This window comes from Lygodium microphyllum, chromosome 11 (genome assembly GCF_053477565.2).
Source record: "Lygodium microphyllum isolate KBCC chromosome 11, Lygodium_microphyllum_v1.1.10, whole genome shotgun sequence".
Taxonomy (NCBI): domain Eukaryota; kingdom Viridiplantae; phylum Streptophyta; class Polypodiopsida; order Schizaeales; family Lygodiaceae; genus Lygodium; species Lygodium microphyllum.
This window is the reverse complement of record NC_141145.1, coordinates 72,950,418-73,094,596: the sequence shown is the minus strand read 5'-3', so window position 1 is coordinate 73,094,596 and position 144,179 is coordinate 72,950,418. Positions and strand designations below refer to the sequence as shown.

The following is a 144,179-nucleotide window of genomic DNA, read 5'->3' as shown; positions in this document are numbered from 1 at the left end:
CAACTATATACTCTTTAGTTTCCTAGTTCTTGTCCTTACTTTTGGTTTAGTTCAGGGGCTGTTTTGTTGTAATTATGGTAGCCATACTCTTGTACTTTGCAATTCTTATTGTAGACATAATGGCAAGTACTTCAAAATGCTTCCAATAACACTACTATTTTCAACGTCAAGAAGTTGGATGGTAATAACTTCCAGTATTGGAAAGCACAAATATGGCAGGTATGAGTGTAAAAGAAGCAAGCTAGACAATTGAAAGCCAAGGACATAAAGCAAGAAAATTGGAATAAATATGATTGGGATGAGCTTGATGAGTTATACAAGTCTATTATTATATTGTCCTTGTTCAAGTGAGTACACTTCAATGTTATTTCAATTGATTGTGGTGTATATGATTTATGAAAAACAATATGTGATCTTTATGACAAGCAGAGTCCTACATCTCAATTATATTGGTTGAAGAAGCTTGTGAACCTTCACATGAAGGAGGGCACCTCTATGTCTACTCGTTTGAATGAGTCCCACCCTATTTTTAGTCGGCTTCTCTTAAAGGGCATTTAGTTTGAAGATAATATAAAGTCTTTCTTCTTGCTTATCACACTACGAGAGTCATGGGACACATTTGGTATTGCAATAAGTGCTAATCCTCATGAAGATGGTTTTAAATGTAGTGATGTAGAGAGTGCTTTACTTATAGAAGAAGTGAATAAGCCTAAGGTAAAGATTCACAGTCCAACAGGGGTAAGTCTTAGTTTTGTAGGAAATCTCATAGTAAGTCCCTGGTCATAAGTCCTCTTTGACACATCACTATTGTGCCTAGCAAGGTCACAGTGCTGTAAAATATGCAATGATAATAAGCGCAATGAGAAAGGTAAGGGAAAAGTTCAGGAAAATGAAAGTTCACTGAGATTGTACCTAAGTCTAGCGTGAAGATAGAGGAGATAAATGCATTGGAGTATAGTTCTGACGATTATCTACTTATTGCTTCATTACTTGATGCTCCGTTTTCTTGCTCTTAGTGTTGGCTTCTTGATTCAAGGGCTTCATTCCATGTTACCCCACGTTGTCATTGGTTTCATAAGTACCATATTGCTATGGAATCTATTAGAATGGGAGAAGATACTATATTGGATATCATTGCCATAGGTGATGCTAGGCTATAGTTTGATACTAGCGCCTCTTTTGTGCTTCATGATGTACATCATATCTCAACCTTAACTAAAAGTCTTATCTCATCCGGATAATTGAATGCAAATAGGTACCATGTATCTTTTGGTGATTCTACATGGAAGATCGTCATGGTAGTCTTGTTTTTGCTAGACATGCCAAGGTTGGTAGCCTCCATCCCTTGCTTGTCTCTGGGTCTATTGACCATGTTTTGCCTGTGACTAATTTTTCATTGTATCTCTCTGGCGTCGCCATCTTGGATATATGTCTTTGAAAGGAATGAAAGTACTTACTCGTTGGTAGTACCTTTCACCTCTTGATTACTCATACTTTGATCTATGTGGTCATTGTCTATATGGTAGGTAGACATATAACTCTCGTAAAAGGTCTGGTTCTATGTAGGTGGCTATGTCATTGATTCTCGTGTATTTAGATTTTTGCGGTCCCATACCTTGTTAGTCATTAGGCATAAAGTTTGGGCCTATCCTATTATGCAAAAATCTTGGATATATGTCTTTGAAAGGAATGAAAGTGCTTTCTTGCTATGGTTGAGAATCAATCTAGGCATAGTTTGAAATGCCTACAATTTGACAATGGGGTGAATATGTCTCTAAGGCATACGAGCAACTTTGTGATAAGAGAAGTATTGAGCCTCCATTGTGACTGGCCCATGCACCCCACCCCATAATGGTGTTAGCAAGTACATCTTGGGAGAGGTAATGTTGTCTACTCTAGCATCGCCATTCTTGCTTCCATGTCATTTTTGTCATTACATTTGAGCCTATTACTACTCCATAACAACTCTAAAGGACTTGATGTCCTAATAATCTATGTTGGTTGCTACTAACTGGGTACATTGCACCATCGACAAGAAGCAATAAAAGATAATTAAAAAGTCAACCAAATTTATGAAATTGTATCTATTGGCTAGCAACAAAATTTCACAAATACATTATCAGTGCATGCGTGTAAGACAATTTAGGAAAGAGTCTGCATTCTGCATAATGAAGTAGACTTATCACATTACTTTTGGGTTGAAGTAGTTACTACTAATAGATTCCCGTGCATCACTCTTGGTGGTAGAGTTGTAGAGGAGGTATGGTCTATTAAACCTCCCTCATATGCACACTTGCAAGTCTTTAGATGCGAGGCTTTCTAGTATATTCCCAAAGACAAGCACAATAAGTTGGATGTGAAGTCGTCAAATGCATCTTTCTTGCATATGGTGATGTAAGTGAGATGGATTTTCACTTTGGGATCCACAAGCTTAGAAGGTTATCCAAAGCCATGATATTATATTCAATCAGAAAAAGATACATATAAGACTAGAGCAAGTGATTGTTGTATACATGGTGATCTTTAAGATGAGCCTCTTGTTACAATATAGCTAGCCCTAGTTAGACTGCTTGCTATAGCTGATGATGATGTAGTGGCCCAGGTTCTACATGTGCATGATCATGATGTTGGATAGAGAGGACAGGCCAACCTTGAGATGCTCCACTAGAGCCTCACATTGTCTTGATCATTTTGAGTTCTCTATGCATTACATCATGGTGCTAGATGTTGGTGAGTCTCTCACTTATGACGAGACTATGCATAAATGTGATAGTTACTCTTGGGAGAGGTCCATGTAGTTTGAGTATGATTCACTGCAGAAAAATTGTGCATGGAATTTGGTTTTTTTACCCAATGGAAAACATCCATTACCATGTAAGTGGGCATATAAGTTTAAGACTACCCTTGTTTGCCCCAAGCCAACATATAAGGCTAAATTTCCTAGATTGATTGCTAAGGGTTTTAACCAAGAGAAGGAAGTTAGCTTTGATGAGATATTCTCTCCAATGGTCAAGGACCTTATGCTTGTTATTGCCTCGGTTGTTGTGTAGATGGATCTGGGCTTATACCAAATAGATGTAAAAATTACTCTTCTACATGGGAACTTGCATGAGGACATTTATGTACACCAACCTAAGGGCTTTGAGAAAAAGGGTAGGGAACACCTAGTGGGCAAGTTGAGAAAGAGTATTTATGGACTTTCGTAAGCACATAGAAAATAGTATCATAAGTTTTATGCATTTATATATTCATAGGGTTACTCTTGTACTGATATGGATCCGTGTCTTTGTATAAACAAGACCTATAATGGCAGCCTTATCATTTTGGTGCTATATATTGATGACATGCTGATTGTTAGTGATCATGATATGCTTTGAAGACTAGGCTCAACAAGAGCTTTGAGATGAATGATATGGGGTATACCTCATATACTTGATATGCGCATTACACATAATTGCTCCAAAGGACGACTCTACCTATCTCAAAAAAAGTACATTCATAAAGTCCTTTAGCCATTTCACATGTAGGATGGTAAGCCTATTAGTTGCACATTATCTTCTCACATAAAGGTCAGTCAAGCCTCCTATCCCTAGTCGAATGATGAGAAGGCCGAGATGGACAAGGTCCTATATGCAATCCTAGTGGGTAGTTTGAAATATGCCATGATAGCCACTACACTTGACATTCCTCATTCTAATGTACTTCTATATACACTTTATACTTCATCATATTTTTCTTATTTTCTCCACACTTAGGGAACATTCGTCTTTAAAGGGGTGGTTTTTAGGGGTTAAAAACTATATATAATTGGTCGTTTACATTTATTTGTACTTACTGACTGCATTCATATACATTGAGCAACCGCCTATCATTGTCACTTTATTCTTTATTCTTTACATGACAATAGAATAAGGGAAGGAGTTTCCACACATCGGTCTCTCTTACTTGGAGCTTTCATAGCCCTTGCTTCCACTTGTGCTTCCACTCTTGCTCCATCTTTCAAAAAGTTATCCATAATGAATTAGATTCAACAACAAATGACCCATACATTCTCCATTAAACTAAAAACTTGCACTAGGAATGCAAGAAAAAGTTTCAACTTGACATACAACAAAGTATTAAAGTCAATAACATTGGCTTGGACAAATAGCAATGTATCGGTGTCGACAACATTTAACCTAAATAAATACTAAGGTATTAGAGAGAATAGTAGGTAACCCACATATTTTGAATTATGCTAACAACTTCCACAAGGAATGTAAGAAAGAAGTTTCACCTAAACAACCAATAAGGATCCTCCTATAATCGCAACTAGATATAGTCAAGATATGTTCGAGCACAATACAAACATCCTAAAGAATCTAACCTATGAAATGGACTAAATATTTAAGTCCAAACTACAAGATCCACGCCTAATGATTTGGGTAGAGTTTAAACCTCCTTCAATAGGAGCTAAATGCGAGTTCGAGAATCACCACCTATACACAATACTAAAGGTTTAAACACTCATTGAAAAGATATTGCAACAATTTGGGGTAGGAAGAGTGGTGAACAACTAGCAAATGATGCTCTATAGTCAATAGATGCCCATAAAGTCTATAGTCGTTAAGGCCCTATGAGCTAGTACACACATTCTAGTAAAGTGTAAAGAATCTAAAACATATGAACTTCCTTAAGGAATAAGTACCATAGTTGTGTAAAGCTCTCAAGACTACTAGCAAATACAAATTGACATTGCATTGTTAACAATTTAATGAACAAAAACAAAAGCCGACACTTAAAGTGTTTCTCTCTCTCTCTCTCTCTCTCTCTCTCTCTCTCTCTCTCTCTCTCTCTCTAAATTTTAATTGGAGTTATCAAGACATGACCCTAAAAAAGGTATGTAAATTAGGAAAGGACACTAATGCCAAGAGAGACTTGCAAGAAAGTTGTATTATTCTTTTACTTCTTAAAATATACTTGGTGGTTTGGGTGCATTCAATAAGGTACAACATAGGTTGATAATTTTTACTTTGGATGGTGAGCTACTTGGCTATTGTTGTTTATTACTAGGTTTTGTACTTATTCATATTCTCCTCTTCTTCTCGAGTCATTTCAAGAAATTGATAATTTTTCTTTTTGTCACTTTCTCCACCTACTACAACCACTTCTTCTTCATGACATTTAACAACTAATATTAATGGAATAGATATGAGCTTTCCATCCCTGGCCTTTTAGACCACCTCAATCATCTTAAATAGACAGTAAACTCTCCGTCCATGTCTTTTTAGACCACCTCAATCATCTCGGTAAAGCCCAACAAGTTCAAGTCTCAGATTAGTGGGGAAAAATCAATGTCATCCAATATCGCATCACTAGGAGTAAAGAAAGAACCCTATCGAAGACTTGGATGCCATATATAGATAAGACCAGTGCACTGCAAGAAGTATATGTAGAGCCTATATTCTTAAAGTGAAGTAACTATGTTCCCGGAGAGGTGTAGAGAGCAGCTAGGTGTCGTGCACCATGCGAATAAGTGCAGGTAACAAAGGAAATATGGCGAATGATTTGCGATACAATTACAGTGCATCAAGAAGTGCCCACGAGGTTCATGAACCTGAAGTTTCGAGTGCAATTAATTTAGCCCCTGTCAATCCGTATAAGACGAAACCCATCTTTGCACTGAATACATATACACGAAACGTCTTGTGATTCTGAATAATCTACAGACTACAACCCATCTCCCACCAACATTCAAAGCTACTAATCATGGCACATTTGCATTGCATTAACCACAATTATAGAAAGAAGACAACACAGACACGACGTGCACAGTGCCACTCATCAGAACAATGCAATCATAACATGACAAGTGTGCGATGTGCTTTGCATCTCAGGTGGGTGTGTGTGTGTGTGCCCGCGTGCGTCTAGCAGGAGAGGGCTGAAGCTGTGATGACTCCTCTCTCTTTCCTCGCTATCTTTACTTATCCCCCCCCCGGCGGCCCGGGGGCAGATATCCACCAAACACGCTCAGTGAGTCATATGCTTCATAGTGGAGAATCGGCCTTTCAGGGAAAGAGCAGATGACTTGAGAGTATACCACGAGAGAGATGCATAAACAACACTCTTGAACAAGGAGCTGACAATGGTTATATGATAATAGGGCAAAGACAGGTGCACCAAGAGTGTGCAAACAGAAATACACAGAGATGCAAGGGTAAGCTGGGTTGGTATTCAATAAGGATCGCTCCGAGAATTTACATGACAGAATCCAAAGAGAGTGAGGGGGAGACCAAAAACAGAGAAGACGAAAGAGAGGTGGGCTGAGGGCTTAGAAGGGGGAGTCGTAGCCGTTGCTAGCGGTGGCCAGGATGAAGAAGGCGACGGCGTGGCCGAGGGCGCCCCAGGCCAGGACGTCGATAAGGGTGAAGCCCGCGGGGTCGTTGGTCTTGAGGAGAGAGGAGACCTCGGCGGCGCGGGTGTCGCCGGCCTCGAAGTGGGTGACGCCGTTCTGGCGGGGCAGGCCGGCCTTGGCCACCTGCGCGCGCTGGAAGGGCAGGAAGACGAAGCGCCCCAGGAACAGCAGCGCCCCCGTGCTCAGGCTTATGATCACCGGCGCGCTCGCCGCATCGCACCGCACCCGGGACCCGTTCCCCTTCCGCACCGCCACCAGCCCCTTCGCGGCGCTCCCGCTGCTGCCCAGGCAGTCCACCCGCGCTGACGCCCTCCTCAGCCCCACAAAGGATTGTGACGATAGCCCGCTTGCCACCAATGCAGACGGGGCGGTAGTCGAGGCCATGGCTTCTTCCTTCCTTCCAAAGATCGTATCAGAACTATGCAGAAGAAAGACAGAGGTCAAGTATTCCGTGAGAGAGTCTGTGAGAGAGAGAGAGAGAGAGAGAAAGGGAATTAGAGATAAGAGACTACCTGACCCTCCCCTATCTCTTCCCCAGCGCCACCCGATGTAAAAGACTACCTCTCCCACCCTTCCCCATTCCCCTTGCCGATTGGATATGCCTCTCTCCCATTGGCTTAGCCCTCGTCGCCTGGTCCCCTTCTCTTTCTAAGTAGATAACTCATTTCTTGTATGTAGTGAAAATTGAAATATCCCAAAAAAAAAAATCAAATTTAAAAAAGGGAGCCTTGAATTGAGATCTAGTGCAAAATATTCACATCATGCATGGCTCGTGGTAGAATTGGTGCAACTCAAGTGAGATTTATTGATACCCTAAAACACTAACATCATGGTTCCTATAGAATTGATGGAACTTAACAATCCACACTTTCTATGTCATAGTTTTTTAATGCAATAATTTTGTATTAGGATAGTAAAGAGAGTCAGTACACAATGGTCACCTAAAGACCAAGTATATTATTATTCAAAAACACACATAATCCTTGTTTTTCTCCCTTACTCTCTCACACGAATAATCTCTTCAACTTGCATGAACCTTAGCTTACCAAAGCAAAGTTTTAGATGCATTATGTTACTTATTATAACTCATTGTGTTATGTTGAACCGCTCTTATGCTATATTTGTTATGAACCTTAGCTTGCATGAAACATGGCTTACCGCAGTAAAGTTTTAAACGCATGAACCCTACCTTACCAAAGCAAAGTTTAAGATGCATATGCTACTCATTATAAGTCACCGTGTTATATTGAACCACTCCTATGCTATCTTTGTCACATCACTCCTACCAGCTTATAGTTGATCTTACTTATGCTATCTTTGTCACATCACTCCTACCAGCTTATAGTTGATCTTACTTAGCACGATAACATATGGTTAGTCTGTAATAAGGGCTCAAACTTAGACTGCATAGCCTTGTCCCATGAGGGACTTATCATTTTTGTATATGGCCTCATCATAAGAGAGAGGCTCACTTACATCTGTCATCATAATGTAATTCATGGAGGGTCATTCCATTATCCCATGTTTATGATATTCAATTATTCTCATAGAAACTAGCAAGACATAATGTATAAATAATCCTCATAAAATTATTTAGGGTATATTAAGAACTTTGGTGAATACTAAAATTTTGACTCTTATTAAATCTTGAGAACCTTATCAACAATAGATACCAAATGACTAGGGAATTGATAGCAAATTGTAGATTGGCAAATTATGCCAAAGTTACAAGATCACCGGTGCATTTCATAACATGCATAGGTTTCATCAAACACTATGAGCCCAACAATACAACTATCATGTTCCTCTACAAGTTGGGAATTGTCCAATGATTTGAGAAGAGATCAATAAAGGTTGAGCTCACACCAAAGCTAATAGAATCACCTTAGGGATTAGAGTAGGATTTGGGGGAAGGCACATTGGACTCCCCAAGTGTCCCAGAGATGGAAAGTTGGTAAAGGAAGTGGCAAAGGACTCTTGCTAAAGGCTATACAAAAGGAGGAGCTGAGAGTCTTAGCTTAGATCTTCCATCACCTATTCTCCTATAACAATGCCACTACCTATGTAACAAGAATATTGAAGTGAATGATGAAAGACATATTAATACAAAATATATTGAATCAATATTTGTATGTATTGTGGCTATATATGTGAATCCTTTGTCCGAGCCCATAAGGTCATTTAGAGAGACCTAGGAGGAAAGTTTAACAAGTTAGAGGTGAAACAGAGCATCATCAATTATGGCACTACTTTGACAAGTACCATGGCCATAAGTTTAGGAATTTCCTTTCAAGGCATTTGTGGGAGTTCTCACTCAGCTGCCAAGACCCACGGACCGCTTATTGTTTCAAGCATTGCAAGCCAAGTGCAATGGCTACCTCTCACATATCCGTACGCTCTCCCATACCTACAAGTATAGTGAGCTTACATTCATACTAGATCAAGTTGCCTCTTTCCTCAAGCACTCTTGTAGCTCCACAATCCAAGGTGCAAGCTCGATCCTCAAGCTCCAAGCTCCATACTCCATTGCTACATGCAAGAGAAGAGAAGAAGAAGAAGAAGAAGAGAGGAGAAGATGGAGAGCTTCTCTACGAGGGTCCCTCATCCTCACACACTCACTTATTCACTCCTTCACACTTCCTCTCTCAAGCACGAGCTTAAGCAAGCAAGAACAAGAAGAAGCAGAAGAAGAGGAGAGCTAGTTTTGGCCATACATAAGAATGAGCTTCTTCATTCACTTTTGCCTTTTTATACATGCCCTACTTCCATGGGCGCCCATCCCTTTTTTACATGATCGGCTATTTTAATATAGTTTCTCTTTCCCAACTCCCTTCCTATTTATAGTGTTTCTTCACCCATGCCCATCTACATTTTCAAATTGCGCAGGAGGGAGCTTGTTGCTCTTTTACAAAGATTTAGAATGCATTTTTATATTTATAATGTGTATTTTCTATTTTGCACTTGCCCTAAAATTTTAAAGTTGCCCTTGTGCTTTTGCCTTTTTTTTCTCGTATTTCTTCAATCAGGCCACCTTTTTTTGCTTTGCCTTGCATCTTTTTAATTTTCTTTTTGCTTTCTTTGCATTGGGTTTAACATTACCCCCTCCTAGCTGAGTGTCGGTCCCATGGCACTTGCTAGCACTTATTGATGAGGACTCAAGTGGTGGAATGGTTGTTATGTGTGTCAATGATGGGGCTTTGTGGTGGTTGGACATGGAGAAGAAGCATTACAACATGGATGTGGGGTTGTGAAGGCCGAGAGTAGAATGAGTGGCTGACGGAGGCCTCCAAAGTTAGTGGTGGTTGGTCGTAGATTGTTGAATGTACTTGAAAAGAAAGAGCAAATGTAGTACTTGAGAGTGTGTCTACCTCACTTGTGCAATGCATGGTGTCTATGGTGCCAGTGAAACTGGGAGTTGGGTCGAAACCTCAGGGAAGCCTATGGTGTTCTACACTTGAGGACCCAATTTGTGTACAAGGGGAGGTGCTATGGGTGTGATTCAGGAAGATAGATCGAGCACAAACTCCCTAAGTGTATCTTGTACTTTATGTGTCCTAAGTGTGAAGTGGGGGACAGTTGAGGTCTAGGGGGTAAGGCATGGAGCTGGCCGACTGAGGCCAATAGACGTATCTAACTTAAGAACCCCTACGTGTGGTGTTTGTGGCACTCTAATGTTACATGAGAAAGCTCTTTGTTCCTTTCCTTTTGCTTCACGTGGGTCTTTTCTTCATTTTCTCTTTTTTTTTTCTTTCTCTCTCATTTTTTAAATATATTTATTTATTTTTGAGATACATTGGGAGGGAGTACACTAGACCTTATCCTAATGCTCTTCTATAGTTACATTTCAAGTAGAGAGAGAATGATGATTACATTTTGAGAACCTGCTGTCACTCATATCTTTTAAAAGGCTCATGCAAAAGGCTGGCAAGAAAACAGCCCTTAACATTAGGCGGGTCATTGCACAGCTATCTATCTCTACATTGGTATCAAAATAGAAGGGTGTCCGGCACTCTTCTTGGGCTACTAGTTTTTGTTTTAGCAGAAGTCACAAGAGGCAGAGGTAGTTACAAGTAGTAAGGAAATCAAAGTCGGGGCATGCCGTGAACTCGTCCAAAAAGTGAGTAATGGAAGATCGAAGGTATTGTGCCCCAAAGGTCATGTATTCTTCAGGAGTGGCAGCATTGACGTTGCAAATCAAAGGGAAGTCGTACCTACCATGCTTTCCCCGGTCAAAATCCACACCATGGCACCTCAAGTAAGCCATGTAGGTGGGGTCATCCCTTTCATATGGTAGTATGTTGCAAAAAGCCATCCATGCCTCAAAATTGATGTCCCATAACTTTCGATACCATTTAGGTTGGCCTTCATAGCCTTTGACCTTTCTTGGTTCTTCCATGACCTTATCCTCCCAATACTTTGTAGGCTCTCTTCTCCATAATGTGGAATCTCTAACCCTCTCATCAGGCACCACTTTGCTAGCCTGTTCGTGACTTGGATAGCTCCTTCAACCACTTAAGGGGGTAGCACTCAATTCAGGGTAGAAGGGTAAAAAAATTCAAATTCAAATGGACTACACTCATTCTCCCGCTGCTCCCAATGGTTCAATTCCAATGCCCAATTGATAGGCAATTGTTTCCCAGTTTGCAAAATCTGGACATTGGGCATTTCCTGTGGTCTGGCATTAAAAATTTATTCTCGTGAGTTTGGCCAGCTCCCTACGTTTTCTTTTGGCTTCAATGATTCTTTCTACAGTGGCGGGATCTTCTTCTTCTTGGCCTTGTACTTCTATTGATGGAGGTGGGGGAGGGCTCTATTCACTTGGTAGTGCCGCGGTGTCATCACATTTCTCAAAATCGAGCCTTTCGTCCCTTGGTGGTTCTACTTGGATCATTGTGGTTGACTGCTCTTGGTGCTCCTACTCTCCAATTTTGAGCTATTCTAACTCCTCCATTGAGAGCCCTGATTGCATCAAAAGTTGCCTCCATTGCGTCAAGCTTGGGCTAGTGCTGGTTCTTGGGATGTGCTCTTGGAGCCCATATTTTATGGCTCTCCTTGAGACCTCTAGCTTTCTCTTTAGCCCTTCCATGGAGTCATCATCTCTCACCAGAGTTACATGAAGTACTATGCTTAGGAAGGTGTTTTGCTAGACTTCTAGCCCTGCCTTTGCCATGATTCTCCTGCTTTTTGCCAGGGCAAGGGGTTCAATCAAGTCCCTAACTCTTCCAAGGTTCCTGTCTTCCCAAGCCTCAATTTTCTCCTCCATTTTGCCTTGACTCAACCTTAGCTCTTGTGATAGCATTGTCACCACCTCCTTTTGTTCTTTCCAAATTGACAACATCTTCTCCTTGTCTTGTTTGTGATGATTCAACTCTTCTTTTAGTCGTTCCTACTCTTGGAGAGTCCCAAGGAGTCGGCTCTCGACCTCTAGCAGCTTTTTAGTTGACTTGTCCTTCTGGGCTCTAATCTCTTGTAGTTCCTTCAGTAGTCATTCATTTTTCCTCCTCTCCTTATGGAATAATGTACGAGCTTGTGTCTTTACCCTTTTTAGCTCCTCAGTGAGCTCCTCTCCTAGGTTCGTTAGTTATTCAAATTGCTCCTCCATATCCTTTTGCCTCTGTATGAGGCTTGAGAAGTCCATTTCTAGCCCCATTTCTCCCTCTACCTTTTCCACTTGTAGCTCTTTTGCACTTTCTTCTTCCTTCTCTACCTCCATTTTCTTCCTTGCCTCTAATTGGTGGTGAACGCATCATTTTCAATCTCTAACTCTGCCATACCGGCCTTCCTATCTTCCTTCATCTTTTCAAGCAAAAGTAACCATCTAGCTATGCATCTTGTAGTGCAAGATTTGTTCACTAAATAAAGCAAGTCTTGATGGTTAACAAAGAAGGCAAAGGGCATAGCCAAAAGATAATGACAAAACTTCTTTACAACAAATACCATGGCTAGGCCTTCCCTCTCCGTTGTGGAGTAATTCATCTTCGTATCCATGAGTTGTCTACTAGCAAAGCTCACATGATAATCAAGATTATGTTCACCAAGTTGGCACAAAACACCTCCCACGGCGAACTTTGAGACATCGATGTACACATGGAGTGTTATGTTCCAATTTGGAGCTCATAGGATCATTGCAGTCGTGAGAGCCTTTTCTAGTTTCTCGTAGGCACATTGGCATTCCTCAGTCCACTCAAATACGATCAACAATTTGTAAAGGGGTCTAGCAATCAATGCATAATTCAAAATGAATTACCAATAATATCATGTGTCCTAGGAAGCATTGAACTCTCTTATAGTTCATGGTTGGTGGTAAATCGACAATGACTTTGACTTTGGAGAAGTCGATGGCAATGCCATTCTTAGACACCACGTGCCCTAGGATACATCGATGTTTTACCCATAACTGGCACTTCAAGGGGTTCGGGGAGAGATTATATAGCCTACACCTCTCAAGGACTATGCAAAGTTTATCTAGGTGTTCCCTCCAATTGGAGTGAATGCATAGATCGTCAACAAACACCTCCGATTCTCACCTAAGCATGTCCTTGAAGATGGGACACATGAGGCATTGAAAAGTAGCTGGTGCATTTGTCAATCCAAATGGCATGACTATGTAGGAAAACATGCCCCATTCCGTAGTAAACATTGTTTTATGCCTATCATCATCAAAGTGCACCTACATCTGGTTATAACCTAAGAAGCCATCCAAGAAACTATAGGACTTTCTTCCCTCTACTCTCGAGTATGTGCTCAATGTAGGGTAGTGGATAGTTATCTCTCTTTCTCTTAGCATTGACTTTTTTATAGTTTACGCACACTCGAATTTTTTCATTCTTCTTTAGGACGATCACTATGGGTGATACCCAGTCCATGTGCTCAATTTTGTAGATGAATCTGGTCTTTAACAGCTTATCTATCTCCTCATTTATGGTGTGTGCATGCTTTGGATTCATCGGGTATAGCCGTTGTTTAATGGGTGTTGCATCAAGAGTCATTGAGATGTTATGGGTCACGACCCTAGGATGAACTCCCTTGAGTTCATCTAAGAACCAAGCCAATACATCTATGTACTCATGTTGAAGAGCAATGAGATTAGCCTCCTCTTGCTCAATTAGGTCATCAGCCTACTATGAACACAATTCGAGGCTTTTCCTCTCCGCCCACCAAGTTGTCTTCCTTGACCTTAGCAAACCCTTATATGGGTTCATTTGTGTGTCCTTGCCTCTTATCTCCTCACAAGATCACTACCTTATTGCCCTTTTTGAACTTTGTAAAGTGCTTAGGTAAGTTTTGGGGCTTCCGTTGTTCTTCAGCTCCCAATCCCCTTGGTTGCTTCCTCTTATCCTCCTTCAACCACTTACGCTTTAGGCGGACTGGTAGGTCTCCTTTGGTGCATTTAGCCTTAGGTGGTCAGAGCATTGCTAGGCAGCTTTTAAATCTCACTTCCGACTCAGAGTTAAACTCACAACCTTCATTAGAAGTCTCCTCTTTCAATCCTAAAGATATTGGCTTTCCATGGCTTGAAGTCTACTCATATCTATTCAATCACTCGACCATCCGTGTTGTCATACTCTATTGTCTCCGCCTCTTTCTCACTTTCCTCATGTGTAGAGTAGCAGTCTCCATACTCGTTGTCCTAATCATTATTTTTTGTGACTGCTCACCATCTCCTAGGTCTCAATTCTCAACCTTCTTCTTGTCCATGATCAATGCCCAATTGTACATTTGGTTCAAGTTGTGCACTCCACTACCATTGAGGCTCATCCATGAGATCCTTGAGGGGTTTGAGATTGGCAGTTAGGTTACCTACCAGCCCTCTTGTCAACTATTCAAGGATCCCTTGGAGTTCAAGTTTGTTAGATGGAATGTGGAAAGGGATAGGTGTTGGTTGTTTGCTAGAGATCCTAATCATCACACAAAGTGGTACTAAGGGTGGGGTCTTACCCTTTGGCAGCTGAGACGTCATGGTTTCATAGGACTCAGTGGTTGTACTTACAGCTTGCTTATAATCCTCTTCATCATCTAAGAATGGTAGGTCGATAGTGGCTAGCACATGTATCCAATCTCGCTTGTCCCCCGAGGCAAGGGATGTACTTTGTTAGTGGCTCGTAAGAGTTCCTAACCTGTGGGTCTCCTTTCAAGATAGCAGAGATGGCATCTAGGTCGACCGGCATGGTCTTCCAAATATCCATCTCGACTATTACAACCTTCGATCTGTTGCACAAGAACATGAGACCATTGCCCCAATCTTCTATCACTCATGTTTTTCGCATCCAAGATCGGCCTATGAGGATATCATAGTCCACTCCCTTTATAATTATGATGTTCACTGAGAAGAATTGGACTCTGGCTATCTTCAAGGGCCAATCTTTTGGCACCCCAAATGGCCTAACTTTCATTCCATTGGCAAGTGTGACGTTAAACCTTGTGTCCTCCACAAGTGGGTTATATCAAGCCTGCAGGACTACATGGTTGAGTACACTGACTCCTATTCCTATGTCTACATTCCCCTTTCGTGTGTGGCATCTCCTAATGCTATGACAAGTAGGACTGTGTGCATTTTCATGCCTTCCCAAAAAGCTACTAAGTTTAGGATCAATCTAGGTATCTGCATGGTTGCGTTGTGGTTGAGCATGTCAGTCGCTCCAAGCTCATTTGGTCTTTCCACCCACTGCTTCACAGCACTTGCCATAAGGTTGGATTCTACCTAAGCAGTTCTCCCAAAGGTAAAGTCACAGGGGCTGATATCAATGTCGTATAAGCAAGTTGCCAACCACTTGCTTTTCGTTGGGCTCTATGCTCTTTTGCCAATGATCTTAGACATTCCGCCTACTTGTGGCATCTAAGTACTGTCTATGCGGTTCTATGTGGGGTGTAAATGTCTCTCTTGATTTAGATTGAGCGGGCGAGACTTGTGTGCTCACACTAGAGAGCTCATCAATCTCATCTTTGATAATGGGTTCCGCATCCTTTAAGTGTGCTTAGGCTTCTCTCACCCACTCCTTGACCTTATTAACCACTTCTAATTGGTGCTTCGGATCAGGATATTCTTCAATCTTACCACTCTCCTTTTCTATTGTCTTAGGAGCAGACGTCTCTGCTTCTGTGTCCGTGACTTGCTTCCCCTTTGGTAACGTGGTGGCACTATCTGTCTTAAGCATAATCTTTATCTCAGCCCTCTTTGTCCTTCTTCAGTGGCTTTTCTTACCTATTAAAGTTGTGTCAAGGTTGCTAGGTCTAGGTAATGAAACACTGGCCTTCTTTGCCTGTGCTCGGGTCATAACATTCAATTGAATTGGCATGACTTCGCCATCAAGTGTGTCAACTTCAAACAACCCCAATGGTTTAGATGTCAGGACAATCAAACTAGTGGAAGGTTTTCGCCTAGGGCAATCGGTGTACAAGTGTGCAATCCTACGCTCAGGGCATCTCAGGTCAGCCTTTTCTTGATTGGTTTGCTCCCTTATGGGGCATCAAGATGAGATGTGTCTTGGGTGACTGCAAATTTAGCATGCAATGGATTCATGGTCTGTCCTCGTAACCCTCTACCTCCTCCCTTGCCCAACGCCATCACCAGCACTGGTCTGAAATCCATAAAGATGGGATTGCCCTCTTTGTCATATGAGATGTAAGGGCTTACATATGCTCTGTCCTCGTTTGACTCCTCTTTTTATTATATTGGAGCATCACTCGGTGGATGGGTCATGATGGGTCTAGGTGGTATATATATCCCTGTGGGGTTGATGTCCATCCTAGGGATGGCTGGCTTTAAATCATTGGGTATTAGGAGAGCTAATGGAGCCCCCCTTCCAAAAGGTTGCAGTCTATTCCCTGGGAGGCTAATTGTATGGCTGTGAGTGCGGCAATCACCTCGATAGTCGACAATGCAATGCATCATGGCCAAACCTACCACAATTGGCACAGGGTCTAGATCCATATTGCAATTGGCACAGTGTCTAGATCTAGGATCCATACACTTGGCCGAAATATGGTTTCCTCCATAATGCACGCATTGCACGTGAGGTCATGTAGGCCTTCTCATCATCTCTTGAAGCCTAGCCAACTCTAGCTTTACATTTGCCAACTCATGGCTCTAATTGATACTCTTTCCCTTGTCTTGGGTGCTCTGGCTAGATCTTTCACTAACGATCGTAGCTCTTTCTAAGGTTCTAGAGGTAGTGTTGTCTTGATTTGTGGGTGTTGAGCTCCTCTCCTTGAGCAAGTCATCCACTTATATGGCTTCTTCAAAGACCTTAGCTAGCAAGATTGATTGTATGGTTGTGAGTACAGCAATCACCTCAATAGTTGGCAATGTAGTGCATCATGGCCAATCCTACCACAATTGGCACAGGGTCTAGATCTAGGATCCATACACTCGACGAAAATGTGGTTTCCTCCATAATGCACGCATTGCACGTAAGGTCATGTGGACCTTCTCATCATATCTTGAAGCCTAGCCAACTCTAGCTTCACATCCACCAACTCTTGGCTCTAATCAACACTCTTTTCCTTGTCTTGGGTGCTCTAGCTAGATCTTTCACTAACCGTCGTAGCTCTTTCTAAGGTTCTAGAGATAGTGCTATCTTGGTTTCTGGGTCTTGAGCTCCTCTCCCTAAGCAGGTCATCCACTCGTATGGCTTCTTCAAAGACCCTTGTTAGTAAGGATGATTGTGTGGCTGTGAGTATGGCAATCACCTCAGTAGTTGGCCATACAATGCATCATGGCCAAACCTACCGCAATCGTCACAGGGTCTGGATCTAGGATCCATACACTCGATCAGAAGGTGGTTGCCTCCACAATACATACATTGCACGTGAGGTTGTGTGGGCCTTGTCGTCATCTCTTAAAGCCTAGCAAACTCTAACTTCATGTCTGCCAACTCCTAGCTTTGATCAACACTCTTTCCCTTGTCTTGGATGCTCTGGCTAGATCTTTTACTAATGGTCATAGCTCTTTCTGAGGTTCTAGAGGTATTGCTATCTTGGTTTGTGGGTCTCAAGCTCCTCTCCTTGAGAAGGTCATGCACTCGTATGTTCGAAGACCCTTTTCATCATACATGGTGTAAGGGTTTACATATGATTCATCCTCATTCGGCTTCTCTATGTAGTATTGTATTGGAGCATCACTCGGTGGATGGGTCACGATGAGTCCAGGTAGTTGAGGTATCCCTATGGGATTGATGTTTATCCTAGGTACAATTGGCTTTGAATCGTTGGGTCATCCTAGGAGAGCTACTAGAGTCCCCCCTTTTGAAAGGTTGTGGTCTATTCCCTAAGTAGTAAGGCTGATTGTATGGCTATGAGTACAACAATCGCCTCGGTAGTTGACAATCCAATGCATCATGGCCAAACCTACTACAATTGGCATAGTGTCTAGATCTAGGATCCATACACTCGGCTGGAAGGTGGTTTCGTCCACAATGCATGCATTGCATGTGAGGTCGTGCAGGCCTTCTCATCATATCTTATAGCCTGGCCAACTCCAGCTTCACATCTGTCAACTTTTAGCTAATCATGACACTCTTTCCCTTGTCTTGGGTGCTCTAGCTAGATCTTTTACTAATGATCATAGCTTTTTCTGAGGTTCTAGAGGTAGTGTTGTCTTGGTATGTGAGTCTTGAGCTCCCCTCCTTAAGCAGGCCATCCACTCATATGGCTTCTTCAAAACCCTAGCTAGCACATCCCTTTGTAGGGTTGAGTTGCTCACCAAGGCCTTGTAAAGCTCTTCTCTTCGGATTACACTTATGAACACAGTGGAGACCACTCATTTGCTAGATCAATCTATGGGGTTGAGATTATCTTAAGAAGACTCCATATATGGGTGACGTAATCTTAGATATCCTCGTTGTCTTTGTGATTGATATTCATCAACCTAACGATGAGGTTGTCAAAGTATCCCGCCTCAGAGAATCTCTTGATGAAGAAACTCTTGAGGTTATTGAAGTTATTACATTTGGCATTGTCTAGACTAGTATACCGCATCCATCCTTTGTCTCCTAGGCAAAGTCCAAAAGGTTGTGCACATTGAGCAAGGTCCGTGAGGCCATTCAACATACTTGCTCAAATTGCTCCATAAATCTATATGGGTCATTGTTGGGTTGATACTTGTCTAGTTGCTTAGCAATGATAGGTATCCTAGTCTGGCTTTTAGAATTCAAGCTCATTCCCAATCCTACTTGCAACAAAGTTGTCAGGATTGATCCACTTTGTTCTGCAACAGTTGTGTCTAAGAGTCACTTCCTAGGCAACTTGCAGACTCTAATGCTCTCTCTCTCTCCACATTTGGTCTTGTCCTATTTCTGTTGGCAATCACTAACATGCATTGGACCCAACACATTTATATGGCTTGCCTCATCTTTTGAGCTCATTGCTCATGGTTGTAGGCAACTATGCCCTACAGTGTTGCAGCCTTTCCTTACCAACTTTTGCTCTTCCTCAAGATCAGCTATGATGTCCTTGACTAGTCTACCATGATGCTCCATTTTGGTTTGCACGTCATACTAGGTTATCATTTGATAGATGTCAATTGGGAATTTTTCCAAGTCAAGCTCATCATTTTTGGGGTTGGTGCTGGCCCTTGACATGTTGCTAGTTTCTTGAGCAACTAGGGTGTCGATCAAATTGATCAAGTCATGCAGAGTTGCACCCCTAATCGTGCATGCCGTTGTTGCTCCCTAGCGGCTCGACGATTCAAACCTCTCAGTATTTGTTAATTGGGATCCTTGGTCACTATTCGATGTCTGGGGATCTTCTCCTACTAGTGAATTCATTCAACTTATCTTTTATTGAGTGAATTCTTATTATTTAAAAGAATCCTCAATGTTATAAGCACTCAGATGCTAGTAGTGTATTCCTCAAAGTGTGCTATGTGAAATCAAGCTTTTAGCTTTTCTGGTGCGCATCAAATGTTCAATTGATACTGTCTAAATTCAGTAGAAATAATACAATGCAGATCACACTCTTTCCTATCAATTCCCACTAACTACGCCTTCTTTGTGTGTGGGCGATGGCCACCCTCGATGGTCAGGTTTGGTCTCTACGGGATTCTAGATGTGTGATCTGAGGGGTAGCAAGTTTGATGAGTCAGTCCGGGTCTCTATTGGGAAACACGGCTAAAGATCAATGGCCACAATCAATTTCTAGACTGTTACATAGTGATTGGTGAGTCTGGTGGCCCTATGACCCATTGTACGCATTTGGAGCTCTATTGGGGTTTCGACTAGCTTGGGCTTAGAATTTGCTTGCCTTGGGGTGAGCTAGATGCACCTGAATTGTTCTCCTATCCGAATTGCAGTCTCTGAGTTGCTTGACTTAGACTGCCCGAGTCCAAGCAATCTGAATGAATGGATGCTCGGCTGTCCAAGCTTGAATATGCATGCATCCAAGTGGACTATTTTGGGGTATCTGAATTGGGCTACTGTATGAGGCTGAGGTTAGCTATCTGAGGTTGAGTGGTTGTTCGAGGGTGAGTGGCTATCCGAGGCCAACTAATGTTGTCCGAGTTTGAGTCTAGGAATCAAACTAGTATGGTTCTTCTAAGCAGACTAGGGGCTCGGATTGTTCAAGCTATAGCAAGGCTTGGATGGCTATGGATCCGCACCTGAAAATTCTAGAATGACATAAATCTTGCCGAATCTCACATGTGCCTTGATTAATCTTTCATCTACAACCCTAGGAGAAATCATCCAATATGAAGGCACATTTAGAGCTTATTTGAGGGACTTAAAGGCACAATGGTGAAGATTGCCAAGTACAAAATGGTCTTCAGCCCTCTCTCTCCTCTCTCTCTCAAGCTCTCTCTTGACTAAATGCACACAAATGAGCTCCCTCTCTACCCTCTTGTCTTCTTAAACCCCTCTTTGCTTAGTCTTTTACCTCCCCCTTCTGTCTCTTTGCCATCTTAATGCCTTGAATTTTTCTTTTTCTTGTTTTTTTCATGTTTTGGTTCTGCTATTATAGCAGAAACCCTATTGTGTATTTCTCTATTTTCCTTGTTTTTTTCTTACCTAAATGCATCTCAATCACAAGCAACCACTCACACTACTCCAACCTAGTTACCGAAATCCCAAAAACCAAAAAAACTTACTTGCAAAGGAGATTGAATACCTCTTCAACTTCCTTGCTTCCTGCCTATCTCGAGCACTGGTTCGGAGTAAACCATACTTAAATGCTCGATTTGAAATGCGCAAGCACTCAAAGCTTAAATTTGTTGCTCCCAGCAATGGAATCAAAATGTAGGAGCTCTCGCTCAACCGCCAAGACCCATGGATTGCTTTTATTGTTTCAAGCATTTCAAGCCAAGTGCAATGGCTACCTCTCACATAGTCGTATGCTCTCCCACACCTACGAGTGTAGTGAGCTTATCTCCATGCTAGATCAGGTTGTCTTCTCTCTCAAGCACTTCGATAGCTCCATGATCCAAGGTGCAAGCTCAAGGAAGCTCGATCCTCGGGCTCCAAGCTTCATGCTCCATTGCCATGTGCAAGACAAGAGAAGAGAATATAATAGAAGAAGAAGAGAGGAAAAGATGGAGAGCTTCTCCACTATAGTCCTCACACACTCACTCCACTCACTCACACTCCCTCCCTCAAGCACAAGCTCAAACAAGCAAGAACAAGAAGAAGGAGAAGAAGAGGAGAGCTAGATTTGGCCACACATAAGAATGAGCTTCTTCATTCACTTTTGCCTTTTTATACATGCCCTACTCCGCTTGGGTGCCCATCCCTTTTTTATATGACCAACCATTTTAGCCTAGGTCCTCTTTCCCTATTCCCTTCCTATTTACATTGTTCCTTCACCCATACCCATCTACATTTACAAATTGTATAGGAGGGAGCCTAGCACTCTTTTACAAAGATTTAGAGTGTGCTTTTATATTTAAATTGCGACCTTCCTCTTTTGTGCTTGCCCTGAACTTTTAAGATTGCCCTTGCCCTTTTGGATTTTTCTCTTCCTATTTCTTTAGTCAGGTTGGCTTTTTCTACTTTGCCCTATATCTTTTTTCTTTTTTCTTTCTTTACACTGGGGTTAACAACATTGCACCATCAGAACTCCCAACCCACACCCACCACCAATGATTGAAGAAAGAAAAAAGATAGTAGATTATCCTTAGAAACCTCCAGTGCAGGGATGACTGAAGAACATAGAGCAAGTATCCATATAGCTAAGAAAAGGTCTAAAATGACCTAAAAGAACTAGAAGTCAAAATCGTGCAAGAACACAAGGAGATGCAAAAGAGCAATCCAAGAGTCTTATAAACAGAACACACAAAGAAGTGATCAATCCATTTCATAGCAAGTGGAGAAGATAATAGCCAAGAGAGGTGAGGGAAGCTCTAATAAAGAAAAAGAGAAGGTAGTTGAGATCCCATTTCTCATCAACCTAACAACCTTCCAATAACTAATCCAACCATTGAAAATATGCAAGCCCAAATCACTAAGCTAGTAAAAACAAGGGCCTCAAAGGAGGTGGCCATCACATCTCAAGGAAAGCAATGAAGGGAGAAGCCCGAGTGAGAGCATGACTGAATAAAAGCAATGGAGAAGTGAGCTATGGTAGATAGAGTAAGAGAGTAAGGGAGAGGTAAGAACTCCAACAATCACAATATATGACCCACCTTTCCTTATTCAAATATCACTAAAAGAATAAAGAATGAAGTGATAGTGATGAGTGCTTGCCACCTGCAGTGTACAAGCGTGTGGGTATTATCAGTGTAGTAATATATGGGCATCGTAGGCACATGCACCTTTACCTCCAACAACCTCCCACTTAAATGAGAATGTGCCCCTAGTGAAGAGAGAACAAGAAAAAAAAGTAACAAAATACAAGTGTACATAAAGTACAACAGGATGAGGAAAGATGTCATCTCATCCAACGCCCGTTAGGTTCTAAGGAAAAATGCTCTGCTGAGAGACTTTTAGTGAGAAAATCTGCAGGATTTGGTTAGTTGAGATCTTGACAGGCTTAATGGACTTGTCCCTCAACTAGCTCTCTGATAAAGTGGTAAAGCACATCAATGTGTTGGGGAATAGGGATCCCTTTTAACTCCCTTACCCCACAACTCGATGCAATGTGCCTCGAGTTGCTACCAGCTTAACTACTCAGTCCAACGCACAGATTAGACCCACAATGGTCACCTTTTTGCCATTCGGTCACATAGACCTCATCTGATATACAAGTCGACTCAACCAATGTCCGGGCTCACATTTGGCTTCTCCTCATAATGGGGGCCTTACAACTTTGAGCACTATGGATCATCGGTGGCACCTTATGAGGGTGGGGCATTGAGCATATTTAACAGGACTTAGGCTACTATCTACGTATCTTGCATAATTAGAGTTATTGTATCCTCGACTCCTATATCCTGGCCACCATAACATATATACATATCTGCAATACCCTAAAGGTGCCTCATAATACACTTCATGGCATCCTAATGCCACCTACTAGGTGTAGCCATATAGTGTGCCACAACTCCCACTGCAAATGCTATATCAGGACAAGTGGCTATCATGGCATACATCATACTACCCACTACAAATGCATAAGGAATCTTGGCCATTTCAACCTTTTTCTCATTAGACTATGAACAATTGACTTGAGTAACCTTCACTTGAGAGGGTAAAGGACAACAAATAGGTTTAACATCCTTCATATGAAATCGCTCAAGGACCTTCTAGATGCACTCCTTCTGTGACAAGTGACAGAGCCCCTTAGAGCAATCGCACATGATGTGCATCTCAAGAATATATGAGGCCTGCTCCATGTCCTTCATCTCAAATCTCTTCTTAAGCTAACCTTTCAAGGTATCCAGCTTGTCATGAGTACCCCCAACAATCAACATATCATCCACATAGAGTACCAAAATCATAAGGCTACCATCATGGGCCTTCTTCATGAAATAAACATGAATCAATATCACTGTGGGTATATTTCTCTGAATGTATGAAAGCATTGAACTTATGGTACTATTACCTCAATGCCTACTTAAGGCCCTAAAGACTCTTTCTCAACTTATATACTAGATGTTTCTTGCCTTTAGCCTCAAAGCCCTTAGGCCAATGTATATAAATCTCATCATACAAGTCTCCATGTAAGAAAGTTATATTGGCATCCATTTGATAGAGGTCCAAATGTAGCTACACAACCAAAGCCAATACCAAGTGTAGGATAGTCATCTTAGTGACAGAAAAGAAGAATTTATCGAAGTTAATACCATTATCTTGCTTAAAACCCTTAGTACTAATATGGCCTTGTAGGCTAGCTTGGGGCATCTAGGGGTACTTTTCAACTTATACACCCACTTGCATGGCAAAGCATACTTTCCACTAGGCAAAAGAACCAAATTCCATGTACGATTTTTCAACAATGAGTCAAGAGTCACTATTGCCTCTGCACATGGCCTCATCATAGATAAGAGACTCACTATTATTTGTCAATAGCATCTTTGCACATGGCCTCATCATATGTAAGAGACTCACCAATATTTGTCACTATAGCATAATTCATAGAGGGTACAATAGTAGACTACCAAAAAACAAGCTATGGGGTCTATAGCTCCTATTTAACATCATGGTCCTAGGCCACTAGAGTATCGATTGTTGTAGGCCATCTAGCTAGCTATACATTAATAGGAGGCTCCTCCTAAAATATCACCCTACATACCTCAATGACCTGCTCATGCTACTTATGCATTTTCTTCTCATGGAAAACAACATCAAGGCTACAAATGACCTTCCTAGACTACAGATCCCACCCATATGCGATAGTCCATATCACCTACATCCCCATAACCAAGAAAGATGTATTTCATGGTTTTAGGATCCAACAAATTATGATTGTCCTTGGAAATATGGCAGAAAATCTCATAACCAAAGACACACAAATGAGCATATGATGGAGGTTTTTCAAACCATACCTCCTCTGCAACCTGATAGTCAAGACTAGTACATAGGAATTGAGTAATCAAATGTACGATAAGTACTCAACCTAAAAGTGATGTGGTAAGTCTACCTAGCTAAGCATACTATAGACTCGCTCTTGAATCATTCTATTCATGCACTCAACCATGCCATTCTAAAATGGGGTTTACGGGGTAGCAAGTGACACTTAATATCCCTCTCATCATAAAACTTGTTGGGGGCAAAGGCACCTCCGCCGTGCCGCCCCGTGTATTATTACACTGACAGTACCCGCCACTGCACACTGCAGGTGGCGGGCGCCCGTCACGTCACTTTATTCTTTATTCTTTTAGTGACAGTTTGAATAAAGGAAGGCCCGGTCACACATTGTGACTGTTGGAGTTCCCATTTCTTGTCTCTCTCTTTCTTGCTCTTGCTCTCCCGCCATAGCTCGCGTGCAAGCTTCGATCCTTCTCACCTTTCAACTGGTATCGGAGCTTGGCATTCTCTTGCTCGAGCTCGACTCGGTGCTTCCCGACCTTCGCATCGACTCGCTTCATGCATTGGATCTCCATCCCGGCAGCCATAGCCGACCTCTTGAGCTCCCGACTCTCCCCGGCTTCCCGAGCTCCATCCTGGCCTTCTTGAGCTTCATCAGGGCCTTGCCCTTGAGGTATTGCTTCAGCATTTGTAGGCATTTGAGTGTATTCTCAGTTTGAAACAGGGCAGGAACAAAGGGCAGCCACTCTTCTTGAGCTTCATAGCTCATATCTTCCCTCCCCTTTGCATTGGGCCTTCATGGCTTGGTATGTGCCTACCTTGGGCCATCATTGAGCCCCGCCCACACTCAACATTCAGCCACGTGATTAAAGCAGCACTCCAGGCCTCAACACGCTGAATATGGCGCCCATTTTCAGACTTTGACCTCCACGTTTTACAGCTGAATGCTTTGTTGCTCATGGAGCACTCATCATTGGCCTATTTGGAGGGCATTTGAGCCATTTTTGGATGTCATTTTGATGCTTTGGCTTGACATTGAGGTTTGGAGCTGATCATTCTCAGTTTTGAAACTGTCATTCACTGCATAACAGTGCTGGAAACAGGGCAGCACCCCTGACACTGACATTTGTTGCTTATGCCTCATTCCATTGGAGCTATTTGATGCCCGTATGCGGTCTACTTCCTACCCGGATGTATTGGGGATGTATGCATTTGGTTTGACCATGATTTTGGCTTGAATTCGGGGCTGAAATCTACTGTTTAGAACAGTAAATACATGCTGGAATAACAATGGGCTGAAGGTACTTTACATGCTTTGGCACTTACCTACCGATACCGGATGTATACTTTGAGCTTTGGCATGATGTCTCTGACATTTGGGGACGACTTGGAGCATATGTATGAGATTATGGGATGCTTTTGAGCTTCGCATTAGCCCCGTCTTCACTGGCATTTGGACCGACTTGGCATGCTCGTGGACCGCCTATGCCTCATGTCTCTGCTTGACAGTTAGGCTTTTGCATTACATGCTTTGGTTCGTGACATATGCTATTTGGTTCGTGTATGCCATATCGACATTTGGAGCTTGGATTTGGATGTATTTGAGCATTCCCGGCTTACTTGATCACTGATCTTGGTTGCTATTTGGATGTCATTGAGTTGACGAGAGCTTATTTGGGCTTATGTATTGCTTCATGGTTAATACGACCGGTGCTTCATGTATGTCATGCTCTCTTGGACGCGCTTGATGCATTGACAGGGTCACTTATCACTGGTGCTTTCTCTTGGGTTGTTTGAGCTTCTGAGCTCGCTTTGTACGCCTTTTGTGCCAGTGGGAGCATTTTACATGCTTGCTTGACCTTTGACAGTTGCATGCTATTGGAGCACTTACATGTATTTGGAGCAATTTATGTCTTGAGCAGCTACATACGCATTGAGACTTTGGGATCATACTCTGATATTTATGGATATGCATTGATGTACTCTTGGTTCACAGGATGCTTATGAGCTGAGTCTCATATTTGGATCTTTCTCTTTGAGCAGATACCTATTTGTGTCAGGTTTTGGCAGTTACAGGAACACTTTGCCTAGAGTGTCTGGGGGTGTGCCTTTCACTGGCAGATGTTATTTTGCCATGCGATAAAGTGCAGGAGAAGTCCTCTGATCGCAGCATAGTACCTGCGAAGTCCAGCGTCAAGATTGAGGAAATTAATGTCACGCAGACTGAGGAGTCCGATGGTGGTGATGAGTTTATACTGGCAGCTAGTTCTTCTGATGCTTCACACTTGACTGAGACATCTAGTATGTATGCACAGTGCTGGTTATTGGATTCAGGTGCGTCCTTCCATGTGACGCCTTACCGTGAGTGGTTTCACTCTTACCGTACTGTATCTGGATCAGTCAGACTTGGAGATTACAGGTCTCTTGATATTGTGGACTGTGGAGATATTCAGTTGCAGTTTTCCACTGGCAGTTCCTTTTTGCTCAGGGATGTACGTCATGTACCTACGCTTACGTGCAGTCTTATGTCTGCAGGACAGTTGGATGATGCAGGGTTTCATGTCTGTTTTGGGGATTCTGCCTGGAAAATTACCAAAGGCAGACTTGTGCTTACTAGAGGCGCCAAGGCTGGCAGCCTCTATCCTCTTGTTGTATCTGGGTCTTCTGTAGACCATGTTTTGGCAGTGGGCTCTATCCCACATGTATCACCTTGGCATGCCCGTTTGGGGCATATGTCTTTGAAGGGAATGAAAATGTTATCTGGTTTGCAATATCTTCTGCCTTTGGACTATGCACGTTTTGACTCGTGTGATCATTGTCTTTATGGTAAGCAGAATAGGTCTACGCATAAGAAATCGGGTAGGCCACGCATGAATGAGCCCTTGGCATTGGTGCATTCCGATGTTTGTGGGACTATGCCTTGCATGTCTATGGGTGGCGCGCAGTACTTTGTTACCTTCATTGATGATTTTTCTAGGAAAGTGTGGGCTTATCCCATAAAGCAAAAGTCCGATGTTTTGGTAGTCTTTCAACGTTGGCTTGCTCTTGTTGAGAACCACACTGGGTATAGGCTGAAATGCCTTAGAACTGACAATGGGGGAGAATATGTCTCGCATGCTTTTGAGCAGTTTTGTAATGACAGGGGTATTAAGCGTCAGTTGACCGCCCCTTACACCCCACCCCAGAATGGTTTGGCTGAGCGCATGAACAGGACTATTCAGGAGCGTGTGCGCTCTATGCTTAGCCATGCAGGCCTACCCCAGAGTTTTTGGGCTGAGGCAGTTAGTACGGCAGTGCATGTCATAAACCGATCGCCTTCCAGTGGATTGGATTTCCAGGTTGCAGAGGAAGTTTGGGCTGGTAAGCCACCCTCTTATGCGCATCTCCGTGTCTTTGGATGTGAGGCATTCTGCCATGTGCCCAAGGACAAGAGGAGTAAATTGGATCCAAAGAGCATTAAATGCATATTCCTTGGCTATGGTGAGTCAGGAGAGATGGGCTATCACCTATGGGATCCGCAGGCGCGGAAAATAGTACGCAGCCATGATGTCGTCTTCCATGAAGACAAGATGCACAGGCAGCCTGAGAAGGTGGTTGAGATCCGCAGAGTGATCTTTCAAGAGGAGCCTAGAGCTCCAGCACAGCCAGTAGTACAGCCTGCAGTAGTTCCTCCACAAGGCCAGGGTGTTGGACAGGCAGTTAGATAGGCAGCAGAGCCTGCGGTGAGACGGTCTGCTAGAGACAGACGTCCACCTAACAGATTTCAGCCCTCTATGAATTATGTTTTGGTTACAGATGCAGGAGAGCCTTTCACTTATGATGAGGCTATGCGCAGGGGTGACAGTCACTCCTGGGAGAGAGCTATGCAGTCTGAGATAGACTCCCTGCATAAGAATGAGACTTGTGATTTGGTTGCCTTGCCTAAGGGCAAGAAGGCTTTGCCATGCAAGTGGGTGTACAAGCTGAAAAGTACCCCTGGACACCCCAAGCCGGCATACAAGGCTAGATTGGTACCAAAGGGTTTTAAGCAGGAACATGGTGTGGACTTTGATGAGGTCTTCTCTCCTGTGGTTAAGATGACCACCCTGTGCTTAGTCTTGGCTTTGGTTGCACAGCTTGACTTAGACCTATATCATATGGATGTCAAGACGGCTTTTCTACATGGGGACTTGCATGATGAGATCTATATGGATCAGCCTAAGGGCTTTGCAGAACCTGGCAGGGAGCACCTAGTGTGCAAGTTGAAGAAGAGCTTGTATGGCTTGAGGCAGGCACCTAGGGAATGATATCATAAGTTTGATGCCTTTATGCAGTCACAGGGCTACAGCAGGAGTGCTATGGATCCGTGTCTTTACACGAAGAAAGCCCGTGATGGCAGTTTGCTTATCTTGGTACTCTATGTTGATGATATGCTGATAGCAGGGAAAGCTCATGATGAGCTAGATGCTCTTAAATCTCAGCTGAAGAAGAGCTTTGAGATGAAGGATTTGGGACCGGCCTCACATATACTTGGGATGCGCATTAAGCGCGATAGGCATCAAGGGCTTTTGTATCTCTCACAGCGGGAGTACATTCATAAAGTCCTTGAGCGCTTTCGCATGCAGGACGTAAAGCCTATTGGCTGTCCGTTACCTTCTTATGTGAAGGTATCACAGGCCGATTGTCCGTAGACAGATGAGCAGAGGGCCGAGATGGCCAAGATCCCTTATGCTTCAGCCGTGGGCAGTTTGATGTATGCCACGATAGCCACTCGTCCAGATATTGCGCATGCAGTTGGTGTTGTGGCACGCTATATGGCTACACTTGGCAACAGACATTGGGATGCCGTGAAGGGTATCATGAGGTACCTGAAGGGCACAGCAGATATGTGTATTTGCTATGGCAGCCAGGATACAGGGGTCGTGGGGTACACTAACTCCGATTATGCAGGACATGCAGATAGTAGGAAGTCCACTTCTGGCTATGTATTCACCTATGCTGGAGGGGCTGTCTCTTGGATGTCCAGGGTTCAGAAGTGTACGGCTTTGTCTACCACTGAGGCCGAGTATGTTGCAGCCACTGAGGCTTGCAAGGAGGCCATATGGTTAGGCCGTCTAGTTGTTGACCTTGGGATTGATGCTACACCTACACTGCATTCGGATTCTATGAGTGCCATTCAGTTGGCTAAGAATCTGGTCTTCCATGCGAAGACGAAACACATTGAGGTGAGGTATCACTTCATACGTGGTGTCGTGGAGGACAGGTCTGTTGACCTTGTCAAGATCTCCACTGACGAGACCTGCAGATCTACTCACGAAGAGCCTCACTACTGAGCGCTTTGCCTTCCTCAGGAGGTTGATGGGCGTTGGATGAGATGTCGCCTTTCCTCATCCCTTGTACCTATGTACATTTGTACTGTCTTTTCTTTTTCTTTTCTCTCTCACTAGGGCAGATTCGCCTTTAAGTGGGAGGTTGTTGGGGGTAAAGGCGCCTCCGCCGTGCCGCCCCGTGTATTACTACACTGACAGTACCCGCCACTGCACACTGCAGGTGGTGGGTGCCCGTCACATCACTTTATTCTTTATTCTTTTAGTGACAGTTTGAATAAAGGAAGGCCCGGTCACACATTGTGACTGTTGGAGTTCCCATTTCTTGTCTCTCTCTTTCTTGCTCTTGCTCTCCCGCCATAGCTCGCGTGCAAGCTTCGATCCTTCTCACCTTTCAAAACTGCTCAAAGGCTTTAGATATATACTCACCCCTATTGTTGGATCATAGACATTTCAGCCTATATCCAAACTCATTCTCAACAAGAGCAAGCCAACATTGAAAGATAGCTAATACTTCCAACTTATGCTTAATAGAGCATGCACAAATCTTATATGAGAAATCATCAATAAAAGTACAGAATGAACAAGACCTAGAGACTCACCTATGCATGTAATGCCAGACTTCTTATGCAAACTACATGTCTGCCTGCCATAAAGACAATGATCACAAGAATCAAAACACTTATAGTCAAGAGGCAGAAGATACTGCAAATGGGTAAGCATTTTCATTCCCTTTAATGATATGTGCCCAAGGTGACAATGTTGTAACGATACATGTGGTACTATAGCCATTACCTAAACATGGTTAATAGACCGAGATACAAGTAAGAAATAAAGAGTGCTAGACTTGTTACCTTGTGCCAAGGCAAGATTCCCATGGGTAATCTTCCATGAGGAATCACCAAAAGAGACAACATAACCTGCATCCTCTAACTGTCCAACAGAAAGTAGGGTTCTAGTTAAAGCTGAAACATAGCATGCATCATGCAAAGTAAACATATGTCCTAAAGGAAATTGAGATGAACATCTCCAATACCAACAATATCCAATACCAACTAATCTGACAAATCCTATCATATTGTGATAGGAGTGGAACCACTCTTGATAAGGGGTAACATGAAATGAAGTCCTTGAATCAATCAACTAACATTGGCCATAGGTGGACATGGCATCATTCAATGATGAAACATCAAGAGAAGAAGCTACAAGTATGTAATCATCATTAAAATTAATCTGCATGACATTAATATCTTCAATCTTGATATTGGACTTACTGAGGACAATATTGCAATCACCATCTTTTCTTGCACTTTTCCCTTTCCCTTTTTCTTGATGCATTTTATGGCATTAGAGCCAAATATGACCCTGCTTCTAACAAAAATGACAAGTCAATGCAGACTTATGACTACGGAACTTACGGCGAGACTATCCATGTGACTAAGAACGAGACTACTAAGGGTCTCTCTCACAGCAGTGATTACTACTCTTACCACTATTGCCTCTAACTATCAAAGTATGAAAACTATGGGAAGCATCAACATTCTTTCTGTTGACCTCTGCATTTAAGAGTGCACCCTCTACATCCTGCAATTTTAGCCCATCAATAGGCATGTTGCATACACAGTAATACATAATGTATCCCATGACTTAGACAGTGTAACTAGCGAGAATAAGGGAGAAAGTGTCAAGATTGTGGGAGAGAAGGAAGGAGTCTCGCTTGAAGCTTTCTTGCTTGCACAATGGGGGAAGGCACACAAGGGTGGAGGCTGAAAACAGTTTTCCTCTTCTTAGTTGTGTAAGCCAAAAGAACTCTCATACAAAGAAATAGAAGAACCCTATATATGGGTCTCAAACCAAACTCAACTAACTAAGGTGGCATACTAACCAAGCCACGAACTAGAGTAGATAAGGATAGCTATCATGTAGCTATTATTCATGGGCGGTATACCAACCGCATCTGCAACTAACACGTCGGTGACATAAATGCACAACGGTCACCCTGGCATATCACGAGTGGAGCTCGATATCTCAACACTCCCCCTCGAGCTCAATCCCAATTCCTGCACACCAAGCAGGTCTCTGAACTTGCGCAGCTTCTCTGCGCCCAATGCCTTCGTGAATATGTCAGCTACCTGATCCTCTGTGCTGACATAAACTAGATCAATAAGACCTAGTAAAACCCTCTCTTGCACATAGTGATAATGCACCTCAATGTGCTTTGTTCTAGCATGATAGACTGGGTTATTTGCCAAGTGTATACTACTCATGTTGTCACAATAAATGACAACTGGCCCATCTGTAGACTGATGCATATCATAAAGTAGCTTATGCAACCAAGCTACCTCACATGCAGCCATTGCTGCACCCCTGTACTCAGCCTCTGTGCTCAACAAGGCAACTGTAGGCTGTTTCTTGCTGCTCCAAGTGACTGCAGCACTCCCAAAAGAGAACACATATCCACTGGTAGATCGTCTATCAGAAATACTACGAGCCCAATCAGCATCAGTGTATCCATGCAACTGTATCTGAACCCCAGTCTCATAAAATAGTCCATACTGCAATGTGGACTTCACATACCTGAGTATGCGTCTAGCCGCATCCAAATGTGGTTTCCTTGGAGCCTGCATAAACTGACTTACCAATCCAACAGCATAGCTCAAATCTGGCCTGGTAATAGTCATATAAATCAAACTTCCTACTATGCGTCTGTACATAGTAGGGTCTTCTAGAAGCTCACCTGCATCTGTCCTCAGCTTCACATTCTGCTCCAAAGGAACTGAAATAGACTTACAGCCTGTCATCCCATATTTGGACAGCATGTCCAATCCATACTGCCTCTGCAAGAGCTGTATCCCACTTGGTGATCTAATCACCTCAATGCCCAAGAAATAACGCAACTCTCCCAAATCCTTCATCTCAAACTTCTGCTTCAATAGCATTTTCACATGAAGGATATCTTCATCACTGTCACCTGTCATAATCAAATCATCAACATAAATGACAAGTAGCATAATACCTTTCTCTGTTTTCCTCACATAAAGTGAGAAATCTGCCTTGGAAATCTGAAAGCCAATAGTGACAAGATACTGTCCTATCTTGTCAGACCATGCTCTAGGTGCTTGCTTCAAGCCATACAAGGATTTCTTCAACCTGCAAACAAACTCAGGATGAACAGCATGCACATAACCTGGTGGCTGCTCCATATATACCTCTTCTTGCAAATCACCATGCAAGAAGGCATTCTTTACATCCATCTGATGTAAAGACCATCCCTTTGATGCAGCCATAGCAATGACTGCTCTTACGGTTGCCATCCTTGCAACCGGACTGAATGTTTCTTCATAGTCAATGCCATATATTTGTGCATACCCCTTGACTACTAATCTTGCCTTGTATCTGTTTACAGAACCATCTGCATTGTGCTTCACCTTATAAACCCACTTACAGCCAATTGCATTTTTACCTTTAGGCAAAGGTACCAATTCCCATATAGCATTTGCTTCCAAGGCATCCATTTCTTCATCCATGGCTTTCTTCCATTTTTCTTTTCCCATGGCTTGCTCAAAAGATGTGGGTTCTGGTTCCTGTATCACTTTGACCATATATGCATAGTGAATGGCTGTAAATCCATCATATTTCAGCCTATCCACAGGATACCTAGCTCTCGTAGACCTGCGCAAAGTAGGTTCACTCCCAGGTGCTCTCAAAACATCCCTGGTCTTCCTTACTCCAGGTGTAACAATAGAAGGAATACCCAACTCATCATCAATGCTCTGTTCTGAGCCACTGGATTCACCATCCACATAAGAGTGACCTGCATTCACATCAAACATGGGCTGATCAACCTTCTCTTTTCCTTTTCGTGATACCTGCATACCACTATCTGCATTGCTTTGAGAAGATTCTCCTGATCTCAATCTACCTGTCCATGGCGAAGAATGTGAACCACTGCTAGAGGACGCTCCAGGTCCACTAATATTTTGTGACTGCTGCTGTGAATTCTGTGCAGCATTACCATTTTGTGCATCTACATCATCAATCACATTTACTGGTTTATACCAGCTACTCATCTCATCAAAAACAACATCTCTGCTCACTGTAAACTTACGAGTAGAAGGGTTATAGCATCTATACCCTTTTTGCTGCAGAGAGTAACCAATAAAGATGCACTTCTCAGCTTTTGGATCCAACTTGGATCTCAGCTCATCTGGCACATGTACATAGGCAATGCAACCAAAAATTTTCAAATGAGAAATATCTGGTTTCCTACCAGTATACCTCTCCTCTGGAGTCATTCCATGTATTGCTGCAGTGGGAGTCCTGTTCATTATGTAGACTGCTGTAGCAACTGCTTCAGCCCAATAAAAATCTGGCAAGTCTTTTTCATTGAGCATGGCACGAGATACCTCTCCAATATGCCTGTTTTTCCTTTCTGCAATTCCATTTTGTTGTGGGGTATAACTGCATGAATATTGCTGCTTTATGCCATGCTCCTGCAAGAACTTTGCAAACTCATTTGAGAGGTACTCTCCCCCTCCATCTGACCTTAGGCATTTTATTTGCAGACCTGTTTCTTTTTCAGCCATAGCTTTAAGGGTTTTGAAATGCCCAAAAACTTCACTTTTCTTTTTCATAAAATACACCCAAACTTTTCTGCTATAGTCATCAATAAAAGTGACAAAATAATGACAGCCTCCAAGAGATGCAGCTTTAGTAGTCCACACATCAGAGTGGATTAATTCCAATGGCTTCTCACTCTCTTGAACATGTCTAGGAAATGGTTTCCTTGCCTGTTTTCCAAACTGACAGGCTTCACATACCTTATGCATTTCTGCAACCTTGAATTTTGGCAATCCTGCAACAATATTTTGGGCCTACATTGATTTAAGTCGCTGTACATTAACATGACCAATGCGTTTATGCCAGATATCAATATCTGCAACTACACCGGTCCCATGTGCAAACATTGCTGCACTCAATTCAGACATGTCTGCATCCAACGTAAACATTCTGCCCTTCTTCTTTCCTTTTGCTATCAAGCGACCTTTATTTTTCATATCCTCAACAAAGCATCCATGAGGATTAAATCTGACCTGCAAGCCCTGCTCAACCATTTGACCGACAGAAACCAGATTCTTGGTGATATTCGGGACATGAAATACATCGGACAGGTATTTCTTTTTCCCATCCTGCATAGACAAGGGAATTTTTCCAATCTGCACAATAGGATGTGCAGTATCATCACCAGTCTCCACAAATCCTGGTTTTTCCATTTTCCTTGCATCCTCCATCCATTCTGCATGACCTGTCATATGGTTTGATGCACCTGAGTCAACATACTATACATCGTTGCTTTCTTCTGCACTTGTCACAGAATTGTTCATGTGATGCACCATAAACAGATGCTCATTTCTGTCATCACCCTGTCTAGATGCATAATTTTCTTGTTGCAGTTTTCCATTCATGATGTTATTCTGCTTTTTATAGCAGTCTTTAGCCATATGACCCATTTTACCACAATAGTAGCATTCAACATTACTGTTTGTATTTTGGCCTCTTTGCCATCCACCACGACCTCTTTGGCTCCCCCTGCCTCTAGAGTTACCACGTCCTCCTCCATAGGACTGGTTTTCTTGAGTTTGTTGCATATTCTGATTTCTACCACGGCCTCCATATCGGCCTCCTCTACCTCTGCCTCTACCTCTTCCAGCATTTGAGTAGAAGACAGCTTCTTTTGAAGTTCCTCCTGAAGAAGATGCACCACCATTTCTTTGCTCCTCAGAAATTAGAAGAGCAATCAGCTCCTCAAAATCAGGAAATCTTTCACGAACTGAAATGGATGTCCGAAACTATGCATAATCCTTTCCTAGACCATTCAAGGTCACAGAAACTAAATCATCATCTTCCACTGGTGACCCAATGGAAGCAAGTGCATCTGCAATCTTCTTCACCTTCATGTGGTAGTTGTTGATGCTCATATTTTCTCTTTGCACATTGTGCAACTCTTGCTTGAGCTGCATTTTCCTGGCTTGCGTATTTGTGCTATACATTTTTGACAAAGTATCCCATGCCTCCTTTGGCGTACTTGCATCCTGAATATGCACAATCATAGAGTCTGAAATGCTGATAGACAGCCAATACATAACTTTCCTGGCTCTCTCATGCCATGCTTTAAATGCCTGCATTTGCTGTTGATTGGGAACATCAAGAAGAACTGGTTCTTCTTCATTTCCTGCAACAAATTCCCAATATCCTTTTCCCATAAGGAAATTCGTCATTCTAAACTTCCATGCTTGGAAGTTGTTCTTGTCAAGCTTTTCAGTGACAATCTGTGAAAGAGAATCAGATGCCATTACAGAAGACTGCAAAAAATTCTGTCACTGCAAAAACCACAGCTTTACTCCCACAAGGGAAAATCTGCAAAACTGGCGAAAGTGGTATTTGACCACACAGTCACTTCCTAGTGACGATTTTGCATCAACAGGCAACAGGGATGATTCTGTAACTCCCAATGTCTCTGCGCACAAGCATACAATGCAATTTTTACAGTAACTATTCACCGACCTGTAGAACAGTGGCTGCACAGCATGAAACTGGGCCTTTTCCTGAGTGCGTGCAGAAAACTTCCGCCTCCAAAACAAGCCCCGAAATGGCCTTAAATCAAAAAAACAAGGTTGCCAAGGGCTGAAGCCCTATCCCGCAGCATATACTGCCCTCTTACTTCACCGCGAAGGGCGTCTCAACCTGAGACAATGCACTCCTGCACTTTCCGACTGTGCTACCTGCAGAGATCTGCTCCCAAAACAGAAAATGAAAGCAACACTGCTCCTCTTACCAGAACACTGCGAGCTTGGCTTGCTTTCTTGAGCTCCTTACCACGAACAAGGCTCTGATACCATGTCAAGATTGTGGGAGAGAAGGAAGGAGTCTCGCTTGAAGCTTTCTTGCTTGCACAATGGGGGAAGACACACAAGGGTGGAGGCTGAAAACAGTTTTCCTCTTCTTAGTTGTGTAAGCCAAAAGAACTCTCATACAAAGAAATAGAAGAACCCTATATATGGGTCTCAAACCAAACTCAACTAACTAAGGTGGCATACCAACCAAGCCACGAACTAGAGTAGATAAGGATAGCTATCATGTAGCTATTATTCATGGGCGGTATACCAACCGCATCTGCAACTAACACGTCGGTGACATAAATGCACAACAGTCACCCTGGCATATCACGAGTGGAGCTCGATATCTCAACAGAAAGATTGTCTTTAAATTCAAAACCAAGATGGTGTTCAAACAAATGAAATTAGCAAAAACAAGATGGTGTTCAAACAAATGAAATCAGCAAAGAGGAGGGTTGTTCACTAACTACCAAAGAATGACGATCAAGTCAAAGCATCTACCCTCATAAATGATGCATAAACCTGCAAGTTCAACAAGTTGAAAATAATGGCAACAATAAATCCAAAGCCAAGTGTGAGTAATCAACTAATAGAATCCAATATGTGATTGCCAAGTATAACGTACAATAAGTATGTATAAATCACTAGCAATCACTAAGCATGCAACTAATACTGAGAACTGACAAACTCAATGTGTCAGAGAGAGATATATCCAAGAGGCATAACTATCTAGTATATAGTAGATCTCAAATATAATAGAAGAGAACTACCACATACACAACTGATTCAACAAGTGTAAAGAGGCTCAATACATAACCAAGCAAGATGAATACATCAATGACATCAACCTCATAGAGATAGATGCCAGCTCAAAGCATGAATCAAATCAGCCCACTAGGCAATAACTACATCTGAGCAGCATTTAGAGAGTATAGACATAACTCAACCAAGTCCCATGATCTCACTGAAGTAAGTTCAATTGCATAGACCCAAAGCGCCACTCAAATGCAAAATATCCAAGTAGTGCAAGTGACTCCCACTAGAACAAAACCAAATGTCCAATGAGCAATGCAAGCTCAATAGATCATTGACATGACACCCGAGCATCCAGGTTGCATGAAGCATAAGTGAGGAGCATGACACCCAATATAATCTTCAAGCCCAAAACTATATTAGTTTAAAAAGTAACTGAAGCATAAAGCAAAGTGCCAAAGCATCAAATGTAGCTCAAAATGGATCCTTAGATGTCACCATAAACATGTCCAAGCCCAAATATCAATGCCAAGTAGTCACATAAGCATATGTCATACCTGAGAAGCATGTAAGGTTAAGTCTTTCAAGTTAAATATTTGTTTCCCACTATGTATACCACAAATACCCCTACTTCAAATTAAGCAAAGAAATATCAAATCTATCCAAGAAGTGCCTCAAGTCATGTACCAAGCATACCAACATCAATGCATAGGTGTATGAGCATCAATCAAGCTCAATCAATGAAGTAATGGTTGTCTCTATTTGTATTACAGTAGATTGTCCTAAATGTGCAAATAATGGCTAAGGTATACACTTGCAAAGGATGCTCCAATAGGTCCCAAACAATGCTAGGTGAAGTTCCAAAGCTTTGTCAAAGGCCACATGAGCTACAGGAGCTGCCAATGATTGCAAGATAGGACCTGAAAACACATGTAAATCATGCTGAATATGCTGATGTGTTTGTTGGTCTTACTGCTCCTCTCATTGAGTCTTGGGCAATGGCAAACAAAGTATCTTTGACCCCTAGAGCAAGCTCAAAGGGTGGGAACAATCGAGAAAGAAGCAGAAGCAAGATTCATACCTTGGGAAGAAGAGGGCTAAACTCCCATGGAACCTTCAAGCTGAAGCTTTGTCTTGGGCTAAAGTGAATGATGAGAAATCTCCTCAAACTAATGCTTTGATACTGATTCAAGGAAAAAGCCTGAATGAGAACACAAGCAAGCGAAAGCAATGGAGGAGTCAGCTATGGCGGATGGAGCAGAGAGCAAGAGAGAGAGACTCAAGATGTGGGAACTCCAATAGTCACAATATGTGATCAGTCTTCGCTTATTCAAATGTCACTGAAAGATATAAAGAATGAAGTGATAGTGATGGGCATCTATCACCTGTAATAATGTACGTGTGTGAGTATTATCAATGTAGTAATACATGGGCGACATAGGCATAGATGTCTTTACCCCCAATAAGTAACACCTTGGAGAGTCCACCATATGCCCACATTAGCATTACTAAGTGTCAATATGAAAACAACCTAGTGCTAAGTATTGCAAGTGGCCTAAGAGCACCCTAGATATGTGTAGAGCTTCACAAAGACAAGCAAATTCTATTCAACCCAATGATAAGAGCTATATCAAAATGCCATCTTAACAACTTCCATGCCTACAATGAAGGATACAACAAAACTCAAGGCTCAATAGGGATTAGTGTTGGAAGATAGAACAAATGATGTATGCTCTAGGAGAAAGGCTCAAAATCCCATAAGCATAGTGAGGAAAGTGGACCTGCCCAAAGGCTATAAAAACATGTACTTGGCTCTCATTTCAATGCAATATATAGTACTTCTCTTTTGTGTCAACTCAAGACTACATTTATGAGTCCAAGCTAATCAATCTTGGAACCTAATTCACTTGAGTTACAATCTCTCATTCCAATCATGTATCATGTTTATGACTTATGTCTACCATAGCCAATCTAGCTCTAGATTTGTGTTTCTTAACATGGTATTAGTGCCACTTGAGCTAGGTAGCTAGTGGGCATACTATCTCAATCATTCCCTCTCTTTTCCTCTTCTCTACTCAACTCATCAAACCATCTACTCCCCATCTCAATCTCCCAAGCTATATGTGGTGATTTCTAGTTTGGTCAAGAAGCTTGGTTTGAAGCTCATATATTGGAGGTTCTATAAGCAAGGGGTATGCTTTTGTTTCTATCACACAGAGACTAAGAGAAAGAAAGAGAGTTTAAGCAACTCCAGTAGCCTCCACAAATCCATCACCTACTGCTGCTAGAGAACGTACCTACATGGATTAAGTACAATGAGTTCATATTGAGAGATGAAAATTTTCATGCCTTTCAACTCCACGAAAAGATTTAAAATCCTTTCTTTACCTAAGCTAAGGTAAAGCCTTATCTAATTGAGCCTTTCATTCAAGTCTCTTTCACACTTACTCACTTCTCAATCTAGTTTAGCTTAAACCCCATTCACACCCTCTCCCTCATGCTCAAAACCTTGTTCACATTGCTAGTTAAATTCTCTTCCTCCTTGCAAATTTGGATGTAACTGATCTTGATCCTAAAAGCGATTCACATTCTTGTGAAAAGCTATCACATCTAGAATGCTCCATTGATTAACCCTTTGTAAACTCTTAATTTTGTTGTAAAAGGATAGACACTACCCGAGTGTAGATAGACTTGCAGTAAGACCTCCTTATGCAAATATGATGGACTTTAGGCTTTAGGCAAATAGCCAAATTTAATGGTGAATGTTTCCATGCATGGAAAGAGAAAACCATGTATCATCTCATGTGCAAAGACCCACGGGATCTATTTGAAGATGATGCAAGAGATGCTGATGGTGAGAAAGGAGATACAAGAGGCAAGACCTTTGACAAAGTCCAACCAAAGACAAAAGAATGGAAGAGAATGAACAACAAGGATCCGGGCATCATTGCCTGGGGATTGACTGATGATGTGTTGCATCATCAAGGATGCCAAAGCTGTGTGGGATGAACTTGATAAATCTTTGGGACACAAGCTAAAAACTCCAAGGTAAAATTACTTATCCAATTCTGCAAATTGGATGTAAAAGATAGTTCTTCTATTACCATGCACATAAGTTTAAGAGCCTAAAAACTCAACTTGCCATTCTAAATAAAAACATTGATGAAGATGAAGCCATAGCAATATTACTAGCAAGTGTAAGTCAAGAGCTATATGAGAATCTTGTATCGACTTTAAGTAATGTTCAAAATCTCTCACTTAAGAACATTGATCACTATCTACTGGATGAAGAAAACAAACATAAAATCAAGGATGCAAAGGGAGTTGTCTCAACAGCTAGAGACAATCTTTACACTAAAGGAGCTTATGAAACAAAAGGCAAAGGATGAGGATTTAACACCCACAATAAAGATTGGATGACATGTCATTATAGTGGTAAGACTAGCCACATAGCTAGAGAATGTTTCCACCATAAAAGAGCACAACATGTGCAAAATGGCAACAATCAAAAACATTTCATGAATGGAGAAGATGAAGGAGATGCTTCCACTATTAACAACAACTCAAACAGATTGTTCTGAAGAATTTTTTATTGCATTGTATCTCCCATAGTGGATCCTTGTTTCCCATAGTGAATGTTGCTTTGTAAAGATCCTTGCCAAATATGTAAAGTTTCAAGATTTAACTTGACTATGCTACCTATGAGCTAGTCTCTTTGGGCCATGTATTCATGTAGGGGAGGAAAAAGCCATCAAGTGTAGAAACTCATCATTTGAGGGGGGTGTTGAAAGACAGAACAAATGGTGTGTGCTCTAGGAGAAAGGCTCAAAATCCCATAAGCATAGTGAGGAAAGTGGAACTACCAAAAGGCTAATAAAAACATGTACTTGGCTCTCATTTCAATCCAATATATAGTACTTCTCTTTTGTTTCAATTCAAGAAATTTTTTATGAGTCCAAGCCAATCGATCTTGGAACCTAATTCACTTGAGTTACAATCTCTCATTTCAATCATGTATCGTGTTTATGACTTGCATCCACCATAGCCAATCTAGCTTTAGGTTTGTGTTTCTTAACAATTAGCATAAAAAAACATAGACCATGGTAGAGTGCTCAATCTCTCGACCCTTGAACCAACAAAATAACCCTAATATACCATTTATGAAGTATTTGGTATGCAGACACTAAAATAAAGCCTTTTGAAGAAGCGTAACCTACACTAGTGAAGCCACTGAATGTCTTAGTTATATACACACATTATACAAATTCCCTTAAGTTTGATGAGTCTAGAGAAAGCACAAGAGAGGCATTGCAAAACTCACAACAAGCAATACATTTGGCACCAAAAGTCTAAGATCGCTATATAGAATGATCGAGGCTCCACATGCCCCTACATAAAATGTGCCTAACTATCCTCTTGGCTTCTAGGGAAATTAAGTGCAATGATAAGATCTACAAGAGCCTATGAGAAACTACTAGGAGATATGAGTGGATTTGGCCATTGCTTATGACTTCAAGATCTCTCATGCGGACAAATTCTGAAAGGCTCTCCTCTTGAGCACAATATAGAATACACTTATTAAGTTAGGAGAGAGCATACTCTAAAGAAGGAGAGACCAAAAAGATGTAGATGCCTATGAGAATCCTACCAAGCCCAAGAAGGAAATATCAAATGTTAGTTTTTGGCATTGGGGCCTTGAGAAGTGTGAATATGTCAATTAGAATGGCAACACATTATTTGAGAGGCAAACTAGCTTGCTTGCTCCACCTTTTGTTATGCACAACTACAAGAATGTGAAATTGTACTCCATTATCCATACCCCATGTGACTTTACCTCTTCTAACCAAAGGGTCTTAGGCCCTCTTGCAAACAAGTTTCTTGAGAACTTGACTAACTGCCCTGATCCTCCCTTCATCACCAGTTGCAAATACCTTCGCATTCTAGTGAAGCTTTTGTAGCAAGCTCTAATGTCATTTGAGAATGGTTTGCCATCCTTATTCATTGATATCAATATTGGAATTGATATATTTGTCATGATATAGCTAACTTGCATACCATGCTCTTCTCATCATACTAGCCTTTCCAAAAGACATGCTAGATAGCCACATCAACTTGCATGCATCCCTTCTACCTTGAGTCATCCATCTATTTGCAAGAAGTAGTAAATAACTATATGCTCAATAATAGGTTTCTAATCTGCACTCTAGGACTGCTCCTTGAACAGTAAAAGATGTATTTACTTACTTATTCAATTATTCAAAATAAAAAGAAGAAGAATAAATTTAAAAAGAGCAAAATATTTAGCCTAATTAGGTGCATTCACATGTTCATTGCACCTAGGGATCCATGGCTTCGGTTAACTAGCTCCATTTTTTACCTCCTAGCCTCACCTCCATAATACATGCTAAAGGCACATCAAGGGCATGTCATCGTGGGCTTGCTCAAATGATCTATCACCTTGAGAACTACACTGCACAATAAAACTTCATAGCAATTGGGTTCTCAAGTATGGGACAACATTCCACTCTTGCTTGGGGTTCGACCTGTCTTATAGTTGTTCTTTCACTAGACAATAAGGTATTCACCACCCCCATCCATGAGCCACCTTGTCAAGATCTATTATCTCTTCATCAAAAATGTCCACCACTCCTACATAGGATTGCTAATTCATGAGCATTCCCAACACGAAGCAATCATCCTTAGCACCGAGTGTAAAGGAATTCATAAGTGTTTAAGGCCACCAAGGACACATGAATTCTTCTATGAACACATGTAATGTTTCAAAGGACAATATTCTTTAGATGTGATTAATGAGATTCACACTCCCTCTCATGCAAATTCTAACTATTTCTATAGATATATAAGGTAAAGACAAGGCACACTAGCAAGTCACATTTTAGGGAAGAAGTTTAAAGTCTTATTAGAAGCATGAAAAGGGAAAAACTAGTCACGGAATCAAAAAAATGAAAATAAACAAAAGGGAAGAGAGGTGAAGAAACCACTAAGAGCACACACACAAAAGCAATGGAGACTTGAGCACACATAGAGATAGTGGTGAAATCTTCTTCTTCTTCCACACAAAAGAACTAAGTCTACAACATGATAAAAGAGTAATATGAAAGTACTGTATACACACATTCATCAAGTCTGAAGTTGCTAAAGGAAAGAAGAGGTGGCACAATGAATGTGCCATAACCAAGGATGGACTATGTGGGTGTAGTCCAGCTATAGAATCACTCGTGTATCCTCATGTCAGTCACCAAACATACCAATGAATAATATGTTACCACATCACCAAGGTGTATAGTGGATGTTAGCTCATGTAGAGCTCGATATCTCAACACTCCCACTCAAGCTCAACATAAGCTTGTGAACTCCAAGTATATTCCTGAAGTGTTGAAGCTTCTATGCTCCCAAGGCCTTGGTGAAAATATTAGTAGCATGATCCTCTATGTTGATATAAACCAAGTTAATATCACGTGCTAGAACCTACTCTCAAATGAAATAATAATGGACCTTTATGTGTTTAGTCTATGCATGATACATTGGATTCCTAGCAGCTTAAATGCTACTAATGTTATCACAACAAACAATAACCTTCTTGTCCACCTGCATCCCCAAATCACTAAGTGGCTTGTGTAACCAAGACACCTCACATGTTGTAATTGCAACACTTTTGTACTCTAGCTTTGTACTAGACAAGGTAGTTGTTTGCTATTTCTTACTCCTCCAAGTAATAGCAGCATTGCCAAAGGAAAACATAAACCATTGGTAGACCTCTTGTCTAAAATACTACTAGCCCAATCTACATCTATATAACCATGCAAGTCCAATAGTATGTCTACAGCATAGAATAAGGATAATCCAATGAGGACTTGGCATATCTCAATGTGCACCACACTACATCCAAATGTCACTTCTATATGGAAGTTGCATAAACTAACTCTCCAAATCAATTGTGTAGTTTAGGTCTAGCCCAATGATCATCAAATAGATAAGATTGGCCACAATCTTCCAATAAATAATGACATCCTCAATCAAGTCACCCACATGTACTAAGCTTAGCATTAACATCCAAAGGTGTAGAAATAGGCTTGCAATGAGCCGTACCATACTTCTTCAATATATCCAACACATAATGTCTCGATGACAACCATATACCCTCTAGAGTCCTTATAATCGCTATGCCAAGAAAATAGTGCAACTCTCCTAAATTCTTCATCTCAAATTCAGTCTTGAGGAGGCCCTTCATATGGTCAATCTCTATCTCACTATCACCCACAATAATCAAATCATCTACATATATAGTAATGACCACAATACCTACATCACTCTCGCATATATAGAGTGGTGATCAACCTATGCTCTATGAAATCCAATACAAACAAGGTATCCTACAATCATATCATGCCATATCCTAAGTGCTTGCTTCAACCCATACAAGGCCTTATGAAGCCTACATACATAATCTGGATGACTCGCATCCGCATAACAAGGTGGCTACTCCATATAAAGTTCCTCTTGCAACTCCCTTGTAAGAAGGCATTCTTAGCATCCATTTGATACATGATCCAACCTTTTGATGTAGTCGTTACTATAACAGGCCTTATAGTGGCCATTTTAGCTACTAGAGTAAACATCTCCTCATAATCAATATCATGAGTCTGCATATACCCTTTGGCAACCGGTCATGCCTTATAGTGCTTAGTAGATCCATCTACTTGACCTTGTAAACCCATTTGCAACCAATAGCTTTTTTGTCTTTACGTAAAGGAACAAACTCCCATATGTCATTATCCTTAAGTGCAACCATTTCTTCATCCAAATCATGATCCCAATACTCATTACCCACTGCGTTCTCAAAACAAGTGGGTTTCACATCCTACACAACCTTAGCCATGTATGCATAGTGATGGGCTACATAGCTATCATATGTCAATCACTACATTGGTTTTCTTGCTTTACTTGTCTTGTATGGGCCTGGATCACTACCAGGTGCTTTAGCATCCTCTTATGCCTTCCACACACTAAGTACTTTAATATATGGAATCCCAAATTCCACATCCAACTAATGCACCAAAATCAACATATCGTACATCATCACATGTTCCTTTTTATGTAAGATCATTCATCATATGTTGCATGCTAAACAAATGCTCATTTTTGTCATCATTCTATATTGATGATTACGCATAATTTTCTTGCTACAATTTTCCAATGTGAATGTCATCCTTCTTATCATAACCATAAACTACAATATGACCCATTGTTCCATAGAATGACCTACAATACTACAATTACTAGAATCTCTACTATATCATTCACCTCTTCCTCTAGAGCTTCCCTTGCCTTTAGAATCATCATGCCATCTCAAAATCAACATATCACCAAACTGTTAATTTAACATATTTTACCAATTACCACTAGTATGACCCATATCACAACCTCTTGAAGAGGATCTGCCAACTCTCTTTCTTCTTGAACTTGAGTAAATTGCTTGGACCTACTCAGTACTTCTTTCACATTATTCAACATGCATGTTGATCTCTTTAGTGATCCTGAGCGAGACCAACTCATCAACATCTAGAAATGGATTTCATACATACACAAAAGTAATAAAAGATTTCCAAGCCTTCTCATTATTTACCCTACATGTTAATCTCTTTAGCGATCTGAGCAAGACTAACTTATCAAAATCTAGAAATGGCTTCTATACATACACAAAAGTAACAAAAGATTTCCACGCCTTCTCATTAAGGCCACCCAACATTGACAAAACCAAATCATCATCATTAAGCATTGCATCAATAGATGCTAAGGTATCTGCAATGCGCCTCACTCATTTACAGACATCTTCCCTTCTAGAAATGGCTTCTATACTTAGAAATGGCTTGAGTTGAACATTTCGTGTCTGTATATTTAGTAAAAAAAATATTTTCAAAGGTTGTTCAAGCTACATGTAAATTTTTTACACTTTTTATATATCATAGTATAGTGTTATCAATGGTTGTAAATAATCATTGTGTGTGTGTGTGTGTGTGTGTGTGTGTGTGTGTGTGTGTGTGTGTGTAAATCTTTTGCATTCCATTATTTCCATGCCTTTAATTCTTCCGCAGTTGATTCATTAGCTCTGTTTCCTATTCTTCATCTAAACTAAACTCATAGAGACCTTTTCTAATAAGGAAGTTTGTCACATGAAACTTTCATGATGGGTAGTTATTCTTGTCTAGCTTTTCACTAATATGATTTCCAGGTTGTCTAAGCTATATGTGAATTTTTCATATTTTTATATATCCCAATATAGTTTTATCAATGATTATAGACAATCAATGCATTACTTTTTTGTATTTTACATTTCATTCTTTCCATCCCTTTAATTCTTTTGTAGTCGATCACTTGGCTCTAGTTCCTTTACTTCATTTGAAACAGACTCATAGAAGGCTTTTCCAATAAGGAAGTTTGCTACATAGAACTTCCATGATGGATAGTTATTCTTGTCTAGCCTCTTAATAATAGGATTTCCATTGTTCTCAACCAATAAGGAAGTTTCTTACATATAACCTCTTCTCAATAATAGGATTTCCATTATTCTCAACCACCATTATGATAAAATTGAGTTACCAAATAATAAGCAAGTATTTTGCAACCTTTTACATAGGATGTGCATAGCAAGAAACCAAGTAGTCTTTTTTATGAATTGCTCAACAACACATATAATCTAAAAACTATTTGTAGATAAACCTCATGCTTGCTTCTTGAAAAACACCCTTGAGATTATAGATTTAAAATATGTAACATATGCACATAGAACAATCAACACAACCAAAGTTTTACTTGAAGTCAAACATGTAGACCCATCTAACAAGGTATGTATTTGATAGTTCATGCTTATAACAACCAGACATGTTATAGAACATGATGGTTTGGAATGTTGGGATCCCCATCCTAATGCTCCTTAACACTCTACAGAGTGTAAAAAAACTCACTTGCAACAGATGTTGATCCTATGCTCTCGAGGGAGATAGATGTTTATTTTGTTTTAATCACTCAAGCACCTAACAGGGAAAAGGTCCAAGTGATAAGTGCCCCTATTATGTAGGATAGGTTGTGAGGCTTAGTGTGAGGTGCCCGCCCATCGGCTTCCCAGGCACTCTTTTAGCGGTCTATCGAGAAACAAATCTAAGCATCGCTACCCGGCACTCCCAGGGAATGTTCCGAGTTTTGTCGCCTAGGGTTTCCCGAATCCGCCTCGCAATGGAACGTTCACGACCGAACCCACTAGGATCGACCTGAAATTCGAGTTCCTAGTTGTCAAGGTCTCCTGTTAGCATTCTAGCGTCGGGTTTTGGACATCCTACTTTACGCAGAGATACCCAATCCGAAGCAAACCCATGCCGCACTTGGTTCAAAGAGAATGGGAAACGAGAGGGATGCGCTGCTCAACCTCTCTGCCCATAGGGCATAGTCCCATTCCGGTCCCCTAAAACGGCATGAATCGGGTTCTAATCTAACAATACCTAAAGGTCGAATGACGATAAAAACTTATGAGAAGCCTCCCAGTTCTCTGGGATGACCCTGCCATAGGACGGACCTGTCGGGGGTTCCGCCCATCCACTTCCCTTAATAGCTTTAGTTTTCTAATTAGATCCTACCAAATTTATGTGTAACACTTAAAATTAGCTTCATTAATTAAGCCTTTTAGGGAACAGAGTTCGTTCACATAACTTATAGCACATACACAAAAACAGAGCAAAGCAATCTATTGACAAACAAGTTCAAACAAGTTCCTTAACTTATCTTCAAGTTAATCTTTGTCTCCCGCCCATACAGGAGAAATTATGTATCACTTCTGTCCAACAGAAGTGTCCCTTCTGCCCTGCAGAAGTAACTGGTCCAATTCACATGGCAGCACAAAATCAATCCTTTATCTAGAATAGGATCTCCCAACATGCCCAGATGTTGGGGGCCACGGAGGTCTTCAACTCCATTCTAGACCTAGCAAGGGGTGTCCAGAGCTCCAACTGACCCGCAAGCTGTCTAGGAGCAAAAAATCATTCCCGTGGTTGGCCTTTTCACCACTCGACCTTCGGCCCACGAATCGAGCAATGCCCTCTCGGGTTAATACACGGTGCGACCATGGAGGTGATCCACCCATACAATATATCCTTCCTTAATTAAATCCTTTAAGAATCAAGCACAAACAAGGCATTCAGCCTGATATCATTTTCCAAGAAAACATTTCTTTATTTCCATGGCGACTTGTCATCACAGACCCTTGCCATGCATTTACCATAAATCACAAGTACTTGGAATAATCATCCAAACAACAACTAACAACCAGTTGAATATAAAAGCATTTAGGATGTTGTTCGATCAATCAACAAAACCAATTGCATTCTTTCCTACTAATGCAAGAATAGATGATATAACGTTTCCATCGTATATTTGCTCTTCCCCTTGGGATCTAAGAGCAATACTATGCGAACATGATCTTAACACTTCCTTCCTTTGGCTAGGGCATATGTTAAGGATTCAAACACTATTCATGATGTAAGTTCTATGGGTCACTTACCTTGATTGATAACCCAACCCTGGATTTGGATTGGCAAAAGTCATCGTTATCGAACGGAACTCAAGATATCTTAATTTTAACCCTTATGATTAATTTCTTGTACTAGCTCTTAGTCAAGTCATGAGGCAACTAGAAAATTATCCTCATATATCAAACATGTTATAGGCATAACGTATAAATACTTGATAAGATAAGTGCGAGATGATCTCAAGTAATTAGACTCCAACAGGCCGTGCATTGAGCTAGAATCTAGTTTTTCTTAATATTTGGGCTCTTAGCTAAGTACTTTTGAAGTATCTAAACTTTAAACTAGTACTTTCTATTCATGATTCTCAATGTCATATTCTTTTAGTAATTATGCTATTTGTAACCCTTGACTATACTTTAATCTAGCACTTGTATGCACAATCTTTTAATGTCATTCTTTTGATGACTATGCCATTCATAACGCTTGACTAATTCTTCCTTGTAATTGCTCTACTAGCAAATAAGTCATATATAACTAGGTGCAATTATCTTCCCTTGATATATGCACTTTACAAACTCCATCTTTCGAGTAGGTGAGATGAAATTTATCCTTTCCCATAACCTATACTCGTGCATCGTAGTATGGGGCCTAACGTATCTCATACGAGAATCAAAGCAAGCATCTATTAATTCGAAAATGCATTACTTATGACCGGAACCGCAGTTGGATTGACAGTGATGCCTTTGCCCGAAGCCTTGTTGCTGGTTACAGGATTGTCATCCGCACACGACATTCTTCGCTTGGAGGCCATCGTCCGCAAGTAGACTCAAGAGATTAAGAAGGTGGAATAGATTCAAGATGGGAGAGCGTAAGAGAAGATGGTTAAGTCGAGGATCGAGATAGAGGGAATTGAGCTAATTCTCTTCCTTGCAGCCTCTCGGGGTGACTCTCCTCTCTCTCTCTCTCTCTCTCTCTCTCTCTCTCTCTCTCTCTCTCTCTCTCTCTCTCTCTCTCTCTCTCTCTCTCTCTCTCTCTCTCTCTCTCTCTCTCAAGCTCTCTTTCAAGCTCTTCCTCACAATCTCTTGGAGGGGTATCCTTCTCTTTACCTCTCTCTCGCAGCCTCTCGGGGTCTCCTTATGCTTTTTATATGCCTCTCCCATGCCTCATATTTATAGTGAATTAGAGAAGAGGGCTTGTGGTTGAGAAGTGGAGCTCTTTGTGGAGGGGGATCTTGAAAAGATCAGTGATCTGATGCTCAGATCATAAATCTGATGGTTCCATTGGCTCCGAAAGGGGGGTAAAACACCAAGTCACTTGGTTAGAAAGCTCTTAGTTCACTCCTTCTTCTTTTCTCTGTTCAAAGTGCTGTCCACTGCCTGTGTACTACGATCGTGGCGCGCGCGATTTTGCCAGTCACTTTTATTTATTTTTCTTTTTATAAAATCTTCAAACTAACACATCACTTGTTTTTTCTTTTAAATGACATCCAGTTCTAAAAATCTCCATATCTTTTTTTTAGGATAATATCTAAAGTATCTAAAATATACTAGTTTTGTCCAAAATCTAATATTTTTGGACCATCCAAACTATACACATTAACCTAGTGATTAATATAACTCATAAGTCTTGTTCACGTTGCAATTTATGTGAAGGGTGGCTACGGTCCTTGCCAATCCGAGAAAAATATCAAATTTACGACTCTTGATTTTTCTAAATAAAATATTTTAAATTAAATAAAAATTATTAACAATTAATGTTAGTTAGTATTTACCTTAATTAGTCTTTAGTTAGTAAACTTACTAACTTATTAATTGACTAGCTAACTTTCGAACCAACCAACTAACTTTTATTGTGCGGAGTTATTACACTTAGGAAAGCTTAGAGGGAAAATGACCAAGTGATAAGTGCCCCTATTATGTAGGATAGGTCCTAAGGCTTAGGAAAGCTTAGAGGGGCTTTGATCTAGTAAATTTCTTATTGACCACAAATGAAATGCTTTTGCACCATATTTCAATGTTTATAACCACTCCTTTGCCTTAAGCATACATAGCAACATTTATAGCAAGATTTCTAGTATCCAAAATAAACATGTGGCCAACTCTACTTCCTTTTGCAACCAATTCGTACTTATCATTGAAGTATTCAACAAAATAGCCATTTGCATTAAATCTAACCTACATCCCTTACTCTACCATTTGACCAATGGATACCAAATTGTTTATGGTGGTATGGACGGTATATGTTAAACATCTGATAAACACTTTATCTTGACCATCATGCAAGGACAATGAAATATTTTCAATAAGTGAAATTACATTACATGAATCATCAAACATCTCTACATAACATAGACTTTGTAAATTTTACATCTCTCCAAACCATTCAATATGGTTTTTATAATTAAATACACCTGAATCAACACATCATACATCATCACATGTCCCCTTTTTTGTAAGAGTATTGATCACAAGCTACATGATAAGCAAACACTCATTTTTTTTATCGTTCTATCTTGATGACAATGCATAATCCCCTTGTTGCAACTTGTCACTCTGAATGACATCCTTCTTATCAAAACAATGGGTTGCAATATGACGTGTTTTTCCACAGTAATGGCAAACAATACCAAAATTGCTAGAACTTATGTTTTGCCATCCACCTCTTCTTCTAGAGCTTTTCCTATTGTTAACCCTCAAATAAACAAGGTGGAAAATCCAGAAAAACTAAAGCAGAAGACAAGGCAAAAGTGGCAAAAGTGAAACGGAAGATGAAGGTGCGCCAAGAAGAATCTGGAAACACAAGAAGTGTAGAAAAGTCCTAAATCAAGGAGAAATGTGCATGAGATAAAGCACAAGTCAATACTTTTGTAAGAGAGAGCAAGGCGCACCATGATTTATTTCAAAAGTGCCGAGGACTCTCACCCATGTAATTTGTAAAGGTAGACGGGTGATGGAAAAAAAGCTAGGAAGATAGGAGGACAATGGAAAAAAGGGCCTGCCATGTCGGCCATGTAAAAAAGGGGATAAGGGGATGACCACCCAAAAGGGATTTATGGTTTTGTATATAATGTTCAAAAGATGAATGAGAGCTCATTTTTGTGTGTGGCCAAAAGTGACTCTCCTCCTCCTCCTCTTCTTCTTCTTCTTCTTCTTCTTGCTTGCTTGAGCTTGTGCTTGAGAGAGGGAGTGTGAGAGTGTGAGGGAGTGAGTGTGTGAGGGTGAGGGACCATGGTGGAGAAGCTCTCTATCTTCTCATCTCTTCTTCTCTTCTCTTGTCTTGCTTGTGGGGGTGGCAATGGCGCTTGGAGCGTGGAGCTTAAGGATGGAGCTTGCTTGAGGCTTGCACTTGGATCGTGGAGCTATTGGAGTGCTCGGGAGAGGAGGCAACTCGATCGGGCATGGAGGTAAGCTCATTACAATTCGTAGAGATGAATAGTGCATCGGCTATGTGAAAGGTAGCCATTAGTGCTCAACTTGGAATGCTTGAAGCAATAAGCGGTCCGTGGGTCTCGACGGTTGATTGCCTCCACATTTTGGTTTCATTTTCGAGACCAACAGATTCAAGCCTTAAGTGCTTGCGCGCTTCGAATCGAGCATGGAAGTAGGATTTTCCCCGAACCGGTGCTTGAGGTACATAGGTAGAAAGTGAGGGAGTTTGAAGAGATATTTAATCTTCTTAGCAAGTAAGTTTTTGATTTTTTGGATTCGGAAAGGTAGGTTGGAGTAGTGTAGGTGTTTTCTTTATGATTTTTGTTTGCATTTAGATAGGATAGGAGCAAAACATTTGAGCACACAGTAGGGTTTTCTATTGCTGTATAGCAGACTAAAACAGGGAAAAGAAGGGCAAAAAATGAAATTTTGGGTTGAATGTTGGTAAGGGGAGCAAGACTAAGGTGAATGCAGACCTGGGTAGTGTAATAAGAGGCTAGGAGTGGCAAGGAAGGCCTCACTTTGCATCACAGGGATTTGAGAGAGCTAGAGAGAGAGAGAGAGAGAGAGAGCTTCATTGCATGGACTTGCTTCGATCTTGTCATCGAGGAGTTCTTCGCTCACTACAGGTAATCCCACGCCTTCCCTTGCATGTGTAGTTAGGATCTAGAGGTGCTCGCCAATGGAAAGGCCTCGATCACTCGGCGCAACGAATTTTGTGCAAGTTCGATGCATCGCGTTTGGCACGTCCAAGTGGCGATGATTCTGAGCCGATTCCCAAAATCGGTCCTCAGCCCTCTTGTATTTGGCCATTCGGCCACTATCACTCAAATGCCCACTGCTCGACATATCCAAATTGACCACTTGGACGTCGGAACTTAATATTCAACCACTTGATTTGGCTCTCAGCCCTGCCAACTCGGCCCAACCCCACTCGGACAAGCTAACATTTGGCCCGGTCGAATTCACCATTCGGACCCCACCTTGCATTCGGCCCACCTGACTTGGCCCTCGGCCTTCCCATTCAGATGAACCACTCGGCCCTCGGCCTAGTTAATTCATCCCACTAACATTCAGCCATTCGGCCCTCGGACAAACCACACTCGAAGTGGCCAAATTTAATATTCGGACCAGTTGCATTCGGCCCTCCTCTTTCGACCCTTGGCTATTTCGGACGGGCCGAATCGGGCATTTGGCCCTATGATTTAGACCTGTTGGGCCAAATTTGGATTTTTCAAAATTTTTAACTTGTAGATTCAAAAACCGACCTAGAGACCATATAGAGCCAAAAGCACATCATAGATCTATCATTAGGCTGAGGTCTAGAGCAAGTAGTTCAAAACTTGGCTACAAACAGTCCTTCCAATCACGCATGGTATTTAGCGTAACGGCCCTGCAGGCCGGGAGGGACTGCCCCTCCCCCCCCCCCCCCCCCCCCCGAGACCCCCGCAAAGGGGGCTCTACCCCCTCCGCACCTCCCCCAAGAAGGTTGGAGAGAAAACACGCGCCATGACAGGTCCTCCAAATTGGATCCTAGTGTAGTAATGGCTCTGCACAAGAATAGACTCTCACTTGCAAAACAACAACCAAAAGTCCATACCAGAACAAGGACAAATAGAGACCCTAGAACCTCAACGGGCCAATCTAGCCAACAAGGGCAGAAAGGCCACATCACATGTTGCATTTGAACTACTGCATGTAGTCAAAGCGGAGTGCAACAACATTAAGCTGCAACTGTGAGGATGGCTGAACATAACAGTCCTAACGATAGATGCACATTGAATGGCACCGCACAAACAATCCAAGACATCTGTGGAAAATCCACATCTAGTTGTACAGTGGGGGACTCAATGGCATTTATCAGAAGGCTTAAAATTATAAGCCAATACCTGAAAGATGAAGACATAGTACCGCCTGCTTATCTTAGGGTCAAACTCACCACAAAAGGGGAGCACTTTGTCGATGCTCTTATCGATGAAGGAGTTGATTTCAACATCTTGACCTATGAAATATGGACCCTACTAGGCCAACCAAAGCTCACACCAACTGGCACAACTCTTAATCCTTATGGGGGACACCCACAAGCACTTATAGGAAAGTGCAAAATCCTTGTAACTATTGAAATGGAAAGCTTTCTTGTCCTATTCCATGTTCCTCCAAATAGTGCTAATTGTGGAAAGGAAACCCTCCTAAGATGACCCTTCAAAAGGGTGACAAAGTGTGAGGCCGACTATGTAGCACAGAGGATACACTTGACACTACCGAGTGTGAGGATAATCGTAACCTTTAGTAAGGGTGACCTCATTAAACCTTGAAGGAAGAACAAGAAACATTCGGGCATACCAGGCAAGTCTATCGATGAGAAGAAGGACTTGTTGAAAGAGTTGATAGAAGCGCATGTTGAATAGAGAGAAATAGTGAGCGAGGCCATGCTTGAAATAAGAAGGTCAGGTGACAATGCCAAGGATAGGCTTTAGACTTACAAATATCATAGAAAACCACAAAAGAAGCCCAATCCTTATAGACGAAGGTGTCGATGGAGAGCCAGCACAATGCCGCGATGGATATCCAAAGTGTTACTATGTGCTCAAGGATATTATGCAGGTAACCGATGGATTTGGGTACCAAAGCCCCCTGCTAAACCACCTCTATCAGTTGAAGGCCAAATCACATCAAAGGCGAAGAAGCGCAAGAGGAAATCTAAATGAAAATCCAAGTCTCGGGTCAACAATATTGGAGTGACTGAGCCCCTCACGATTGAAATCAAAAAACCAAATAGGACTATTTGAAAGGAAGACCCTCAGCCTAGCATGCTTAAGGAGCGGATGTCAGATATAACCATGGAGTGTGCACAAAAACCACTAGCGCCCAAGGAGCCTTTGACTTCCCAAGAGGTTAATGAGCACCACAGGCACAATACTGCTTATGATAAGGCTAATTGCTCGATAAAGCAAATGGCAGAATCGTCTAATAGCCACAAGCAAATCTTTCTGCCAGTGCCTAGTCTACCTAAGGAGTCCCAAATCTCCTACATCCTCTTTCCCTAAACGGACACAAGGAGCACAATAGCAGTCATTAAATGCAGCTACTCAATTCCAAACTCTATCTCTATCGAAGCTTCCGAATGTCCAAGAGGTGGGACATGATGCCACCCTTAGTTCTCAGCCTAAGGATATTCTTGTGCAATCCATTGTGACTAGATCAACTAGTGCTCTCAACCTGCATAAGCGAATACTCAATGGGTAACAAAAGACACAACCACTTCCAATCTACCTAAGGACTTAGCACCGCAATCCACCAACGATAGAAAGTCCACTGAACTAGTGGCTACTGTTCCCAATCAAGAATCGAATGAGGAGCCAAACAAGGGAGAATTAACCAAAGAGCTAGACTCCCCAAGAGGAGAGGTAGTTGTACCCTCACAATCTCATAAGTCTGTTCAATAAGCCGCGGTTATGTCCCATAAAGACATGCCAGAAAAAGAGAATGATAAGGCCCAACCAAGCACATCAACATCTGACCTAGTTCAGGGTCCTGAGTCCTTAAAGGATACACCGCAATCGCCCAAGAAAAAGAGGAGAAAACAACAAAAACAACGACAATTGCTAGTGGGTGTGGATATCAAGAACATTGAGACCAAGAGCGCTGAAGAGCTCAGGAATAAAGCATCGAGTCCATCCACCAATGAACCCATTGCCATCTCTCCTAACAGCGGTGAAACCTCAAACACATTTGTGTGTTCTGAAAAATCAGAGCAACCAGTACCATCAATAGTTGCTTGCAACACTCAATCCACCGACAAACAGAACTCACATTGACCAATCAAGAGTGGATACAACACTGTCACAAGAAGGTGACAAGACTATACCAATCACATCCAAAGAGAACCATGACACAATAGCAGCAAAGCTTCATAAGAAACATGAAAACCTTGAGGATATAAGCAATCCTAGCATTGACCAATCTTGCTCATCTAGGACTAACCCCCTAGCTATGCTAAAGCCTAGAGAAACTCCTAGAACCTTGCATGAGATAGCAACCGAGCAAGCCATCATAGAACATAGAAGTGTCATAGAGTGCTTGACTGAGTTGGACACTAAACTCAAACTATTCATGCGTATCTACGTCCTTGCAGACATGGGCACATTCCCTAGAGAGCAGCTTGAAGAATACTTGCCATGTCCCCTATCCTGGGAAGAGCAAGAACATCTTAATGACCACTATGACACACTCCTATATAAGTGCATGCAACTCATCTATGACGAAGAGGTTGACGAACTACGCTTAACTATGACATTCAACGAAGCGCTTTGCCAACCAAATCTCTTAGAGATGGAGCAATTAAAGAAACAATCAGAGGGTCAAAGTCGATTTGAAAAACGTTGGTTTGAAAATCGTGTTACAATTGTCAAACTAGGAGCCCAAATTATGATAGTCTCAGAGGAGCAATTGGCCAAATGGCGGTCTCAAAGAGATCCAACCTATGTGGTGCCAACTTCCTTTCGAGTGCTAACTGTCATTCGAGGTATGGACTTAGCCGAAACTAGCCAAGAAAACTCTCTAGTTGATAAGGTTCTCACTGAGGAGGAGCTACATGTTGCAAGTAGACTCAATCAAGGTACCATGCTACTCGATGTTGCAAAATATATGTTGCTATTGAGTAGGCTGCCATGAGTATTGGATGCATGTGCCACACTCCAATACAATCCTAAGTTCTATAATTTGTTTTTATCCTCATGAAGTGACATGGGTTCATAAATATGTACATAAATAAACAATGAGTTTTGCAACTGTGTAAAGATAATACCAACACACACAAGCAATGATAGTCAAGCGCAGGAACAAAAGTTTGGGTTTGACAGGCTGAGCGCCTCATGTCCTCCTCTAACCACATGTCTAGAAGTCGTGTGACCATTTCCGCCTCCAGATGGAGGGCACGCAGCCCTCACTGCCACCATGGAAAGCCCTGGCCAACACCTCTAAGGGTATAGACGTGGCGCCATCCCCTTCTTTTAGGGACGAGCCCTGCTCCATTCCATCACAGCCAATCCACACAATTTGACATAAGCAAAGATCTGTGGCTGGCTGGAATCTACCACACATTTGAAGCAAAACAAATGTCATCACGGAGGCTATCCCTCTACAGTAACTATTGCATGCCTCACCTCACCCCTCCTCGTCATATGTGCTTGATAATCCATTTTTTAATCCCTTTCATACGAATAGTTCTATCCTGCCTCATGGCCTCACATTTTGCAAGTTCCTCCACAGTAGCCCATCATGGAGCACACAATGCAACTGGCGTGCAAAGAGGCTCTCCTCCATAGAAGGGAGCATACGACACAAGCTTCTCCACCAGAATGCTACGTGCCTACCCTAAAGAGGTATGCGCCGAGACGAGGCCCAAAGCGACATCGCCTAGGATGCGGGCCCAAATCTCCCCAAGACAGGAACAGGAAGGCTCAAGGAAACACATAAGGGGTAGCAACCCCTGCCATGCAGGCCCTCGCCAGACGCTCGGGCACCAGGTGCTCAAAAGAAGAAAAGGAAGCTAAAAACAAGAAGGAATTTGCTGAACTATTTTAAAGCATTCTTGATACGGTAGCAGCCAGGGACTATACCATTTGGGTCCCAACCAATATCTCCCTTGCCCGGCGGCCTGATAGGAACTCCCCATCGGCAATACCCCAATCGCCTGGTCACCCAAACCACCCACCTCGTACAAATAGAATAACCTTGTTTTGTATAAAATGCTTGCCAAGTGCTATATGGCCATAACTTTTTGTCATTAGATGGTTAAAAGGGGTAGATTCTCCAATTGTGCAAACTTTCCATATCTACTTTTAATATATTTCACACCTTTAACCAAAAAAAAAAAGATCAAGCACAGGTGATATGCATCTAAGTCAACACCATGGGATTCAGATAAGTGATGTCTCTTTGTGTTGCACCTGTTCATTATAGTTGAAACGTATGACTTGCAAGTACTCTCACAAGTGGTAAGTGGATATAGGACGACACAGGTCTCTATACGAAAGCGTTCAATGTCTAAGGTACCACAAGACCACCAATCCCACAAAGAGCCATGGCAGAAGCCTCACTACCGAAAGCGAAAATCGCCCTTGCAGCCCGCCCATACCGCATGGCCCAAAGCATAGTCAGTGGCTACTCTCACCTTCTAGGTTAAACTCTACATTGGGCTTACGGCAATTGTTACGTCAATTGTACTGACATCACACGTTACAAAGAGGTTTTCCTAAATTTCAAGTGTATCTCCCCATCTCAACAACTGTTCCCCTAGCAACGAGGCTAGTAACTCAATCATCATTGTAATATCCATTTTCACATCCTTTGAATCCCGACATTTTCCAATCCAAATGAAATGCTTATAGTCTCAACATGTTGCAATGGTTGTATTCATGTTTTTTTAAAAAACAAAAAAAAAAAGAGAAAGAAAGAAAGAACGAACAAAAAAGCACTCACAATCATAGCACGCCACCTAGGGGTCCTCAAATTAGGTACGTCCAGTGACCTTGGTCAGCTGGCTCCGTCCCTAATCCCCTAGCCCTTTACACATCCCCCACAATTGTTCAGGGCACATCAAGGGCAAGACATACCTAGGGAGCTTGTCTCGCCTATGGTTAGCGACCTGTCACCCTGACCCATTTGCACGATTCCTTTTTTGCACCCCACCTCAGTACCATTGCTGGATCGTGGTAAGCAACGCACAAAAGACCATGGAAAGTACACCGTACTCGTCAAGAAACACAAATAGCCACCATCTACCAAAAGTTAAGGTGTTGATGAGCTCAATCATACTACATTGTGTTGTCAAAGCACAAATCATATCTCATATACCTTCGTGTATACTTCTTCTGAACATTGATAACTTTTTCCACCCCACTAAACCCTTGCTTCATCCACACATTGCTATGAGGCACCAAACCAACAGTCTTCTAACTACGTAATATCTAAGTATGCACAGGCACTCACATACTATCTAAACCACACTCTATACGGACCTAGGCTACGGCCGGCCATGTAAAAAAGGGGAAAAGGGGATGACCGCCCAAAAGGAATTTAGGGTTTTGTATATAAAGTTGAAAAGTGAATGAGAAGCTCATTCTTGTGTGTGGCAAAAAGTGGCTCTCCTCTTCTTCTTCTTCTTGCTTGCTTGAGATTGTGCTTGAGAGAGGGAGTGTGAGAGTGTGAGGGAGTGAGTGTGTGAGGGTGAGGGACCCCGGGGTGGAGAAGCTCTCCATCTTCTCCTCTCTTCTTCTCTTCTCTTCTCTTCTCTTGCTCGCGGCTATGGAGCTTGGAGCGTGGAGCTTGAGGATGGAGCTTGCTTGAAGGTTGCACTTGGATCATGGAGCTACCGGAGGGTGCGGGAGAGGAGTAACTCAAATGGCATGGAGGTAAGTTCACTACACCCATAGATATGGACGGCGTGTCGGCTATGTGAGAGGTAGCCATTAGTGCTCGGCTTGGAACGCTTGAAACAATAAGCGGTCTGTGGGTCTTAGCGGTTGAGCGAAAGCTCCCACATAGATAGGGGATGGAAAGAAAGCTAGGAAGATAGGAGGACAATGGGAAAAAGGGCCTAGGCCACAGCCAGCCATGTAAAAAAGGGAATAAGGGGATGATCGCCCAAAAGGGATTTAGGGTTTTGTATATAAAGTTCAAAAGATAAATGAGAGCTCATTCTTGTGTGTGGCCAAAAGTGGCTCTCCTCCTCCTCCTCCTCCTCCTCCTCCTCCTCCTCCTCCTCCTCCTCCTCCTCCTCCTCCTCCTCCTCCTCCTCCTCTTCTTCTTCTTCTTCTTCTTCTTCTTCTTCTTCTTCTTGTTTCCTTGAGCTTGTGCTTGAGAGAGGAAGCGTGAGAGTGTAAGGGAGTGAGTGTGTGAGGGTGAGGGACCGTGGTGGGAGAAGCTCTCCATCTTCTCCTCTCTTCTTCTCCTCTCTTCTCTTCTCTTCTCTTGCTTGCAGTGATGGAGCTTGAAGCGTGGAGCTTAAGGATGGATCTTGCTTGAAGGTTGCACTTGGATCGTGGAGCTACTGGAGTGCTCGGGAGAGGAGGCAACTTGATCGAGCATGAAGGTAAGCTCACTACATTCGTAAAAATGGATAGCGCATCGACTATGTGAAAGGTAGCCATTAGTGCTTAGCTTGGAATGCTTGAAGCAATAAGCAGTCCATGGATCTCAGCAGTTGATCGCCTCCACACCTATCTCTAGAATTACCATGGCCTCTCAAAATCTACATGTCACCAAACTGTTGATTTAACCTATTTTATTGCTTACGAGTAGTATGACCTATATCACAATCTCTTGAAGAGGATTTGCTATGTCCCCTTCCTGAACTTGGGTAAAATGCTTGGACCTAACCATGCATGTTGATCTCTTTAGTGATCTTAAGAGAGACGAACCTGTCAAATTCTGGAAATAGCTTCCATACATACACAAAAGTAACCAATCATTTTCCAAGCCTTCTCACAAGGCCACCCAAAGTAAATGAGACCAAATCATCACATCAAGCATTGCATCAATAGCTAGAAGGCATTTGCAATGCTTATCACTTTCATAGTATACTCATTTACAGACATCTTCCCTTTCTTCAAGGTATTCAACTATTTCTTGAGTTGAATCTTCTGTGCCTTTGTATTTACTGAAAGCATATTCTCGAAGGTTGTCCAAGTTGCATGTGAAGTTTCTATATTTTTTATATCCCCAACATAGTGTTATAAAAAATGAGTGCAAATAACTAATATATTATCTTTTTGTCTTTTGCATTCCATTCTTCCCATGCCTTTAATTCTTCTGCAATAGTAAGATTACTTAGCTCTAGTTCCTTTTTTTCACTCGAAATGAACTCATAAAGGCCTTTTCTAATAATAAGTTTGTCACATGAAATTTCCATGATGGACCATCATTCTTATCTAGCTTCTTGATGATAGGATTTTTACTATTCGCAACCATTATGATGAAATTGAGTCTTAAACAACAAGTCTTCTACAACCTTTCATAGATTGTGTACATCAATAAATCGGATAATCTTAGCTCGCCTACTACTTAATAGTATATATAATATGCAACCTATTTGCAAATAAACATTTTATTTTCTTCTTGTGGTAAACACCTTTGAACTTATAGATTTGAAATCTATAACATGTGCACCATGTTAGGGGTTAAAGGCCGCCTATGCCTAACTACCTACATTCACTTGTATATAATATCCACCAAGCACCTATCACTATCACTTTATTCTTTCTTCTTTTAGTGGCAATAGAATAAGGGAAGTTAGGTCACACATTGTGACTGTTGGAGTTTTTACACACCGGTCTCTCTCTTCTTCCTTGAACCTCCATTGCTCTTGCTCTCTTCTTGCTTCCACTCGTGCTTTGATCTTTTGCTCCACATTTCAATTGGTATTAGAGTGGGCATTCGAGGAGCTGCTTCATCACTTGCTTCAGCCTAGGAAAAAGAGCTTCACTTCAAGCTTTCATGGCTGTCCACCCTTCATCCATCTAAGGTATGCATTAAGTCTTAGCTTGCTCCTAGGCTTTCAAGACTTGTTCCAAGCCCTCAGTGAGCTTCATTAAACATCCATCAGTGGTCATTTGAGTAAAAATTATCAAGAAAGGGCACAAGAGTAGGTAGTGCAATAATCCCTCATTTGCAACTCATACCTCAATCATTTGTGGCTCTTGGATGCTTTCACTATCACTCGGCATTGATTCTCACATTTTTTAGCTTGCTCCCAAGCACTTTTTGAAGAGTTCTTGATTAGTCATCTACTCACAGTTTGGTACAAAACTATTGTATATCATGTAGATAGCAAACAATGAGTTTCATAATACATATGTAATGCTTTGATGATATTATTTGGTGCCTAAATGTTATGGGGATGCTTTGAGATGATATTTGGATTGTTTAGAGCTTGAATATAATAGTTTGGAGAGCATGCATACAACAATGAGCTTTATGTTTTGAATGTCTACAAGTGCTTTGGGTACTCTACATGCTTATATGGATGCTTTTGGCATTAATATATGTGCCCATATATGCTTATGATGCACTTTGAGATTGATATTTGAGCTCCATTGGATGTATTTGGGCTTTAGACATTCGTTTCAATGATTATTCACTGGTGGGTTGAAGGCATATTGGATGTATATACTACCAAATGTATTTCTAATGTACTTGGGCTTCCCCAATGCTATGACACATGTTTTGAGCTTTGCTTGCTCACTTTACTCTCCACATTTTCTTCCAATGATAGACACTTGTATTTACTTTGCAAAGCTTGGTTCCTTAGAGACAATGGGAGTCTCTTGCTCATGTATGTACTCACTTGATACATGCATACGTAGTTCTTGTAGATATTGACTCTTGTGGATTGATTTGTTTTCTGAGCATTTGGATACCCCATACTTATCTTTATTAGTAGTTGTCACTAGTGAATGCTTGACACACATTGGTTATATGTATGTATGTATCTAGAACTCCATATGCTTTGAGAATTGTTGGGTACTTGGTAGCTATACTACTAGTTGCAATTCTATATATCCAAGAGTGCTACCCGGATATTCCTCGCAATGAGAGCTTACTTTGTTGGTCATTTGCCTATTGATATATGATAATTTATTGCAAATTTATGGACAACAATGTTGAATACTATTTCTGAGTAGTTTCTTTAAGTGCCTAGATGCCTTGTTTGGGCGTTGTACTACTTATTGTCTATGGATAGCTATATTCTTTTTTTCTCCCACCCTTTTGCCTTAGTTTTGGGGTCATTTTGTTGTAATTACAATAGCCCATAATCTTATACTTTGTAGTCATTTTCAATCATTATGGCAAGTACTTCTAATGCATCAGGCAAAAATGAAAAGCTTGATGGTAATAACTTTCAATATTGGAAAATGCAAATATGGCAAGTGTTGGTGGAAAAAGAAGCAGATTAGGCCATTGAAGACCAAGGGTATAAAGCCAGAAGATTGGGATAGAGATAATTGGGATGAATTGGATAAGTTATGCAAGTCTACGATCATACTCTCTTTGTCTAAGCAAGTGCATTTTAATGTTCTCTCTCCTACTCATAGTGCATATGATTTATGGAAGAAGATATGTGATCTTTATGACAAGCAAAGTTCTACATCTCAATTATATTAGTTAAAGAAGCTTATGGACCTTCATATGAAGGAGGGAACCCATATGCCTACTCATTTGAATAAGCTCCACTCTATTTTTAGCCATCTTATCTCGCAAGACATTAAGTTTGAGGATAACATAAAGTCTTTGTTCTTTCTTGTCACACTACCAGAGTCATGGGATACATTCCGTATACTGCTATCTATGCTAATCCTCTTGAGGATGGTTTTAAATATAGTGATGTAAATAGTAATTTACATACAAAAAATGTCAACATGAAGAATATTGATGTAGCCCACACTTCTCATGCACTTACTACTAGAGACAGAAAAATGATGAAAATGATAATAATAACTGTGGTAGAGACTCACAACCCAAATGGAACAAGTCTCAATCTCATGGGTATTCCCATAGTAAGTCCCGCAATCGTAAGATCTCTTTGACATGTCATTATTGTGGACACCATGGTTACATTAGGTCATAATGCCATAATATACACAACAATATGAGCAATGAGGAAGGTAAGGAAAAAGTATAAAAAATGCAAAGCCCACTAAGATTATGTCTAAGCCCAATGTGAAGATAGAGGAGATTAATGCCTTGGAGTACAATTCTGATGAGTACATTCTTGCAGTTTGACTCAATTCACCATCCACTTACTCTCAATGTTAGCTTCTTGATATGGGGGCTTTCTTCCATGTTACTCTACATCACCATTTGTTTCATAGCTATCATACTCTCATGGGTTTTGTTAGACTGGGAGATGATACAATATTGGATATCATCATCATAGGTGATATTAATTTGGTGTCAATGCTTCATGATATACATCATATCCAAGCTTTGACGAAAAGCATTATTTCAACTAGACCCTCACTCTTGTGCTTCATGATATACATCATATCCCAACTTTGACAAAAAGCATTATTTTAGCTAAACCTTCCCTCATATGCACACTTGCTGTAAGGTTTTCATTGTGAGACTTCTACCATATTCCCAAAGATAAGTGCAATAAGTTGGATTGGAAGTCTGTCAAATCCATCTTTCTTGGATATGGGGATGTAAGTGAGATGGGATCCACAAGCTCAGAAGGTTATCCATAGCCATTATGTTATTTTCCACGAGAAAAAAATGCTTATGAGGTCAAAGTAAGTGATTGAGATATGTAGGATGATCTTCCAAGAGGAGTCTTATGTTATAGTAAACCAACCCCAATGACACAACTTGTTGCTATTGCTGATGATGTAGTGGCCCAAGATCCACCTATTGTGCAAGATCATGATGTTGGATAGAGAGGACATGTCATACAAGGCCCACATCTAGTTTTGAGATTCTCCGCGAAAGCTTCACATCCTCCTAATTGCTAATGAACCCTCTATGGATTATATCATGGTGAAAAACTCTGTTGAGCCACCTACCTATGAGGAAACTATGCACATAGATGATTCTTATTCTTGGAAGAGGGCTATGTAGTCTAAGTTAGATTCATTATAGAATAACCATATATGGAACTTAGTTTCCTTTCCTGATGGAAAGTGTGAATTGCCATGCAAGTGGGTCTATAATTGAAGCGTACCCATGGTCACCCTAAGCCAGCATATAAGGCCAAATTGGTTGCTAAAGGATGTAAGCACAAAAAGGGAGTTGATTTTGATGAGATCTTCTCTCATATTGTCAAGGTACCCTATGCTTGATCTTAGCCTTGGTTGCTTAGTTGGATTTGGATCTTTATCAAATAGATGTTAAGATAGCTTCTCTACATGGGGATCTACATGAGGACATTTATAATAGTAACCTAAGGGCTTTGTGAATAAAGGTATGGAATACCTAGTATGCAAATTAAAGAAGATTCTTTATGGGCTGAAGTGGGCACCTAGGGAATGGTACCATATGTTTGATGCTTTCATGCATTCACAAGGGTGTTCCTATAGGGATATAGATCCATGTCTATACATTAAGAAGGCCCATGATGGTAGCCTTATTATCTTGGTGCTTTATGTTGATGATATACGTGATTAATAGGAGTGCTTATGTAGAGCTAGTTGCTTTAAAGACTTGGCTCACAAAGAGCTTTTAAATGAAAGACATGAGAAAAGCCTTACACATACTTCATATGCACATTACACATAATTACTCCAAGGGACTAGACTACTTGTTGCAAAAGGAGTACATTCACAAAGTACTTAAATTATGCCATATCTAGGATGATAAGCATATTTGTTGTCCTTTACCTTCTCATGTGAAGGTTAGTCATGTCAATTGTCCTTAGTCAAATGATGAGAGGGTCGAGATGGCTAGGGTTCTATATACATATACAATGGGCTATTTAATGTATGCCATGATAGTCACTTGTCCTAACAGGTCATTTACTATGGGAGTTGTAGCACACTATATGACTACACCTAGCAAACAACATCAGGGCACTGTGAAGAGTATCATGAGATATCTTAAAGGCACTATAGATATGTGCATTTGCTATGCTAGCTAGGATATTGGAGTCTTGGGTTACACTAACTCAGATTATGGTGAGATTATGTAGGATATGCAAACAGTAGGAAGTCCACCTCTAGGTATATCTTTATCTTTGCTAGAGGTTCTATCTATTGGATATCCAAGGTACATAAATACATGGCCTTATCTACTACTAAGACTAAGTATATTGCAATCAATGAGACTTGCAAGGAGGCCCTATGGTTAGGCCGTCTAGTTGCAGATCTTGGTATGACTATGACTCCTATATTGCATTTAAATTAGATGAGTGCCATTCATTTAGACTATCTTCGATCTTCCATGGAAAGACAAAGCACATTGAGGTGTGTTGTCTCTTCATCAAAGAGGTGGTAAAGGACAAGTCCATTGAGCTTGTCAAAATCTCTATAAATATGAATCCTATAGATTTTCTCATCGAAAGTCTCCCAATGGAATAATGTACCTTCCTTGGGAAGATAATGGGTGGGTGGCGATGACGTCTTTCCTCATCCAACTATACTCTATATAAATATTGTACTTTTCTCATTTTTATTTTACTCATCACTATGGCACATTTGCCTTTAAGTGGAAGATTATTGGGGGTTAAAGGTTATAAGTTCTTAGCTACCTATGTTCATTTGTATATGATACATGCGCACCTCCACATTGCAAGTAGTAGGCACCCATCACTATCACTTGATTCTTTATTCTTTTAGTGGCAACAGAATAAGGGAAAGTAGGTCACACATTATGACTATTGGAGTTCCCATACACCAGTCTCTCTCTTCTTGCTTGAGCCTCCATAGCTCTTATTCTCTTCTTGCTTCCACTCGTGCTTCCACCTTCAACTCCACCTTTCACATCGGAGAATGACTAACACAACCAAAATTACAATATGCCCAAAAACTACTATCAACAATCTTGCAGAGCTAAAACGAGGCTTAAAATGGTCCCCCCATATGGCCAAAAACATAGCAAGCAAGTCCCAAAGGGCTTATTTGTAGAATATTCATCGTTCTACTTGCACAATGAACCTCATAGAAATCTGAGAATTTTGCTCTATCTTGCTTCTGATGCCTCCACAAGCTTTATCCATGGGAGAGAGAGAGAGAGAGAGAGAGAGAGAGAGTAGAAGAGTTTATTACCAATTGCTTGCTTGCTTGAATCCTTGCTCCTTCTCCTTCACTCCAGACTTGAAAACCAGTCTCTCAATGGCACCGCTCTGATACCATGTCATGAATCACATGGTGAGGAGACTTGCTTGAGCTATTGCATCAAACACACTCAATATATACAAGACGAAGCTCGCTCAAAAGCACAAAAAGAGAGATGGAGGCCAAAGCATTTTCTTACTAGTTTTTTTTTCTTTTTCCTATCACAATGTAATATATACAAAGTATAAATAATATACAATATAAAGGGAAGTAAGTTAAATAGTGTATAACCGAATATACCAATTGACTAGTGCTATAACTATACCAGTTGTACGTAGCTATTACTAACCAAATATGATAAGTGATAAGTCAATGGTGGCCATATAAGCATCATAATAACCACTAGCATGCTAAGTGTAGACGTGTGAATCCATATAACAAAGTAGTCCATCATCAATGCCTACACATGTTGAGCTTGGCATCTCAACACATATAAATATGCTTTAAGTAGAAAACTCGTCTTAACATCAATTTGATACAAGTCCAAATCTAATTGTGCAACCAAGGCCAAAACTAAGCAAACGGTAATATTTTAACCATGGAAGAAATGATACCATCAAAGTCAACTCTCTTTTCCTATTTAAAATCCTTTGCAACCCCTACATCCCAACTTAGGGTGACCAAGGGTGCTCTTTAGCTTATACACCAATACACCAATTGCATAGCAGTATATGTTTTCCACTAAGTAGGGAAACCAAATCCACATACTATTTTTCTGCAATGAGTCAAACTCAAACTAAAGCTACTCTTAGGAAGAAGTATCACCTTTGTGCATAGCCTTGTCAAAAGTAAGAGGCTCATCAAAATATATAAACATGACCTAATCCATAGAGGGCTCACAATGATTAGAAGGACACGAGGCTCTAGTAGAGAATTGTAAAACTAGCTATGGATCCTGTGCATCGTGCCCTCTCTATCAAACATCAATATGGTACTACAAAATAGGCGGATCCTAGGCCATTGGAGCATCAACTGAAAGGGAGCGATGGATCAAAGGTTGGACTCGAGAGCTATGGCGGGAGAGCAAGAGCAAGAAAGGGAGAGACTAGAAATGGGAAATCCAACAATCACAATGTGTGACTGGGCCTTCCTTTATTCAAACTGTCACTAAAAGAATAAAGAATAAAGTGACGGTGACAGGCGTCCGCCACCTGTAGTGTGCAGTGGCGGTGACTGTTAGTGTAGTAATACACGAGCGGCTAGGCAAAGGCGCCTTTACCCCCAATAACCTTCCACTTAAAGGCAAATATGCCCTAGTGAGGAGTTTAGATGCTGCCTACCAGGTTTTACAAAGCCCTTAGGCTGCTCCATATAAATCTCATCGTGCAAGTCCCCATGTAAGAAAGCCGTCTTGACATCCATCTGGTATAAATCCAAGTCAAGCTGAGCAACCAAAGCCAACACTAAGCGTAGGGTGGTCATCTTAACCACAAAAGAAAAGATCTCATCAAAGTCCACACCATGCTCCTGCTTAAAACCCTTTGCTACCAATCTAGCCTTGTATGCTGGCTTGGGGTGTCCAGGGGTACTTTTTAGCTTGTACACCCACTTGCATGGCAAAGCCTTCTTGCCCGTAGGCAAGGAAACCAAATCCCAAGTGTCATCCTTATGCAGGGAGTCTATCTCAGACTGCATAGCCCTCTCCCAAGAGTGACTCTCACCCCTACTCATAGCCTCATCATAGGTGAAAGGCTCTCCTGCATCTGTAACCAAGACATAATGCAACGAGGGCTGAAATCTATTAGGTGGACGTTTGTCTCTAGTAGACCCTCTCACGGCAGGCTCTGCTGCCTGCCCAGCTGCCTATCCAACACCCTGACCATGAGCATCTGCTACAGCTATAGGCTATCCAATTGGCTGTGCGGGAGCTCTCGACTCCTCCTGAAATATGACCCTACGGATCTCAACAACTCTCTCAGGCTGCCTATGCATTTTGTCTTCATGGAAGACTACATCATGACTACGTATGACTTTCCGCACCTGTGGATCCCAGAGACGGTAACCCATCTTGCCTGCATCCCCATAACCAAGGAAAATGCATTTGACACTCTTGGGATCCAGCTTACTTCTCTTGTCCTTGGGCACATGGCAAAATGCCTCACATCCAAAGACACGGAGATGCGCATAAGAGGGAGGTTTTCCAGTCCATACCTCCTCTGCAACCTAGAAATCCAAACCACTAGAGGGTGATATGTTTATGACATGCACAGATGTACTAACTACCTCATCCCAAAAGCTCTGTGGAGGCCTGCATGGCTAAGCATACTGCGTACACACTCTTGGATAGTTTTATTCATCCACTCAGTCAAACCATTCTGGGGGGGTGTAGGGGGCGGTCAACTGATGCTTAATACCCCTCTCATCACATAACTGCTCAAAAGAATGTGAGACATACTCACCCCCATTATCTGTCCTTAGGCATTTTAGCCTATACCCAGACTGGTTCTCAACCAATGCAAGCCATCTCTGAAACACAGCTAAGACATTGGATTTTAGCTTAATGGGATAAGCCCAAACTTTTCGTGAAAAATCATCTATGAATGTAACAAAATACTTTGCACCACCCATAGATTGACAAGGCATGGGCCCACAGACATCCGAATGTACCAATCCAAGGGCTCACTCATGCGTGGCCTACCAGACTTCTTATGCGTAGACCTAGTCTGCCTGCCATAAAGACAATGCTCACATGAATCAAAACATACATAATCAAGGGGCGGTAAGTACTGCAAACTAGAAAGCATTTTCATTCTCTTCAAAGACAAATGGCCCAAATGAGCATGCCAAAGAGATACATGTGGGATAGAACCCACAGACAAAACATAATCAAGGGAAGAAGCACAGTGTTGGCTCTTGGACTCAAGTGCGTCCTTTCATGTGACACCTTGCCGAGAGTGGTTTCATTCATACCGTACTGTTTCAGGTTCTGTGCGCTTGGGTGATGACAACTCTCTTGATATTGTGGGCATTGGTGATGTTAAGCTGCTGTTTTCTTCTGGCAGCAGTTTTGTTATGCAGGATGTACGTCATGTACCTGCTTTGACACGCAGTCTCATGTCAGCTGGACAACTTGATGACGTAGGATATCATATATATTTTGGAGACTCTGCATGGAAGATCACTCGTGGCAGACTTGTGATTGCGAGAGGTGCCAAGACTGGTAGTCTCTATCCCTTGATTGTATAATCATCAACATTCTCAGGCTGCATAACATTGATCTCTTCAATTTTAACACTCGACTTTGCAGGTACTATGCTGCGATCAAAAGACTTATCCTGCACTTTGTCTTTCCCCTTATCTTTGTGCCTTTCATTGCGCAATTCATGGCATTGTGGCCTAATATGGCCCTTTTTCCCACAATGGTGACAAGTAACATCTGCATTCTTGCCACAGGATTTGCTACATGACTTCCCACGAGACTTGGACCGAGATTTCTGAGAATCCCGTCCACGGCCACTACCACTGCCATGCTTTCAATATCCATCATTCCTGCCTCTAACTATCATAGCATGAGACACGTGAGAGGCATTCAAATTCTTACGGTTAACCTCTTCCTGCAGAAGAGCACTCTCAATATCAGATAATTTCAAGGTAGCAGTAGAGGCACATAATGCAGTGCGGAATACATCCCATGACTCATTAAGAGTACCAAGCAAGAAAAGAGGAGTGACATCCTCTGCAAAAGTGATGTCCTGCGAAGTCAAGTTCTTGAGTATAGCATGGAACTGGCTCAAGTGAGCAGACATAGTCACATTCTCCTTCATGCGAGCAGATCCATAAGTTGCTTCAGCCAATACATCTGACTCGCTGGACTTTTCTTGTCATAGAGATTTTTTATCTTTTTCCACAACTGCCATGCACTCTGTTCTTCCTCAAAGACATTATAGTGAACCTGTTCTGTGAGAGACAATACAATAGTAGACTTGCATAACTCATCAAGCTCAAGCCATTCCTCATCTGGCATAGTTGCAGGCGGATGCCCGCTTAACCTCAAAGGTTTAATCTGCGATTTCTGCACCAACACCTGCCAAATCTGGCTCTTCCAATAAGAGTAATCCGTACCATCAAGCTTAGTGATGTTGAAAATAGCATGATCAGTGGACGAACTCGCCATAATGCAGGCTGAAAGACTGTAGACAGCTCAAAACTGCTTGCTGTTTACTGCAGAAAATGACCAAAAAATCACCAAAATCGAGGAAAAATGGCGAAGAAATTGGAATCAAAGATGTTGCCCACCAAGTACTAGTGAAAGTACATCATTTCAAAGTGTTTCAACATGAAAAATCCATGTCAGTCCATACATATATGCTTGCTGTAATAAATTTCAGATTTCAGTAAAAGAGAGCTAACATTGCCAAAATCGGATCCCAAGGCAATCAGATACTGCCAAGACCAAAGCCGGCATCATGCGGGCATAGCATAAGCATATGACGGTCGATAAGCATGAATCCAACACCCAAGTATGTTATACAAACATCTGCCAGTGAGTAGACACACCCCCCAAGCAACGGGGTAAAGTGTTCCTGCCACTACCAAAACTTGACACAAGTAGATGTCAGTTCACAAAGATACAGATCCAAAACTGAGACTTAGCTCATAAGCATACAGTGAACCAAGACATATGATGTATCATCCCAAAAGGTAAGAAGTCCCAAAGTCTCAAGTGTCTGTAACTGCTCAATAGCATGTAACGGCTCAATGCATAAAAGTACCACATGCTCAATGTCTGATAAGCATTCAAGAATGCTCCCACTAGCACAAAAGCCGTATGTACGAGCTCAAGAGCTCAAGCCAAGGCAAGACACAGTTCCAATGACATAAGTCCAAGACAATACATCAATAGTACATCCCGAACATGTAGGCGGTAGAGCATTCGTATGTAGCATCCATAAGCATGTAAGACATCAAGTACATCCCAAGATACAACTCTGGCAAGCCAATAAGTAGCTCAAGTAAGCTCCGAGAATCCAAGGTCAAGCCAAGACTGAGCTCCAGTAGCAATAGGCTCCAAACAATGTAACTAGCATGTAGTAATGGCATAGGCTAAGCATGTCAAGACCAGTCAGACATAAGCAACATACATGCCATAAGTACATCCAAGATGGAGCATCCAAATGCTTTGCAAAGTGAGCTCAAGCTCAACCAACGATCCCGAATCAAAACCAAGCTCTATGTCGAGCCCCAAGTGTCAATACATCACCATATATGTCCGAAACATAGCTCGAAAAGCATAGGCATGAGTACACATGAGTAAAATGACTTCAGCCCAACTATGTACAGTAATAATTTATTGTTCATCAAAACTGGGAATTTCAGCACCAAAATCAGCTCCAAATGGTTGCCAAACAATAGGCATACATTCCCCTAACATCCAGGACCAACCGGGCATCAAATGACAATGCTAAACAAGTTGTAGCATCAAATGTTAGTGTAACACTATCATAAACTGCATGTGGGCTGTTATGACAGTCCCAAAACACTGTTAAATTAGTCCAAAAATGATATGCCAACACATCAACCATCAAAACCAAGCATCAAAGCATGTTCATATCCCCGAAATGGAGCCTTTCCAAGTGCCAATGGAGGGGGAGAGCTGTTTTTGTGACTATCAATGCTAAAGACACATATGGGAGGGCTGCATGATTCCATCAACTGTAAATGCTGGTCCTAGGGCTGCAAAAAATGGTGGCCAAGCTTCGGACGGGTCCGATTAAAGCCAAGGAAGGCCTCAAACAAGCTCCAGCAAGTCTTGTTCAAAGGCAAGTGAGATATGAAGCAAGGGAGCTTCAATGGTGGCTGCCCCAATCTTGTTTACAGCCTGTGAGGCCTGAGAATTGAAGTAAACCCTGAAGAAAATGATCAAATACCTCTGATGTAATGCCCTGAAGGTGCCCAACAATGCCGGGAAGGTGCTAGGGAAGCCAGGGAGTGACGGGAGTTCGAAGGAGTCGAATATGGCTGCCGAGAAGGAGACCCAATGCAAGTAGGGAGTTGATGGGATGCTGAGAATGCCACGAACCAAGCCCAAGAGTCGGAAAGCAAAGCTCTGATACCAGTTGAAAGGGAGCGATGGATGAAAGGTTGGACTCGAGAGCTATGGCGGGAGAGCAAGAGCAAGAAAGGGAGAGACTAGAAATGGAAACTCCAACAGTCACAATGTGTGACCGGGCCTTCCTTTATTCAAACTGTCACTAAAAGAATAAAGAATAAAGTGACAGTGACGGGCGCCCGCCACCTGTAGTGTGCAGTGGCGACTGTCAGTGTAGTAATACACGGGCGGCTAGGCAGAGGCGCCTTTACCTCCAACATCAACAATAATTACATGTTATTTGACAAGGGTTGGTTGTATAATAACAAGAGTTTCCTTTTGAAAAATCACCCACGCACCTCAATCACCTACTCAAGTTTCTTATGCATTTTATTTGCATGTAATACAACATCACCTGAAATGGTATGGTAGGTGTAAAGCAAATTACGATATAGGTTCACATAAAAGGAAGGCCCTCAATCAAGTAGCATGACCGTCAACCAACTGTGTGGAAGCAAGTGAAGAAGTAGCTAATATATAGTCATCTAAACTATACTCTAATGCATTAGTCTCTTCAATCTTGATAGTGGATTTTGTTATGCATTGATCACCCAATGATTTTCCATTATCTTATATTTTTCATTTACCTTTGTTATGCCCATCTTTGTGTATCTTATGGCACTATGGCAATATGTGTCCCTACTACCTACAATAATAGCATATCAATGAAGACTTTAGAGCAAGGGATTTACTGTGAGCCTACCCATGAGATCTAGACTTAGACCTATTTTGTTGTGAGTCTCTACCATGACAATAATTACTACCTCTAGTATTATGTCGGCCTCGAACTACGAGAGCATGAGAGGCAAATGATGCATCAACATTCTTCTTATTAACCTCTTTAGTGAGTAAAGCTCCCTCTAAATCTGAGCATGTAAAGCCACCCTCAAGAGCATTAGTGCTTATTGTAATGCAAAATGTGCCCCATGACTTAGGGAGAGTAACAAGCAAGGATATAGATTTAATATTTTCATCAAAAATAATCTTTTATAATGTAAGCTAGCTCTAAATGGAATGGAACTCATTTAGATGAGTAGATATCAGAGTTCCTTCCTTCATACAAAGGTCCACATGCTTCTTGAGCTGGTACAATTGTGAAGCCGAGCTCTTCTTGTCATAAAGATTACATATCTTTTCCCATAACTCCCATGCATCACGAGTAGTCTCAATTACATTAATATAGATTTGCTTAGACAAAGACAATATATTTGTGGACTTATATGGCTCATCAAGTTCCTTCTAAGTGTCAATATTAAGGTCTTCTAATTATATGCCTTTATATTTTAATAGCTTAACCTACTTCTTTTAGACCAACACTTGCCATCTGTGTCTTTCACTAGTTAAAATTATTCTCATCAAACTTATCAATGTTAAAGATCGCACTATCATTAGAAGCATTATAAGCACATGCCATGATGATCATGTTGCGTAGGTCAAATGCAAGACTTGCGTTGGTGAGCCAAAGAAGCTTTCCCTTACTCTCTTTTCTTATAAAAATTGAAAGCACGACTCATAAAACTAAAAATAGACTTAAAGAAGAGTAAAGCGAAATTGAACAACACACTATTGGGTGCAATTTCTCTATGTACATGGAGGGCATCTCCTCCATGCCATATTTATAATATTAACATGAATCTTACTTTGCCCAAAGATAGGCCCTTTACAATCACACTTTTTGCAAAAGAGTTTGAGTTAACTGAATAGATGGTTACAATTAGTTGCACAACTCATCATTGCTAAGAGCCATAAAATATTTCTAAAATAGCTACAATATATATCATAAAATCTCAAATATCAATAAATATTTACAAAGAGAATGTATGCGTGCCTTAGAATAAATAACGATACATCTTATTTAAATATTTTAATGAAGAAGTCTATGGAATAAATTGCCTTGCATGTATAACCAATTCATATTGCTCTACACATCAACTATGCTGTCAAAAATTTAGAAAATCATGTTAGAAAAAAAATTTACCTAATAAATGCAACCAGCCATAATAAATCAACTAATCATTGGAATTCCATTAAATAATCAAATCATGTAGATATTAACACTTGAGATATGAATATTGTGGCATCACCCATGTATAGCTTCACCCGCTTTCACACCTGCAAGTCTCATGCACGGAAAGGATAGACGTCCCCATCAACCTTTCGCCAAAGATGAAAAGTAATTCGCTCTTAGGAACATACCCCGCGCATAATGGAGAACCATTCAAGGCACTCATCCCGTCAACGTGCACACAAGGGAGAACCATTGAAGGTGCTCATCCCCTCATGTAGGTACCACCTAGCAACATATCACAAAATAAAGAGAGTATAGGCTACTATAATTTTAGCAAAATAGCCCCAAAACTAAGCCAAAAGTGTATGCAAAAGGAGGAGCATAAAGCAATATATTACTATCCACAAAATAAGCACTAAAGTACTTGAAACAAGTGCCTTCCCTCAATAAATTAGTTCAAAGATGAAGTATAGGAGTCTGGTCCATAAAACGATAGTAAATGAAAACTCAACTATAGGCAAATGCCCAAAACAAGACACTCCCACTACTAGGAAAGTCTGGACAACAATTGAATGTAACTAGTAGGGACTAGTGAAGAGAATACAACTCCAAGTACCAAATATTATCAAAGAGCAAAAAAAGTATCAAATATATAAATAAATCCCAAACCAAGGGGTAACAAAGTACATGAGCTAATTGTGCAAAATAGATCTCCAAGCAACATAGAGATCTACCAAGCTACAATCAACACTGCTCATGAATAGTGAAGCGTAGTATATAACAAAGCATCCATAACTGATAGCATGTTTGCTATGATTGGAGGAAGTACTGGGTAACCAAAGAATCAAATGAAAATAAGCTCAAAGTGATTAATAACTACAAAGACAATGTCTACATAGAGTAATGAGCATATATGAGAGATTCCCATAGTCTTTTAAAGCTAGTTTATCTTCCTCATTTGACATTGACATCCATGGTTTAGAGGGGTTCCTACCTCTTCTCGGTATTCTATAGGTCTTAGCATTTGTCATCGACATCGAATTCCCTTTCTTGTTGTACCTTCCCTTTGTATTCATGCATGATAATATTTATAAAAGGATATTCGGGCAAACAATTAGACTTGTAATACTTTTAAACACTTAATGATTGTGCCTTTGGGGAAGTGGAACCTAGGCTGTGACTAGGCTAGACCCACACACTAACCATGAGGCTATGACCCCATGACTTGTGATACTTTTGATTGTGTTCATTGCTGATATTTTTAGAAAGAGAAAATTTGAAGTATTATCACTCTTGTATAGTTGTAGAAAACATTCATCATGCAATCATCATAAAGGAGTACAAAAAGTACAAAGAAAAACCACTACACAAAGTCCACACAACTATGGTGTAATTATTAGACTAATGAGAGACGTAGCTATAAGGTAGACATCAATGACAATGCACTTGATCATGCAAAATCAATACTATCGTTATAAGGACAAAAGAGAAGCTAATTGCAGTACTGTTCATATTAGTATCATTATATAAGTTGGAAGATCACCAACCCATATGATGAGTGGGGACAAACTCAATTGGGTAGCTAATGAAGCTGTTGTTATTGCTGCTATGTACTCAATGGCTCATATGGTTTGGGATAATGGTGGGTCTCAGGATGAAGTGGAATGGCTAAAGCTTCTTGAATGCTCATTCTAATATTTGTTGAAAGGGTGAGCAAGAATGAGAGAGAAGAGCAAGTGCAAGCGAGATAATTAAGAGCTATGGAGATTTGAACAAGAGAGAGCAAGATCGGTGTGTGGGAATTTCCAACAGTCATAGTGTGTGGCCTACCTTCCCTTTATTAGTCTATCATAGTAAAGTATAAGAAATAAAGACAACAATGGTGGGTAGCTAGCACGTGCAATGTGCAAGTGTGTGGGCATTGAGTACAAGGTAAATATATGTGACTAGACGCATGCGGCCTTTAACCCCCAATAGTTTTGTGTTCTTGCTTTCTTGGGTGGGGTAGGAGAGAAGGATGCATGGTTAGTTAAAGTGGAGTGTCGAGAAGACAAGGTGAGAGATTGTCATCAAAGCAAGGAGCAACTTTTGAAAGAATATAAGTCTGTCCAATGTCTTGATTGGTGTACATTTAGCCCAACATAACCAGTGGTAAATTTCCCTTCAAGAACATCCAAGATCCCCTAACCATTCCCATTGCTGATACGAGCATGCGAATAAAAGGGAAAAATCAATAATAAGCACTGAAGAAAAAATAACATTTCTATAAAAGAACATTTAATGGTATAAGAGTAGCTAGTGTACCGTATCTCACAATGTAGGGACTAAGACCCACAAGTCCATCTCATTAAACATGTAAAGAAAAGTAGTTCTCACAGTTTTTGCATAAATAAAATATTGATGAAATACTCAAAAAGATGAGAAAATAGCCATAGTCATGAACCATGTAATCGTAGAGAAAATACAACGGGGATGATGATGATAGCTCAAAAATATACTCACCTCTTACTATGGTTGAGCAAGACACTCACCTCTTGCAATGGTGGGAGATCCAAGATGGAGGCCTCAAAATAGTACTTGATTATTGTGCAAAAAGATGATATGCATGGTTACATTCGTTATTTATATAGTAAACTCTAATTCTAATACCTTAGGCTTATTGTGTGCACATTTTGCTTTATTACAAGCCATCTTAGCCTCAAAAGCTTTGTCCTCAAAGCTTGAAAATTTCGAGAAAATTACAATGAAAATTCCAAGGATAGCTTGTTGAGATGTGGGCCCATGCTAAAGTAGAAATCGTCATATTGAAAAAGATCCCGTCAATTACAGAAACACAAATGAAAACGTCCAACAAATTGCTGTGAAGTCTCACAACAAGGCTATCATGGGAAAAGTGCCATAACTCTTGACAGACATCTTTCATTTTCACAAATGAGGTCTCATGATAAAGTAGACAATGTGTAGTATCTCTTTCAACCATAAAAGTCCAAGTTTGACTGAGTTAGGCCAACTTAATTCATCATAGTAATTTATTACATCAAGATGTTCATTGTCCTGAAGCTTTAATAACTGCATTGTTTTGAAGGATCTTTGACTTCTTGGGAGGGATGGTTGTATGTACCTATGGATAAGTATAAAGTCTTTATCAAAAGCATGCCAAAATAGTTGTCATTGAAGCTAAGTACCTCTAGGTTCAAATGGCTAGCCATTAAAGCAATGATCGTATCCATAACATCCATGACATCCATGGGTATCCTCCATAAAAATGTTCATCCCATCAATACCTATCAGATCAAATGGAAACCATCCACCAAATCATGAATATTTGTATCAAATGGGTACATGTTATGTAATTTCTCAAGACTATGATCCCTCGACAAACCAAACCTGTCTCTCCATTAAACTCCACATAGGATTGAGCACATGGTATCCCTCATGATCTTCAAAGAACTCATCTTCGTAATCTTCTTCAAACTCCTCATTCACACGGTGTTTGCTTTGATACTCTAGGTTTTTAGGTTGATTGACATCTTGACAAGCTTCATGAAATTCATGTGATCCTTTATTTTGCTCATGATTATCCACTTCCGCTTCCTTTTCTTATTCTTCATCTTCCTCTTCTTCTTCTCACTCTTCTTCCTCCTCTTTGTCTTCCTCTTCTTGCTCTTCTTCGTCCTCTTTGTCTTTCTCTTCTTGCTCTTGATTGTCATGAAGATTTTCTTTAGTTATGAATGCTTTAAAATTATCAATACCCTAGGATTCTTTTCCCACTATGTGTATTTATGATGAAGTGACCATTACTCGCTACACTTGAAACATAACCCCTTTGAATGCATGTCCCTCATTAGATAAGTATCTCCCATGGGTAGGTACTCTTTTCTCTTGTATTTCCACTTGCATCAACCCATATTTGTGTTGGTTGTAGTAGTGCTTTGTATGCCCTATTTTTGGCTAGTAACCATCACTACTATGTAATAATCCTCATAATATTGTTGTCCATTTGAACATAGCCCAAAAGGATATGCCCTATCATTATAACTTTGCTACTCATAGGAAAATGATTCAAGAATAAACTATGCATAAGCATTAGCATATTGCCATCCATATTCACTTGCATGTAACTCACATGCACTTGCTTGCTAACTATGTACATTTGCATCTTTTGCCCATGACCATAATGTTGGTCATAACCATATTGCTCATAACTAGTCCAAACTTATGACCATAATGTTGCTCATAGGAGAATGCATGGTCTTGATTTACATGTTTCCCATAGCACACATTATGATGCCTATAAGAAGAACATAAAAAAGATATATCCTCATGCATTCAAGCTTGAAAAGAATGGGCATAAGAGGAACATCCAAAATATTACTACGAGCAAAAACAATTCCAATCTCTACCATGCATGTAAGATGAATATGCTTTACAGCCTCATAAGGATTTGGAACTTTAATGGATAGGGTTGTATGCAGTCTACCATTTCAATTATTGAATATCACTTTCAACTCTGCCATTTGAGAAGCCCATTTAGAATCCTAGTTAGATATTTTAGAGCGCTGTCCCAAATACCTACATCCAATATTTTGCCTATAACTTGAGTCTTGGGTGTCCAAATGATCCATTTTTTGATTCAAAATGAAGCTAACATTTCCCTCTACATATCAAGCATGATAAATTCTATAATAAGATCTATGTGCTTGTCCATTAATTTCTTGCAACTTATTTGTAAGTGATCCCCAACCACTTGAAACACCTGTAAAATCATGTAGCAACTTGTGAGGGACTATGGGCACTTGTAGGACACAAGGAAGACCTAAAACCACAAGGATATGATTGGAACTTTGCTCTGAATTATGGGTTGCATACCCCTTCATAGTCATAATTGATAAGGGAGGGCCACCTCTCTATTACCTTACTGACTTGCTTGGCATCCACTTCTCCTCATGGGTATAGACATGTCAAGTACATGCTAAAGCTAAGAGAACATTGAAGAGGTGCAAGGCTGAAAGGATTCTTTATGATTTTCAATGATATGCAGGGTGTGAATTGATATAAGGGCTAAATAGAATGAGATTGAATAAAAGGGCTTACCACTTACTAGTGACTCACTTCTTTACAAATATTCAACTTATCCTCATACTATATTTTTCCATCAAGACATTCAAGAATGACAAACAATCAAGCCAATGTCAGGGTTAGGTGTTCTAATGATAAAAATGGCAAATCAAATGACTAGAATCGATTGGAAATGAGAAGGCAAAAAGCTTCTAGTAATAGGCTATCACTAATGGATCAATAAACTTGAATATGAAGGGATTTACTCATATTCAATGTCTCTTGCAACAATGGATTAGGCTCATCAAGAGATTTAAGATAGACTAAGGAAGGAAAATTGGGTGGGAGATTACATTGACACATCTTCAAATAGATTAAGATTGGTCCATTGGGCAATGTAGAAGCATCAAAGACATTAAAATCCCCATCAAATTAGCTCCAAACTCGATCAAGAGTACTTTAACTTCAATGAATGAGCTTCAAGATTAACCAAATTTGATCTAGCTTCAATGATTGAGCCGCCACAAATGATTGCCCCATTTGGTTTGTTGTACATGATCACCCTTGCCTTTAAGAGCCAAAAGAACTTGGAATCTTGATGAAATTGTCTCCAATGTCAAGTTTAGAAGAATCTCTTACTAAGACTTCTAGCTAATCTTGATAAATCTTCATGAATAGAGATGCCCTAGAATACCTCATGGTGTCTATTGTGACCAAGATAAGAAAAATGCTTCAAATGATGGAGAAGTGGTTGAATCTTGGACAAAGAAAGCTTGCAACAGCTATTGGCAAGTAATAGGTACACAAATGGAAAGACATATGGTTGTTATCTTTGTTCATTATAGCTTCAAGAATGCAACCTCTTGCTCCAAGAGTGAAATGAAGTCATCGATGCTTGGAGAGACTTGTCATATCCCTTGATAATGAGTAGAAATCATACTAGGTAGATTCATGGAGTGGAGTAGTTCATTTGTTGCCAAATCTATCTTGGATTCAATGTGCCCTAGCTACGTGCAACAAACCATGACTTCAAGAATCACTAATAAGGTTATTGATATGCTCCTTGTGATGAGTTTCTTGTAAGATAAAGCGGTGAGTGAAGCTGTTAAGGCTCAGTGAAGAGATATCAACAAGATCCACCATGGAAGGATCTTGAAGAGAAGCTTGAAGGAAAATAGAAACCTTGTTCTCGAAAAGTAGCCATACTTTTAGTCTTTTCTAAACTTTGTGAACCCTATGTTGTCCAAGAACAACCAAAATGACTTGCGAAATGGCCATGATCTACCAAATTTGTCAAGAAACCTCAATTCTCTTCAAAATCTCTTTCATGAAGCTCCAAAATAGTCATGGTTTGTTGGAAATGTCCCTGACTAGTCACGATTTTGAACTAACCAAACCCTATGACCAAGACTTCAACTCTAGTTACATGTCTTTAATGTCTATGACTTGATTATAACAAGAAATGAACTTGCAATGAGATCAAAGCAAGGCTTTTACACCAATGCAAAGAAGGGCAGTTCTCACAATTTGTTCACAAATAAAATATTCACCAAATACTCAAGAAATGAGAAAATAGCCACAGCCATGAACCATGTTATCATATAGAAAATACAATGAGGATGATGATGATATTTTAGTAAGATACTCACCTCTTGTAATGGTAGGAGGTCCAAGATAGAGGCCTCAAAATAGTACTTGATTATTGTGCAAAAAGATGATGTGCATGGTTACATCCCTTCCTTATATAGTAAACCCTAATTGTAATGCCTTAGGCTTATTGTGTGCACATTTTGCTTTATTACAAAACAAATACAATCTAAAATGAGGAATTCTAGCCTCAAATAGTTTAGATTACTATGCGTTGTGTATGGCTATATACATTCAAATAATTTTATTAATGTTCAATAGAAGTTCAATTGCTTCTCTTCAATTAGCCACTTGAGGGATAGAGAGGCTATGCAACATCAAGTGGGCTAGATACATGATTGAGAGCATTCAAGAGGTGGTATCCTTAGAGTTGAGGACAAGCACATATACTTCTTAGACATGAATTGGGCTCTTTACCGGAGGGGACATTCTCTTATTAGGGATGGCTGCTAGTGGAGAGAGAGTATTTACCTTCTCAATACATGAGTGTAATTGATTTATGAGATATGATTTGGATTGGTTGAAGCTCACAAGATGCTAACAAGAAAGGATTAGGGTGTGGTTCATTGTAATAGGACTTACTATCTAGTCCATGACACTAAGACATGCACGATGGATGGTTGGAGTTATTGGGCACTTGGGAGGAGGCCTCTTCAAAGGCTAAAGTGGAACCATAGGGAGTGGGTTTGGACAAATCCATTTGGAAAGCCATGAAGGGATGTCCTCTTTTTTGGATCCATATGAATGGAATTAGAGTGATGGTAGCAATAACTCATAATTGAATTATATAGGGCATTTTAGTACCTTTCTTTATTAACTCGTGGGAGAGATTCGAGGACAATTATAGACCTAGAACTTTTTGTGGTTATTAGTGCACTATACTTTAGCAATTAGTATTTAGCTTGGTTACAATAGAGACCTTGTTCCTTATGTGAGACATAGAGATACAATATGTGGGATTTCCCTTGGGATATTTCATGGCATTATAGGGTCTATGGTTGTGACATGGGGGATGGTTGCTTAGGCCATAGATAGAGGCTTGACTAGTGGATATGTGGATGTAAAGGGGACTCATGCCTACCTTGTTTTGCAGTAGCATTGAGCAAGAATGCCACATTCGATTTCTTAGAGACAATGTGGACTCATGGCCATTGTCATAATGGGAGCTCATAGCTAGCACATTGCTTTGTGTACATGGACCACCAGATGTAGCATACAAAGGCTCTCTCCAAGATTTGGATTGAGATTGTCCATAATGTTTATGTGAGATGGGAGAGGATACAAGTTTATTCCAAGATTATGTAGAGGGGAGGTGCTTTTCTCAGGCATGGGATATTGGCACTTTCTTTCACTTTCAACCACACACAATTTGACACTTTAGACCTCTTGGCTAGTTGTTCACTCAAGATTGTAATAAGCCTCCCCTTTGTTGTATTTTTGCTTTGGAAGTCCGTTATAGGACCATTATAGTTTGCCTTGGAATATTTTGCCTTGAGGGGATTCACTAATAGAATCTTTGTTTTCATTGAAAAACAATTATAAAGATCAAGACTTATAATGTGATTTTAGTTAAGAAATTGTGAATGTAGAGGGTCAATTTGGGAATTTGGAAAATGCAATAGTCAATTTGAGAATTTTGTGATACTATCTAGTCATTTTGGTAAATTTTTTTACTAAAGAAATAAAAGATGATTGTAATCAATTTATAAATAAATAACTAAAACATGCAATCAAAAACCACAAAAGGAGGACCCAAAAATCTTAGGAAATGTAAACATTTACCTTAAAATAAATCATCAAGGTGGAAGTTGTAATGGGACCACATGTTGAGTTGGTAGTCAAAGGTTTGGATGTCCCTTGGTTAATAAAGTCAATCAATACAAAATTATTCAAAGTCAAAAAAATATTTAACAAACATTTCATAGTTTTTCGACAAGCTCTAGTAGCTATTTATAGGCTTTTTATAATGTAGACTATATTATAAAAAGTTAAAAAATATTTACAGCATCTAATGATGAATCATGGCTACTCCATAGTAGATAATCTAGTGATGCATGATGGCTACTCCATAGTAGTCAATTTCGTAAACAACTTAGAAATGGGGTGCACATATTTTATGTCGGACATTGAAATGCTTATGGACCTCGTCTCAAGGAAGGTGAAAATCGACTTACAAGGAAACAAGAATAGGTGGAGTCCTGTAGGAGGCAAGCGCACTCTCTCTTCCTACAAGCGCACTCTCTCTGGACCATATCCCTTCTGTATTTCTCAGTCAAACGATTGTTTCTATGGCCATCTTGAAGTAAGATTTGCCATGGTAGGCTTAATGTTGATTGCCTTGATGGTGGCCCTCATGCAGCTTGCGTGACAGACTGACGGAGAGTCCCCCAATGGGTTCTTTCTCTCGTTTTGGACGCTACATTAGAGAGGTGTGGAACGTGATTGTCAAGGGAGAAGACGATGATCTGAAGCGGCAAATCCGAAGCGTGGAGGAGCAAGTGGCACGAGTGAGTTCTCACCCTTTTCTACTCACGTGTGTTATCTACTGGAGTCCTGTAATCATTTGCATTAATCCGAAAGGCACAGATGTAAGATCACGTTGCTCAGGATCTGTCACCTGGTTGAAGTAGAAGCTATCATCAGCAAAGTTTGGCTACTTGTAGGCGCCATGAGACCTTGACAAGAGCCTAACCTGAAACTTGGGATTGCATGTTGATAATAGCCTAACCTGGAACTTGGGAGAGTGCATATTGGTTCATTTGGAAGCTTAAATTATAAGTCCTTATGTTGTTACCGACTCACTGCATTGTACCACCAGTCAAATTGTCGAGATCCTAACCTGAAACTTGGAATTGCATGTTGTCAAGTGCCTAACCTGAAACTTGGGATTGCATATTGGATTGATTTGGAAGTTTTAATGATAAGCCATTAAGTTATTATGGCCCACGGCATTGTACCACCTGTCAAGTTGTTATGTATCCTATCATGGACTCCTTCTGGGTGGTCCTTATGTTCAATGTGCAAGTTGGTAAGACCCAACAGCAAATACTCATAGACAAAGTATGAGCTTGGAGATGTGTGATAGCTATGCTCAATTGGCATGTTTTGGAATTGTTTTTTTCCGGCTGGTCATGATTATCCCACAATTATGGCTGTAATATATATATTTTTCATGCTCGCTTGGCATGTTCTGGAATTGTTTTTTTCCGGCTGGTTATGATTATCCCACAATCATGGCTGTAATATATATATTTTTGATGTTTCATCTTCAGAGAAATACGTTTCTGAGAGGAAGTGAAGGTACAATGGGGGTGTTAGAAATAGCTTCAGTAGCCTTCATGTTATGTTGGGCATGGATATGCACTGGGCTGCATTATATACATTTTTATGATTATGTAGTTTGCAGATTATGCATGGTAAAATGGTAATATAGATGTATGAAGCACCTAGTTCAGTACATTTTCGACTGAGTGCATGTGGATACACAATCCCTTGTTGAGCCAGGTTGAGAGCTGTTATGTGTCCATGTGGTTGAGATTGTGCATCTATGTTTGCCTGCACATGCCACTCATAATATGCAGTCAGAGCAATGACCATGTATATGGTTTTCATACCTGAAGTGGGTGCTGAAACTGGTCTTTGACAGCTCAAAGGAAGTAAACACTTAATTTGCAAACAAGAATTTCAGCATTAACAGTCAATTCAGCAAATAAAATACTCACAAAGGGAGCTAGAATGCCCCTACTCCAAAGAGAGACACTGACTGGCTCCAAAGCTTTGCACCTTTTTTGGTATTTCTTTAATTTAATCATGAATGGGGCTTTACAGGGTACAATTCAGCCCAACCATTGCTGGTCTTGGTCCCAAGCTTGAGATTGTGAATGCTGTAGTCCCAGTCCAATCTTGGGTACTTACAACTGACCAAGATAGTAGGCTAGTCTGTAAACCCTAACCAAGGGGCAAATGCTCCAATTCCTGTTCCATGTCTTCTCCTTCGCTTAGACTTGTTATTCTCTCACAATCCAAGGCATTTTTCAGGACAAAAGTGTCCAATTCACACTTTCTTCACTACAAAAATTTCCAGAAAGTGTTCCAATTCTAAGCTCTTGAAGGCAATGAGAAGATCTCAGCCGTAGTTGGGAGAAATCTCAAATTAGAGGAGAAAGAGGAGAAAACCAGAAATCCAGAATGCCGATTTCAGTGTCACCCAAAGCTTAGGAAAGAAGCTTAGCTGCTGCCTTGATACATGCACAAGCTTGAGCTGAAATCTCGATGACTGGAACCCTGAAAAATCAGCAGCAAATCTCTTCTTTTTCCAAGAAAAACAAGGAATGGCAAGGGTTAGATTATTATTTTTGTAAACCTTAGGATAGATTTATTTGATAAGAGTTAGATATTATTAGACAAAAGCATAGTGTTCATGCAAAGAAATCAAGAAGCCCAAAAAGGGGATGCTTTACAATGATTTTTTAGGAATCCCCCTCTAAAACACAAGGGGCTAGGGAATCCATAGTTGCATCGTTGATATAGTCCCCCTTTGAAAGGGATGGGAGGTACGAGGGGATCACTAGAGGAGATGGGGAAAGATGGGATGGAACTTGTGGAATAGGTGGTGCACAATTGAGAATGGGTGTGGCTATGAAAGATTGCCTCGGAGAACCTTGTAAAATGAAATGAAAGGGGAATGGAGCTTGTATAGCCCCCTCTCCTACCAACCTATTGCTAAAATGACTCTTGAAGAAGAATCCTCAATGAAGATAGCCTACTCATTGAAGACAATCCGGATATCGAGTCTAGTAAGGCCATGAATTGAGAGAAGTGGAAAGCCCAAATATGGAACATTTAGGTCTTCCAAAATGGAGCATGATGGATAGTGAGGCAATGGCAAAGTGCCAACGCCACTGATAGGCATTGAACAAATATCATCAATAGTGACTATATTCTCTAATGGACAGAGATTTTATAGCAAATCTCATTTAAGGAGTCGTATGACTCAAAGCACAACTGTCAATGGACCAGGCCCTTTTGGAAGATAAGACAACTAATGAAGAAGGCTCCTCCATCTCATGGATGTGAAGGAACATAGACTCACGAGTAACAGTTGGAGTAGAGGTAAAGCAAGGCTGAGATGATTTAGCTCCATCCTTTGCTCTCGAATGAAGGTGAGGGTATTTCTATGAGAGTGCGCAACGGAAGAAGGAACACGAACACAGAGACAAAGGAATTGAGAGAGATTGCAAGAAAAGAAGAAAGAGATCTACATTGAACAAGAAAAGAATGCTGAATAGAGAAGGACTGATTAGTCCTTGCATGCAGTCCACAGTGTTAGTGAGGGCACGAGGTCAGGCTGATGATGACGGCAACATTGGAGATGGAGGAAGATGATGGAATCGGAGTGTGCACTTGCCAAGGTAGGAGGAAGATGATTTGCCAACCGAGTAGGGGAGGTTATAAATAGCCAAATACCCCCAAATGTGGTTGATCTGAAATCTGGGCTCAAGAATATGGCCGACCAACATTTAAAGTTGGTGAAATGCAAAAAATGCTCAGAAAAATTCCGAAAATAGTGGACAATGTCCGGTAGGCAAGGCAAACTACTATATGTAGAAAGTGCCCGGGAAATGCACACAAAATCTTGATTGGAGGAGAAAATGCACTAATAGGCAATAAATAGATTGCTCTAGAATGAGCTGCCTCCTCCGTCAAAACAAGTGACAGGCAGGCTAGAGCTCCTACAGTCCTCGTGTGACTCAGATTGAGGCTCGTAGGTAGAGATAACAAGGCATGGTAAACAAGACTACTAATACCCCCTCTTAGATCTTGGATGTGGCAGAAGGCCAAGGAAGAAATGGATCCTAGGGTGGCAAGAGGAATGCCAGTGTCGAGGAAGTCCATCAATGAAGACTCTTGATGAAGAGGCTCCTCACAATCTTGGGGAGGAAGCTCCTCACGATCCTTGGAAACCCCCTTTGAAACACTAGGGGCCAGGGAATCCACAGTTTCATCATTGAGATCGTCCCCCTTTGAAAGGGATGGAGGGAACAAGGGAACCACCAAAGGAGAGGGTGGGGGATGGGAAGGAATCTGTGAAATAGATGGTGCACAAGCGAGAACATGTATAGCAATAGACAACTGCCTTGAAGGACCCTGCATAAGAGAAGGGGAATGGAGCGTACAAAGCCCGCTCTCGTGCCAACCTACCGTGATAACAGCCTCTTTGAAAGAATCCTTGATACAAATGACCTGCTTGGTGAAGACAACTTGGGTACCAAGCCTAGTAAGGCCATAAATTGAGAGGAGTGGAAAGTTGAAGTTTGGAACATAAAGGGCTTGTGAAAGGGAGCTCAATGTGTCAAAAATAACAAGTATGCTCTGATATATGTTAAAATAAGCGAACATGGTGATGATGCACTAAATCATGCTATGAGAATAAAAGATGGTACAATAGCCGAAGCTCATAAGATAATTGGATTGTCTTGTCTCAATCAGGTAGCACCTGTGGGAAATCTGCACAGTGAAGGGAGTGAAACACAATTCTCTAGGCAGTGGGGTATCAAAGTAATCACTGGAAGGTGAAGGATAGCTGTCAAGGGAGCGAATCACAATCCTTTGATACCGGGGAGTGACCTGGGCAGCAAAAGGCAAATCCTAGAGTGTCAAAGCTATCAAACACAAGGAGAGCAGCCTAGATTTTGACACCAGGTAGATAATGATGTCGTCAGATGATGGAGGATGAGTCGAGCTGTAAAAACACAAGTCCCAACAGCCTCTATGACAGACGAGTAATGGCAAGTGAGACCTGGGCTGCAAAAACACAGGTCCTAGCAGCCCTTGTGATAGACGAATGATGGAATCATTGATGCTCGATGATGGAGACTATCACCAGAAGCTAGGATGCTGATGCCAAGCTGCTGATGATGATGCCAAGCAAGGAGGTTTCCACACTGAAAAACGTAGGTGAAGGTGAAGCTTGATCGAGAAGGGTGCTAGTGCCAAGCAGATGATGGTGATGCCAGTGTGAAGAAATACTCGAATACAAAAATACACAATACCATACAACAAAGCATAGCCTGATAGAAGAACACAGTTGGGGTTAGGGTAACTTAGAGACAATGAACATAGAGAATGAATGAAGTGATATGACTATTGAATATACAATGCTCATGCAGGAAATACACTATGTAGTGAATGAATACTGTATCTCAAACTCTTGTATCTCAAGGATCAAGGTAGGGGTAATGAGTTGGGGAGTGTGTCATACTCGGCTGCCTAGTGGTCTACTAAGACTACAGAGGTGATGGTTATCTTACCAACGGAGCCCAAGTGATCACCTAGAGAGGCTAGGGCATCAGACAAAGGATGCATGTCGGCTGCCGAGTGGCCTACCAAGTCGTGCAAAGGCGGATGGAATCAGTTATGGACTTTTTCTTGTGTAGGGCTTTGTAGTTTTGATAGATTCAAAATTAAGTGAGTGATTCAAATTAGTTTTTGTCCTATTGAGTATCCATACCCCAAACATGAGAGTGATAAGGGATCGTCATATCCAAGACCTTCATAAAACAAGCAAACTATTCCTACCATTACTGGGTATCGGTGAAGAAGGAAAATGACTAAGGTGTGGGTGGCACAAATATAGCAAATATGTGAAGCTAGCAAGACAAGCAAAGCAAGCATGTAAGCTAGGAAGAACTGCCTTGGAGACTGCCATGTGCAATGCCATGAATATGGTGGATCCAGAGTCGACCACTCCAAAAGACCGAAAAGGGATAAATGCGCATAGATGCATGTTTACACGAATAGAATGCCAATGCATGGGGTAATGCAAAGGAAGATGCCAGATGTCATGCTCACACAAAATGCAATGCAACAGTATTACTTGGACAATGCCCTCGCAGGGGAATTGTTCACTTGTCTAAGTGCCCTTTTACAATCATGTCTTCCTGACAGTGCGGATGAAGTTACAAATGTCTATAAGTACAATACAAAAGAATAAATGAATGAATGAATGTTAAAAAACTCATCATCACTGTCACTATCAAGAGAAGTAGCTGTCCCTTGTCAAATTGGAAGGGAAAGCAAGAGGGAAGCACCCTCTCCTCGTCAATCTAAAAAAGTAGGGGAGGGTGTACCCAAGCCGATCCTAGATAAAAGGTATTGAAGAATCGGTTGGTCAACTGCTTTGTTCAAAATGTTTGCAAAATTGTCAGATGAAGGCACAAACTCTAGGCAGATAGTGCCTAGCTCAACCTGCTCTCTAGAAAAGTGGAAGTGGACTCCCTAACGCTGCTTCCATGGTGTGATGATCGGATTGCCCGTAAGGGCAATGATACTCTGGTTGTCGTAATAGACAACGGTGGAAGAGTCACAAGGGAAGTGAAGCACCACTAGTAAGCTTCTCAGGTAGATGGCCTCGGTGGTGGCATCGAAGAGAGCCCTATACTGAGTCTTGGTCGTGAAAGCCGCCACCGTCTCTTGCTTTTGGCTGGACCAAGAAATGGGAGCCATGCCTAAGGTGAAGAGGTAGCTGCCATGGGATCGTTGGGTGTTGGTTCTCTTGCCCAATCAGAATCAGTATATGCCTGCAAACATAAACCAGAACCATAAGTGAGGCCATAAGAATAAGTACACCGTTTCAGGAAGTACACCCACATGTATCTCGAATGATTATCCACTATAAAAAAGTACAGTGCGCCATTCAAGGTAGTAGTGGATGTGGGCCCACAAAGATCAGCGCGAATCAATCTAAGAGGCACCTCAGCTCTATGTGTAGATTGTTGAGGAAATGGAGTACGGTGCTGCTTCTTGAGTTGACATGCTCTACAAATTTCTCGAGCTAGCTTCAGGCGAGGAGGACCCTCAACTATTTCACGGTGAGACAACTCATAAAGAGAGTCATAGCCAAGATGCCCTAGGCGAAAATGCCAAAGACGCTTATTGTTCGTAGGCTCTCGAGATGTGGCTAATACTTGGAAGCTATGGAACACGGATCCCTTAGTTGTCGGCTCGGTTAGAAAATGGGTGATGTGATATAGGCAATTAGGTTGTGTCTCACCGCGAGTAATTACTAAACCAGTCTGAGAGTCAAGGACCTCGATTGTGGTCACTGTAAAGAAAACTGCTCGCCCCAACTGGCAAAGCTACTAAACAGATAACAAGTTCATCCCAAGTTGATGGACATAGTATACATTGTCCAGCGAAGCTAGATCCGAACCCTTGCCAGTGGCAAAACTGATGCAACCTTGAATCTGGATCTTGACTGATGAGTTGTTTTCTACGCGGACCCACTCGGTTGCAGGTGCTCATGTATGGAAGATGTCCTCTATGGGAGTCATGTGATGTGTAGCTTCATTGTCCACAATCCAAGGAGGTGCTGATGTGCTCGATTGTGATGAGTAGGCCTTTGCGGTAACCTCGTCGGGAGGCAACTCACAAATGTGGATGAGACTCGCATCAAATGTTTCTACGGAGATGATGTGGGCCTTTGCAGACCAATCAGACAAGCCCTCTAGAGTTGAGAAATGGGATGGTTGATTGATGGCAGTGTAAGTTTGACCTTTCCATTGCCCCTTGCCATCACTTTGCCTCACCTGATGGGGGGTTGCCCGACTGAGGGGCGGGGGTCTATGACTTGGGTTTTAGTGCTGCGCCTCTTGCCTTTGATTGACACTCGCCGTCAAAATGGCCAGCCTTTTGACAATGTTGACAATATCTATTCTTCTTAGATACATTCTACCATCTTTTTTGAGTTGAGACTGGGAGTTTCCTTGTGATTTTCTTACTTGATTTTGATTTTGATTTGAAGTTTGATTTGGTTTACCCTTCCCTTGCCGCCCCTTCTGAGAATGAGCAACAAGAGCCCCCCTTTGAGGGATTATTCATATGAAACTGCTCGAATAGCTATGCATAACACAATAGCTGACATTCAAATTCATAGAATGTGGGCAAATTGGGCAGAGAAACCACTTGCTGCACAAAATTAAAGTATTTACGCGGCAGCTTGTTAAGAAACAATGTGACTTGATCGTCAGAGAACTTAGGAGTCCCTGTAGTGGAAAATTCGGCAAGGAGACGCTGATACTCAGCCAACTTGACTTTCAAGTCACCCTCACCCGGTCAGAGATTTTGAAGTTTTGAAGCTCATGGTCAAGATTTATTTGATGGGTCCTATCTTGAGCCACAAAGCGGTCAGTCAAGTGTGCCCATCGCTTTGACGCTAAGTCAAAATGCCGAAGTTGAGAATGAAACTCAAGCAATAAGCCCTGCATTAGCTTGACAATAGCGGAGGCATTCCTAGCCTTCCATGAGTAGACGGCCTCGTATGGAATATGTGTGGGATTAGGTTGGGATTCCAACCCTTGCACATGATCCCATAGGTTCTGTGAGTCAAGGATATGTCTCATCAAGTTCGACCAAGTTGTAAAGTTTGACCCATTAAAACAAGTCTTGTCATTGAATGCATACTTGGTTTGGAACATGAATGCTTCTATAAAGTGCCGGTAGAGGTGGAGGCAGTGGAACACGTAAGCCCTATCCAAATGTCGGCTGGGATATAGCATAATAACCAAAGGGTCCACTAGGCATAGTTGCCTCCGTACGAAGTACGTTATTGTCCGTACGGTACTATACAATACGTATTCGTACGAATTCGTATGTGATTTTGGGCCTATTTAGGCCACCTCGCTTGCGTGTCCTACGTCCCGCGTCACGCGTTTCCTACGCCGCGCCTTTACTCCTGCGCGGCACTTTTTGGGGGGGCGGGAAGCCTTGGATACCTTATCCCACCCCCTTTTCCAACCATGCACTCCCCTGTCAGAAGTGGAGCAGCGGTGGAAGCATAAACATGTGCTGAAATAAACTGCTGAAACACAAGACAAAAAGAGAAAAGAAAGAACACGATACAGATGAGAACTCAGATGTATGCACGGGAAATGGAATCCATATATCTGAACACGAGACAGTCGCATACAACAGTGAGTCACTGGCTGCGTGGGCACTGGCACTGGCACTGGCTCCTCTCTCCACAGAGTCTGCAGATGGTGAAGTGACTGACTGAGGAGGAGCCACTGAGTATAAATAGGCTGAAAAAGTGGGGAGCAATAATGCTGGTCGGACAGCATTAATGCTGGCCGACTGGTGCATAAAATGCTCCACTGGCATAAAATGCCACACCAGAAAAATACCTAAAATACCTAATAAAAAATGCCTAGCCCAGATCAAGCTCAGACTCACACGAGCTGACAAATACTCTGCTAACACCCTCTCTCAGATCATGGGTGATCTGATACAATACAATAGTACAATGAAAAGGAATCATAAACTATACAACATAGAACCACCAAGTAGAACCATGGATACCCAAGCAGTGGGTGATCAAGCCACCACCAAGGTGCCTCGGAGAGAACCTGATGTCGATGTCGATCGTACCAAACACCGGAAAATAGAGAAGATCATAGCATGTCTCTGTGTCCATCACCAATGTCTCGCAGTAGCATACAAGACCATCCTGTCAAACATGCCGCTGAACATATGTGACCATGGATTCGCCGCCTTTGGCCAGACCGCCAAAGTGTCCCCTCATGTGAGCTCTAGACGAAAGCCTCCCGCTCTCTGTCAGAGAACCAGCTCATCATGAACCTGGATGTCAATCCCAGCTCCAGGATTTGATTCCGCCAGACTGAAGGCGATGCGTCAGGGACGTCTCTCTCTGGAACCTGTGCACCTGTATAAAAGTATAGATGAGGCGCGGCTGCCCCATCTGAACACCCGCTCACACTCCCTCTTTGGCACAAGAGAGTCGTGAGGGATGACCTCATCACCACCACTAGAAAGCAGCCGAGGAAGGGGCCACCAAGCCCTTCCCGCGATCCAAAGAAGACGATCCCTTCTGCGCCTTGGACTTCACCTTGGTCGGAGGATCGGAGTCAGAGTCTGATGAAGGAGAGGACTCATCGGTAGAGTCAGCATCCCGCTTCGTCTTCTGCTCCTTCTTCCTGGAAGCCGCTAACTTCTTGCAGTCCTTCCGCAAATGTCCCTTTTTGCCACAGTGGTAACACTGGGCCTTCGACTTCTTCTTCCCGTCACCCCTCTCGGAAGCTACATAAGCCTCACCTCCATAATGTGCCGGAAGCCGCCCCTGTAATCTCAAGGATGCCTCATGCTCAAGAAGCATCGAGGTCATATGTGTAAAACTGACAGGAGTCGATGATGTCTGCGCCCGCAAAGCATTGGCCACTCCATCAAACTCCTGGGGGAGCTTGTAGAGGACCGTCCCGACAAGATGCACCTCGGGAAAAGCAGATTGCATGTGCCGAAGCTGGTCCTGTACCTGCGTAACACGAAGAAGAAAAGACTGAATAGTATCTTTCGGCTCAAACTTCATCTGCTGGAGCTGGCCATAAAGTGTGACGGCCCGCATGGTGGAAGGTGCCTCGTACATCTGCTGCAACTTTTGCCATACTTCAGGAGAGGTCCTACAAGAGGTAACCGCCGGTAAGACCGCTTTAGAAATACACCGTAGCAACGCCGAGTAAGCACAGGCATCGTCCGAGTCCCATGTGAGCACCGCTTCCTCATGGTTGTCCTCATCAAAGTCTTCAGGATGAGGAAAAGGACGGAGAGGTCGAGCAATAGCTCCACAGACGATGTACCATAGCCGCTTCTGCACAAACCAAGCTTTCATGACAGCACTCCATGTGAGATAATCAGGTCCATGTAACTTTTCATCAGTGGAAGTGCACGGAGGAGCCATATGGAGAGGATAAGAAGAGAAGTAGAGAAGAGATGGAATTTAGAGAGGAAACACAGCCAAAACACAAGCACAGACTGCAGAAAATGAGAGTTCACATGCAATAGAACCCAAAATCTGATCAATAGAAGACAAAATCTGCTGCAGAAAGTCAAAAAATCAGTCAAAAACTGCCAAAAACAGAGAAAACGGCCTGAAGTAACAGTCACCCAGCCACGAGAGATGCTGAATCAGCAAAACGCAGGCTGTAAACTGGAGAAAAACAGGTAGAAAACTGTCGCCAGCAGCTGCAGATGAAAAACGCAGGCAGCAGAGGGTGCGTAGGCAGCAGAGGGTGCGGAGGCAGCAGGCGATGGCAAAACTGCAAAAAACGCAGGCTGAAAACAGCCCCAAAACAGGTCGCCTGGCTGCGACAGCAGTCGTCTGATCAGCAGGGGTACAAAACAGTCCTGAAATCAGCAAGAAAACACAGCAGAAACACAAATCCTGAAAACTGATACCATGTCAGAAGTGGAGCAGCGGTGGAAGCATAAACATGTGCTGAAATAAACTGCTGAAACACAAGACAGAAAGAGAAAAGAAAGAACACGATATAGATGAGAACTCAGATGTATGCACGGGAAATGGAATCCATATATCTGAACACGAGACAGTCGCATACAACAGTGAGTCACTGGCTGCGTGGGCACTGGCACTGGCACTGGCTCCTCTCTCCACAGAGTCTGCAGATGGTGAAGTGACTGACTGAGGAGGAGCCACTGAGTATAAATAGGCTGAAAAAGTGGGGAGCAATAATGCTGGTCGGACAGCATTAATGCTGGCCGACTGGTGCATAAAATGCTCCACTGGCATAAAATGCCACACCAGAAAAATACCTAAAATACCTAATAAAAAATGCCTAGCCCAGATCAAGCTCAGACTCACGCATGAGCTGACAAATACTCTGCTGACATCCCCCTCCCCAGCCCTCTTTGGATTCCTTCCAGATGGCAGCCCTCTCTTTGACCGTTGACCCCTCTTTGACTGTTTGAACTTTGACCCTTCTCTCATCTACAAAAGGTGCTCCTCTCCTCCATGCTTCCATACCAATTCAGCAAGCACTTGCCATTCTCATATTCCTCTCTTGGATCTTGATTCTTGAATGGACTTGTGATTTGTCATTCTCGAATCTCACCTCCTATCCCCTCTTTCCCGCGGGCCGCACCCTATCGAAGCATTTGCCATTCTCAAATCTCATCTCCCATCCCCTCTATCTCGCACCCTATCAAAGCATTTGCCATTCTCATCTCCTATCTCCTCTTTCTCACTCTTGCTCTTTCAACTTTACCCCAACCCTCCGGCCTCTCAAGTCTCCCTTCCTTTTAACTTTCAAGACTTAAGTTTCAAGAGTCAAGACTCGAGCATCTCTCTCTCTCTCTCTCTCTCCCCCGCCGGCCCCCGTCCCCGCAGAAGACACTGGTCGAAGATACAAGGGATACTACGCCGCCATCGGAGGGCCCTGCCCCGCCGCTTTAGCCTCTCCATGCTAGACCGACCCATGCGGGACATCCTAGGATGAACACCCCAGGAGCAGTTCCACACCGCACTGGGAGTACCTCTAGATTGTATCTAGTCCAGATATCATTTTGTACCTACTCAATTTAGTTCAACATAGCATAAATGTTAGCTTCACTGGGACCTTTGAAATCTCCCAGACATTTGTATGCAACATTTTGGTCTCATAGGCCAACTTGGCCTGTTGTAGACGTTAATATAACTTTCTTTCTTGCTTTCTTTCTCTCTCTCTCTCTCTCTCTCTCTCGGGCCTCTTTATCGGTCATTGGCACCATGACTCATGAGAAGCACGAGGCCTTTAATTTGTATGCGATCCATGTGAAGAGGGACACAAAGAAGTCCAATTCCCATCATTGGACATGCAAGTATTGCGGGAAGTGCTATACAAGTGGTGCAACTCGGCTTCTCCAACATCTTTCCAAGACGGGGGGCAAGTTGCTTCATGCAAGGAGATCCCTCAAAACATTACAGAGGAGATTCTCGCCAAGATGAAAGGGGGATCCACAAGAGGAGGAGGAAGTGGCTTATTGAAACCAACTCCTATGCCTACTAACGAGGAAGCATCCAATGTTGGTGTATCTTCAACCGATGCGGGAGAGGCCTCTATCATTGGTGGTGGGGGTTCCACATCCGCATCCGGCTCTGGTAAAAGACAAAGAGTGGAGGCTTATGCGGTGCTAGAGAGACAATCCTCTCTCTTTCAAGCTCCCGGTCATGTGCGTGGATCGGTTGTCTTTCTAGGAGAAAGGCAATGACTTGCGGACATTGAAATTGCATGCACGGTGATTGAGTGCAATCTTGCATTCAATGTCCTAAAGTAAGAGCAATGGAAAAAGATGGTAAAAGCCATTGCCAATGTGGGTCCATGTGAAGGATGGACTGGTGTTACATACAATGACATGCGGATGAAAAAGATTGATGAAGAGGAGAGGATTGATAGAGCCCTTGATCCTATTCGGGCCGCATGGATAAAACATGGTTGCTCCATTCTCATTGACGGATGGAGTGATCGTAAGAAATTGGGCATCATCAACATACTCGTCTCATGTCCACTCGGCACTCACTTTTTGCGGGCTGTAGATACCGGCAGGAGGGGGAGAAAAACGACGGACGCATTCATCTACCGTCACATTCGACAAGCTATCATTGAGGTAAACATTGCAATTTGCCTTTTAAATTTGTTTCACTTTCTTTTATTATGAAAATATCATGATTTATAATTGAAATTTGATTTATGCATAACTATCTATCTTTGTATTCTAATAATTAATTTCTCTCTAGTGTCTATCATCTATCTCAATTCTCTCTTTTCTCCCGGGCCGCAAGGTCCCTAATCCCCGGGCCCCATCTCTCTTCATTCTTGAATCTTGAAAGTTGAAAGTTGAAAGTTGAAATTGGAAAGGCTCAAGTTTCAACTCTCTCTAGACTCTTTCTCTCTCTAACCTCCAATTTTCAAGTATTGTTAGTAATAAGTATACTTGTAATTTGTAAGTTGTGGTTGTAGGTGGGCTCCTCAAATGTGGTGCAAGTTGTTATCGACAATGCATCGAATTGTTGGCACATGGTCCGTTTGCTTGAGGCCAAGTTCCCTACGATTGTGTGGACTCCATGTGCAAGTCATTGTTTGGACTTGCTCATGAAGGACATTGGGAAGCTCAAGTGGGTGAAGAGGATGGTCCGCAAAGCTACATCAATTGTCACATTCTTTATGGTAAAGGTAAAGGTGCTTGTGATGTATTGTGAGCCTAGCACACTGGAGTTAAAGAAGCCTTCTTCAACTCACTTTGCTTACATGTGGTTATTGTTGGAGCGCCTTTATGAGGTGTGGTTGCCTTGTGTCAGATAGTGGTATCCACTCTATGGAATGAGTGGGATGAGCATGAGACAGAGGAGGCCAAAGCCATGCAACGCTTGTGCCTTAATGAGCAGTTTTGGCAAAAAGTCCGTGTTGTTGTCATTGTTGTGACTCCCTTTTATAGGGTGTTACATATGAGTGATTGTGAGTGGTCGACCATGGGGCTTCTTGTTCACTTCTTTAGAGCGGCATTGGTGGAGGCACATGCTTGTACAATGATCATAGAGACACAATGTACACATGTTTTAGAGATAGCTGAGGGGAGATGGGCGAAGATGTATAAGCCCATCCATGGTTTTGCCGAATTGGTACATCTGGCCTACAAGTCACCGGCGGTTATGGATGATAGAGAGTTCCGTTTAGACCAGCTTGCTTATTTGACTCATGTGGTTCCTATGGATGATCACAATGCAGTGCTGGAGGAGCTAGGATGCTATGTAGATCAGAGAGGGCATGTGGATTTTGCTTCTCCTACTTGTTGGAGGAGAGAGTCACTTGTAAAGCCTTTATTTTAGTGGCAAAATTTTGGATATGCATTGGAGACCCTTCATCCCTTAGCCATGAGGGTCCTTGCTCAGGATTGCTCTTGGGGTGCATGTGAGAGAAACTGGAGTGTCTATTCTCTCATTTACACAAAGATTCACAATTGGCTTTGTACACGATAGTTAGAGCGGGTAGTCTATTGTCTCTATTGATGCACTAACTTACGCATGATGAGGGCTATGATGAGCATGGGTAGTTCGAAGAAAATAAAGTTTAAACACTTAACCATAACATTTAAATTTTTTTGTTTTAACTTTTAAACTTTGAACTTTGAAGTTTATACTTTATAATTTAGACTTTAGCATTTACAATGATCAATCTTACGTGCATCACTGCATTGTGTAGTTGAATGTTCATACATTCAAGTTGACGGGCGACACTCTTCCGAGTATACATAAGGAGGTGGACGAGGAGGAGATGATTTTTGCAGAGCTCTATAGAGAGCTTATAGTAGGAGATACTCGTGACACTCGCAGTCAGTGTGCTCGTGGGCGAGGAGTTTGAGTAGGTGGTAGCAGGGGCATGGTCATTCGACGCCCTCCATCATTGAGGAGGGGTGGTTCGAGTGGCTTGCAGACATGTAAGACGGGGCTCTAGTAGCTCACATACTGTGCCTCATGATGACATCCTCCCCTTGCCTACAAAGTCGCCACCTAGGAAGCCATCATTTGATGATGATGGTAACCTTCATCAGTGAGGATGAGTATGAGTGTGTCTCATTGTCGGATGCCGAGGACTCAGCTTCAGACTCTCTTGATGAGTACTCAGATGGTTGTGATGAGGATGATAGTGATGCCTCATCATAGATTTATATGACATAGGTCTTTTTTTTGTATTAGATATACTGGACTGTAGTTGTATCACATGTTCTAAGCAGCCCATACGACTGCGATGGTCACCCTCATTTTTTCATCTTATTCTGTAATGAAATGGCTATTTTCACTTTAAACATGTATTCTATGATCTATCATTTAATGATTTATGATTTTTGTTATTTAAAAAATCATCTTAATTTTTTTCGTACTAATATCGTACCATATCTTATAAAATCATAAGGTACCATTTAGTACCGTATTTTATTGTACCATACCGTATCATACCTTTCATACATGACCACTATGCCACTAGGTAATGCCATGGAGGCAAATTGTGGCACCAATTGATCCATCCTTGGGAGAGACTGGGGGGAATATCGAGGTTGCAATGATTTTGAAAATGTGCAAGAAAAAGGTGGAACACCACTCGATTGAGGAAGAGACGAGGTCTTAACGGTTGTGTCTAAGTTTCAAGAACCCCCCGGTGTGGTGAATGGAAACACATGTGATCCTACATGAGAGGCAACATGCGGTGCACTTAATGGAGGCTAAAAGGATGTGGTAGCAGAATAAGAGGGTGGGATGGGAGGGAGATTTAATGGATTTGTGATAGATGTAGATGTGGGAAATAATGTGGATTCCTTTTGTCCATTAAATGCATTAAATTGAAATAATGATGATGAAGATGCACCTACTTCACTTTGACCTTTGAAAACAAAATTGTTTGAAGGAAAAGAAAGGGAAGAAGTACTCACAGTTTCTTGTTTCAACTGCTTAGCAAGTCTTGTATTCATAAAGAAATATTTTTCTTTCTCATTACTTATAAACCAAAAATTGTTTTGCATACGTCCTTCATCATGAAAATCATCCATACCAATAGGAGAAGGGGAATCATCATTAACAAAATTTGAAATGGTAGACATACTTGGCACCGGAGAGAATAAGTGTAACCAGCCTTCCTTCCATGGATGGGTGGTAAATCCCTGATTACAACTTAATTACAACAGCAAACAATTAATGCAAATCTGAAAATATAAATTTACCTACTAATCTTGGACAATGCACACCCGATTGGCCCCAAAATTGGCGCCCCTTTCGGTATTTCTTTAGCTTTAGTGAAGAAAAAGTTGATTTACAATGGGATTCTCCCGCTCCCCTTCACAATCCAAACTTCCCTTGCTGTCCAAAGTGACCAGCAAGTCTTCAATCTGATTTGCCCCTTGATTCGGGCACTTAATTGGCTTTCACCCACTTCATAGACGATGGAAATGTCCCAAATTCAACGACTGGCTAGTTCTCCACCTGAATTTAGCTGAAATCCACCTTCAGCCCTGTTGAATCCAAGTCTTGGAGCTTCCAATTTCTGGCACGCTTCCTAAGGCTGTTGCTAAACCATAATTTCTGCTGTAAATTAGGGTTTACAGCAGAGAAATTTGCAATTTCTCAGCCTCCAAGGGTCCAAATGCTGAGATCTTCGGAGTAAGGTTGTGAAATGGCTGGGAGATGAGAGAGAAAGCTGTAGAGAGAGAAAATTCAGAGTTTCTTCACGAAGAACTGAAGAAAATCTATCATTTACTGCTACTGCCCTGCCTCAACAGCTTGTAGATGCAAAGAACTGAAGAAAATCAATCATTCATTGCTATTGCCCTGTCTCAACAGCTTCTAGATGCTATCACCCGCCGCTGTTGTTTGGTCTTCTCCAGCCCCTGGCTGCCTTAGAAAGTCCTCCAATGGCTGCAAATCAGACCAACAATATCTTCTCCCACTCTCTTGCAAGCTGAATACACTAAAAATGCCTCTCTCCAGCCTCTAAATACGTTTTTCAGTCTTCCATGGGCATTTTTGATAAGTGGCAGCCTTCCCAAATGGTTTTTCCAACATTATCCACAATTAAATATTAATTTTCAGTCTTACTAAAAATTAATCTAATAATTATTTCGGTGCTCTGAAAAATAATCTAATTTGCCACTAGTTAAATTGGCTAGGCATCTCTCACTCCCAACTATCTCTGCGCCATCTTTGACCATTAGACATTAAACGCTACTTCTCTAGTGTCACCACTGACATTTATGGCCAAATAAATGACCTAGGCATTCATGGACAATAACATATGTTATGATGCCATTGATGTTTTAGCGATGGTTTATGCTTGGTTATGCTATGCTATGGTTTGGTTTTGCCAGATGAGTTGAGCTCATGAGAAATGGACATGTCATATGATAATCTTGCAATGTTTTTGAGATTATTTGTGAGTCTTATGTTATGCTATATTGGCTGGTAATTTTCAGCATATGTTGGGCATATGGAATAGTTGAACAGCAGTGCGCAAATGTTGTGTTGACTATGATGCCCTATGGAAAATTCTAGTGTAGTACTTTACTTTTGATGCATTTGGCAGTGCAATCGAGAATGATTGCAAGGATTTTAAGGGGGGGGGGACTGTCATGAGGACATGTATTTTTGAAACCTTACTTAACATGTGGGCTTGTTTCAGACCATATAAGCTGCATTTCAGCTTACAAACCAAATGCTCTTTTCCTGGAATAGCAAATCCTTCTGGCTGCTTCATGTACAACTCTTCATCCAAGTCTAAATCCAAGGATGTAGTGAGAGCAAACAAAACACGGAGCGTAGTCATCTTCACCATTGGTGAAAAGACCTCCTGGAAGTCTATGCCTTCCTTTTGTGTATAGCCCTTAGCAATCAGTCGTGCCTTGTATTTGGGCTTCCCATCAATACATTTCACTTTGTAAACCCATTTATTAGGAATAGCTTTTCTATCCTTGGGCAAAGGTACAAGCTCCCATGTGTTATTTGCATATAGAGACTTCATCTCTTCCTGCATAGCAAGCTCCCACTTTCTCTTGTTTTCACATGATTGTGCCTCTTTAAATGTCAGAGGCTCACTCTCATCAGTCAACAAAATGCAATCCAAAGATGGCTGAAACCTCTGTGCCTGCCTTCTGACACGTGTAAACCGTCTTACCCAATGATCTGTATTATCAGGCAGTGGGCCTACATCCTGAGGAATGTGCTCACCATCACCAGGTGGCTGATTTTCAGCATTTTCTTGCTGCTATAATCTGTTTTCAGCATGTTCTTCTTGCTGTCCTATTTCATCCTGTGCATCTTCATGATCTTCTGGCTGTAGCACAATAGGTTGCTGCTCATTTTCAGCATCAAAAGGGACAGAATTTTAAGCTAATGGTTGCTGAATGGCTGGCTGTTCATGTTGAAATTTGACATTCTTTTTGTCAAGATCGCCATGTGTAGTATTTTTCAGCAAGTTTGCCTCATTAAATACTATATCTCGGCTGCGTACTATCTTCCTGCCCTGAGGAAGTCAAACTCTATAACCCATCTCTCCCTCATCTCCATATCCCATGAAGATGCCCTTGATGGATTTCATGTCTAGTTTGGTCCTTTGTTCTACAGGTACATGCACAAAGGCTTCATAGCCAAATACACGCAAATGGTCATATGAAGCAGGTTTGCCAGACCAAACCTCTTCAGGAATGCCATTTTCCAATGCACGATTGGGAGAGCGATTGCATACATGAATTGCAGTTTTAAGAGCCTCTCCCCAGAACTGCTGCAGGAGATTAGTTGTGGATAGCATGCATCTGACTCTCTCACAAAATGTGCGGTTAAATCTTTCAACCATGCCATTTGATGCAAGATTATAAGGGGCTGTCAACTCTCTCTTAATGCCATGCATCTCACAAAACTTGTTAAATTCCTTTGAGACATACTCACCCCCATTATCTGTTCTTATGGCTTTCAACTTAAGTCCTTTTTGTGTGGTAACAAAAGCGTGAAACTTTTTAAAAGAATCCAACACTTCCTTTTTGCTCTTAAGTACATACACCCATGACTTTCTACTGAAATCATCAATGAAAGTAACAAAGTACCGTGCACCCCCATACGAATTAACAGGCATAGTGCACACATCAGAGTGTACTAAGTCAAGAGCATTAGACTTCTTAACGACACCGGAGTAATAAGGAGACTTCACTTATTTTCCATATAAGCAATCATTACAAAATTCGAGACCAGAGCCTTTTACATCAAATGTCCCTAAAGAGGAGAGAACTTGAAGGCCTTTCTGCCTCATATGACCAAGTCTTTTGTGCCAAAGCTCCATCTGTGAATGGTCTTTAGCCATAGCCAAGAACTTGCCAGGTAATGCTTTACAATGCAAAAAGTCCCCCTTTTGCTACCTTTAACAATCAGCATAGAGCCCTTATGGACCTTCCAAGATCCACCACCAAATTTAGTAAAATACCCTTTAGCATCAAGCTAGCCAACTAATAGTAGACTCTTTTTTATGCCAGGTACAAATCTGACATACTGCAAAATCAGCTCTTCGCTATTTTCAAGAGCCAAGTGAATGGTGCCAACACCCTCTATCTCACATGCCTAGTTATTACCCAAGTAAACCTTGCCTAGGCAACTTGCAGTGTATTCAAGAAATGACTCCAAAGAGGGAGTAACATGAAAAGAGGCACCACTGTCCACTGTCCATGATTGTGACAGCCCATCATGAGCTGAAAGTAAGGTATCAATTATCTCCTTTTTGGTGATGTGCATATCACCTGTTGCTGCTATAATATCTGCATCATTACATGAGGCTACAACAAGTATCTCTTTAGTGTCAGGAAGCTCTTCAATGACCACACTAGATGCAACATTTGCCTCTGCAACTTCTTTTGAGGAAGAGGTGTCATCATCTTTCTTATCATTATTCTTTTTTTTACCTTGCTGTTTCTTTCTTTCTTGCTCTTTCTTGAAGTATCGGGAATCAGGCTTTTTATGCCCTTTACGCCCACACTGATAGCATGTGACATCCTGCTGTTTGCCCTTGCTTTTGCTTTTGCTTTTACCTTTACTGGCTGCATTACCCCTCTTTTCAGACCTGCCTCTTACATGGTAAGCTGAGCCACTACTTTCACCACTAGACTTTCTTTTGATTTCTTCATTGAGGATTGAACCTCTAACACCATCAAAAGTCAAAGTGGGGTTGTTGCTGTCAGAGTGCAACGATGCGGAAGCGTAGGACATAGATTGAGAGAGAGTGAACACAGAGAGAAGAGAGAGAGAAAAGGAGACAGTGTAAACGCAGAAAATCTATAGTGTAGTATGTTGTATAAGAGTGCAGAAATATACACGAGGATAGAGGAAATATCTGCGTATGTCTTCAACTTGATGACCTCGATCTCCGTCAGCCCGAGCACAGTGTGTCTCAGCCAACAGATCTCAAGATCAGAATTTGAAGTGAATAGATGTTGGAGTGTGCCACAAACCGGCTATAAATAGCCAGAAAAATAGAAAATAATAGAAAAACTGTCCGACTACAGGTGTTGACGTGGCACTGTCGTACTTTGCTGGCCAACGGCTGTCGAGGAAATGACTGTCTAACACCCCCTCTCAGATCATGGACTGGTCAAAAGACTGAGGGATCTGGAATGCTGCCGAAGAAGAGTGTGGGGAAGCGCCTTCGTAAACAAATCTGCAAGATTATCCTCCGTCTTACAGTACTACACATCAATGGTCCCATCCAAAAGCTTCTCCCGAATGAAGTGTTACTGGATCTCAATGTGCTTCGTCCGGGCATGGAATATAGGATTCCGTACCAAGGCAATGCAACTCTCATTGTTGCACCTTAGAAGAGTAGGACGAGTCTGGGGGCAGCCAAGCTCCTCCAACAATCTCCGAAGCCACACAACCTCACATGTGGTGGAAGACGCAACCCAATACTCTGCCTCGGTAGAAGAAAGGGCTACCGCGGGCTGCTTCTTGCTACTCCAAGAAATAACACCTGTACCCAAGGTAAAACAGTAGCTTGTAGTAGACCGTCAGTGGTCCACATTGCTAGCTCAATCCGAGTCACTCCAACCTGCAAGAACTAGATTGGAAGCATCTGTATCTGCGGGATAAGAAATCCCTAAGTTAGAGGTCCCCCTCAAATACCGAAGAATCCTCAGGGCAGCCTGCCAATGCACCTGTTTGGGTTCAGTCATGAACCCTGCCAAAAGACCCACAGCAAAACAAAGATCAACACGAGTGTTGAGAAGCCAAATCAAGGATCCAATCAATTGACAGTAGCGTGAAGCATCCATCAAGGGAGAATTTGAGTGGGAAGTGGCCTTTCAGTTTGGATCCATAGGAGTAATAATGGGCCGATAAGTCTCCATCTCAAAAGTTACCAAGAGCTCCTGAATGTACCTCTGCTGTGAGAGATGAAAATCCCCCTCAGAGATTGATAAATCTCGTGACCCAAGAAGAAATGAAGAAGCCCCAAATCCGTCATCTTGAATGTCTGATGTAAAGCTGTCTTGGTCTCTCGGACCTTCTGTGCATGATCCCCTGTCAGAATCAAATCATCAACATACAACACAAACAACACACGACCAACCTCAGAAGTGTGCACATAAAGCTGCGGTTGGCCTTGGAGCGTCGATATCCCAACTTTGACTGAAGAAACGAGTCAATCTTCTCGTTTCATGCTTGCGGAGCCTGCTTGAGGCCATACAAGGCCTTCTTCAACCTGTAAAATTTCCCATCGGAGGATCCAAAGCTAGGATGCTGCTCAACATAGATCTCCTCCTGCAAGTCACCTTTTCAGAAAGGCCGACTTCACATCCAATTGATAGACAGGCCATCTCCTATGGGCAGCCAAGGCAAGAACAGCTCGAATAGTCGCCATACGAGCAGTGGGGGCAAAAGTATCATGGAAATTAATGCTTGGGCGCTGAGCAAAACCTTTAGCAACAAGGCGAGCCTTGTGCTTATCCAAAGAATCATCGCTAAGGTACTTGGTCTTGAAGACCCACTTGACATCAATCACCTTTTTGTGAGAGAGACGAGGCACAAGAGACCAAGTGCCATTTCTCTCAATAGCCTCCAACTCAGCTTCTGTAGCCTTTCGCCAATGATCAGACCGCAAAGCCTCCTTCACTGAAGTGGACTCATGATCTTGCATAACACGGGTCAGCAAACAATAGTTGGAGCAAACAAGCTCCGAAGAATGTGATTGGTTCCTTCGTGACCTCCGCGGTCCATCTTGCGGTTCCCACTCCTTGGGGACCCCCTCGATCCTTGAATCTCGGAGTGTGCCACGGGCCCAACAGGGAGGAGGATGAACCTCTCCTCGTCGCTCTCCATCTGCTGAAGACTTGGGTACATCCACCGGCGGAAGCTCCTCGAGGGTGGCCGGTGAAAGAGAAGACTCTAAATCAGAAGAAGAATCTCCATCAAAAGGCTCGGGCTCCAAAGGAACTGTCTTTGGAGCCCAACTCTCCCCTTGATCTCGAAGGACGGGGTGCTCCTCACCCCCCTTTGTGGTCGGAACTTCCACGAACCGCACATCTCGGCTCGTATAGACATCTCGCTTGACAGGATCAAATAGACGATAATCTTGGGACTGGGAGCTGTAGCCAACAAAAACCTGTAGTCGGGAAGCCTCCTCGAACTTATCACGCTGCATCTTCGGAATGTGCACATAAGCGTCACACTCAAAGATCTTGAAATAAGAGACATCAGGCTTAGTCCCGAAGTAAGCCTCAAAAGGTGTCATCTTGTCAACGGCCGAAGTGGGAGATCGATTGAGGATGTGAACTGCGGTAGCCATTGCCTCGGTCTGCAGAAACTGAGGTGTTTGTCGGTGCTCCATCATGGTGCGTGCCATCTCGATCACACTTCGGTTCTTCCGCTCCAAAATGCCATTCTCTTGGGGAGTGTTGGTGTTAGCAAACTATTGGTGAATGCCCCTATCTGCACAAAAACGAGCAAACTCTTCAGACATAAATTCACCTCCCTTGTTTGAATGCAAGGTCTTCAGTCGCCGGCCATAATGGTTCTCCTTAAAGAGAAGCCAATCCTTGAAGTGAGAAAAAGCCTCCGATTTCAAAGTCAAGAAATAGGCCCAAGTCATCCTGCTGTAGTCATCTACAATCAACATGAAGTACAAGCTCCCCTTCAGGGACTCGGTCCTCATCAAGCCACAAAGATCCGTAGATACAAGGTCCATGGGTGAAGTAGACCGCCTAGAAGCTTTGTTGGGAATTGCATCTTGATACAATTTCCCACGAATGCAGGAGACACGTGGTTGATGGCTCATCACTATGTCCAGCAATCCTCGGACAAACGACCCTTGCGACGCCTTCCGAAGGTACTCGTAGTTCAGGTGGCCAAACCGAGTATGCCATAGCTCAGAGTGTGTTTGAGAAGTAACAAGAAGATAGGTAAGAGCTGGGAAAGACTTCAACTGGTAGATGCCATCCTCCTCATACCTTGCAGAGAGAACCTTCCTCGATCCACGATTAAGGATGCGAACATTATCCTTGCGAAACTCCACCAAGAGACCAAGAGCACAAATCTTATGGACCGAAAGCAAATGATACCCCAAGCCTGGCACATGCATTCGGAAGTGTGGGTACCACGACATCCATGTGGAATAAGCTGCATCTCACCCCGCGCAGCAATAGACACAGAAGAGCTATCTCCAATGAGAACTTGCCCATGCGAAGGTCGCAAATGGGCAACACCATCGGAATAAGGAATCATGTGTCGTGAGGCACCACTGTCCACAATCCACTTTCGAGCCTGGGGAGCTGTCATCGCAGCATCAGAAGTCTTCGATGTAGAGTCCTCAATGACTGCTAAGTGTAGAAAAGCAGCTGATGAGGGTGCATCCACCGCTCCACAATCCTTCGTGTCCTTCTTGGTGTCTTTCTTGTCTTTGTCGGGGCAATTTTTATTCCAGTGACCGGTCTTATCACAAATATGGCAAGTCGATTTCTTCTCCTTGTCCTTCTTGGATTTGTTGTTCTCCTTTTTCTTTTGGTCCTTTCTCTTTTTCTGAGAGGTTTGACCAACCAAAGCCTCCGATTTGGAAGCATTCTGTCCCTTCAACTATTCCTCTTGGTCCAAGACTATAGGAACCAACTCTTCCCACATTAGAGTCGACTCCCGCCTTGATGCAATAAGGGCAGAATAAAAAGTACTGAATCGTGGCGGCAACTAGGACAGTAATGTGATCGCCATGTCTTCAGAGAAAATAGACTTCCCCGCATTTTGAACTTGCATCTGAAGCTGCCAAAGCTTGTTGATGTGTTCCCGAAGCGAAGGAGACTTATTCATGGACAAGGTCTGCATCTGCACCTCCAAAGAAACCTTCTTCATCAGGGTCATCCGGTTGTGCATCTGGTCGAGCTCCAGCCATATCTCTCGAGCCATCGTTAAGTGCTCGATGTGAGCTATCACGACTGTAGTGTAAGACAGAAACAGAAAAGATCGAATCCTGGCATTCAGTTTGTCCCAATGAGATTGGGCCTTGGTCAACTCTGCACGAGCATTGGAAGAGAGTTTGGACTCATCCCTTATTGAGGGCCTGTGAATCTCCTCCATTACCAGTTCCGCTAAATCATAAGACTCCAAAATGGCCAACATCGTCACCCGCCAGATGCAGTAATTGTCACCATCAAGCTTTTGATTCGATGAAAGAGCTGGTAGGACAGGCACCTTCCTGTCCATTATCGCCTGGAACTCCAAATCAGTCTCCGTAGACATGTTAACCTGCAATCATAGTTGTCAGGTACGAAAAGTACGGTACGGTATGGTATGATAAAATACAGTACTAAATGGTACCTTAAGATTTTATAAGGTACGGTACGATATTAGTACGAAAAAAAATAACTTCATTATTTTGAACTATAGATGATAGAACAAATGTTTAAAGTTTAAATAGCAATGCTATTGGAGTATATAAGATGAATACTTGAGGGTAACACGCCAAAACCTCTATGGCATATGCCGCATGCGCAACATTTGCTACAACTTACAAGTACATACATAGGAGTGGATACATCATACATGAATGATCATACAAATAAGAGGCATGTATGCTTGAGAGAGAGAGAGAGAGAGAGAGAGAGAGAGAGAGAGAGAGAGAGAGAGATGAAATGACATGAGATGCTTTATTAACGTCTACAAGAGGCCAAAATGACCTGTGAGACCAACAGTTACCAAACAAACCACCAAAGGTTTTGGTAAAAGATTTATGAATTTTGTTATGGTTTTGTTTGGCATTGCTAAGGCTAAAGTAGCTACCGATGGTACATTCACTAATTCGTGTACTCTCAGAAGGTACATTAGGCCAAGCTATCCTCTGGCCTAGTTTTATTAGCAATGTGTACTAATGCTTTGGGTTGGGTGGTGCAAAATGAGCTATGAACAAAGGTAAAATCAATAGGATTAAGCTACTTGATGACTCTCAAATGGTGCTGAATTTATTTATTGATGACACTAACATATTGTGAAAAATGATGGGACATCAATTAGAAACGTTTGGAACTGCTTGAATACCTTATGTATGGCCTTTGGCTCGAGGATAAATCATAACAAAACATGTATGAGGAGTCTAATCAAGCTTCCACCCCCTTTCTTGGTTGATTGATCAAGGCTACAAAATCACCACCACCACCACAACAACAACAGTCAACAACCCAAACCACCACCAACAACAACCATGCCAAACCCCCCCCCCCCCCCCAAAAAAAAAAAAAAGTGCTCATTTTTTGGTACGAATTTGTACGGTACGGTACGGTACAAACTGTATAGTACGAACTAGTTCGTACTACGTACGAGTGCAACTATGCCTGCAATACCTGCACAAACGCAAAATCAGCCCCCTCTGACTGTGTAAACGCAGCCTTCTAGGGCTGGTTCCTCCGCTGCCCAAACCTTCTTCACCCGCCGGAGGCGATGAAAAAATAAAATCTGCAATGGAAGGCCTCAAATGCAGCCTTCCTTCCCTTCGAACAGCAATAACCTGTAGCAAATTCACCGATTAGACTCCTTTCCCGCACGCCCACGCTCGCTTCAGTCTTGATCCAATGCGTAGTTCTCCCGCTCGCCCTCGAATCTTGGAAACGCAGCCTTGTGTCGTGCTGAAATCTCCTCTTTAGATAGGTTTAGCTCTTAGTCAGTCCATCTTCACCGCTCTGATACCATGTCAGAGTGTAGCGATCTGGAAGCATAGGACATAGACTGAGAGAGAGAGTGAATACAGAGAGAAGAGAGAGAGAGAAAAGGAGACAGTGTAAACACAAAAAATCTGCAGTGTAGTATGCTGTATAAGAGTGCAGAAATATACACGGGGGCAGAGAAAATATTTGCATATGTCTCCGACTTGATGACCTCGATCTCCGTCAGCCTGAGCACAGTGTGTCTTAGCCAGCAGATCTCAAGATCAGAATCTGAAGTGAATAGATGCTGGAGTGTGCCACAAATCGGCTATAAATAGCCAGAAAAATAGAAAATAACTGCACCAGGTCGGTTGCATTAAATGCAGCCGACTGCAATAAAAGTGTGACTGCAGGTGCTGATGTGGCGCCTGCTGACGTGGCACCCTGTTGATGTGGCACCTTGCTAATGTGGCACTGTCGTACTCTGCTGTCCAACGATTGTCCACGAAATGACTGTCTAACAGTTGCTAAGTGACACAACCAAAGATTCCCAGTTGTCAGGCAAAGTCATCAACAAGAAAATAGCTTTCGATGATAATCAATAAGAAAATAACTTTCAATTTATCATCGAAAGCAGTCAAACTAGAGTCTTGCAACTAACTCAAAACCCCTGTGAAAGCGCTCAAATGCTCAGATGCTGGCTTAGACTCATCCAACTCCATGTTCACAAGTTTACGCATAAGATGCACTTGATTCACAGGAGCTGTATTTTCATAAGTATCCTTAAGCTTTTTCCATATAGCATAACCTGTATCAAGACGCTTGATGTCTATAAGTACATCATTAGACACTGCCATCTTAATGTATGCAATGGCCTTCTTATTAAGTGTAGCCCAATCCACATCTGTCATAGCTGCAGGCTTAGTCTCCAAGAGAGCATCTTCACAGTCCTTGAGAAACAAAATGCCTTGCATCCTATCCTTTCACAAGTCAAAGCCAATGCCATCAAACCTCTTGATTTCAAAGAGGGATTTAGTGTCATTGCTGCTAGAAGCATTTGCAGCCATTTTTCAGCAATAAACCAGAAATTCAATGCTGCAATTTTTGACAGCAAAAATGAGCTGAATATTCAGCCGATTTCAGCCCAATTTTCTGGCAAATAATAGCAAGATTCAGTCCAAGTACATGTACAGCAGTAGAACGAATGACTTTCAGCAGTATGACTGCAATTTCAGCATACATTAAATGCATACACCACTGCAAGGTAACTCCCACTTCAGCAATATCACCAAAAATACATATGCACCAATCCTAGATCTGCAAATGATCACTAAGACTGCTGCAACCTGAATAATCAGCAATACATTAACTCAATGGGAGCTGTCCAGCAAGTGTACTGCATACGTATGTGCTCGTATGGTCTTCTGATACCCAAAACACCAAGAAATCTCTGCAATTTCTCCAAAATCGCACAAGCGGGAGATAAAAATGCTCAAATCACTCTCCTTATAACCACAAGATTGCTTTATCAATATTCCTTTATCAATATTCCCAAAGTGCATCTCATGCATTAACTTTGCCAAAATCCATAGATTTCAGCAAAAACCCCAAAAATTTCACTATGAAATCTGCCCCAATTGCATTAATACATGTTCCCAAGAGCCTAAAATGGGCAAATTTAGCAAAATTTCACAAAATTTTGCAAAAGCCCTGAATTTCTTGGGTCCAATTGTGCACCAATGTCAGTCAATCTGACTTAGGTGAACAAAATTTCACCAATACAGCAAAAGCCCCAAATTTTATGGGTCCGATGCTGTGAAATTTCACTTGGATGAGGAAAATTTCAGTAAATTTGGCGAAATCCCCAATTCAAACGCGCACAATGTCTACAATTTCTGACACAGATACCTCAATTTTGCATGAGCAGCACTCAACGTGGAAAAGCCCCAATTTTTTGGGCCTACATCTACACAAATCTGCGCACTGTGCTTGCTCGTGGGAACATCAGAAGAGAGGAGGTAAAAAAAAAAATCTCAAATATTTCTGAAAAAAAAACGGAATATGGGTCCATTGACCCGACGTTCGGGTCCGTGACCTGTTAGGCAACGTGACGTCTGCCAAATTGCCGCCCGTGCTGGTCGCGCTGTGCCTAGTGTCGTTGGTGTGTCGCAAGTCCACTGCCTGATGCCGTCACGCCCGCCATCACGCTCGTTTGACACTCTTTTGACGCGCGTACGTGTCACGTCTGCTGTCGCGCCCCGTCTGGCGCCCGTCTGACGCCCGTCTGACGCTCCGTCACACCTGTTGCTGCCCGTTGCTGCCCGCTGGTCCACGATGGACCTGTCGTCTATTTTGCCCGATTGTACCCCTTCGCGTACGACTACTGAGTGCTGGCTGTTGCTTGCCCCTGCTTGCACATGTCTCATCTGCGAGCTTGGACCGTCGCGCTCTGATACTAGTTTGAAGGGGAGATTGTGTAATGGCGTGCGAGATGAAGGCGTTAGCTGAAGAGCAGAGCTGAGTTGAGCTGAGAGTTAGAGAAGTGAATGCAGAGATAGGTGTGCCGTTGTGATGGTACACAAAGAATAAAAGAATGTATTTATATGTTAGGGTACATGAAGGGTGTGTTCACACCTGTAAGTCTATTTACACGGAGACGAAGGGACTTTACACCCAACAGTCCATGGAACTAGATGTAAACCATTGAAAACTGATCATAAACTGATCATTTGCTGATCTGAGAACTGATCACAAACTACTGCAAATGTGACCCCAAACTGATCACAGACTCATTGCAAAAACTTACCAGCAATCAATGCAAAAGCTGACTAGCAAAATTGATCCAAAAAGTGACCATAAACGGTTCTCAAGCTGATCAAGAACTGAGCTGAAAAATTGATCAGAGTTTTTGTCTCAAAATTGAGGCAGAATTCATGCCAAATTGATCATAAGCTGATGTAAAAGTATAGTTCTAGTGTCCAGGTGAAACTCCTACTCATTTGCGTTCATCTCACAGTGACTAGTACACTAAGTAGTGATCTCATGGCAAACATACTGTCAGTGCAGTACCTTGGATGCATGCTAAATACATCCGAGATCCACTACATACGAGAGCTATCCATAACTGGAGGAGTGGAAGTGCTACCTCCCCCTTGAGCATTAGGCAATACTCTGGACCCTTGCTCTACTAAACTTGACGGAGGCCGAGTTGGCTCTAACTGTAAAGCATCAAGGTAAAGCTGCAACAACTGAGGATGGTCTGCCAAGTCATCCTCCAACCATTGCATCCATCAGTGAATAATTCTGAAACTTCACCAAGTACCTTTTGGAACCCTTACCCCTGATCTTCCTCTCTTTCTTTGCAATCTGTCCCTCTTTCAGCCCTATTTTCAGATCTGCCCCGATTTTCAGCTTTATTTTCAGATTTACTCTTTTTCTCACCCTTTGACACTTTGACATGTGACTTAGCATCATCATCGGGGAATCCTGCATCCTTTCCATGCAGCAATGTGTCGGTTGTAGTAGCAGTTTCTATAAGCTGAGACATGTTGGAAACACTGGAATGCAAAAATCCTGAATACCCTTTGGCAAACCACAAATATACTTCTCCATCTGCTCATGGAGTGGTACTGTGCAATAAGAAGTAACTGGCAACAATGCATCCCAAAACTTCTTATTATACTGATCCAAGTTCTTGCAATCTTTGGAACTCAACTAATTCCAAGTTGTCATAATGTCTACTTCAAAGGTACTTGTCAACCAATTTGAAGCAAACATTTGCTTGAACTAGACCCAAGTAGTAGGTGACTTCCCTTGAATAAGAAGTGTAGTCCACCACTGCAATGCATTTCCCTTCAAAAATGTGGCTACCTTGCGTATCTTAGATGCCTCTGTGAAGTTGTCTCCAGAATAGGTTGCGTTAAACTATTGAATAAAAACAAGTGCTTTCAGCCTATCTTGTGCACCATTGAAAGGCTCAAACTTCACACTTTTGCCCTCTTCATCATAGTCCTTCGGCGGATCTATGGGAGTCAAGTTATCATAAATGGGCTGTTGCAAAAAGAGTGCATTGGCTGTATTTGCATTAAAACCAGTACTATCTGAAGCACCTACATGACCAATACCAAATCCTTGTGCTTCAACAGTCCCTAGGGGTGTTGATGTTGTGCTAAGAAATACACTTAGCCACTTAAACAACCCCAAAACATGCTTATTTTAGCCAAAGCCCTAAAATGGGGAGTGGATCGAGAGAGTTAGGTGGGAGAGGATCTAGAATCCTAATTTTCTATAAATAGACAGCCAGCCCTCCACTCTTCTCTAATCTCATTTTTGCAGATTTCAGGTGTTTCAGGTTGCTACCCACACGCCGTTCGCGGAGGACATCTGAGTTGAAAGTCTCCATTGCTGTCTCCATCAGTTGGCGCTTGATTTCTAGTCCTCTTCACGCAGTTTGGAGCTGATTCCAACCAGGCGACTGCTGTTCTTGTGCAGTCCTGCTGTCGTACAACCTACCACGTCATCACAGTTCTGCTACCTGCGTTTTTAGTCTTTCTTTCTTCTGCAAGCTGTCTTGCCTGCGTTTTTAGTCTTTCTTTCCTCGTTGCTGTTTGCATCAGATCGAGCTTCTCACTGCTGCATCTGCTGGTTTTCGACATTCGGAGGTTGCCTTGCTGCGATTCGAGATCCGTTCAAAGTACGACACACTCTCCAGCTCATTACCCTTGCCCTGATCCTTGAGATACAAGAGTTCGAGGTACAATATTTATTCATTGTATAGTGTGTTTGCTGCATGAGCATCGTATTATTCAGTAGTTATATCACATCATTTATTTACAGTGTTCATTGTCTCTAAGTTATCCTAACCCTAATTGTGTTCTTTTATTAGTCTGTGCTTTGTCGTACGGTTTCCGTTTATGTTTCTGTGTTAGGGTATTTCTTTACATAGTATCAGAGCTTGGTACTCTCTAAGAAACCCAGGCCTTTGATCTGAAAGCTCTACACAAGAAGCAAGAACTACAATAGGTTAAAATGACTTCGAACACAACAACACCGATTCAGTCTCCAAAACTAACTATGCCGAGAACCGAGCGAGAGTGGGTCGATTAGCTTGCTCCACAAAGTTCCGACATGGTGGAAGACACTTCTAATTATATGGAAGAAAAGCTAGGCAAGCTGACCTCTGAAGAATACAAACTGATCATAGCTTATAAATGATAGCTTATAAATGAAAGAAGATTGAGGAGCTTGATCGAAGGATTGCCCTTTGAGAAAAGCTTCTAAATGAAGGTATGTATGAATTTTTCTCTTCAGATGTTACGCGTAAATTTGATGATGTTGCAGGGCCGTCAAGGCCTCCATCAGGGATGGGCCCCTCTCTTGGAGAATAATACCCGGAGTGTGTTCTTTTCTTTCATCCTCTTCCATCCACTCTGGTGCAAGGTACTTTAGATTCGCCTTTTGTTCCTTTTTCTTTTACCTCTTCTGCTTTGCAATATTATGGTAGAGATCATGTGGAAGAAAGAGTCCGGTCTGTTGATTATAAAAAAGGTCCTCTTGAGGACCAATTCATGTATGTTAATACATGTTGTGGGGATTATAAGAAAAAGCTAGGCATCTCTTCTTCTACTCTTCCTTTTATTCCGTCTACTTCACAAAATTAGAATGAATTTGGTGTTTCTTTTTCTTCATTGTATGGTATATCATCATCTTTACATTTTCATTTCCAATCATTAAATGATAAAAATAAACAAAATGCATTTGCATCTTATACACCTCATTTTCAAAACCCACCCATCCCACCACATTCATCCTTGCTTCTCCACTTCCATTCACACCATTCACTTTTCCATTTCAGACATCCTATGTCGCACTGCACATCACACTCGGGGGTTATGGAAACATAGACACATCCTTTAGGACCTGATCCCTACCTCTGTCGGGTGGTGTTCCACCTACTTCACATATACTTTCGGGATCATTGCAGCTTGGGTATCCCCCCTAGTCTCTCGAGTGTGGATCAATTGACTCCACAGTTTGCCTCCATGGCTTTACCTAGTGGACCTTTTGGTCATACTGCTGTGCCCCAACCTCACTTTGGACAGGGCTTCCGTATCCCAGTGCCTCCACCTATACCGGCACCTTATGGAAACATTCATGTTCCAGTGCCTCTGCTTCAATCTACACTCATTGGACACTCATAGTCTACTTCTACCTATCCATCTTTTCCCCCTCCTCCTCCTTCTTATCAGACACATCTACCTCCATTATCTTATTCTCCACAATCTTATCCCCCACATCCATCTTACCCTATCTACTCGACACCTCATGGTTTTTGCTAATCTTCTGTCAAAAGCATGTATTTAATGACAAGATTCGTTTTAACGGGTCAAAATTTACTACTTGGTCGAACTTGATGAGACATGTCCTTGACTCCGAGAACCTATGGGATCTTGTGTAGGGTTTGGAACCCCAATTTGATCCCGCACTTGTTCCATACAAGGCTGTCCGCTCATGGAAGGCTAGGAATGCCTCCGCTATATTGTCGAGCTGATGTAGAGCTTATTACCTGAGTTTCATTCTCAGCTTCAACATTTTGACTTAGTGTTAGAGCGATGGGGACACTTGATTGACAGCTATGCGGCTTGGGATAGGACTCGTCATATTAATTTGACTATGAGCTTCAGCTTTTCAAAATCATTGATCGGGATGACTTGAAAGTCAAGTTGGCTGAGTATCGGCGTCTCCTCACTGAATTCTCCACTACGAGGACTGCTAAGTCCCTTGACGATCAGGTCACATTGTTCCTAAACAAACTCCTTAGGAAATACTTCAATTTTGTGGAAGGCATAGTTTCAAAACCTACCATGCCTACATTCTATGAATTTGAGTGTCAACTGTTGCGTTACGCACGGTTGTTTGATTAGTTTTATGCGAATTCCTCTTCAGAAGGGGCTCTTGTTGCTCATTCTTAGAAAGGGCAACAAGGAAAGGGCAAACAAAACTAAATCGCTACTCAAAATCAAAATCAAACTCAAAAGCAAAATCAATCCGGGGACTCACAAGGAACACTCTAATCCCTCAAACCTGGGTGGCAGAATGTACTTAAGAAGAATAGGTATTGTCAACATTGTGAAAAGACTGGCCATTTTGACGACGAGTGTCGATCAAATGCAAGAGGCACAGCATCAAAACCTAAGTCTCCGACCCCCGCCCCTTAGTTGGGCAACCCCCAGTAGGGGAGGCAGGGTGATGGCAAGGGGCAGTTTAAAGGTCAGACTCACATTGCCACCGCATAGCCATCTTAGTTGACAACGTTCTCAACACCAGAGGGCTTGTTTGACTGGTCTGCAGAGGCCCACATCGTCTCTATAGAGACATCAGATGCGAGTCTCGTCCATATCTACGAGTTGCCTCCTGACGAGGTTATTGCAGAGGCCCACTTGATACAACCAAGCACTTCAGCTCCTGTTTGGATTGTGAACAGTGGAGCTACATATCACATGACTCCTATAGAGGATATCTTTCGTACCTGAGCCCCTGCAGCTGGGCGGGTCCGTGTAGGAAACAACTCCTCGGTCAAGATTCAAGCCCAAGGTTGCGTCAGTTTTGCCAATGACAAGGGTCCGGATCTAGCTATGTTGGACAATGTATATCATGTCCCTCAGCTTGGGGTGAACTCGTTATCTGTTCAGCAGCTTTGCCGGTTGGGGCGAGCGGTTTTCTTTATAGCGATCACAGTTGAGATGCTTTGACTCTTAGACTGGTTTAGTGATTGCTCGTAGTGAGGCACAGTCTAATTACCTATACCACATGACACACTTTCTAACCGAGCTAACAGCCAAGGGCTCCGTGTTCCATAGCTTCAAGGCCTTAGCCACATCTCGGGAGCCTATAAACAATGAGCGTCTTTGGCATTTTCGCTTAGAGCATCTTGGTTATGACTCACTTTATGAGTTGTCATGCCGTGAGCTGGTTGAGGAACTTCCACGCTTGAAGCTAGCTCGAGATGTCTGTAAAGCTTGTCAGCTTGGGAAGTAGCACCGTACTCCATTCCTTGAGCAAACCTCACATAGAGCTGAGGCGCCTCTTAGATTGATTCATGTTGATCTTTGTGGGCCGACATCCATTGCTGCCTTGAATGGCTCACTGTACTTCTTTTTGATAGTGGATGATCATTTTAGATACATGTGGGTGTACTTCCTCAAGTATAAGTCTGATGCTTTCCCATACTTTTCTGCTTGGATGCTGTTGGTTCATAACCAAACTGGTCATCGTGTCGGTTGCATGAGGAGTGATAGCGGTGGTGAGTTTATTTCCCACGAGTTTTCCGAGTTTCTATAGAAGCATGGCATCTCCCGCCAGCTCACCTCTACCAACTCCCCCTCTTAGAATGGAGTTGTAGAGCATAGGAACCAGACAGTCATGGAAATGGCACATGCACATACCTATCGCTCTGTTGTAGGAAAATTTCTTTGGTTAATTCATACTAAGAAAACTTCCTTGTGTCTCTCCCATAGTTGTCTATTGCGACAACTAGAGTGCCATTGCCCTCGCGGGCAATCCGATCATCACACCACGGATGCGGCATGTGGGAGTCCACTTTCATTTTTCCCGAGAGCAAGTTGAGCTAGGCACTATTCGCCTAGAGTTTGTGCCTTCATCATATAATTTTGCAGACATTTTGACCAAAGCAGTCAACCGGCCGGTTCTTCTGTACCTGCTACCTAGGATCGGCTTGGGTACACCCTCTCCTACTTCTTCAGCTTGATGGGGAGAGGGTGCTTCCCTCTTGCTTTTCCTTCCAATTTGAGAGGGGGCGGCTTCTGCTCTTGATAGTAACAGTGATGATGCTTACAGTTTTTAGACATGATTCGAAAAACTCAATAGGGTTAGGATAACTCAGAGACAATGAACAGTGTAGATGAATGAAGAATGAATAGATACAATGCTCAATACAATAAACACACCATGTAGAGTGAATACCAAACCTCAAACTCTCGTGTCTTTGAAGGGTTGGGGCAGAGAGTATGAGTTTGAGAGTGTGTTGTACTCTATGCGGATCTTGAAGTGTAGTAGGTAGCCCCCTAGAAGTGATCAACAGCTGCAAACGGAGATCTATAGAGTTTGGATTAGGCTGAAAACGCAATAGTAGCTTCGAACAATGAGTAGCAAGTGGGAGATGATTTGGAAGATGAAGGCAATAATAGCTGGCTGCAAAACACAGCTGTCAATTGCCCCTAGAGGTGAAGATGATTGATGTAGGCTACAAACATAGGCTGTAGGTGAGGTGGCAGCAGCAAACACTAGTGTTTAGTGGCTCTTTGGCTAATGACGATGGTTGGAAACAATGTGGATAGGCTCGAAAGCTTCTTCTTGCATCAAAGGCAAGGTCAAAAGTTTTGGAGATCAATCGCCAAGAGCTGATGGAAGCTGGTTATCACCACAAACTGATGTATTGCCATGGAGGGGTATAGACAATAGTGGGAATGTATAGATCAGTTGAAGGAGAACCTAAAAATATGAGATAGATTGAGTGGATAGGATGCCTCCTATTTATAGACGAGTGGATTTTCCCAAATTAGGGTTTGGCTTATGGAACATGGGCACTTTCTAGAAAAGTGGTTATTTAATGAAACTTTTGGTAATAAGAATGTTTTGGGTCTGTAATAAAGATCTAATTAGTATACAATGCATTTTTTTATCACAACACCTCCTCTTAGGCCCAAAACTAGATATAGGAAGAGACTACAAAGCATAGCTCAGCCCATAATCACCACAAAGTGTCTCATCTCAAAGTAGCTAGGACATCGGGCCAAGGGTGCATAGTGGCTATGCAAGGACACACCAAGACTATAGAACTATAGTTATTTTACCAAGGGAGGCCAAAGCATCCCAAAGAGGCCAAGGCATCAAATGAAAGGTGCTCGTTGGCCATTCAATGGCCACCTAGGACCTACAAAGGCAATGGAACCACTTTGAACCCTTTTTTTTTCTTGGTGAGCTTGGTTGGATTCTATTAAGTATTTGTGCCCTAGGAGGAGATAAAAGGGATTTAAAATAGAAAGCAATCTTCTCTACTGGTGGATTTTAGTGAAGAAGAAAAGTATGGGGAGTATGCGTGGAATGTTGCCATAGTGCCCAGGGAGCTTGCCATGTGAATTGGTACGAATATGATGGATTCAGAGTTGATTACTAAAAGGGATAAATATAGGCAGATGCATGGGTAATATGAAAATTGGGGTTTCTTATGAAATCAATTGAACAATCAAGGGTAATGCAATAGTTGACACTCAAATAAAAGGTGGGTGATTGGAGCTGAGATAACTTGCCAGATGAAATTGAAATATTTTTGTAGTAATTTGTTCCTAAACAAAGTGACTCGATCATCAACGGACTTGGATAACCTAGTGGTGGCGAATTCAGTGAGCAATTGTTAATACTCAGCCAACTTGATAGTCAATCATCCCTCTTAGTGATTTTGAACTCATGGAGCTCATGGTCAAGGTTGATATGTTGGATATGATTGCGAGCCACATAGAGATCGACTAGATGTACCCAATGCTTAGAGGCAAGGTCAAAGTATTGGAGTTGAGAGTGAAACTTAGGTATAAGACCCTGCATCAACTTGACTATGGCTATGGCATTTCTACTCTTCCTGTCATGAGGACATGTATTTTTGACACCTCACTTAACATGTCGATTAATTTTTAATCACATGGTTAAGTAAGTATTACACATGTGAGGTGTAACTGGGGTTAGAGTAAATTTATGAGCCTGGGACCCGAGGAAATCACGGGATGTCAAAGGCAAAAATTGCTATAAGTTATGCCGCACAGGTACTTGGTGATATTTGGTGTGAGTTGTTGGCCTAGGTCATTCATTTGGCCATAAGTGTCAGTTGGTGACACTAGAGAAGTGGCGTTTAATGGTACCTAACGCCCATTCAGATGGTCAAAGATGACGTAGAGACACTCGGGAATGGAAGTTGCGTAGCCAATTTAATTATTGGCCAGTCAGATTATTTTTCAGGGCACCGAAATAATTATCAGATTAATTTTTAGTATTTAAAGATTGAAAATTAATATTTAATTATGGATAATGCTGGAAAAACCATTTGGAAAGGTTGTCACTTGTCAAAAATGCCCATGTAAGACTAAAAAACGTCTTTAGAGGTTGGAGAGAGGCATTTTTAGTGTATTCAACCTGCAAGAGAGAGAGAGGAGATGATGTTGGTTTGATTTGTAGCGATTGGAGGACCTTCTAAGGTAGCCAGGGGCTAGAGAAGACCAATCAACATTAGATGACAGCATCTATAGGCTGGTGAGAGAGGGCAACAACAGTAAATGATTGATTTTCTTCAATTCTTTGCATCTACAAGCTGTTGTGGCAGGGCAGCAGCTACATTTGACTGATTTAACTTTGAAATTTCTCTCTCTACAGCTTTCTCTCTCATCTCCAACCATTTCACAGCCTTGCTCTGAAGATCTTTGCATTTGGATCCTTGGAGATTGAGAAATTGCAAATTTCTCTACTGTAAACCATAGAAACATGAAACGGGGAACGAGAACGAGGAACGAGGAACGGGGACGGGGACGGGGACGGGGACGGGGATGGGGACGGAAACGCCAAACCTAGGAAACGGGGACGTGGGAACGGGAACGGCATTTAAAAAAATTAAAATTCATGAAAAAAAATTAATATTTCACTCATAATCCATGTGGACTCTGGAGTGTTAAAACTTAAAACCAAGGTATATAATCCACAGGGACAAATCATTTTAAGTTTTAACTTTAAGATATCATGCATCATTCTAAAACTACTCATTATAAATTGAATTGCAACTTACAAGGCTCAAGAGGTAAGCTATTCAATTATAAATAATAAAATCCATAATGTATATGCCAAAAATGATAAAACAATGAACAATGAACTAAACTTTAAAGTCTAAGCTAAAAGAACATGCCTATGGTCCCATTGTCAAAAAACTTAAAAGATTACAAATATGAAATTGAAGTCTAATCTTTGAAAAAACATGCTCATTGTCCCAAAAAAGACCACAAATATAAAGTCTAATCTCTAGACTGAAGCAAAATGCTGCATGCCAAAATAGCCCAAAGGGCAACTGCAAGACTGCAAGACTCAAGTACAAATATAATATCGGCGTGGCACAACTATCAACAGCCCAAGTGTCACACTGTCATCAATGATTATAATATCATATATAATGTAAATGTGTCATGTATCATGAGACTCATGATAAGTAAACTAAATTAAAGATCATGATCATGATCTGAGGCTTCTCTAACCACTCCTGAAGTGCTAGCCTCATCATCATGTGTACCATGAATTGCTGCCTCAACATCAACATATGTCTCCTCTTCTTGCTGCATCTCCCACTCTGTGAATGGATCAGACTTTGTTGTCATATTGTTACATAACATCCTCAAATTAGCACTATCGAATACTAGATCGTTTGCCCTCTCCACACCAAGACGGTTCCTCTTCTTTGAAGCAATGTGAGCGTATGTACTCCACAATTGCTCCAAACAAGAGGAGCTAACTGAGTGACTCAAAATACGGATGGCTAGTTGTTGCAACTCAGGACCATCCGAACCATAGTTCTCCCACCACAAAGCTGCCCCAATCTTACAGCGATCCTCTTGTGCATCCCCACAACCGAAAGAACCCTGAAAGGTCCTATAACATGAAAGCTGATCTCTGATCTTTCGTCTAGTGCCATGATCAGACACTAGACGAGATAATATAAGACTCCATGCATCCATAACCTCAGTGTTATTCTCGTGACCCTTGCCCTGGAACTCAGGATCCACAACAAATGCAGCTGCATGCATGGGTGAGCTATAGAAGTTCCACCTCATCACAACTAAATGGCGTATCTCCTCATGCGCCTCATCATTTGGTGCCAACTCGTGCAACTTTTCATTCAGCCTATCCATAGCCTCATATACCTTACCAATGTAAGGTTGCATAGCATCCATAACCCTTAATAAATGTACAATAGGTGATACCATAGCATCTATCTGCTTTACATCATCCCAAAAAGTGGAGTTATTTGCTTTCTCCAAGCATAAGATACCTGTAGGAGTATTTGCCAATGTTGATGAGGTAAGCTCATCACTAAGAAATAATTGCCTCAAGGCATCACTGCATTCTCTTAACTTGCCTAGCATCAAGAAGTTAAAGGCAAATCTGGTATTAGAGTATTTTAAAAGTGCCTTCTTCGACTGCAAAGAGAAGTGATGGCGAAGAAACTGGTGATTCAAAACAAAGCTAACCATTTGAGCTCCTTGCTCTATGACAGGTGCAATCCATGATAGGTTACCAATATTCTTTAATAGGTTGTTCAAGCAATGAGCCATACAATATGAAACTGTGATATGCGGATAATATTCCTAAATAATAGCACCTGCTACCCTATTTGCGGGCTCTCTATCTGCAACAAATCCCACAACATGCTCTGGGCCAATAAGCTCAACACCTGTAACCCACTCTGTTGCAAGTACATCTGCTGACTTTCCTGTCCCCGATGCATCATGTGAAGATATGAAATACATTTTCCCACGAGAATAAGCAACCATACCATGAATGGATCGCTTGCGTGTATCACTCCAACCATCAGCAATCAAGGAAACTCCATTTTTAGCCCACATGCTCTTTCTAGTCGTTGCTGCTTGCTCAACAATGCGCTTTTCCTTGTCGAGCAAAGTGGTGCATAAGGTCTCTGATGGTGGAGGTACATACGAAGGGCCATACTCACCAATCTTCTTGCACATCAATTTAAAATACTCTGACCTGGTTACACGAAATTGAATGTGGTCATGATAAAAAAAAGCGTGCCATTGATGTATCCACCTCTTCCTTCTTCTTGGGATCCCAACTAGCATCAAGTGTGCTTTGTCTACGTGTAACATGTGGCATTGTTGATGCCATGGCCGTTGCAATACCTGCAGTAGGTGTGGAGGTAGCACTTCCTGATACTGACCCTGCTCTAGATACATTTGATGGGGATGGTGTCACAAAAGTTGCAGGGTCAACTGCAACACGTCGTGGTCTAGATGCAAGATAAGCTTGTTGACCTACTACACGGTCACGAAGCTCCCTTTGCTTCTCCAAGGTCACATTCAGACAAAACAGTACCTCTGAATTTGGCTCATGTAGAATATGAGCTCGGATCTGATTATGCATAAATATTAAAATGGAACAAGTGGCAATTGGTATTCCATATTTTAATATTTAAGTAACTTTGAAAAATTAAAATTAATAAAAATTTAAAATACAAATGCTCAGCTCAATGGATTACCTTGTTTGCTCCACTAGTTCGCTTGTATGGGCAAAGCTTGCAAGTCCATGGTCGAGATCCTCCACCACTCAAAGGGTGGTCAGCATTTACTTCTTTCCACCATGACCAATCATCGGACCTGTTAGTGGAGAGCTCCCCCTATGCCTCCACGAAGGGGGTCATTTACATGGTTCCCTGGTATAGCGGCTTCACAGTGGAGACATTTGTGCTCCACAACATATTTCTCAAACACCCAGTCACCTTACTTTTCCCCGGACTGACGGTAGAGTACCGCTAGTTAGTGGAGGACTTTAGACGGCTCTTCGGCTCAATCCTTGCCTTCTTCGTGGATGCAATGACAGCTGCAGGAGTCCCAAAGGTACAAGTAGCCGTGAAAGACACAGAGTATATCAAAGTTCCTGGAGATTTGAGGTAGGAGATCACTTTTTTAGGCAGCAAGTCATTGTGATTGGGCAACCAGGGCAGTGCCTGCGCTGCCACGACTTTGGGAATTAGATAGCAGATTGTACGCGTTTCGGAGCCAAGGCGGCTCCGCCGACAGGTCCGTAGGTGGACATTGATGGCTTTACACGGGTCCAAAGATGACAGAGAGGGAGATGGCAAGGGGGGCCGTAGTCACCTCCTCAACGTAGCCTCGACAGCAGGGAGGAGGAGGGTGAGCGACCCCCCCTCGGTAGAGCAATCCGCAGCCCCCCCTTGCCCTCTCCACCCGGCAGGACTGTAGTCCCCCACATCCACCACTCGCACCATAGACTACCTCACCTGAGATCCCATAGCCCCCACACTCAACCCCCCCACCTCCCATGCCCTTGGGATAAATGGTCCAATGGGATTGTTTAGTCCTATGGTTAAGAACGGATTTGGGTTAGAGTGGAACATAATGAGTAGTATTCCTAAACCATTATGAGATGTTCGCTAGTCTTAATCCAAGGCATACCTTTTAGTAGTCCATCAGTAGGTTTTTCAAAAATGATGATGCCTGGCGCTTTCTTGGAGTATCACGGGGTTTGCTTAGGCCCGACTTAGTCTACATCGCAATGGAAGAGCTCCAGCCGAATCTACTAGGATCGACCTGAAATTCCGGGTTCTTAAAATCGGACGGGTCTACAATGGATAACATGACGGCTCAAATGACTAGTAACCCTCATGCCACCATACCCAATAGCTCCCATGATAGCCCTCTCTCTTCGTCATTTTTGAACCAACCTGTGCATACTCCTGCTGAGATAGATAGAGAAACTCCTTCAATCTATCTTTGAGTATCCGCATCCCAAGAATGTGATTTGTCTTGGTCACTCATCTTGTTGGAGATTATTCCCTTGTGCGCGATGGTTAACTGGACCTAGTTGTTTACTCCCTTGTTGGAGAGAATTCATCTTACTCCAACACCACCACCACCACCCTCCCCCCCCCCCCCCCCCCGCCCACACACACACACACACACACACTCGCCACGTACCTCCGACTATCCCACCATCCCTCGATCCTCTCCCCCCCTACCACCTCCCCTGCCGAGTACCCCCTCTGATTTGCACCCGGCTCAGGTGATCCCTCCGAGACCCACCCCCCCTCCTCCCACAAGAGGTGATGAGCCACACGCCTATATCCTCCTCGCACCAACAATTTTCCCCCTCCCACACAGCCACCAGCGCATCTGCCCCTGCCGCCCGTCACACTTTCCCGAGACAAGCACACCTGTTGCCGCAGGGTTCCGCCTTTGAGTCCGATTAGGCACCCGGCTCAAAAAACAAAAACAAAAAAAAAGTTCTTCCGCAGTGGCCCATGGTCCTACCTGAGAGTTGTGGAGCGTGGAGAGTTCCCACTACCTTTAGAGGTGGGAATCTTCGTGGTTCGTAAGTCGAGGAGGGGCAAGGTGCATCTACTAGCACCACCGGATGGACCAAACTACGCTTTCCTTCAGTCCTCTCACTTAGGGGATTGGACGACGACACAGATATAGAAGTTGAAGAGTCAGGTGGTGGACCACATCTCCCAGTGGATGGGAGGACTAGCACTGTTTGCACAGTAGTGGCCTGGTTGCATGATGGACATTAATTGGTGGGCTGGTGCCGAGGTCCCACACTTGAGCATTATCTTTCGAGCCCCTCCACAGTGGAGAGCTCCAAGAGATGTGATCAAGTGGCCCTTGGCACAGGCAACCTGTTTCTACCAGTGTACAGAGTTACGACTCTTAGCATGGTTGATAGATGCATTGATAGTACCACCTAGAGCATCTATCACCCTTATGGTCTGGTCAAGGGCCACCATGGGGGACTGGAGTTCGCCATCCAGACTCGCGGCAAAGTGTACTTGCGTGCTCCATAGTTTTTTCTCCTCATCGACAGCCTCCACACCGAACAGATGCTTGTTCGGTCAGTCACAAGTTTTCTCATGAGCTTGTTGAGCTAAAATACGCATTACTTGCTAATTAGCCTCTTAAACAGCCCCAAAACACACTAAAAATGCTCTTTTAGAGTAAAACCCTAAAATGGGGAGCGGTTCGAGAGAGTTCAGTGGAAACCCTAAAACAGGGAGCGGTTCGAGAAAGTTTAGTGGAAACCCTAATTTTTGGGGCGCCCTTCCACATCTATAGATAGACAGGCTGCCCCCATTCAGCAATCATTCTTGTTTGCAGGTTACACCAGCCCACACACCCTCTGCTGCTGTTGGCGCCCAGTTTCCAGCCTGCAGCCCGCCTCCATCTGCTGTTCAGCCATCATCGACTGCAGCCACATCATCTTCAGCCTGTCCATTGCTGTAGGCGACAGCTCTCAGCTGCTGGCGACTGCTCCAAACTGTCCCAGACTGCTGTTCAGCCTGCTATCCATCATCTCCAGGGTCAATGAACCTGCGTTTTCAGCATTGCAGGCCCTGACACTCTTAGACACTGTTTCAGCATGCTGTTTACAGCAGATTGTGCACAGTTTCCAGCCTCCGATCGGTGATACATTGTTGCGTTTACCAGTTTCCAGCCTCTAGACTGCTGCGTTTTGGTGACCAGCCTGCTGCCATTCACTATTCAGCACTCCTACACTCCTACTGCTGGTCACAGACTTGGGATCCGTCTTCGGTGGACGTCACACTCCGACATTGCTCTGCCCTTGAGCACACTGTACACTCTTACATTCATTTACAGCATTCATTCACTTCAGAGTTGTGTTCTCTCTCTCCCTTCTTCTGTTTGTGTTTGAGTTTTTGCGTTTGAGTTTTGAGTTTTGTGTTTAGGGTTTGAGTTTTGAGTTTTGCTCTCTGTGTTTGTGTCTCTATCGTGGTCGTACACTCTGTGTGTCCTCAGTGCAAACCCTAGCAGTCTTCTTAACAGAGCTTACATCTTACATCCTAGAATGTGAATAGTCTCCACTACAGTGGGACACGTGGTTCCAGAAAGTTGATTGTTCGGTAGGAGCTGCAGCCTGCCCTTGCGGGACGGATCGACATCTTACTTTTATAGGAGCACAAGCTCACTCCCACCCAGGCCCAACGGGAAGGGAAGGTACTCCTGGGCAGCTTGCACACTTACTGGGAGCACGCCATAGGTGCCCCCACGACAGGAGTGGAGGCGTATGCACCTCTATTGGCCCGAGTCTCACCGCCTATGTACAAGACCACGGGACGATAGTGGCAGGGAGGGTTCTATGGATTAGACTAGATATTGGGGACTCCTGCCTTGGAGTCCTCAATGTCTATGCCCCTATGGAGGTTAGGGCACGCAGTAGGTTCTGGGTGGAGATCGCCGATGGACTCATGGATCGTTGAAGGAGACTTCGAGGCTTTGGAGGACCAATAAGGTAAAGGCAGAAACTACCAGGGCATGGCTGGAGAGGAGCAGGAGGCCTGGGAGCTCTTTCTACTGGCAGTAGGAGCACGCGATGCCTGGAGAGACCCTACCTTCCACAGGAGGGAGAGGTCGCTAGACTTCTCTTGGGGATACAAGCGGCTAGGTGGAGTCTTGTTGGAGCGGTTGGATAGGTTTTATGTGGGAGAGTGGGGAGGCTCTCGTGGAGGCCAGATTGGGCAGTTGGCGGGAACCACGTTGTCCGACCATTGCTTGGTTCTCCTGACACTTGATCCCCTAGCATTTGCCCTAGATACACGATCTTATCAGATCCTTGACTCGATCTATAGGATGAAGGAGGTGATGAGAGAGAGAGAGTGGATTTGGACCAGGGAGTGGGGCAGGAGGGACCGGATCGCAGAGGAGGTTGTAGAGGTCCTAGCCGAGTCGAGTAGTATCTGCCAAGAGGCAACCATACAAGCCAAGTAGTAGATCTGGGAGAAGGAGAGAGCACTCTGGCAAGACCTTGCAGCCACGCAAAGATTATTACAGGAGGCACCAGGGGATCCCACCCTCCAAGCATAGGAGATGTGCATGTGAGCATCCATTGCTGGCCTAGAGGACAGATGCTTGGAGTTCTCTCTCCGCACGTCAGTAGCTTTTTGGGCGCGGAAGGGGGACACGATGTGCAGGGAGTTTTTCCAGGTGCACCAGCCTTGCACCTCAAGAGAGCAGATACGTAGCCTTCGAGATTAGTATGGGAGAACTCGTTCTAGCCCAGATAAGGTAATGGAGATTGCCACGGACTACTACAGACGCCTTTTCCAACAGGAGACAGCCTCAGCTAGAGGACAATGATGTAGACAGCAGGTCTGGAATCACATCCCGTCCCTCATTACAGAAGAGATGGGTTGCTCCCTCCTAGCCCCTTTCACAGAGAAGGAACTAAAGGAGGCTTTCCATATACAGGACGTGTAGAAATGCTCGGGAGAGGATGGCCTCTTTAAGGCCTTCTTCATTATCTACTTGGAGGTGGTGAAGGACCCCCTACTGATGGCCTTTCAAGAGATTTTCACTTCAGGACAGATGCCTGGGAGCTTTCGGCAGGCCTTATCAGTCTTCTCCCCAATGGGAGAGACCAGTTGGAGCTTTCCTAGTGGAGACCAATCACCTTATTGTCAATGGCCTATAAGGCACTGGCAAAGATGATTGATAGACGATTATGCCCTGTGCTTCGAGACATCATCCATGACACATAGATATGATTTGTCCAGGATAGGAGCATCCTAGACAATGTATTCACATTCTTTGAGGCAACGAAGTGGGCTCAGCATAGTGGGCAGAGACTGGCCATACTACTCTTGGATTTCAAGAAAGCTTATGATAGGGTCGACTAGGATTTCCTAGAGGGGACCATGGTGAGGTTGGGTTTTCCCCAGGCTTGGATTTGCGGGGTCTCTACACTTTACACATTGGCCACTAGCAGGGTTCTCATAGGTGGTAGGTGAGGGGAGGAGTTTTGGTTGGAGAGATCGGTTCGGCAGGGCTGCCCCTTGGCCCCGTACCTGTTCCTACTCTTTGCAGAGGTGATGTCTCACTTCCTCAGGTCACGTGTGAGCGGATTATACGGCCTCCGACTTCCAGTGAGAGAGAAGACTGAGTTGTTAGACTCAGAGCATGCAGATGATACATCACTCTACATAGAGGATGATGAGTTGATATTGGAGAGAGTGAGGCTGGCTCTTGAGGTGTTCTGTTCTGCAGTGGGAACGAAAATCAATTGGCGAAAGTCGGTTGGTTTCCTCACAAACCCGGACTCTAGCACGGAGTGGGGGGTCCACTTGGGATTTAGATGGATGAGTAGAAGGCAGACCGTCCGTTACCTAGGGCTCCACGCGAGACTCGACATCACTCCCGCCCAACAGTTTCTTCCAATTCTCTATTCTATTCAGAGGAAGTTGACCTATTGGAGCACGGCTCGCCTCTCACTAGCAGGCTGAGCCTTGGTGGTTAACTAGGCCCTCCTAGCGACGGCCTGGTACATCGCCTCGTGTTGGTACTTCTCCTCATCCTACGTAGTGCAGCTTCGCCGCTTAGTGTGGAACTTCCTTTGGTTCGGGTTAGACGGCTCCAGGGATTCCAAGGACAAGGTGGGGTGGGTGACCATCATACGGCATCGGTCAGAGAGAGGCCTTGGGATCATAGACCCAGAGTATCAGAGTATGGGCCTCTCGGGTAAGCTAGTTGTCCGCAGCCTCACACCAGGAGGGCAGACCTGGAAGGTGCTATTGCAAGAGGATCTTCAGGATTGTAGACCGAGGCTTGGTGGTGAGTGGAGGCCGTTCCTGAGATGGATCTTTATGTTAGCCCATCACACACCCCCCCCTCTCTCCTCCACCACCCCCCCCCCCCCAAAACCCCCTCTTCCCCTAGATTACCTTTCCTACGTAGCTTGTTCCGTGTGTGGCAGGGCCTCTGTAAGGCCCTAATCTAGAGCTCCCCAGGTTGCCAGGAGGAGATAGATTGTCAGCTGGTGATCTGGAATCCCCAGGTCAAAGATTAGGAAGGGACACAGATTGGCGAGCACCTCCACATCCAGTGGGTTGGGGCGGCCCATCTCATACCATCGGGACATGGCGGGAGGTGTACAGGATGGTGGACGAGGAGGTGCTGTAGCGAGTATTAGGCTGCGAGAGAGGAGTGGAGCCAAGGAGAAGAGAGATAGACGCAGCAATATCTCAGGAGTGGCTTGCTCTCTCAATACGAGAGCCAATAGAGCCTGGGGAGGTATGGGCCGCTAGGTTTTCACTAGCAGGCATCCCCCTACAAGTGGCAGGTAGAGTGGGTGGTGCTCCACCTGGGACCCTCTTCATCGTACAGGAGGGGGGGCGTCTGGCTCTTGACAGAGGGCAACAAGATGAGGGGATAGCTGTCCTTTCATGGAGGAGGATCCGGGTGATTGGTCTTCAGGGGAAGACATGGCGGTTGGACCCTTTTATCTTTGGTAGGAGCTCAGGGAGTGGCGCCTCTGGATCTGGGAGGGCAGGCCACTTGAAGAACTGGAGTGGGATCCGAGAGAGTGGCTATGGATGGCCACTGCAGTCGCCAAGAAGCCACCGAAGTTCTTGAAGTACACTGCCAGGATTGGTAGACACGTACTGATGCAGGAGGATACGGATTGGGTGCCATCACGTAGTAGGCACTGGGCGGAGCACAGCATCACGGAGCCTTTCTGACGGACCTTCTGACGCCACCTATGGGATAGTTGGAGGCCGAGGAGGGTATCGTATTTTTTATGGCTGGTGGCACATGGAGGCTTGGCGGTGGGAAGTTGGCTTGCCCAGATGCAGGAGGGAGGTTGTAAGCATTGCACACAACCAGCCTTTGGACGGCGTAGCTCGTGTGGAGAGGAGCATGCCACATCCCTCGCCATATAGCACCCAGCCTCAGATGTATATCATGGGAAGCTTTCTGCTGGCAGACAGTCAGCGAGGGCCGTCACCTTTTGTATGAGGCTGGGATGCAGGACACGATATTCATTATCGAGGCATGGTCGTGCGCAGTGGTCGGTTTGGAGGCTCTACCCATTCTCTAGGTAGTGGAGCCCGCAATAGACAGGTCTGAGTTATGGGAGATCATAGGGAGTCTTACTGGTTGGCATATCTGGAAGGTGCGATGTCAGGAGGCTTTTGGCGGAGAGAGACTTTCAGTACAGGCGACCTTAGCAGAGCTCTGGACCTCCATCATCCACTCCCTCCGTGGCTGATGGGATCAGGTGTAGGGCGAGTCCAGGGCTCGTCAGGAGCTCCAATGTCATTTCATGAGCACTTGGGGCGGCTAGGACCTGCTTTTTGTGAAGCAGGAAGGCAGCCCCAGATGGCAATACACCCCCCCTCCATGGCTTTTTGCCCCCATCCCCTCCAGACCGCCTTGAGAGGCTTGTATACATGATGTATTTATGACTTTCATCAGCTCCAGCTAGTTTGTTGAGTATGAGCCCTCTGTTGTAATCAGTTTTTGGAGTAATATAATCAGCCACATTTTTCTTGTAAAAAAAAGGATCAGCTTTGCAATGGCCAAAGATATGGACACTTTGTGCTAAGAGATGTGTTGGGTATTTGACTCATGCCTCACTTACGCCTACACTCATATGGGAGTGTCGGTGATCAGTAGGACACTGGGGCACTTTTTACTCTTGGTAGGAGAGGTTTTTTCCCCCAGACTTATAGTCTTATTTTCGTATGTGCTTATGTGCTTATGTTACACACTTATGGGCACTTACCGTGTTCGGGTGTGAACACCCCCTACAACCCTAAGGTTTAAGGGTTGTACTTTGTACTTTCATTCTCACACTCTTCCAGTCTATTCCATTGGGTGTCGTGCTTCACTCTGTCTCTCATCTCTCACACTCTCACACTGTCTACTGCACTCTCAGTTGCACCTCGATCCTCTCACCCCCTCACATTTGGTATCAGAGCTCAGCTCTGAGCTCAGCTCCTGTCTGCAGTGTGCAGTCCCGAGCCACCTGTACGAGCGCCCTGTACCTGCGTGCTGCCGCTGCACCTGCAGGCGCCGCCACCTCAGCCCAGCGTGTCCTCTGCCCTGCGTCTGCCCAGCGTGCCCCTGCGCCTGCCAGTCCGCCAGCGTGCAGCTCCAGCCGCCAGCGCGCCACCCTCCAGCTGCAGGCGCAGCCTTCTCTGCCCTGCGCGCCACTTGCAGACGCCCTCGGCGCCACCTGTACCTGCGCGCGCTCTGCCCAGCGCGCCACCTGTCCGCTGGAGGCACCGCCTACTTCGCCAGTGCGCCACCTGTACCTGCGCGCGCCCTGCCCAGGGCGCCACTGGCCTGCATGAGACATCTGTCTGCAGGCGCCGCCTCCTGAACGTGCAGCAGCCCGCCACCAGGTTCGCCGCCCTGTTCCTGTGCGCAGACGTTGCCTCCAGATTCGCGCATGTCGTCAGTCAGGTGCAATCATTGTGTAGAGGTAACATTTTGCATTTTTTATTTCAAACACAGGAGTTCGTGCAGCAGCAGGATCAGTTTTCTGCATTGGGACACGTGCTTGTGTCTGTGACATAGAGACATTGAATGCACATTCTGGGGTATTTGTGACAGAAATTTTGGCAGAAATTTTGGGGATTTTGACATTACAGTGTTGCTGAGCACTGTTTGCACCTTGGGAAGCGTGCATTAAAGACAGTTTTTGACAGAGTACACCATTGTACATTAATTGCAGAAGTGTGCTTGCTGCAATTTCTGGAAATTTGCAGATTTCCAGCCGTTACTGCTTTGACATTGTTCATTTGTCTTTGGAAATTTGTCATCATGGCAAATCAGGGAGGTGATGTATTTACCTATGTATCCAAGGAAGACAGATTGGATGGAAACAATTATTCACTATGGTCATTCATGATGAAGAATGTATTAGTGGCTAAGAATTTATGGGATTATGTCAGTGGAGAGGAAACTCGACCGGGAGTTGTAGCTCCTGTTACTCCTCCTCCTCAAGGGACAGGTGGACAACGGGGACCTCAGTCCGCTCCACCTCAGCCACTTCCTCCAAGAACTGCAGCTCAAAAAGCTTGGGATACACGTGATGCACAGGCTTTGTGGCTGATTGCTTTGGCAATTCAGCGGTCCATCATCCCTCACATTCGTTCAGCATCTTCTTCACGAGATGCATGGCTGACTTTGGAGCATATGTTTGCAGGAAAGAATGAGACTCGAATCTCTTTCTTGAAGAAAGAGTTAGAGACTTTGAAGATGAATGAGGGTGATTCTATGTAGGATCACTTGAATAAGATTCAGGACTTGAGGGAGCAGCTCATGAATGTAGATGAGTACTTTTTGGATGCACAGTTGATATCCACCACCTTGAATTCCTTACCTCCTTCGTACTTGTCTTTTCATACTGCATTGAACCTCACCATGAGGATTGCTGAGCACCCACTCACTTTTATTCAGCTAGTTAGTTTGCTTCTAGAGGAGGAACAAACAAGGAAAAATAGTGGTGTGGATGCTATAGTCTCTGAGTAGGCTTTTGTGGCAAGACAGAAAGGCAAAAACAGCAAGGTGAAAAATGCTCCACAGAGTTCTGGTACTTGTGGCACATCACAGAATCAGACACAAGGGGGGATGTAAGATAAAAAGGGAAAATGTCATTATTGTAAGAAGCCAGGCCACTATATCACTTAGTGCAGGAAGCGCATTGCTAAAGAGAAGAAGGAGTCAAGAATGTCTGTTTCTACTACTTCCACTGCTAGTGAGTCCGCGTCCTTTGTTGTAGACAGGGACTATTGTTTTTACACTTGCAGTTATGACATCTCTTGGGCTGATAGAGCACTTAGCTCTACAGAGGATGTTGACACTTGGTTCTTTGACAGTGGTGCTTCTAGGCATATTACATCTCGCAGAGATTTGTTTGCTTCAGTTAGTGCACCTCCCGTTGGGAAATCTGTACAGTGTGCCAATAATGCATCATACCCTGTTCGTGGTATTGGGGAGATTCAGCTCACAGCCATTGACGGCTCTATTCTCCGCTTGCAGGATGCTTTGTTTGTGCCTGGAATCAAGAAGAATTTGCTATCTATTTCTTCTTTGGCACGTTGTGGTTTGCAGGTCACATTTGATGATGACCGTTGCATGGTTAGAGATAAAGAACACATGACTTTGGTCTTGACAGGATCTTTGTGTCATGGTTTATATGAGTTGGATGCTCTTTCAGTAGATCAGTCGGCATGCTTGACATCCACTCTTACTCATGCTATGATACAAGCGGAGTTATGGCATGCTCGTTTGGGGCATGTAAACTTTGGCAGCTTGATGCTTTTGCAGCGTACTCAGATGCTGGATGGCTTACCTCTCTTGGAGAGACCTCTTGAGCACTTATGCGAGGGATGCATTTTGGGGAAAATGCATCGTTTCTTTCGCCGTGATGTTGCTTTCAGAGCAACAACCAGATTGCAGTTGGTGCATTTAGATGTTTGTGGGCGTATGCAAACAATGTCATTGGGCGGTTGTTATTATTTTGTGACATTCATTGATGACTTTACATGTTTTTGCTGGGTCTACTGTTTGAAAAAGAAGTCAAAAGTGTATGATGCATTTTTGGCTTTCAGTGCACTTGTTGAAAATCAATCTGGATGCAAAATTAAGACTCTCTGTTCGGACCGAGGGGGGGAATACACGTCCTCTATGCTGAATTCTTTTTTGAAGCAGAAAGGCATAGTCCATCAGTACACTACTGCCTATACTCCACAGCAGAATGGGGTAGCAGAGAGGAAGAATCGGTCACTCATGGAGATGGCCAGATGTATGCTGAAGGCAAAGAGCTTGCCTCATAGTTTTTGGATGGAAGCAGTCATGTGTGCTTGCCGTATTTTGAACAGATGCCCTACCAAAGCCTTGAAGACCATCACACCTTTTGAGGCTTGGAACAGCCGTAAACCTTCTGTTGGCCACTTCCGTACCTTTGGGTGTCTTGCCTATGCCCATATTCCACAGGTACTTAGAAAAAAGTTGGACAACAAGGCTGTTAAGTGTATTTTTATGGGATATAGCAGTGAGAGCAAAGGCTACAGACTCTATGATCCCATTACAAAGAAGGTTTTTGTCAGCAGGGATGTTGTTTTTGATGAAAAATCAGAATTATCCTTGGCTGGTTTGGACACATATCAGGCTGCCCGTGATGTTTTTGAAGGGCTGCTGCCCATTACTTTTGGTGATTCAGTTGGAGCTTCAGAAAACGAACCTAATGTTCAGCCAGCTGCTCCTATGGAAAGTGCAGAAATTCAGCCATTGGCTAATCGGAATATTTAGCATAATGCTGAAACTGAAATTCAGCAAGAGCTTGCACACAGTCAGGAAGCTAGATAGTTACCTAGATGGTATTTGCAGACTATGCAAGATAGTCCTTTGGATGCACCCATGGCTGGTCGTACTAGAAGACAAACTCATTTGCATGATTCAGCACATACCATGGAGTTTGTTATGGCAGCAAGTACTTTTGATAATGAAGAGCCTGAATGTTTTGAGGATGCACAACACAGTGTGCATTGGATGGCAGCAATGCAAGTTGAATTAGATTCTATCACTAAGAATCAAACTTGGGATTTGGTGTCTTTGCCATTTGGAAAGAAAGCCACTGGAACGAAATGGGTCTACAAACTGAAAAGGAAAGTAGATGGATTCATTGATAAATACAAGGCACGGCTACATACGCACAGAAAAAGGGCATTGACTATGAGGAGACATTTGCTCCTACTTCTCGTATGACGACCATCAGGTCTATGATTGCTTTGGCTGCACATTATGGTTGGACAGTGCATCAGCTGGATATCAAGACTGCATTTTTACATGGGGAACTTCAGGAGAAAGTTTATGTACAGCAACCCATTGGTTTTGCAGTTGAAGGCTCAAAACATTTGGTATGCAAGCTCAAAAAGGCACTATATGGTTTGAAACAAGCTCCTAGAGCTTGGTATGCAAAAATAGATGCTTTCTTCATGCCCGCACGAAACACATTGAGATCCATTATCACTTTGTCAGAGAGAGGCTACATGCAAGTGATATCAGCCTTGTCTATTGTCCTACCATCAGTAATGTGGCAGACATCTTCACCAAAGCTCTTCCTCGTGACAAATTTGAAGCATTTCGCGATGCTTTAAATTTGATATCCTTTGGTGGCGGATGATCCTTGTACTCTTGATCACTCTTCACTCCAGGGGGGTTTGTTGGGTATTTGACTCACGCCTCACTTACGCCTACGCTCATATGGGAGTGTCAGTGATCAGTAGGACACTGGGGCACTTTTTACTCTCGGTAGGAGAGGTTTTTTCCCCCAGACTTAGTCTTATTTTCGTATGTGCTTATGTGCTTATGTTACACACTTATGGGCACTTACCGTATTCGGGTGTGAACACCCCCTACAACCCTAAGGTTTAAGGGTTGTACTTTGTACTTTCATTTTCACACTCTTCCAGTCTATTCCATTGGGTGTCGTGCTTCACTCTGTCTCTCACACTCTCACATTGTCTACTGCACTCTCAGCTGCACCTCGATCCTCTCACCCCCTCATAAGATGGATTTTTGATGATGCATGGATGACTGTGTGTCACAAAACAATTAAGGCCTAGAGTTATCATTGAAAGTCATGCTTCTCCGTATGCAGGACTTAGAGGTATTGATGCCATGGTCAAGGCAGTGGAGCATTTCTTTTTTTGGCAAGCTTTGAGATATGATGTAGAACAGTTTGTTAAGACATGCATCATATGCCGGAAGGTAAAGCATGATAGGCAAAAGATGCCAGGTTTGTTGTAGCCCTTGCCTATTCCAAATAGGCCTTGGCAGAGCATTGCAATGGACTTTATTTTTGAGCTTCCTAAGACACCTAGAGGGAATGATAGGATATGGACTATCATTTGTAGGTTTAGCAAATAAGCCCATTTCGTTTCGGTGAGGAAGAAAATAAAGGTTGATCATATGGCACAATTGTTTTTGCAGCACATCTTTAAATATCATGGTATGCCAGAGTCGATCATTAGTGATCGAGACCCCCAGATGACTGGTTTATTTTGAAAGGGCTTGTTTGAGAATATGGGTACCATACCGAAATTCTCATCATCCTTTCATCCGCAAACAGATGGTTAGTTTGAGGAAGCAAATTCCACAGTGTTAGATGTTTTGAGATGCTATGTTTTAGACCACAAGACTCAGTGGGAGCAGTATTTGCCCTTGGTTGAGTTTGCTCACAACAACACGATGCATAGTTCTACGAGCAAAGCTCCATTTGAGGTGGTAAAGAGTGGTAAGAAAGTACCCCCTATTTTGCACACAAAAGATAAGATCTTTGAGTTTGATTGCTATGTGGAAAGCATGGATGCAGCTTATTAGAAGGTTAAGTATAGGTTTCAAAGATCACAGGATAAGCAAAAGAGAGCAACTGATTGTCATAGGCGTGCTTTGCACTTTGCTGTAGAGGGCGATTATGTATTGTTGCGAATTGAAAAGGCACGGCTGAAAAAGATGAAGGGCAAAGAGCAATTGTATCCAAAGCTGTCTACGAGATACTATGGGTCCTTCCAGGTGTTGGAGAAGATCAGCGATGTGGCATACCGGCTGAAATTACCTCCACATTGGCGGATACACAATGCCTTTCATGTCAATTTGTTGAGGCCTTTTCATGGTGATGTGCTAGAGGATATGTCTGCTGAAATTTAGCTTGAGGTTGAGGAGCTAGATGAGATTTTGGTACCTGAGCATATTTTGGCACATAAGGAAAGAAAGATCAAAGGTAAAGTTTCCAGGAGATACTTGGTGAAATTTCAGAATTATTCGCCAATGGATGCCAAATGGATGGAAGAGGATGACTTTGCATACCATCCTCAATTGTTGCAGCTTTACCTAGATGTCTTTCAGTTAGAGCCGACTTTAGTTCGCGGGCTCCATCAAGTTCACCAAAGCAAGGGTCCGGAGTATTGCCTGATGCTCAAGGGAGAGGTAGCACTTTCCCTCCTCCAGTTATGGATAGCTCTCGTATGTAGTGGATCTTGGATGTATTCAGCATGCGCTGACAATATGTTTTCCATGAGGTCATTACTTAGTGTATTAGTCACCGTGAGATGTATGTAGATGAGTATAAGTTTCATCCGGGCACTAGAACTATACTTTTGCATCAACTTTTGATCAATTTGGCATGAATTTTGCCTCAATTTTGAGACAAATTCTAATCAGTTTCAACTCACTTTTTAGATCAGCTTGAGAACCGTTCATGGTCACTTTTTGGATCAGTTTTGCATTAGTTTTTACTTTGATTGTTGGTCAATTCTTGCAATGAGTTTGTGATTTGTTTGGAATCACATTTGCAACAGTTTGTGACCAGTTCTCAGATCAGCAAGTGATCAGTTTATGATTAGATTATGCTCAGTTTTCAATGGTTCACATCTAGTTCCATGGACAACAATATATGTTATGATGCCATTGATGTTTTAGCCATGGTTTATGCTTGGTTATACTATGCTATGGTTTGGTTTTGCCGGATGAGTTAAGCTCATGAGAAATAGACATGTCATATGATAATCTGACAATGTTTTTGAGATTCTTTGTGAGTCTTATGTCATGTTATGGCAATTTTCAGCATATGTTGGACATATGGAATGGTTGAATATCAGTGCGCAATGTTGTGTTGACTATCATGCCCTATAGAAATTCCAGTGTAGTACTTTGCTTTTGATGCATTGGGCAGTGCAATGGAGGACAATTGCAAGGATTTCAAGGGGGAGGGTTGTCATGAGGACATGTATTTTTGACACCTCACTTAATATGTGGATTAATTTTTAATCACATGGTTAAGTAAATGTTGCACATGTGAGGTGTAACTGGGGTTAGAGTAAATTTACGAGCTCGGGATCTGAGGAAATCACGGGATGTCAAAGGCAAAAGTTGCTATAAGTTATGCCGCACAGGTACTTGGTGGTATCTGGTGCCAGTTGTTGGCCTAGGTCATTCATTTGGTATTAAGCGTCAGTTGGTGATACTAGAGATGTTGAGTGTAATGATACCCAACGCCCATCTTATGGTCAAAGATGGCGTAGAGACACTCGGGAATGGAAGTTGCGTAGCCAATTTAATTATTGGCCAGTCAGATTATTTTTCAGGGCATTGAAATAATTATTAGATTAATTTTCAGTATTTAAAGATTGAAAATTAATATTTGAGAGAGGCATTTTTAGTGTATTCAACCTGCAAGAGAGAGGGAGGTGATGATGTTGGTCTGATTTGCAGCCATTGGAGGACCTTCTAAGGTAGCCAGGGGCTGGAGAAGACCAATCAACAGTAGGTGACAGCATCTACAGGCTGATGAGACAGGGAAACAATAGTAAATGACTGATTTTCTTCAGTTCTTTGCATCTATAAGCTGTTGTGGCAGGGTAGCAGCTGCATTTGATTGATTTTCAGTCATTCTTCGCAACAAAACTCTGAATTTTCTCTCTCATCTCCCAGCCATTTTACAGCCTTGCTCCAAAGATCTTGCATTTGGAACCCTTCGAGCTTGAGAAATTGCAAATTTCTCTATTGTAAACCCTAATTTACAGCAGAAATTAAGGTTTATAGCAGCCTCAGTAAGTGTGTTAGAAATTGGAAGCTCTAAGACTTGGATTTTTCAGGGTTGAAGATGATTTTCAGCTAAATTTAGGTGAAGGACTTGCCAGCCATTGAATTTGGGGCATTTCCATCGTCCATGAAGTGGGTGAAGGCCAATTAAGTGCCCGAAGTAAGGGGCAAAATAGATTCAAGACTTGCTGGTCACTTTGGACAGCAAGGGGAGTTGAAATATCGAAAGGGATTGGGAGAATCCCATTGTAAATCAACTTCTTCTTCAATAAAGCTAAAGAAATACCGAAAGGGGCGCCAATTTGTATTTTCAGATTTGCATTACCACCCATCCACGGAAGGAAGACTGGTTTCACTTCCAACAACGAACTACCTCATATGAGAACTGGCAAGGGTCAAGTTAGGGTTTCTATTGTTGAATAAGTTTCCACAAGCCTTGGGAATCCAAAATACACCACATCAAATTAGACCAAGTGATAAAGTTAGACCCATTGAAACAAGTCTTGTCTATAAACGGATGCTTGGCAGATGTAGATGGATGGATGGTTGGAGGAGGTGGGGGATAGGTGGGTGGCATGGGATATAGGTAGGGGTAACTAGCTGCTATTTGACGCATCGAAAGTGCTTGTCATGGTGACTCCAGAGGTGTGACCCAAAGGAGGTGACTTATTGGTTGTGTGGTCTTGATGTTGAAAAGGTGTAGGTTGGCTCCACAGCATGAAACCTAGGACCCAATATCAATTAGTGCCAAAGGCAAAAGTTGTAATAAGTTATATCAGAGAAAGAGATTAATCTCTGCTGCAATCCCTAATTTACAGCAAAATGTAGGAAACATCAAGAACTTACGTTACGCTATATGAATGATATGTATGCTATTATCATGTGGGTCTTGTAGTGTAGTGAGTGAATGCCTCAGTTCTCAAAGGGTTAAGAGTGTGCTACCAAGCATTATTTAGCCTAAGATGCATTTGCTTTGATCCTTGATTCATTTTTTCCTTCAGGCTGGCTGACCTCAAAAACTTAATATCTGTTGGATTATGGCTACGGGGTAAATTGCGAGCATTTTCCTGAATTGGTCTGTGTAATGACATGCTGCTTTGCTGTCCTTAGCTGAGAGAGCAGAGGATAAGACAACAAAAGGAGCGTGAAGCATTTGCTCTTCATGAAGCTCGGATGGCTGTGGAGAAGATTCGAGAGCTTCATGATAGCCTAGAAGCAGCGGTAACTGTGTGATTGCCTTTTTCCTCTTGCTTTCATAATAATAACGTGGAGATCAGTCTCCTCATGTCAATGGCTTTATCATAACAGAAACTTATGTTGACAGGATGCAGCTTCATCGGAGTTTGCAGAAAAGCTAGGAAAGCAGGCAAGGGCTTTCTTGAAAACACAGAGGCAAATAGAAGAGAAGGCTCATGCGAAATATTTTGAAAAGGAAAAGGAAATGTTCCAAGCGAGTGTTAGAAACATGATGGAAGAAAGTTCAGGTGTACCTCCTCATTTGCTCTCACAACTTGAATCTGGAGATCCAGTCATGCCAATAGCCAGTGATGCTGCACCAAATGAAGTGGACATTGAAAAATTGGCAGAAGCTTCTACATTGAAAGCTGATGGAGAGTTCTCTGGCTCCAGTGACGGCGGACCAATGCAGTCAGATGAAACTCTGAGAGAGAGTTCTTCCTCCCAACAAGCTGTCCTTTCTGAAAGGATGCAGGAAAAGCAAGAGAATTCAGAAGATCTTTCTGTAGAAGCCATTCCAGATGAGCAGGGAGTGGCTGTGCCAAAAAAGAAGATGAAGCCTGCAAAGACAAGGAGTGCAAAGAAGGTTTCTCTTGATCAGCTGAGTCCCAGTGATGATGTTAAAAAGGTTGATATTGAGGCAGTTTCCAATGAGATTCTAGCCCAAATAATCGAAGAAGACATGAAGAAAACAGTGCTTGAAGAGAAGGTACGTAAAGAGCAACTTGACAGAGAGAGGGAAGTTCATGAGCGGGAGATAGAAGCTGAAGCAAGAGCTGAGGTTGAGCGTATGATGAAGGTGTCCCAAGGTTCAAAATGAAGACAAAATTTTTGGCCACAGGTAGATTTCAATATAATAAAATTTTGTCCAGAACATGGCATGGCTTGAAACCAACAGGTTTTTAGGTTGTGTCATTGAGAATCATCCCGGATCCAAGGTTTTCCCAAATAGATCTTGTATCTTCAGGCTTACAAGCTCAAATTTTCAAGGCTCCACTAACGCAAACAATGGTTTAATAATAGATGCTGCCCTTACACTCATCTAGGAGCAATGTTCTTTGAACTGTATTGATGCCAACAAGATGCATGAAAGTCGCAATGTATGGTTATGCCAACCATATATCTTGCTTGATCATTATTTTGAGATGAGGTGCTTTGAGCCATTATCAAGCGATAGTATGATCTTGGGTATCATCGTAGTCGCACACTATCTTGGATACCATGCTCAGACTACTTGGACAAACATTTGTTTACATCATTGGCAGTTTATTTTATGCCCATGGTGAGTCTGTTGTATTCATTCCATGGTAATGTATTTAATTGTGCGCGAACTTATGTATTGAATGTTCCTGTTTCAATCAAACTATGCCCTTGGTTAGGTGTTGTCTTTGTGTCACTATGTTAATGCCAATTAATCAATATAGTATGCAAGACAACAGAATGCATCTCACACTTGTATTTGCTGTTTATCAACTGCTGTCTTGGGAAGAGGACATAGTCCCTTAAATCAAGCTTACCTTATTTCAAAGTTTTGCAAGTAATTTTCTTGTTAAAAATACACAAACATAACTAGGGTAAAACAAGAGTTGTTGTGTTGGATAGTTGTACAAACAGTTCCTAGTGAACTGTTTGCAAATGGAGTTGTGTTTTGCCTTAAAATCGATCTTCTTGTTTTAGATTAGGACTGACGTGGCAATTGGTCCCTTGGAGAAAAAGTTTTGTAAGATACAGAAAATGGTCAAGTCAACCTCTTCCTTTCTTTTCTTTTCAGATGAGGTACATTGAGCCATTATCATGTGATAAAGTGATCTTGGATCCCATTCTCAGATTGTTGATGTTTTTGGTTTTGATGTACCAGACATTTACAGTGTATTGGCATTACCTGTTAGGGTAATAGTTAGTGGATGTTGTCAAATGTGGATGGAGTTTTCCTGTTGAGAATTAGATGTAGTTAACTTGTAGTTAGCTGCAGATGGACTGACAGGATCTTACCACATGGTTTGGTACTTTGAGAGAGAGAGAGAGAGAGAGAGAGAGAGAGAGAGAGAGTTGAGTGTGTGTGTGTGTGTGGACTGAGTCCTGACCCGTGGCGTGAAGATGGACCTGCTGTTTGAATCAACCTAGGGCTGAGCACAACAGACTGTGACGGGAACTGTTGTTCGAATGGGCAGTCACAGGTGCAACATTCACGCTGCCATTCAGGTATGTGATTTATTGCATGAGCATCCAGTCTTGTAGCATATTTGGCGTACTCGGAATGCATTCATTTTTGATTCCGTATCTGGTATCCATGGTCATGTGGCCCATGTTCGTGGTTTAGTGTTATGGCAGATCTCCTCTATGGTCTGAGCTGATCTGGTTCTTCTTGACATTGTTGCTCGTTGGTTGGATATTGTTCGCTCCACTCCAGCTGTCCTT

The 144,179-nt window shown here is 42.5% G+C and overlaps 2 protein-coding genes across 8 annotated transcripts; one reads left to right on the top strand and one right to left on the bottom strand.

The window, feature by feature from the left end:
• Nucleotides 1-6,106: 6,106 nt before the first annotated feature.
• PSAG (photosystem I subunit G) lies at nt 6,107-6,933 on the bottom strand. Its single transcript, XM_087687727.1, has one exon. The coding sequence runs from the start codon at nt 6,776-6,778 to the stop codon at nt 6,311-6,313; it is 468 nt and encodes a 155-aa protein (XP_087543853.1). The 5' UTR covers nt 6,779-6,933; the 3' UTR covers nt 6,107-6,310.
• Nucleotides 6,934-83,925: 76,992 nt separating this feature from the next.
• Nucleotides 83,926-143,144, top strand: LOC148028956 (uncharacterized). 7 transcript variants are annotated; one of them, XM_087687723.1, is made up of 5 exons: nt 84,217-84,347; nt 114,655-114,843; nt 114,936-115,072; nt 141,636-141,746; nt 141,850-143,140. In XM_087687723.1, the coding sequence occupies exons 4-5, from the start codon at nt 141,699-141,701 to the stop codon at nt 142,579-142,581; spliced, it is 780 nt and encodes a 259-aa protein (XP_087543849.1). In that variant the 5' UTR covers nt 84,217-84,347; nt 114,655-114,843; nt 114,936-115,072; nt 141,636-141,698; the 3' UTR covers nt 142,582-143,140. The 7 variants fall into 7 exon arrangements, with proteins under 7 accessions (XP_087543846.1, XP_087543848.1, XP_087543847.1 ...); XM_087687726.1 differs by having other exon boundaries at nt 84,249-84,347; nt 114,662-114,843; XM_087687724.1 differs by lacking the exon at nt 84,217-84,347 and adding an exon at nt 97,190-97,290.
• The last annotated feature ends 1,035 nt before the right edge of the window (nt 143,145-144,179 follow it).

What these genes read in the sequence shown, in the direction of transcription:
- PSAG (XM_087687727.1), bottom strand. Translation starts at nt 6,778, where the DNA reads ATGGCCTCGACTACCGCCCCGTCTGCATTGGTGGCAAGCGGGCTATCG.
- LOC148028956 (XM_087687719.1), top strand. Translation starts at nt 96,976, where the DNA reads ATGGTAAAAGCCATTGCCAATGTGGGTCCATGTGAAGGATGGACTGGT. An exon ending in TTCGACAAGCTATCATTGAG is followed by an intron (nt 97,291 to 141,635) that starts GTAAACATTGCA and finishes TGCTGTCCTTAG; the next exon opens with CTGAGAGAGCAGAGGATAAG. An exon ending in ATGATAGCCTAGAAGCAGCG is followed by an intron (nt 141,747 to 141,849) that starts GTAACTGTGTGA and finishes TTATGTTGACAG; the next exon opens with GATGCAGCTTCATCGGAGTT.